Here is a 144,179-nt window from a genome sequence, read left to right as displayed (position 1 = left end):
GAAAGAAGGTAAATAGTTTGAATTGCTACAGGATAGCTACAGGATAGCAACGATGTCGTTGAAGATATCATATATGCGGTTATAGTTTGGTTGGCTACAGATGCATCCACATAACCCTCAGCCACAGCACTGGATTTCCATCCCCCTAGACGCTTCAGCTGTAAAATATCAGCTCCGCTATTTACCAGCAACGTAGCTGCTGTTCGTCTAAAAGCATGACCTGTGTAGGTTTTCGAATTGGAAAGTTTCAAAAAGCTAGCAATTTTGTACGGAAATTTAGATATAGAATTGTGTCCAAAGGGGGAGATAGGAACTATCGAAAACAGGAAATTGCCATCCTATCCGATAGTCAAGCAGCACTTAACGCGATCAACTCAGTAACCATCAATTCGAAGTTGGTCAAAGAATGCCTAGAGAAGCTCAACAAATTAGGCAAAGAAAATAAAGTCCTCCTACTCTGGGTGCCTGCTCACCAAGGGATAGAAGGCAATGAAAAAGCAAATGATCTAGCTAGAAAAGGAGCGAACACTCCACTAACTGGACCAGAACCGTTCTGTTTTCCAAACGGGAACCAACTGAGAGCGGAACTGAAGAATCTAGAAGACTCCATCAGTAACTTGGAATGGGTGTCCTCCAACGGTCTAAGACACTCGAAAAAGTTCCTCAGAACTTATGACCGAGAAAAATCAAAGGTTTTCCTTGATTTAAGTAAAAACAATCTTCGGATTGTCACGGGGTTTCTAACAGGACACTGTCTCCTCAACGAACACCTCAGTAGGCTAAAACTGAGAAACAACGGCGAATGCAGATTTTGTGGGGAAAATGGGGAAACACCAGAACACCTTATCACTGAGTGCGCCGAGACGACGACCATTCGTGCCATGAACCTTGGTACGTCTGATGTCGAGGATGGAGAGCTGGTCTCTGTGGAGCCGTCTCAGATAATGGCTTTTGTTAAAGCCCTGAGACTGTATGATGAGTTATAACTCGTTATAACTCAAGAAAGGGGAACACACGATAGATCTATAAGGTCGCAGTGATTAACTCCCCTCCTAAACATTCTACATTCTACATCCAAAGGGTTGATTTTGAGCTTTTCCTAATCGATATTGAACAAAAAATCTCTCATTTTCAATATCTTTTCGTAACTGTATAAATTCTTTCACAATTTATATCCAACTTGTGTTGTTATCATAAATGATCTGCTCTTATAAGTTTTTGTATCGGGAATTTCTATTCAAATTTTGTTTTCTAAAATATCAATATGCGTAGTTTTCATCTTCAGTAGCTCATAACTTCGACATACCCCAGACACACCTACTATAAGCGCAACCTAAAACAATAAAAAGAAATATTTAAAAACAGAAAAAGAAGACATTTAAAAAAAATAGTCTTACTTTAATTAGGAAGGAATTCTTGAGGTGCTTTCGTGAGAAGAACCTCCAAGTTTTGCCTTGTAAAAATGCTAGACTTCTTTGGCTTAAAACCTACATTCTGGCGTTTTAAAAAAGCGACAAGTTTGTGATATTTTTGTATGTCAGTGTTTTCCCTTAATTCTAGCATTGTCCGTATCATGCTGTACGTAACCCAAAGAGTAGATGGCTTTTTCTGCCTTGCCATGTCGTTAAAATATGCCATCAAGACTGTCTCCGAAGTATTATTCTTAGCATTTCTTTCGGCACACTATTTTTCATATACTTTCAATGCTATTTCATATCGCCCCCTGCTTTTCTCGGGAAGTAAACTGGCTTCTGCTCTTTTTGCAGCTTCTGTAAGTTCTGGTAGAGTACCAATATTAAAGTAGTCTTCATTATCAGAACTTTCCGACAACATTCTAGCTTTCTATATTATATAAATTCGAAAAAGCGAACGAGAAATTCAAAACTGTCAGTTAGTTGATCGTTTTGCTGTTGAAGGTTTGCGCCATAACAACCACTGGTACCGGTAACTATAGATAGGCAAATGCCAAAACAGAAAGCGACAAATTTTTGCATATTTATTTTCTTTTTTTCAAAATAAAATACTGTCCCTATTTTTTAATTAATGATGGGGTTGTAAATAAAATAGTATACAAACCTCGGAGAAAAGTTTTCATTATTGTCTCGAGATTTAGTTAATCTCTCGATAGTAATGAAACACTTCCCTCCTCGGTATATAATATACTATTGATCATTTATATGTCAAATTAAAGCTATAAAGATATTTTTTAGGTATACAGGGTGTCCCAGAAATAAGTGCAAGTATTTTAACTGGTAGTATATTTCGGTCTCAGAAACACGCCTATGAGGTTTTTTTTGCGAAAAAAAAATTATAAAGATTTGAAATTTTTTGAAAAATTTGTTGGATTTTTTTTTTAGTTTTAAGTTAAAACACATAATTTCTTGATAATAGTGCAACATAGGTAGTAGATTAAACTTACATGAAAGAAAATCCAGAAAAGATCAAATGATTCTTAAAATTTAAGCAAAGAGAGAATTTTTTGTTTAAATTTTCAAAGTAAAATAAGTCGGTTATTTTGGACTTATTTGAAAAATGCTAAAGAGAAAAAATGTTTCTTTTGACCAGATCTACAACCCCTTAAAATACTTGCACTTACTTCTGGGACATCCTTCATAATAAAATTATATAACAGTTTCTTGGCCCTTGATCTGCTATAAAGAAATTAATTCCACACTGTGTTCGTCATAATGGGAAACAACCTGCTCTCACTACTAGTTTCGGGTTTCGGAGCCCTACTTTTTTTTGAGTTGATTCCACAAATTTTCCATTATATATTCTTGGCTGCCAAAAAAAAGCCTTTATGATTACTATCGATAGGTGTGCCTCGGTGGTACGAAAGTACTACCGTTGCATGCAGACCGCTATATCGCGCCATGTGGGACTTATATCTCACCGCTACTTTACAACAAGTAGTATTTAGATACTCTGCGCTGTTTGTCATTTTGTGGAATCAACCCAATTCTGATGATGGAGTAAGGCTCAGAAACCGGTAGTGAAAGCAGGTTGTTCCCCATTATGACGAACACAGTGTGGAATTTCTATATAGCATTTCAAGGCAAGAAACGCATATATGTATAATTAAAACTATTTTTATTCTATGCATGATGTTATAAGGGTGACTACAAAAAAGTTGCTGCAAATAGGGGTTACCACGGTTCAAAGTCGTTCTTAATACTTTCTCTCGCTAATACTTTATACGGACCCGACAACAGTCCGTCGAGCATCTATAGCTCCTATAATAAAAAATTGCAATTTACTATTTAATAATTGAAAAAATTATCTCGATCCACTCACACTTTTTTGAGCCACCCTGTAGTAGTTAAAATATTTCCTAAAATACATGCCAACACATACTTTAGGTTGGCACTTATATGTATAAAGTTCCTATTTTTTTATTATAGGAGCTACAGATGCCCGACTCATGTTTCCCGGCCCGTATAAAGTATAAGGAACGATTTATTATGAACCGTGGCAACCCCTATTTGCGGCAAATTCTTGATAGGCACCCTTATAATATCATGCACAGAATAAAAATAGCTTCAATTTGACATATAAATGATAATTATTAATTATTAGTTTTATTTCTTATAAAAATTTATGAGCGTAATGTCGTCTCCAAAGTCATTATTATTGTCAATTAAACATATATATATTTGCGGCAACTTTTTGACAGGCACCCTGTTAAAAGAGTATTCCCCTATTCATAAATATACCGGGTACGTCTCAAAAGGGGCTCATTCCTATAACTTTTTTATTTTTTCAGATAATAAAACGATATTTGGTATGTTAGTATGTATATGACAAAAATTAGGATTGACTGACGTATTCAATTGTTTTTGGTCACTTCCTGTTTCACCGGAAATGACTAAAACTTTTGATTTTTAAATGACACCTTGGGTATTTTTTTTACTTTATTCGATAGAATATGACACTCTGAATAAAATGACATATTATATGTCAACTTTTGAAATTTTCGCATATAGTTTATTTGACATTGTAACATGCGGTTCATAACGAAAATTTGACTCCAAAATGGTGTGTGGTACCAAATTATTCGTAAAAAATAGGATTTGGGTATCTTTTAACCGGCCAGGACAAGACACGAAACACATTAGACGGTCAAATCTATTTTTCCAAGGCTCCTTGCTCCTTGATTGAAAATTAGTAGTGATGGGATAACTCGAACGAAAATTTGCTGGAGTACTCGATTATTCAAATAACCGACATCGCTCGATTATAAACGAGCGATACAAGTGACGAGTTACAAGCGACGAACGCAAGCGATCCTAGAATGAAATAAATTGAAATCCGATTTTAATATGACATACCCAAAAAAAGCCTAGCGAATTTTCTACATACATTACAGGTAGCAAATTTATACGACACCGTATATATATTTATCCGTTGCGTATCTGAGGAACAAAATTTTACGACCTACATCGACAATGCTTTGAAATAAACTAAATCAAGCGATTGAGCGAATCGCCCATCGTTTGCTACTTGCCATTCATCACCGAAAGAATATGTGCCCTGCGCACGCAACTTACTGCTTGGCGCTTGGCGTTAACGAGTACTTACAACAAGCGACGGGCAAAAAAACGTATTTTTAAATACGAGTGATATTTCGCTCGAGCGATCACTCGGTTATTGCAATCGCTTGAAACCCGAGTACTCGATAATTAAAATTAATCGGTTATTCCCACCACCAAAAACTGGTGTTTTTAACACAGACATGGCACTCTAGATTGAAATTTAAAGTACGATTTGTTTTTAAGCGAAAATGCCAAAAGTTGACATATGATATGTCATTCTATTCAGAGTGTCATTTTCTATCAAATAAAGTAAAAATACAGGGTGGCCCATCGAAAACGTTCCGCAAGGCATAACAGCTAGGGTATTCTTTTTTTCAAAAAATCCAAAAACACGTCAATTTTTTTTATGAGCGGGACAACTTTTGCCCCAAAAATTATTGCAAAATCTTCAACCCTCTAGCGGGGGTGTCATCCCCCAACTTTTTTCAAATGGGAAGGGGGGTCAAGTGGCGCCGCAATGAAAATAGCTTTCTATTCTCTATATTTCCCCGCCTCGTTTTTGAAAATCGGTCTAGTCATTGAGAAAATATGAAGGATTGAAATTTGAAAAGTTTATTTAAACATTTATCAGAGTAAATAATAAGGATAAATTCCTTCGACCAATTTGAGTTTTTTTCTTATTATTTCTAGAAGTTTACGCATTTTTTCACTTGCCACAATGCCACGCGTTTCCTTTGAAGGAAATTGATTTAAAAAAAAAATGTTAAATTGTTAAATTTTAAAATTATTAAATTGACAAGAAAAATTATGAAATTAAAAATTTATAGAGAACCGAAAAAAAATAAATAAAAAAAACGTCTTATTAAACTGTGGAGTGAGCGTGCAAATAGGCCCTAGCTCTGCCGAAGAGATGGGGTGGGTTTTAAGCGCCACTGGCTTTGCACAGATAAGCCAGAAAACCCCCAAGATATTCTTGGAATCTAACAAGACTGGTTATTAAAAAAAAAATATTAGAAAGATAAAAAATTAAGGGATGAATGAAACACTAAGATAAATTAATAGAGTATTGTATAATGATATTAAATTAAAAAAAAATGAACCAAATTTGATGACGTTGTATATACTAAATTTAATTAAAAATTGAAAACGAACCGTATGTATGTACCTTTGAACTCTGGAACCTTGAATCAATATAAGATAAAAAAAAGGTAAGTAAGGAAAGGAAAACAAATAATAGGGGAAGATAAAATTTCAGTAAACGTTTACTTGTTTCTGCTTCAAACCTGATCCAGCGACGTAGTTGCCAAGCTCAGTGCTTCAGAAGGATACCACTTCCAGAGAGACGTACTGGAAAAAGTCTGTCAGAAAAGGCAAGCCAGAAAAATGCTTCGTAGAAAAATCCTCGTATAAAAGAAAAATCCTGGTCCAAAAAAAGTTCTGGTCTCAAAGCCTGGTGGAAAAATCCTGGTCTTAAAAGCCTGGTCCAAAAAAAAAAAAAGCCCTAAAACCGAGAGCGGTATTAGGTTTACGAAATAAAAAGAAAGTTACCTAGAAGGGATAGATTGAAACAAAAGAAACACAGCTATAATTAATTAAATAATCAAAACACGTTTCAACTGTAGAAATATAAAAAATATCATAAAAAGTTACCTTGCTGGGCTTCACAAAAAATCTAGTTTTTTTTTTTTCTAATAGATGGATGTTCAAATTGCTGGATTCAGAAAGCAGAAATTACTGGAACAGGTGGTGGTTTTAAGTTCCTCTTCCCAAGAAAATCGACGATGACAAAGAAATAAATCAAAAGGCTTTCCCTGTTAAGAAATAATTTGAATAGTACAAATCACACTAGACAAAATGGCGATCAAAAAAAACTTACCAGCCACGAGCAGATTAAAATCCCGTATAAAACGGCTCAGAGATACTTTTAAAAGGTAAGGTACAACTCAAACAGCAAAGTATCCCTTATAGTTCTAGTCAGTGATTATCCCCAACAAACGGGTAAAACAGGAAAATTCCAACAAATTACACTGACTAAAACACCTGCTTTGAAGCTGAAGGGAAAAAATGGGAAACCTACATCGATCAGATAGAGTTCCGCTCCGAAGAAATTTGACTTATACTGCAAAGTTGCAATTTAATATTCTGGGAATTTAGAAACATTGCCAAAATAAACATTACTTAGAATTAAAAGTAAATTCCAATAACCATTCAAACACACCTATACCAAACCTTATGCCGGTGACGATGCATACACAATATTACGGAAAGGATGTCGATTATGCAATCAATAATTATCAGAAAATACAAACATCAGAACCTAAAGGAAGTACTGCCCAACCTGACAACAGCGTGTGTGCGCCGAATTCACGCATCTCAACTGATCTGAGCAATTCAAATATAAATGACATTATTAATAATAATTGTTAACCCTACAATTTGCAGAAAATAAACAAATGATAAATTTCAAAAAAATACGCAGGTAAATAACTTCATTTTGAGCTCTATAATGAAATATAGGATCAAATAATATTTTAGAGACAATCCACACTTGATAGGAAATCTTCTAAGATAATACAAGGGCAAGCAGTACCGCAGAACTACTAGAAATTACGGCAAATAGGCTAACATTCAGAAACATAAACAAGTCCAGAAATTAAAGGTAATATTTTGGTGAATTTGATTATATTAGCATTAGATAATAAATTTTAATTATATTTTAGATTACTGATTGATTACTGACTTGAGATATGGCATGGAAAGCAAAATAAATTAAGCAAAGGAGAGTAAGAAAGATAATGAAATATAGCTGTAATGAATATTTGTTTATAAAAATTAAATGCAATAAATTTATTTATCAGCATAAATAAAAGTTTGATCTAACTTGTAAGAAAAATTGGTATATATTTTTAAACCTAGTTAAAGCTAAATTTGGACTGTTACAACAAGGTTGAACGAGCAGGTGCGGTAGTTGCTAGATAGCTGTTCTGTGACTTGAAGTTCTTCTCAATATCGTTAAACTAACCTACAATAGAATTTCTAAAAATACCAGCCCACACGTTCAATTTCTGAGGGTTTTGTGTGTGCACTAACTACCTAACCGAGAATTGTGCCGATTAACTACATCGTTCAATAAGAAAGTACACTCATCCAAAAAACACACATAAATAAAAGTATATAATACATAATTAAATTGCAAGCGACGATCAAAATTGTCTTCGTTAAGTTATTGTACCAACTGAATTTTGTACGGGTAGAACTTGTGTTTTTTTAATATCCTTTGGACATTTGTACGATTCACGCCGGTGTCATTGGCCAATTTTCTTGTACTCAGTGTACTATCCATGGCAACTTGGCTCAATACGAATACCTCCATAGCTTCATTTTCTACAGGATTTTCCCTCTGCCTCTTTTTATTCATAACAATATTTTTAAAATAAAGTTCGATTATTTCCACTTTTTCTGCAAGTGAGTACACCATAATAATTGTTAAAAAGTTTATCGATATTGAGAAGAACTTCAACGCATAAGTCACAGAACAGCTATGCACTACCAACTACTGCACCTGATCGTTCAACCTTGTGGCAAGTGAAAAAATGCGTAAACATCTAGAAATAATAAGAAAATACAGCAAATTGGTCGAAGGATTTACCCTTATCATTTACTCTGATAAATGTTTAAATAAACTTTTCAAATTTAAATTTTTTATAATTTCTCAATGACTTGATCGATTTGCAAAAACGAAGCCGGAAAATATAGAGAATAGAAAGCCCTTTTCATTGCGGTACCACTTGACCCCCTTTTCCATTTGAAAAGAATGGGGGGATCACACCCCCGCTTAGAGGGTTGAAGATTTTGCAATCATTTTTGGGGCAAAAGTTGTCCCCCTCACAAACAAAATTGACGTGTTTTTGAATTTTCTGAAAAAAAAAATACCCTGGCCGTTATGCCTTGCGGAACGTTTTCGATGGGCCACCCTGTATACCGAAGATGCCATTTAAAAATCAAAAGTTGTAGTAATTTCCCGCGAACAAGAAGTGACCAATAACAATTTAATACGTCAAATCAATCCTAATTTATGTCATATATACTAATAAACCAAATCTCGTATTTTATCTGAAAAAATAAAAAAGTTATTGGGGGTGAGCCACTTCTGAGACGCACCCGGTATATAAAAATTAGGTTTTGATTAAAAAGATGATGAGCGTAATAATCCTGCAGCCGGATCTTGGACTATAACAAATTAAATATGAGAAATAAGAGAATATGAATTTCTAAATTACAAACTTATTTAATTTACAATATCCTTACGTAAGTTGTTTGAAAAAATAACAATGTAAAGAATAATTCACATAATACCTAAATTGTCATTCATAACATAAATATTTAAATTCCTAAACCAATTATTAATTTCATTCGAAAAACTGTTGATATTATTTGTTCACGTGTTTGCACAGATCGGAACCACGGGACTTATTTTAGTGAGCACGTGCTTATTACGAAATAAGAGAAACAAAAAGCGAAATGGAATATTTTTTGGAATTAATCTCGCGAGAGGCGTTATTTAACTGATCGAGGTAAAAATATAAATGCGACTGAAACGAAATTATATTATATTACTAACTTGGATCTAATTTTATATCTATCTTTGCAAAAAGTACATTAAATATAAAATAGAAACCAAATATGTATATTTAACCGTTGCATAAGAAACGTGTCTCGTATATTTATATATTATAACCAAATATCCCAAACAGCCAAGCATGGATATGTATATCCATAAAATGTACAGGGTGTCCCATTTTGGTTGAAATCATACGGTATCTCCGTTATTAGTAAAGCTATGAAGATGCGGTTTGCACAAACCTGTCCCACTTTTTTGTCAAACGGAAGGTGCTATCAACAAAATTTTCTACCTCTCTTCGTTTTTGAGCTACCTTTCTTCGTAGAATAACATACTACGCCACTCAAACGCCACTCTACAACAACCGCAAACAAGAACAGAAAGAATTTTCTGTTGTCAAAGTCAGAACCTTCAAAAATTATAAAATCTTTCAAAATTTAACAGAACAACCAAACCAAACCAAACACTAAAAAAAAAAAAGTGTTTAAAGCGTCCATTTTCAAAGTAATTGTGGCTATCTTGTAAGTTTAATTTAAATTTTATTTACTCAAACCCCTGATAATTGTGAAAAAGTAACATTAAAAAAACTGAAGATGTGTGAACTGTGAACTGCAAAATCCTCTTATATAAAATAAAGTTTCTTATATGCAACACACTGTGTTTTATTTACAAAATTAAAAGAAAATAATAATAAATTTGAATAAATAATATATTTGGTGACATAGTTCCCGAAAAACCCGAACGACTCCGAAATTAATAAAAGCTTTGTGTCGCGACCGTTGCAAGAACAGCAACCAAAATGGCGCCAAATACCGTATGATCGAAAAAAAGGGCGTCAGCGATGGCTATGAAATGAAGATCGCTGTAATTTTATATGTAAATTTATATGGGAAATGTCATCGATCGTCATTTCCCAGCCAGCTGGAGGCCGTTTTTTTGATCATACCGTATTTGGTAGACGCTTGGTACACGACAGTACAAATGTACGCCCCTAACCCATTATATGACATTAAAATACAAGGAAATTTTTAAAATATTAAAATACATATCCAACGACACTACTTTTTAAAACAATTTTTTTTTAAATTTACTAAGACGAATTTCTACATTGTTATTTCGAGCTCGATCAAACTGTGACTGGAAATTGTATTCCATCATGAAATGAAACCTTGTATTCCATCATATGATGCTAGTTTTAAGGCCTTTTTGTTCAGAGGATGTTGTTTTTGCTAATTGACTCAGTCAAACTGTCCTGATGATGGGAATAAAATTCTCGAAAGCTTGACAAATTTGAAAAAGTAGTTTCATTAGCCTGTGTGGTGATTATTGACTGCATCTTCACTTAAATTTTGAGTTTTTTTCCAAAATATTAATATATCAGAGTAACTTTAAAAATAAATATAATCTCTATTTATTTTTAAAGTAATCCCCCATTGCATTCGACCTAACTTTGTTGATATGTTCCTTCTTTGATTTTTTTTTTATTCAAAGGTCTATATTAATATTTAATATTCAGAAATTAGATTGAGCTAGATTGTGTTAATATTGTATTACCTACCTACTAAAGTTAAGTAATACGAGGGAATAATAAACAAAAAAACTGATAAAAATATATTTAGAATATTTCTGCATATGATGACGTCGATGATCGAATTATGAAATTATACAAATTACAAATATCTAATACTCAAACACTTGACTTAATTGTCCTATATGATTAATACACAGATAATTACTTTGTCTGTTGAACTTAATGTATCCAAAATCAAAAAGCTTTATATATTTCAATTTTAGTCATTCAAATTTTTAATAAATCAAAATATTTATTTCTTTAAATCATAACTATTCTCAATTCAAGAAATAAAATTCTCACAATCTCCATCAAATTAAATATAGGTATATATATTTTTTTTAATTTACAGAGGGTGACTACCGTAACGTTACAACCTCAGCCTCATGCCCTACGACAATACAAAATTTTTATTGTCTTAAGACCTAAGACCTTAAAATAGAATACTTAAGACCTAAAAAATAAGAAAAAAATTATTGTCTTGTGGCCTGAAGATGAGGCGCAACTGTCTCGAAACTAGTAGCCCCCACTGTATGTATGTCTTTTATTCCCTCAATTGAGGATAGTTATACTCGAAAAACACAGAAAAAACCTTGGTTTTTTGACACTGGAAGGAAATCTGCAAAATAAAAAAGGTATTGTAAATACCGCTGCGTTGAATCCAAACACAAACCAGCTTGTCAATAGCTTTTTACTAGTAAAACAAATTTGCCTAACCGACAAAAAAGCTTAATATTTCAAGAAGTATATCCCGTATATCAGTCGTCAAAATAAAATAAAACAAAGAAAATCTATTTAAAATATCTAATAATAATAATGTTCTTGAATAGTTGTTCTTATGTTAAGCTTTCTATCGATTATATAAATTTATTTTACTAGTAAAAAGCCACTGACAAGCTGGTTTCCGTTTACGCAGCGGTGTTTCCAACGCAGCGGCATTTCCAAAAAATAACATTTTTATTTTGCAGATTTTCTTCCAGTGGCAAAAACCCACTTTTTTAGGAAATATTTATTTGTTAAATAGGATTGTTAAACAAATTCTTATAACATCCATATCCAAAAAAATGCATATTTTAAGCAAGATATGATAAAGAATTAAGTTGTTATGCCCTTGAGCACAAATTATATCACTATTACATTTTAACTTTTATTAGATGTATTAGTATTAGTACTGAAAGTTGACGATTCCTCTAAAATAGTGCTAAATGGAGGCACGTACGCTTCCAAATCCAAGATTCCGTCCGAACATTTCGAAACGTAGTCGTTATTGTCCATTATGACGCAATCGTTCTTGCCTTTATCCTTGTCTGTCTCGGGCAATTTGATGGAAAAGGCGGATTCGATGCTTTTGCGAGATATTTCCCAGACTTTATGGTTCATTTTGGGGTGCGGATGGTTAACGTCTTTCGAACTTAGTTTATCAGATTTGGAATTTGCGTTCAGAACAAAGACGTTCACCTAAAATAAGTTATTTATGCAACATTTTTTATCTCATTGAATAAAACAAAAAAACAAGGAATAAAATAGTACAATAAAATAAAAAAAAGGCGTCAGCGATGGCTATGGAATGAAGTTTATCAACGACATTGCAAATAAAAATCTAAAAGTAAAATCTACCTCTTTGCGGACGATACTAGTTTCACTTGGACCGGCCCAGATGTTTCGGCACTATATAATAGTATATCCAGTGACTTACGCACCATTAAATCTTTAGTGCGATTCTAATCTCCTATGCCTCAATCTATCAAAAACTAAAGTTTTGTCATATAAAAGTACTATACAACCCTTTGTACTCAATAACACCACTTTTAACGTCGTGGACTTTGTGAAATTCTTACGACTTGTAGACAGCTCGTTAAAATGGGACTTGCACATCGAAGCTTTATCAAAGAAACTAAGTGCTGCCTGTTTTCCGGTAAGATCAGTTTCGAAGGAACTTAACTTATCAACCTCTAGAATAGTCTACTATGCCCTTTTTGAGTCGCATCTTCGTTATACCCTTCCATTCTGGGATACTTGCTGCGCGACAAAATTTGATCGTATTTTCAAACTTCAAAAGAGAGAGCAGTTCGATATTTATTGTGACTGAACAGTAGAACTCAATGACAGAATTTCTTTAAAAATTTCAAAATACTGACTCTTCCTTCTTTATTCATTTTTGAATCCGTTTGCTTAATCCGCAATCACATATCTGCTATTCCCGAAAGGCCATCTCACAACTATCCACTTAGGAATGCGGAGCACGATCTTTATCTGCCAACCCCGAGCTCAAAACTAGTTAAAGGCTCAATACTGTACAATGCCAAAAAAATGTACAATCATCCGCCTTTGAATATCAAGTCGCTTTCATTCTTTCCCGCATTTCGTAAAGCTCTGAAAACATACTTACTGGAGAGAGCCAGTTACCCTATATGCGGTAAACGACTTTTTTGTTGATGTTTAATCATGAACAATTTTGAATTTTAAAATTTTGATCATCTCACACACTGGTCACAAGTCGAGTATTTAATATTTTATAACTCTTAAAATTATATCCATTTACAATTTTCCTATTGTAAAATTTTATTGATACGCCTTTTTTGTGTTCTGCAATGTCCATGTATGTCCTATTTGTAATTTTAATGACTTAATTTTTTTTTAATTGTATGATTTGTATTGTATAGTTTTTATTATTTGTATATTTTTTGTGCTTTTGTTTGTTTTGTAAATGCTTGGTCGATGAAGCTATTTTGGCTTTTTGCACAATAAAGTTATTATTATTATTATTATTATTAAGATCGCTGTCGTTTCATATGTAAGATTATGTGGGGAATGTCATCGATGTTCATTTCCAAGCCAACTGGACGCCGTTTTTTTTTGATCATACGGTATTTTAATATACTGACTGTTTATGTGTATCGTGATACTGACATTGGAAACGAAGGAAAGCTAAGCTGATTTGACTGCAATAGTTAAATTTGAATTTTTACGAGTTGCATTTCTGTTTTTTGAATATTTTTGACAATGATTTACTATGAAAACTAAAAGGATATTGGACTTCCATTGCCTTCCACTGTCTTCGGAATGTTAACTTTCACAACGTTTCGGTCAGATGTATCAATAACCGTGATGAATCCCAAAACTACTGAGCTTATAACTAGAGCAAGGCATTTACCCGTGAAAAAGTTGGGTGCAGTTAAGTATGACTTTGTCCACTGAGAATTCCTACATTTGTGTGTTTTATAAGTGGTTGCCATATCGTAGATATTTTTATACTTATTAGATTTCTAAAAAAATTCTGTGTACACTATGTGCGCATATTTGAAGTGAAACTTCTTACTAACATCTGTTAAATTGGAGAATTTGAAGGACATGTCTGAAAAAGTGACATATAATAATAGGTGGTTATTTTCTTTTTAAAGGGGCCCGGTGGCGTAGAGGTACAGGCTCTCGTCTACGAATCTCAAGGTTTGGTTTGGTTTGGTTGCGAATCCCACACCCGGCATTTCATCAGCCGACTATTTTTATTAAAATAAAAATAGTTTGGGTACCTAGGTCGACTCAGCCTTAAAATGAGTACTTGGGATTCACAATCCTGAGGTAATAATAGGCGGTTGAAGCGTAATGCTAGCCACATTACATTACCTTCCTTGTATACCGAACGGCTCTAGTATAGCAAGCTGTACCTTGCTACTCCCAAGGCGTTAAACGCTATATACGGGAGCTATTATTATATTATTTTCTTTTATCTATCCATATAATGCTGTTTTAAATATAAATGTTTTTTTTTATTAATAAAATAATTTTCAATTTATTTCTGCAACCTGCACATTTTCTGTTTCCCCAAAATACATATTTTTAATCAAGTGCCTAATAATGTTAACGCTTAAATTTATTTAAAAGTAAAGTAAAGATTTCGGTTAACGTCATCTTTTTGCTGCCAGGGCTAATCTGGACGAGGTCTACTTTGTTTACGCGAAATCCGAACCGCGGTCCTCGACCATATCATGGTCAATGACCTACCGACTTGGCAAGTGTCTAAATCGACTCTAACTCACGAGATATCCGATCTCATCCGGCCTCGAACCGGCGCGGCGTGAATGAGCAGTGTGTGTCAATAGATTTTACACTTTTGCCTTTTTTGGACAACAGCAAGATACAGAGTTTCGAACCGGTCACCCGTCCATCCACTAGTATCGCCTTACGTCGCTTAACTTCGGTGTTGTAATGGGAACCGGTGTTTCGACGTAGCTGAGCCGTTGCCAAATTTATTTAAGAAGAGAAAAAATTTTGAACCTATCCAATAAGATATTTATAGTGGTTTACAGTAATTTTAACTAAACGTTTAACCTCGTCAGAGGTTTTACATTTACAGTAATTTTGTTAAATTATACTAAACGACCAAAAGCAACTTCAAAATTATAACCAATTACTACGTTGGATTACGGCGACGAGTGCGACGATATCGATTTTTGTTATGGAAGCGGGGAACTATGTAGATAGTTCCACCACTAGTAGAACTAGTTAAGTGTAGACCAAAGGTGTAGACCTAACCTAAAAAATTCTGTACTGTACTGTCACAGAACAATAGTTTAGGTATTTTTTCTGTGGTACTTGGTACTTACTGTGTAAAGCGAGAAGAAGATATATAGGAAAAAAGTATATAAATACTCTACAACTTTTTATAGAAAAAGAAAAAAGTATTTAGAAGAAAGTCAGCGAGCAAGTCAGTGTCCGAAAAATGAAGTGGAAATAACGAGTTTAGGTTCGTCATCCACATCCTCGCAATCATGTATCGAAGAAACGTCCACTTCAATTTTGAAAACTAATAGTTCTACTAGTGGTAGCTTATCATCAATGGATACTATAGAAATAAATAACAGTACACCTGAAGCCCATACAACAGAGGAATACTATGAGAATAATGATCCTCCAGAAGAGCAGTCAACTGAAGTTCAGTTTCAGCATAAATTGAAGAGAATATTAGATTTTAATTTTCATATGAGTGGTACAATCAACAAAACTTTCTGTACGGCTTTTTTAACAATAAATAAATAGAAATACTGATCTAATGTCAGCGATCTTATTAACGAGTACCTATGTGACCACCACCACCAAAGGATGACCCAGCTTTCTTCTTTATTTTATTGTTCAAAAAAGAGCACTGTAAAGATACTGGGAAGATAATTTTTTCAAGCTGCGAAGGGACTGCGCCCACTATAGCGCGCTTTTGAAACGCGGAAACGCTATTTAGTTAGTCGAAGTGTTTTTACTTATTGCAGTTTAGTTTTTAAAGCAATGAGTTCAAGTACGGATGAAAGCGTATTTTTTGTGCTCTTCTAACAGAGGAAGAGCAGGTGAAGAAGAAAATGAAAGTTTGGACTCATAAGATTAACAAAAAAAAAGAAAGAAGTTTGGAGAATTTTACCATCTTTTTCCTGATTTAATAAAAGACAAAAGCATTTTTTTCAGTATTATAAAATATAAAGGAAACATTTTACGAACTCCTCAATTGAGGGTTTTAGAAGCAAAACACCGGGTAACTCTTACTCATATTTTTTCAGAAGAGACAAATTACTAATAATGCAATAATGAATCGCTTATACCTGACGACTTTTGATAATTCTTATTTATTCTGATGTGTATATTAGTTATGTGATGAAAAAACCCTAATCTTTTTTATATATTTATGTAATTACAGTTTAAAAATTGGAGATTATCACTTTTGTCAAAGAGTGGAGACTTTGGTGGAGATCGCCGGTTTTGCTTCTACACCCCTCAATTATATTAAATCTTTGATAGAGACATTTCGTCCATCTGTCTCTAGTGAGGGAAGACTAAAAATATATATTCCTTTATGAAAATCTGTTTGTCTAATTTACCTTTAAAAATACAATTCTACCATTGACACATATCATCAGTTCCTAGTCAAAAAACCAACTGAAGAGACTCGAATGCAAAATTATTTCCGTTGTGACTACGCACACTGCAACACGCCGAAACGCGGGAGGCGGAAAAAAGTTGCTAGAGAAGTCTTCCGACTTCTTGACAGAAATTCCGCGGCGCGCTTCGGCGCTGCGCGCTCTAATGTGCGTTGGTCCATTTAAATACATGGCAAGCAGACAAAAAAAATTTCGTGGTTCGCGGTCTAGTGGGCGACAACCTTAAGCAGGAATTTTCTTATTTACCTCCTAGATGTCGGTAGGGTTCAGAGGTCCTATTTCTTCAAAGCAGGTGTCAATTTTTGAACCAAAGGTTGGCATAGGTGACCCAAAGGTCGGTTACCGCACCTTATGCACTATTTTGGTATTTTAAAGGTTGCCTTAGGCAACTCCGCCATTTTAATACGATTTATCTTTTCGTGCGTTGTGGAAGAATCGAATAAAATATCAGAAACCACAAAATACTGCGAATTTTCTTTAAAAAACTGTACCTATCTGTTAAGGTTGTAATCTAATTTTCCTGATAGATTTCGCATATTTGTCTCAAAATTTAAAAAAAAGTTAGGTTAACCAAGTAAGCTATATTTTAAAAATAAAACTAGGTAATAAAAGGGTGTTTTGCCATATTTCGAAGTATCATGGTCAGTTTCAACAGTAAACTAGTCTTCGTTGATGAATTTCGATTGCCGGCATCTCAAAAATTTGCAGATTTGTCGAAGTTAAATTCACCTAGTTATTTCTTAATGGAGCATAATATATTCTACTTCTAATTAAAGTTAATCGAAATCAATGTTTTGGTTTCCCCATGGTTGAATATAGCAATATTTGACGACGAATATTTTTAACTCTAACCTCAAAATATCGCGAATCGGCATGAAAAACAACTTTTAGCACACTACGTACTACGTCGCCTCAAACAAGGTCGCCAACGTTGTAGCGACCCTAAAAACATCCACCATTTTGGTGCAAATATGGGTCGCTTAAACGTCGCTTCGACGTTGTCCGGCAACGTTGGGTTGCTCCTGGCGACGTTGTGATTACGTTGAACAACGTAATTTTGCTACTTGGGACCCGAATGGAGGCCCCAAGCGGACAGACGGTTATTTTAATACAAATTTTGTGAAAGTGAATCAAATTATTTATTAATTTTTAATTTATTACTTTTTCAACATTTCAAACTACACTTTTTCAAATATACCCTCCAAATCCTGCAATTTAATTAACTGTTATAGTAAGAAGTTTCACCTCAAATATGCGCATATAGTGCACACACAATTTTTTTTCCAATGAGGTTCATTGTGGAGAACCCGAGCTTCCAACCACTTTATATTGCACCGCATCTACAGAGTGGCTCGAATTCGACGCTCATCATTAGGATTTCGGACACCGTAAGAGATACAGGATCGGTTAAATGGAGGTAAAGTTGCGCAATTTGATGCTCAATAAAATGCCGTATTGTATTTTGAAAAATTCCGAATACTTCCGAATATATTCGAAAAAAAACAGAATTTTCAATTTTGTTTTCTATTGTTTCCTGGCTTTATTTATTAAAATAAGTTAAAATGAAAAACACATTTTCATGGCCACTTTTTCCGCTCTATAACTCTGTGTGATTAAATATTGACTCTGACGTTTCGGCTTCTGGCGACCATCATCAACTTAATTTTTTTAAATACGGACCTGATTTTTTTTCAATTTAATTAAATCCTTTCATCGCTCTTAAAACACTATATATAGTCACTTTGATATTTGCCGACGTTTCGTACAGAAAATTCCATCACCAGAATATTTTACGCAAAAAAAATAAAAAATAAAAATACAATAAGGTATTTTATTGTGCATCAAATTGCGCAACTTTGTCTCGATTTAACCGATCCTGTATTTCTTACGGTTTCCGAAATCCCAATGATGAGCGTCGAATTCGAGCCACCCTGTACAAAATACCAAATACTAGTACACATAGTACACACCCAATTTTTTTTCAAATGAGGTTCATTGTGGGGAACCCGAGCTTCCGACCACTTTATATTGCACCGCATGTACAGCAATACTTGACTTCATTGTTTCACCTCTTTGTACATTTTTTTTGTGTTCGTTAAGTCGTAAATTTAGAGGACGTTTTGTCTTTCCAATATACGACCCACCGCATTCACAAAGTATAATCACCTATTTAAGTAATATACCTGGTAGATGTAGATGCACTCTTTCTCTTGTTTGGATGTTTCCGTTTTGATTTTTAAGACGCTTCTTAGAGTCGTTCCAGATATGAAGACATTATTAATTTTATATTATATGGCTATACGTCTGATTTTTTCTGATGTTTCGTTTACATATGGAATAATCAAGGAGAGAGCATCTTCCTCAGACTGATGCGTCAGTGTATTTCTTGTTTATTTTATAATAAATTACTTTATGTAAAATGTCTAAATATGCAAAGACATTTTGTCTGAGATTGTAGTGAGATTATTACAAATCTTAGACAGAGACTTCGCAAATTGTCATTACTTACTTGTCAAAAATAATTAGGATAGGTACGTCGATTTTATGAATTTTATTTAGATGTTTTAGTAGCGTCATTTTTGTGTTTTAAATAATTATATTAACTTTATATTGACGCTATCATAACTATTATTAAAGCTATATTGTATACTTCGGACTAAAAGAGGTTCTAAAAAGAACAATGTTCGTCTGCTAGTAAACATTTTTAAGCTTAAAGTATCACAACACAACTAATTTAAACCAAAAACTCGTAATACAAAACTAAAACGTCAAAACGAATGTCGAACGACAACATTAGGAAATAAATAAATAAATGTGGCAACTTGACATTTTTTATAGCAGAGCTACCACCTGAATCCCCAGCGGAAAATTTAAATTCCAGTTAGTCAGACCGGTGACGAATATGTTGCCATGGTTGGCAACAATAAATTTAAAAATCGCGTCCTCGATTACATAACTTTAAGTTTAATTGGTATCAAGAATATATATTTGACTTACTTGCAATCGCTTTGAAACAATCTTCTTTCTTCGACGCAAAACGTTTGTTAGAACCTTGCAAAAGGCCGGGCAAAATGTATAGTAGAAAATGAAATTGATATTAACATTGATTGCGCCAATGATGGCATATGCTTGTCGCAGATTTTCTATAAGCTCAGTGTTTGCTCTATCGTGATCACCACGAAAAAGTAGATTGATGGCCGCCGTTCTGGATACTAAATTTTCAGGAATGTTTGTCATCAGAAAAAACACAATTATCATCACTAGCGTTATAGTTAAATGAGTGTGGTCCTAAAAACAAGGTATTAAGAAGTGTGGATTTTAAGCAGGACCGTTATTATACAGGGTGCGTCTCAAAAGTGGCTCACCCCTACAACTTTTTTATTTTTTCAGATAAAAAATCGAGATTTGGTATATTAATATATGACATAAATTAGGATTGAGTGACGTATTCAATTGTTTTCTGTCACTTCCTGTTTCACCGGAAATGACTACAACTTTTGATTTTTAAATGGTACCCTCGGTATATTGTTGCTTTATTCAATAGAAAATGACACTCCAAATAGAATGACATATCATATGTCAACTTTTGACATTTTCGAATATGGTTTATTTGAAATTGCAACATGCGATTCATAACGACAATTTCACTCGAAATGCCAAGTGTGTGATACCAAATTATTCGTAAAAAAATACTTTTTCCAAATATGCTAATGAGCCACACTCGTTCCATTTAAAAAAATGGGATATGATTAAAGATACGATTTGGTCATCTTTTAACCGGCCTGGACAAGACACGAATAATATTAGACGATCAACTCTATTTTTCTAAGGCTCCTTGATTAAAAATTAGTGTTTTTAACACAGCCATGGCACTCTAGATTGAAATTTTAAATTCAATTTTGTTTTAAGCTAAAATGTCAAAAGTTGACATATATGATATGTCATTCTATTTAGAAAGTCATTTTCTATCGAATAAAGTAAAAAAATACCGAGGGTGTCATTTAAAAATCAAAAGTTGTGTTCATTTCCGGTGAAACAGTAAGTGACAGAAAACAATAATTGAATACATCAATCAATCCTAATTTATGTCATATACTAAAACATACCAAATCTCGTTTTTTTATCTGATAAAATAAAAAAGTTATAGGGGTAAGCCACTTTTGAGACGCAGCCGGTAGGTGCTGCGAAGGGCCGAAAGTGGAGCCTAGCTGTTAGTTTTTAATATATTTTTTTTAAATTTAGAAGTAAATTGAATTATAATATATATTTTATGATAATGTCTATACAGAGTGACTCTTAAATAAGTGCAAATATTTTTAGTGGTAGTACCCCAAAACACGATTATGAGTTTTTCTTTTCACGAAAAAAAAAATTGAAAATTTGGAATTTACAAGAAAGAAAATACAGAAAAGACCCAGTGATTCACAAAATTTAAGCAAAAAGTATTTTTTTTGGAAATTTTTAAAGTAAACTAACTCGTTTATTTGAAAAACGGTAAAGAGAAAATATGTTTCTTTTAGATCTACCAGCGCTGAAAATATTTGCACTCACCCTGTATTATAAAAAATTACGGCAGTTCGGCAGAATGTCGGTATTTAGGCGAACCATCAGAGAAATATCACGAACACAATTGACGAATTGCCAAACGAACTAACGAATCGTATCGACAAACCACATCATACTCACTATCATAGATAACAGAACTAATCTCACTATGCGTGTATTGACACATGAACGCATTAAATCGACGAATCAGCGCAGGGTGAGTAGGTATGGAGCCTAGCAGAGAGAACACTAATAACTAAAGTGAGAGAGACCGATCAACGTTAATTTTTGAAGACTGTGTTAGTGGCGCGGCCTTTGGCGTCTAACCCGAACTATGAGCGCATTATCGATATAGTAGGTTGCATTCATACCTATATACTGGCGCCAAAAATTTAAAATTTGTATATTTGAACCGAATCTTAATCTTTCAAGTTTATAAAAAGAAATCTTCGTAGTTTTTTTAGATTATTTTGTTGACAACGAAAGTTTATTATTAGACTTTAAAGTATTAAAACCTATAAATAAAATACTGTGTAGAAACATAATAATTTATTTAACTTCATACTCCTTGCCATACTTCTACTCAAGGCTGCAATCTTCAGTATCTTTTTTATCTAACTTGGTTGGGAGTGAACAGGGAAGCACGGTCGGGAGCTCGCACAGAGTATCAGTAGGTATCCCGTAGGTAGTCAATGTTTCTGATAGTCTTTATTCTATAACAAGAACCTAGCAGTTGAAGAAAATAATTTATATTACTGGAAATAATACCAGGAAGTTGTCTCTGACCAGGTACAATACCTAGTCGTTCCATAGGTATCAGAAAAGAATGTGATGTTTTAAATTAAAAAAATTAAATTAGCAATGTACGATTATTATGTGCACTCATTATTACTATTAGGTATGTTAAAATAATTACCGAGATAAAACCAGATAAAACTTACCTTTAAATGAAACGTTTTGTCTGGGTCTCAACCACAAAACAAAAATTACAAAAATGCCGAATAATCGTGGAATCTGAAATAAGCTTCTCTCTCTTCAACAAGCTAAAAGAACAGGCACATTCAGTCAAAAACAATTTATTACTCCGATTTGCTCCGATTATCAACAGATTTTAGTTATCTCCTTCTAAACCTAAGAAATAGAAAAAGCTACTGACAATCTAATTAATCCTGGCAAATGTTTAACTTGCAAAGTTGAAAACTTTCTTTTTTGACCGCCTAAACGCTATGCGCGTCTGGGATGCGCGGTGACAAAATAAACTTGTCTACGAAATGCCCTATTCCACAAGCCTTCTCACTTTAGTTATTAGTTTCTCTCTGGAGCCTAGAATGTAGAATGAGTGGGAAGGGGGTTAATCACCGCCACCTTAAAGGTCTATTTACTATCCTTCATTCGCGAATTTCAAGTTCCAGAGCTTTACGCCCTGGGCTACTCGAGAACGGTTCTGAAAGGAGCTGTGCGCGATAGCCTGGTGCCTCCATATGGCGCGGAACAGTTCTGAACTTTATGACTCAATTTAATGGAGGGAGAGTATCGCGTTCTTGAACAGTTCAGAGCTGCACAACTGCGTGAATGGAGGACAGTAATTGTGTCCCCCTTTCTTCAGTTATAACTTGGTTATAACTACATCAGACGGTCTAAAACTCATCATACATTGCGATTTTCTTGTTGTAGGGGGGACAGGGCATTACCCATCCTCCTCTGACAACAGATGGAGAGACCTCCGAGGAGTGGACATCTACCTCCTACGGGGGCACGAGGGTATACACAGGGGGGTGACAGTGAAATAGGAAAATTGGAAACAGTAATTAGTGTCATTCCTGTCTTCTCCCGACGACAAGTATGGCCGTTTAGACGAGGACAGTATATCTCTTCTGTCTAACTCACAGTTCAGAATTGACAGATTTGTTCTAGAACAAAGGAGTAGTTGGAGGTATCTCCGTATTCCTGCTCCGCTGAGATCTACTCTCTAACACTGTTGCAGAAAAATGTTTGACTTTCGCTCTCCAAATGTCATTTTGGACATAAAACTGAAATTACTTCAAAAACGTCCAAACTCAGGTCTCCGAGATCATGTAGCATAACACTGTGTGATTTTTCTTTAAAAGATGCGGTGTACAGGGTGAGTCAACGATATAAAGTAAAGTCCATTATCTCATTTGTTTCGAGGTTTACAAAAAAAATGTTAAATTTAAAAGTTATAGGGAAGGTTAAGATACACATTTTAAAATTATTATACAGTATACAAGGTGCTGCATAGTATACAGGGTGCTTCAAAAAAGCGTCGCGGATATAACATGTTTTTTTACGCCATACCCCATTTTTTATTTTATATTTAGGTTCTACGTAAGATTCCATAACATTTTTATTTATAATGTTATATACCTAAAATTAATAGTTTTTGTAATATTTAAATTTGTTAAAGCAAATATTAAATTGCAGTTTGGTAAAAAATTGTCAGTGGTGCCATTGTTTTAGAAGTTGGCATATATGACATATTTAATAAAAGTTGAAGAGTTTTGTAAAATATATTAGAAAAAATGATAATATATAGGGTGTACCAATTATTAAAAAATTTGAGAAGTATTTTAAGTAGTTTGAAATTCATAAATATATTTTGAACACCCTGTAGCATCTAACTAAAATATCTTTACATATGTCAATTCTATATCTCTATAAAATTCTCCTACCAAATTTTAGTTGTCCAACTTTAGAAACAATGGCTTCACTGACAAATTTTTACCACACTGCAAAAATTGTTTAAACAAATTTAAATATTACAAAAACTATTAATTTTAGGTATATAACATTATATATAAAAAAAATTATGTAATTTTACGCAGAATCTAAAAATAAAATAAAAAATAGGGTGTGCATTTAAAAAAACATGTATTTTATATCCGACACACCTTTTTGAAGCACCCTGTATACTCTATAATAATTTTAAAATGTGTATCTTAACCTTCCTTATAACTTTTACATTTAATATTTTTTTGTAAACCCCGGACAAATGAGATGATAGTCTTTACTCTATCGTTGTCTCCACCCTGTACAAACAAGAATCAAATACCTTGGACGAGTTAAAGGAATGCATCGAGATCAAGTTTCTTCCTTTTGTCTATACAAGATGGCTTGTGCCCAGCAATATGTAAATCAGTCATCAAACACTGTAATTTATGTATTGTACAAGGTAAAACAATTTGAACATTTCTTCAAATAAATTATAATATTTCTGAAATTGTACTCTTTTATTTTAATTGTATTATTTACAGTAAAGCATTTTTTTCGGCCACCCTGTATATAGCGTATTGAATAAGTAATTTTGGCAATAATTTACGTTTAAAAATACATATACGAAAATATTTTAGAAAGAAAGAACTTAACTTGAAATATACAAATTTATATCTAAATTCCATCTTAAAATACTTTTAGTCAACCCGTATAAAAATATATTTTATATCTTATATCACTCTCACTTTAAAAAAAAATTGTAAACCTAAAGAGAACATCTACTTCTTTATACTTACTCTTCTTTTGCATTTCTTGCTACACAATGACCTCTTTTTTATTTTCATCGCTTTCCTTAACGACATTATCAGAAATCCATTTCCTAATAATAATATAACTGCGGGTATAACCGCAAAAGTAAATAACGTAATCCAATTGAAAGCTAAATAAAACCTAAAATAAAATAAAGTAAAAACAGTAGAATAATTCGAAAAGATAACAAAATTTAACGAACCAAAAAAATTTCTGCTTATTAGATTCTTAAATTTTTATATTTTTACCTTTGTACTAATTTTTTTAATACTAGTCATAATATAGTTCAAGCGTACATTTGTTGTAAAATTTATTAGAAAAATAAAAAAGTTGCGCCCCCGGGTGGGCTCGAACCACCAACCTTTCGGTTAACAGCCGAACGCGCTAGCCGATTGCGCCACGGAGGCGATGGGTTTTAGATTTCAAACAGCCGTATACCAACGGAATCTTTAACTTTAATGATTTTTACGAGTTCAGGTATTTTTTTAATTAGCCAAATACAAATTATCTTTCTTCGATAGCACTCCAATCGCTTCTACGTGATAGGTCGGTCAATTTTATTATACTATACATATACAGGGTGGTCCAAACTGTGTTCTGGAAACTTCGGCAGCATATTCTGCAGATAAAAATAAGTAAAAAAGTTCGTATAAATATATGTCATAAAATGCTTAGTTACAGAGATACAGGGTGTAAAAGTTTCATTTTTATTTCGATTTTTTCCAAATAATTTCTGAAGTAACGTCAATATTTGGATGAAAATTGGTGTATGGGAGTTTTTTGACATGAGAAATTTTATTTTGATGTCAATATGACCCCTACTTCAAAGCCCCTACTAATAAAGGGCGCCGCCTACATGTGTTTTAACTGTTTTGAAGCGTAATACCTTTCTGTCTGTACCTGTATAAAACTACCGAGGAAAAAAATATACATCTCTGTGACTTTTCACGCAAAAAATATCTCTTTGTAAAAATCGCTACGAGCAACCGTTCTCAAGATATTTAGAATAGAAATAGTCAATACATGTTATTATTGACGAAAAAATAAAAACGTGATTAGAGATAAATAATAAATTTGGGAAATTTTTATTTTTTTTTTAATAATTAATGTTAAATTTTTCTGCAAAAAATGATAAAGCAGTTTCTATTGAACTTTTGGCACAAAAACATTTCAAATTTATAATTTCAGTCTCATAACTATTAACTATTTAGTCAACATGTTTAATTTATGTCAATGATGACAGGATCAAATTTCGATTCCAACTATCTTGAAAACTTTACTCGTAGCGATTTTTACCAAGAGATCTTTTTTACGTAAAAAACGTCGTAAATGTGTATTTTTTACTTAGTAGTTTTATACACGTACGGACGAAAAGTTATTAATCTTCAAACCAGTTAAAAAATGTGTAGGTGGTGCCCTCTACTAGTAAAAGTCATATTGACATCAAAATCAAATGTTTCATGTCAAAAAAATACCAGACCCCAATTTTCATCCAAATATTGACGTTACTTCAGAAATGATTTGGAAAAAATTGAAATAAAAATGAAATTTCTTCGAAACCAAGCATTTTAGGACATACGTTTATACGAACTTTTTTACTTATTTTTATCTGCAGAATATGCTACCGAAGTTTCCGGATTACAGTTAGGACCACCCTGTATATAGGTAGGTATCTTAACATAGTGGGACACGCAGAATTTTTCTTCGAGATACGTAGGTTTCATAATGAACTAAATGTGTGATCGAAAAAAAAACGGCGTCCAGTTTGCTTGGAGATGACGATTCATAGCCATAGCTGACGCCGGTTTTATTCGATCATACGGTATATTTTCAATGCCAATTTAAAAAAATTTTAAATCAAATTAAATATTAACAAAACCAAATATTTCTTACTTTTTATAAAACAAAGTTATTCAACATCGAAATTTAAATCGGCCAATTACGCGCGAAAACGCCATCGGCTATATTTTCTTATAAATATACAGGGTCACAAAAATAGTGTATCTAACATAGGTGGGTTACTCTACAGATAAAAATAAAACATAAAGTTCCTATGAATATGCCCTAAAATGTATCCCGAGGAAGTTACAGCTCTCGAAAGGGTAAATAAAAATAATATATATTTTTCGTTTTTCTTGAAATTTGGTACTTACATGTTTAATGCCAAAGCGAATGGCGATTGTGTAATACAGTCCTGAATAGGTACTTTCTACTAGGATAGATGGCACAACTGTTGGTGAGGTACGATGATACCGTATGGTCGAAAAAAACGCGCGGCGTCCAGTTGGCTAGGAAATTACGATCGATGACATTTCCCATATAAATTTACAAATAAAATGAGAGCGATCTTCATTTCATAGCCATCGCTGACGCCGTTTTTTTTCGATCATACGGCATTTGCTCGATTCTTCTCGAATCTTCGAATGAATCATTACGGTGTCTATTCTTTAATGCGATGTTAAGGTCATCCGAGGGCGGGCCATATAGTTAGGTTAGGTCGAGTCCACACCGGTCCGCAACAATATTTTTGCATTCGTGATTGTTTTAAAAATGAATATTAATATATGTAATATACACTATTATACAGTATACAGGGTGTTCCATAATGACATACTAATATTTAAGGTGGTGATACTTGGACCTATTCTAAAAAAAAACTTCTTATGAATGTATAGGTATGTCCTAAATAGGGTGATTTCGCCAGTAGTCGGCCTTTTTTGATCATTGTGTATTATGTATTTTAATAATTTGGGTCGCTCTGATTTTAAAATAATTATATACCTCTCTTTCTCAAGCATATACATGTACTAGGAGAGGGAGTAAGAAAGAAATAGCCTAGAATACATTGAAATATTTTATTTTTTATTTTTTTTCTGAAATAGCACTTTTTCTAGTAGTCGGCCCTTAATGACCTAGTAGTCGGCCGCGACCTTACCAGTTTTCGGCCGTCAGAAATTGCGTCTTTTTAATACAGACCCGTATTTACTTATATTTTTTATTTTTCATGATAGGTTTTGTAACAAACTAATAATATCAGCAAAACGGTCGGATATTTCGGGATGTCTACGGCGAAAAGAGGAGTACCATTTCTCTTCCGGTTTGCTGTTTTTAAATGGAGTTTGTATATTTTCTTTTAAAACAATATTTTGTACGGTCAAAATAAGTTCCTGTTTTTTTATCGGAAATCCACATTTGGCCAATTGAATTATCCAATTCACTATTTTTTCTCGTTAGCAATACTTAGGTAAGGATCAGGTCCCATTTGCCGGGGCTTACTTAATGTTCGTCCCGAGAGCCGGTCCTGTACAGTTGTACGTGGAACACTGTAATTCCTGCAAGCTTCGCGAATTGTGGCCCCGTTTCTTATAGAATTCAAAGCCTTGTCAATATTTTCTTCAGAATATTGATGAAACTTTCTCTTTCTAGGGCGCATCATTTTCTGGAATTAAAAAAAAAACATTTTTTAACTAAAAAAATGTGGCGAAACCACCTAAAAAAACGTATGGCCGACAACTGGTACATTCATCAATTTCTGCTGTTGCCAGTAATCGGCCATCAAATTTAACATCCTATAGAAATGTTATTATTCATTTTAAGTCCGGCCGACTACTGGTACCAGAGTTTTGGCTATCCTATACTATATGAAAAAAAATGAGAGAAATATTTACTTATTATATAATTTTTTATTAACCAGATAAAGATAAAATAAAATTCCTTGAATTTTTCTAGTAGTCGGCCATGGTGGCCGAGAACTAGCTTCGTTACGATAATTTAATGCCAGTAACCGGCCACTGTATTTTTAACCCAAAGTTTGAACAAATATATATTTGGGGCTATTTATTAATTATCTAAACATATATTCTACCTAAAAAACCTACACTGACAATGTTAATTAATCTAGGAATATTTTAACGTACCTTTAAAATTATTGTTCTTGATCTTTCACCATTTTTGAATACTTGTTCACAAAGACACGGACGAAACGGTTAATTTTGCGCGCCAATTTAGGGAGATAAGGTTTGACCCAGTAGAAAGAAATATTGATACCTATTTACCTGGAAAGTCAAAGTTATGTCAAAGTAGACAAAAAATCCATGAAGCGCAGCTGAACTCGCGGGAAATTTAAATTATAAGCAATAAAAATCATTTTTGGCCGACCACTGGAGGTGGCCAGCTTACTGGCGAAATCACCCTATTTTACCTTTTGAGATACAGGGTAGTAAAATTTTCTAATTTTTTTTTCCATTTTCTTTATTAAACTTGATACACGCCTTCTAAACATAAAAATTTCTCTATAGGATTTTTTTTTAGAATTTAGAATGAGTGGGAGGGGGGTTAATCACTTCGACCTTACAGATCCATTGTGTCCCCCTTTCTTGAATCATAACTAATCATACAGTCCCAGGGCTTTGACAAAAGCCAGTATCTGGGACGGTTTTATAGAGGGTAGTTCTCCATCTCCAATATCAGTCGTACCAAAATTCATGGCACGAATGGTTGTCGTCTCGGCGCACTCAGTGATGAGGTGTACTGGTGTTTCCCCATCTTCCCCACAGAATCTGCATTCGCCGTTTCTTCTTAGTTTCAATCTACTGAGGTGTTCATTGAGGAGACAGTGTCCTGTTAAAAACCCCGTGACAATCCGAAGATTGTTCTTACTCAGACCCAGGAAGATCTGTGATTTTTCTTGAAATTTCTTATGAATGTATAGGTATATCCTAAATATTTTACCTTTTGAGATACAGGGTAGTAAAATTTTCTAATTTTTTTTTTCCATTTTCTTTATTAAACTTGATACACGCCTTCTAATCATAAAAATTTCTCTATAGGATACAAACAATTTTATTTGTTTCAACCAGTGGCGTCCACACGGGTTTTACATTAAATATTTTTGAAGAAAAAAATGGTGCACCACCGTTGGCGTAACTACAGGAGGGCTGGGGGTGCCGGGCTCCCTTCATGTCGGTCTGGGCCTCTCCCAGAGAAATTTTGACTTTAGCTGTTGAAGTTAGAGGACTAACAATTACTATTGTATTATTATAAAATTTTATTTCTTATACCGCGTTTCCGTTGTTGTTTATAAATAATAATTATTATTTGTTTGTGATGTAGTAAAAACTACTTTTTCTAGTTTTGTTAAGTTAATATTATTTTGTTGAGTTCAAAAAATTTGTTGTGTCAAAAAAAAAAGTTGTGTGTTTTTTACATGTGTTTACAATGTGCTTTATGTTTTTTAAAAAATTTTAGGTATTTAAATAGTAAAACCCTTGATTAATATAAACAAGGATAAAACCAAAGGTAAAGACAAACCCAACCAAGTCTGTCAAACGTATTGATAGTGTAATTCATATTAACGGTTTATTAAAAAATGTGTTCTGTTTTTAATATTTTTTAAAGAACAAAAATCCTAGCCCCCCCCCCCTATTGAATTGCTAGTTACACTAATGTACAGCAGTGACCATAGTAACTTCTTTTAAAATAAACATTATTCTGAAAAGGTTCATTATTTTCTTAACAGTTTTTATCTCTTGGTGTTTTTCATCTGACGCGTAGTTTTTTTGGTTTAAAAAAATTAGTCATTACATACATTACTATTTCTATTTTAGATGTCTATCCCGATATATGGAAAAAAGCTATAATAACACCTCTCTGTAAAATTTCCAAACCTTTAAATAACAACGATCTAAGACCCGTGACTTGCCAGCAATTTCTAAAATTATAGAAAAAATCTACATAATCAAATTGTTTTATTTGTAGATTCAAATAAACTAATACCTGAATGCCAATCTGGTTTTCGTAAGAACTACAGCACTACCACTTGTTTACTGAAGCTGGTTAATGATATTAGAACAAATCAAGAAAATAAAAATATGACTTGTCTTAGCTTACTAGACTTTAGTAAAGCATTTGATACTCTAGACTCTAGACCATTCATTGCTCCTAGCAAAATTACAGTATTTTGGATTTTCAGAGGGCTCTTTAGAATTGTTAAAAAAAAACCTTTTAAAAGATAGATCAGATTGTGTTGTCATGAAACGGGGAAGTTTAAAACAAAAATCTAGTTATATTCCTATGATTTCTGGGGTTCCTCAGGGATCTATTCTGGGGCCACTTTTATTTTCGTTATATGTAGCTGACATGGATAAGGAAGTACAGTTTTCTAAATTGCAGCAATATGCAGATGATTCTCAAATTTATTGCAAAATAGATATTAATAATTTGGCACAATTTCAGTTAAATTTTAACGACGATCTGAATAAAATTAATAAATATGGTCTGGATCATAATTTGAAATGAAATGCCTGTAGATCTTGTGTTATAGTATTTGGTAGTGATATAAACAAAATTACAAATACGGCTGGTAACATGAATATCCATATAGATAATGTTGCGTTACCCATTATTACAGAGACTGAAAATCTTGGAGTCTATTTTGATGCGAAGCTTTCTTTTCAGGCACATATAACTACTAAATTAAAGGCTGCTTATATACGTTTGAAGAATTTTTCGTCTCTTAAGAAATATATACCATCAAAAACTAAGTGTCAATTATGTAACACACTTATTTTATCTTTATTTGATTACGGCGATGTCGTTTATGGTACATCCATAAACGGCTAAACTCTCCAGAAAAATCCAAATACTTCAAAACTCGTGTCTACGTTTTCTTTTAACATTCCTTTTAGAGATCATATAACGCCACATCTTAAAAATGTATCTATTTTATCCATGACTACAGACGACAATTTCATTTAATGACATTCATTTATCGAATTTTAACTACAGAGCAGCCTCCCTATTTGTTCTCATTGTTCCACTACGTTGACCATGATCATTCGACTGTGATTCGAAGTGCATTATTTTAAAATTCTTCAACACCGAACAGCTAACTTCCAAAAAGCTTTCAGTTTCATAGCGCCACATTTGTGGAATAATATTTCTGATAACTTTAAATTTCAATCCTTTAGAGATTATAAAAAACAAATTAAAAATCATTTACTAAATTCGTAAAAATTATAATTTCTTCGACTGATTTGTGAGGTTCTTGTTCTTCTGATATGCCCGTCATTGGTTGCTGTTCCGGTTTTTACACTGTTTCGTTATGCCTCTCTGCTTATCGCCGCTCATCCCTGATAAAATTATATTTTCACTTTTTTTCTAATTTTAATTTTTTTAATTCTGTTTATATTTCTAATTTAATTTATTTCTATTTTGTTTTTGGGGTCGCACTACTCTGGCACTTGTCTTGTGTCTTTGTATCGGTTTTATAATCGCGGTGCGATCCCTTTAAACGCACATTTATTAAGAATAATTATTAATCTGTAAAACTTAATGGGGTCTAATAAAGAAATTTGAATTTGAATTAATTCAGGGTTAAATCTATGGAGGGTTTAAAAAACCTTTTAGCCTTCATAGTTAAATCGTTAAAAATCTGATGCGCTGACTGTTGGAAATCGTTTCTTCATCGACTGGATGAAAATTAAGAGGTACAGCAAAATTGAATAGAAGACGTGTATCAAATTTTGTAAAGATATATACAGGGTGAGTCTTAAATAAGTGCAAATATTTTCAGGACTGATAGATCTCGATAAAAGAAACATATTTTAGGTTGAGTTGAGTTTTTTTTGCTTAAATTTTAAGGACCACTGGATCTTTTCTGGGTTTCCTGGTTCTGGTAAATTTAATCTACTACCTATATTGTGCCAAATTTCAATTTTTTTTTTCAAAATTCTCAAATTTTTTTTTCGCGACCTCATAATCGTTTTTCTCGGATCGAAATATACTACCCCTAAAAATATTTGCACTTATTTAATTAAGGCTCACCCTGTATAATAACAACAGAGTTATTATGATTTTTTTAGAATATATTACCATCCATAGGCGTGCCTACGGGGGGGCCGGGGGGCCATGGTCCCCCCTAATCAACATAAATAATAAATAAAAAAAGACTTCAAACGAAAATCCACAAAAAAAACCGTTGGAAAACCGGGAAAATCAATTTTCTGCGTGCAGAAAATTACTTTGCGCACGCTCGTATAAAAAAAATTTTCGTCTGCGGCGCAATTTTTTTCTCCAGTTCGTAATCTTTAACTTTGGCCCCTCCTTATTAAAAAGCGTAATTATCACGCCGATGTTACCATCCTGTCTGTATCTCAAAAGTTAGTATGTTTCAGAATTCATATTAAGTTTTTTTCTTAGAATAAGTCCCAAAATCGCCCAATTAAATATTATCATGTCACTAAGGAACACCCTGTATTCGTAGCCAGGCGATCTAGAAATTATTTGACGAAAGTAAATGATTTTTTTCGAATTGTTGTATATTAAATTTAGTAAATCTACCTACACCTACTTGGAATCAAAGAAAGCAGTTGTTGTTAAGGAATCATCACTATCCCAAGTGTATATGAAACAATATGGTAGGTTATAAACGATTGATATAAGTACACTTATAAACATTATACGTCTCGCCACCCATGGCTGACAAAACTTTGGTTTGGTACATTGAACTGGGTTCCACAAATAAGTAACTCTATCTAAAAATAATTTATTTTAAAATATAGTAATATATACCTAATCCATATCTTATCACAAACAAAATTTGATTCAAAGTCGAATTAGAAACACATATCAATCCAAAACTATTTCCTGATATATACAGAGTCCAGCGATGGGGCGTCGGGCAACTGTAGTTCCTACAATAAAAAACTTGAGAATTTTGTTTAAGTGCAAACCTAAAATATGTTCTAGGATTTATTTCAGGCAAATATTTTAACCTCTATAGGGTGGTTCAAGATAGTGTGGGTGGATCAGGATGATTTTTTTAATTGGAACACCCGGTATATTATTGCATTTTTGGCTTTCTTTCAGATCACTTTACATAATCCTAAGATATGAGTAAATATATTCCGATTAATTTCTAGATTTATTAATTTCTAGAGATATTAATAAATAAATAAAAAATATATATTTTTCAAGCATCCTTAAAAAAATTATTACCATTAAAGTACGTCTGCTGGATCTGTGTCTATGAAAGGAATGCGGACAAAAAACATTTAAATAAACAGCAATATATTTTATACGTCGACTTGACGAGTACGTCACCGCAAATTGCTCCGCCCACTCATTTTATTGGCTATTTGCAAATTTGTCGAATTTTTATTGATGGGACGCGTCGTCTAATTTTTTACGAAAAACATCGAGAGAATATCGTTTTCCCTCTCACGGATACCCCGTAGCCACAGAACAGACAGACGTACTGTAGATGGTCTATACTTACTTTACTATAAGTATCGTAATCTTAAATAATACAGGGTGTACAAAATTCTACGCCAAACTTTCTAAAATATAAAATAAATTTCCTTTGCTTTTTTTTTAACGGAACAATCTGTATATTATTTTTTTATTAGATGGGGAGTTAAAAAATAAACATTTTTTGTATTTCAAATTTTTTTAAGGTTTCGCAGATACACACAATATTCTTTCATATGACTCTTTCAACGGTAAAACTCGAGAGAAAAATCATTGCGTGTCTTTGATAAAAATTTAATGTGGAAAATTCCATATGAAATATAAAACCGCTAATATCTGCAAAACCGTTAAAAATTTTGAAATATTCTAAAAAAATGTTCATTTTCTAATTCTCCATCTATTTAAAAATAATATACAGGGTGTACAGGTATACATATTTAAAAAAAGACGAAAAATTATTTTATATTTTAGAAAGTTTGGCGTAAAATTTTGAACGTCCTGTATGATTTACGATTACCATATTTATAGCAAAGTGAGTACAGGCCATCTTAAGTAAATACCTAATATAGTTTTGATTTCAAGATAGTTCTTGTATTTATAATATTTTTTTTAAGAAAGGCTGAAATATATATTTTTTGTTTATTAATATCTTTGAAACTATCGAAATATATATAATCCTAAGATATGAGTCTTAGGATTATGAATTAAGTGATCCGAAAGGAAGCAGAAAGTGCAATAATATACAGGATGTTCCAAAAAAATCCCAATCCACTCATACTTTTTTGGGCCACCCTATAGAAGTTAAAATATTTTCCTAAAATACATCCCAGTACATACTTTAGGTCTGCGCTTAAACAAAATTTCCAAGTTTTTTTTATTCTAGGAGCTACAGATGCCCGACGTACTATCGCCGTCCCGTATAATAAAAATTTCACATGACCAATATAATATCAATATGGTCAGGGCAGACTCTACGGGGATCCCAGAAAGCCCAGAAATTACATGACCGAAAATACAGTTTAAGGTGGGTTTATATGCGTCCGTCATGCGTCGTCCGTCGTCGTTACACTAATATCATGTTGAGCTATGATCTATGATTTCGGAAATAAACCAATAGAATTGCACAAAACTGACAAAGGATGACGGATGAGGTTACCTATATAAACCCAAACGTGCATTAAAATGACAATGCATCTTGCAAAGAAACCATGATACAAGAACGGTTAGATAAGATATTACGCATGTAGTGGGCGTAGCTTAACAGAAAATTACTATCCGAGTGACGTCATGCGCGCGGAGAACCGATTTGCCATCGCCAAGGATCTTGTGAGAGAAGATATTGCGCATGAAGTTGGCGGAGCTTAAAAGAAAATTACTACCCGAGTGACGTCATGCGCGCGGAGAACAGATTTGCGACCGCCAAGGATCTTATCTTTCGTTATTGTATCATGCAAAGAAACTAACAAAACTGCAAAAATGCACGTGTTTCCAAAAGACGATAAGGCGTGTATCTTAGATAAAAGAAAAATATATGGTATGTATTCGTTGTTTGATTTTTTTTTCGTTCACTTTAAAATCTATAAATCTCGGTCTATTCATTAGACAGCCAGTCGACTTACGATCATTTACATGAAACTCTGTCAGATAAATAAAAAAATAAACTGTAAAATATATATATTCTTATGTTTTATTAAAGTTACTCTGATATATCAGGGTAACTTTAAAAATAAATCCTTTGAATTCAAATATAAACATAAAAAACATTTATAGTAGAAAAGGCCAAGGTGCTGGGTTAAACGTAGTCTCTACTAAAAACACGGAGGGGCGCTTTGACCCAAAATTTTACTATTAAGTTTCATATCTATCTTAATAGTAGATTATTTTCTTTTATCTATGACTGTAATGTATCCTCTCGTTCAAAAAATCCAGTAAAAATGTTTACTCTCCATAGACTACAGCAAGAAGAATTTTTACAATTTATTGCAATTAAGTAAAGAAAAAAAATACTATAGGTACCTAATAAAAATTGTTTGTTTTTGTTACATTCACTTTGTTATACCATTGTTTTTATATTAGATGCTATTTTAATTATATTTTTAAATATTGGCATTTGTAACACTCGAGCATCTTTTATTTTTGTCGATCCTTACGCTTTAATCATTAATTAAAAAACCTTATTCTTGGGAAAGAGGTTTTTTAACTTGGATCTCCTCCAAAAAAAATAGGCTATATTCCATTCTTTTTTATTTAGTTTAAGATATATTGGTCCCTAATAACTAAGTATTTAAATATATAACATTTAATTTACAGTGATTATATGCCTATAAAAATAACTGAAAATTTGTGATGTAGTAAAATAAAATCGAGTCTAATTGTAACTTAATATGAAATACCCACACAGTATAAATTAATTGTTAATTTATTATTTACCAATGGTTAGACCCACTACAGCAAAAACACTAAGGGTATTCATAGCTTCGCTTAGTGGCAAACCAATCAAAGAATCGTAAGTATTCCAACCATGGAACCACATAACTCCCTTACTTAATCCTCCAAATAGTAACGCAAACGACATACCTAAATCCATTGCAGCTAAAACTAAATTCATGAAATTATTTTTGGTCAACAAAAGCAGTACCGGGTGGCCAACTAAGAATGGACGACGGCTGTATCTCAGAAACTACTTATCCTTACTTATCGTATAACTTTGGGAAAAAAATTCTAATAAGTAAATCGACCAAGAGAAATCGCTGGAAATTATTTTCATGTTCTAAAAATGTCCGCTAGGGGGCGTTTCTCTGGTAGTCAATCAGAAAACAGGGTTTCTCTCAAAAATATGTAGGTGAACAGGTATTTTAAATATTACTGTTGTAATCATCGAGAAATTTGTAATTTTTTTGATATAGAGTGTTTTGCTCTAACTCAAAAAATAAAGTGGTGGGGGAAGGTTCAACTTGCTTTTATTAAAATAAGGATAACTCTGGTTTAGGTTAACCGATTTAAACAAACTAGGGACTCGTTTAAAAGAGCTTTTCTTCCTTAATGATCTTCAGTATAAATTTTGATTCTATAATTTTTTTCGTGGTAGCTAGAGGGTGCTGTTTGATATCATAACAGATATTGCGCTTTTGCATTAAAAATTTAAATCGGAGGCTATATTTCTCTTTGCACAGTTAAATAGAGCACAAAATTTCCAAAATATCATAGCAAACCGCAACTTTCTATCTTGTCTCTAACCGGAGATATTAAGAGAACAAATTATGTTAGGCTGCCGCTTAGGATTATATAGTCTAAAGATTACAGTAGTAGGCTAGGAAACAAAAAGAGGTAAATTGGTTACGTCAAAATATCAAAACGTTTAAGTTCAGTTTTCCCGCATCCAAATTTCGGACGTTTTCTTAAAAAAGATAACCATAAATTTTTAAACCTGTTTATGTAACATTATCGTCCATCCACATAATTTTTACGAATTTCTTGGTTAATTATACATAGATAGTTCTCAGATTATAATGTCCGAAAGTCGGACAATCAATAATTTTATTAAAATTTCTAGGAATTTTGTGCCACCATATTGCTTTTAACAGAAAACGGCCAAATTTCGTATGGCCGAAAACTAGGGGTTTATTTCATGTAACGTCATTTAGCTATTAATCCAAGTTCGTTCTTGATTTCACTTGTTTTCGTGTTTTACCTGTTGTTTGTGTTATTTATTATTATATTATAAAGTTTATGTCGTATGGGTCACTTTTCATATAGCCCCGAAGGTGCGAATGTTAACAATATGCACTACTGGTCCAAATCTACCCTGGATGCAAGGAGTTCAGCACCAAAACCGTTGGTCGATACATGTTTAGGCAGGAATTCTAGGATGGCGATTGATTATCTGAATGAAATGAACTATCCATAATTTCTAAGAGATGAATTGCCCATTTTGGTTATGGGATCCATCATGATGAAATTGCATTTGTCGCAATTTCATCAGCATGAATGCAGTTGGTGTAGATGATGCAGTAGTGCAGTTGTGTCGCTTATTTTGCTATGAATGTGTGGGGCTTCTTGGATACCACTTACTTTAGTAGAGAGAGACGCTGGAGCGGCATATTTCCATGGCCAGCTAGGTCATCGAATTCAATATGCCTGGGTTTTAATTTATGGGGTCGAATCAAGAGCGAACATGGATAAATAACAATTAAATAGTATTAAAATGAAATTAAAATATATATTATGAAATTTTGACGTAACCAATTTGCCTCTTTTTGTTTCCTAGCCTACTACTATAATTTTTAGACCATATAATCCTAAGCGGCAGCCTAACAAAATTTGTTCTCTTAATATCTCCGGTTAGAGACAAGATAGAAAGTTGCGGTTTGCTCTGATATTTTGGAAATTTTGTGCTCTATTTAACTGTGCAAAGAGAAATATAGCCTCCGATTTAAATTTTTAATGCAAAAGCGCAATATCTGTTATGATATCAAACAGCACCCTCTAACTACCACGAAAAAAATTATAGAATCAAAATTTATACTGAAGATCATTAAGGAAGAAAAGCTCTTTTAAACGAGTCCCTAGAAAAATGACAAATTTCTCGATGATTACAATAATAATATTTAAACTACCTGTTCACCTGCATATTTTTGAGAAAAACCCTGTTTTCTGATTGGCTATCAGAAAAACGCCCCCTAGAGGACATTTTTAGAACTTGAAAATAATTTCCAGCGATTTCTCTTGGTCGATTTACTAATTAGAATTTTTTTCCCAAAGTTATACGATAAGTAGTTTCTGAGATACAGCCGGCGTGCATTCTTAGTTGGCCACCCGGTACAAAATCGGTCTAATTTTACCACATACTATTTATATTTATTAAATATAAAAATGAAGAGATAAACCATAATAGTAATACTCTATCCTGTCCTAATAACTGATCCTATACAAGTACGTCTGTTCGTTCTGTAGCTACGGGGTATCCGTGAGAGGGGGGAAACGATATTCTCTCGATGTTTTTCGTAAAAAAATAGACGACGCGTCCCATCAATATAAATTCAACAAATTAGCAAGTAGCCAATAAAATGAGTGGGCGGAGCGATTTGCGGTGACGTACTCGTTAAGTCGACGTATAAAATAAATTGCTGTTTATTTAAATGTTTTTTGTCCGCATTCCTTTCATAGACACAGATCCAGCAGACGTACTGTACTTATAGTTTATAGTACAGGATTTTTTATCAAAACCTAATTTTTACGTATATTTTTGAATAGGAGAATATACTTTTAAGAGGGTACCAATCAAAAAGTTGCCTCAACTATGTTTAATTAATAATAATACCAGATTTTGGAGACATTACGTTCATAAAATGTTTTGATCATTTATATGTAAAATTAAAGCTATTTTTATTCTGTGCATGATGTTATTACGGTGCCTATGAAAAAGTTGCCGTAAATAGGGGTAACCACGGTTCAAAGTTTTTCCTACTACTTTATAGGAAACCCATATATACGGGGTGGCCCATCGAAAACGTTCCGCAAGACATAACAGCCAGGGTATTTTTTTTCAAAAAATCCAAAAAACACGTCAATTTTGTTTGCGAGGGGGACAACTTTTGCCCCAAAAATGATTGCAAAATCTTCAACCCTCTGAGCGGGGGTGTCATCCCCCAATTTTTTTCAAATGGGAAGGGGGGTCAAGTGATACCGCAATGAAAAGGGTTTTCTATTATCTATACTTTCCCGCTTCGTTTTTGAAAATCGGTCGAGTCATTGAGAAAATATGAAAGATTGAAATTTGAAAAGTTTATTTAAAAATTTATCAGAGTAAATGATAAAGATAAATTCCTTCGACCAATTTGCTGTTTTTTCTTATTATTTCTAGATGTTTTAGCATTTTTTCACTTGCCACAAGGTTGAACGATCAGGTGCGGTCGTTGCGAGATAGCTGTTCTGTGACTTGTGCATTGAAGTTCTTCTCAATATCGTTAAATTTTTAACAATTATGGTGTACTCACTTGCAGAAAAAGTGGAAATAATCGAACTTTATTTTAAAAATAAACTTTATTTTACTTTATTTTAAAACGTCTTCGTTGAGTTCTTGTACCAACTGAATTTTGTACGGGTGGAACTTTTTTTAATATCCTTTGGACGCTTATACGATTCACGCCGGTCTCATTGGCTAATTTTCTTGTACTCAGCGTACTTGGCAACTTGGCCTAATACGAATACCTCCATAGCTTCATTTCTTACAGGATTTTCCCTCTGCCTCTTTTTATTCATAACGGAACTAGTTTCGCGAAATTTTGCTACTAACTCGCCAACAATTTTGTCATAAAGGTGTTTGTTAGGATGGCGTTCATTGAATATCTGCCCAACCCGATTGCCACATTCATTATTTTTAAAATAAAGTTCGATTATTTCCACTTTTTCTGCAAGTGAGTACACCATAATTGTTAAAAAGTTTAACGGTATTGAGAAGAACTTCAACGCACAAGTCACAGAACAGCTATCCAGCAACTACTGCACCTAATCGTTCAACCTTGTGGCAAGTGAAAAAATGCGAAAACATCTAGAAATAATAACAAAAAACAGCAAATTGGTCGAAGGAATTTATCCTCATCATTTACTCTGATAAATGTTTAAATAAACTTTTCAAATTTCAATCCCTCATATTTTCTCAATGATTCGATAGTTGCAGTTCATTCGAATAATTCGATAGTTAGTAAGAAAACATTCGTTGAAAAACTATTCGAATAAAATTATCGAATAGATCCGTCATCTGCCTTGAAATATTGTATTCTAGTAATTCGGCAGCAAAACCATTCATTTATAAAATTCATTCATTTATAAAATTCATTCATTTATAAAATTCATTCATTTATAAAATTCATTCATTTATAAAATTCATTCATTTATGAAATTCATTTATTCGTCAGGATCGATTATAATAAAATATTAACTGAATTTTAGTTGTCGCCCGGCGACGCGACGTAGGTTTCTTTCCGAGAGACCCGACAGCGGTCGGTGGCAATGCTATGAAAGAAGCCGGCATCTTTGATTTTTTGCGGAGTCAGATATAGATAAGGACACATTATTTTTTTTATTAAGGTGCTAGTATTTACACAGAAAATACATTATGAAGGGCGCTGTTGCCATATTTTGGTATTAGTTGATATTATCAAAGAATATTATTGTTTGGCTTTAGTTAGTTAGGGATAGTAGGCATGTCTATATATTCTGCATTTTTTTTATTAATATTCTGTTGTTACACTGCAATAATACTTGTTATTTTGGATGTGGGAAATTATTTTTAATGTTTTTAAGCAAAGACTAGTTTAATAAATAATAATAACAGTAAAAATTTGTAATACCTATTAACAACAAAATTTAAAATCATTTAATATAATTTTTTTTTACGTAGTAGCAAAATATAAACAACAAATTAGATGTCAAAATTATTTATATTAGATCCTATTTAAAAATAATATAGTCTCTAATTTTTTTGGCAACGTTGGTTTATTAAATAATAATAATTACAGAACTAATTTGTTATAATAACAACAAATTTTAAAATCATGAAATATAAACATTTACTAATTTTCTAAGCAAGCGGTGTAATGGGAGGAAAATATAAATAAAAAATTAGAAATCAAAATTATTTATATTAGGTGCTTTATATTACTATTTAAAAATTATATTTACTTTTACTGGCATTTACTTTAAAATAAATGAAATATTTCTTCGCAAAAAACTACATGTAAGAGAATTAGCATAAACAAAATACAAACATCGTTAACTTTTTTTTTAAATTGGCACGTGTAAAATTTTCATTTTAGTTTTCTCACCCCATAGTTTGAGTTCGATAACCATTTATTTAACCACATTACTTAAATATAATTATTAAGTTCCAACTAATTCATAGGTATTATTAAAACATCTAAAATACAAATATGTATTTTTAAAATTAATTGTAAGTTCATCTCATCTCTCTTAAAAATTGCTACTTCTCAAAATTTCCCATTAAAAATAGACCATATACCATATAAAATGAAATAATTGAAAGATCGGACCAGTGTTGCCAGATATTAGTTTAGCTGGTCGCCACTAGGGGTGGCGAAAGTCGCCAAAAATAAAATAAAAGTCGCCAAATATTTTGACCACCTGCACATGCACACAATCGTCAATAAATAAAATTAAAAATAACTACTATTTTAGTATTTTAACTATTTTAATAAAACACAAAAATAGCACAGTATTTATACGGCGAAGTTATAAAAATTTGGAAGAACCAATAATGCACTGACGCATACAAAATCCAAACGAATACTAAATTTCATTTATCAAAAGCATTCGATAGTCGTGGCTCAACGATAACCATTTAGTCGCACGGCGAGGTTGTCACATATGCTTTAGTTTACAAATGAATGAATGATTTTATTCGAATAAAACCATTCGATAGTTGAAATCATTCATTCATTAACCATTCGATAGTCTAATTCATTTGATAGTTCCCATCGCTAGTTTAAATAAACTTTTCAAATTTCAATCCTTCATATTTTCTCAATGATTCGACCGATTTTCAAAAACGAAGCGGGAAAGTATAGAGAATAGAAAGCCCTTTTCATTGCGGTACCACTTCACCCCCCTTCCCATTTGAAAAAAATTGGGGGATGAAACCCCCGCTCAGGGGGTTGAAGATTTTGCAATCATTTTTGGGGCAAAAGTTGTCCCCCTCACAAACAAAATTGACGTGTTTTTGAATTTTCTGAAAAAAAATTACCCTGGCCGTTATGCCTTGCGGAACGTTTTCGATGGGCCACCCTGTATAACCCAGCAATAGTGCGTCAGGCATCTGTAGCTCCTACAATAAAAAACTTAGGAATTTTGTATAATTGCCAACCTAAAGTACCGTATGATCGAAAAAAACGGCGTCCAGTTGACTTGGGCTTGGGAATGACGATCGATAACATTCCCCATATAATTTTACATATAAAATGACAGCGATCTTCACTCCACAGCCATGGCTGACGCTGGTTTTTTTTGGAATGTTTTAGCATGTATTTCAAGAGAATATACTATTATACAGGGTGTCCCAGAGATAAGTGCAAGTATTTTAACTGGTAGTATAGTTCGACCCCAGAAACACGCCTATGAGATTTCGTTAAAAATTTGATTTTTTTTGGAAATTTTGTTAGTTTTTAGTTAAAAAACATAAAATATATGGCAACCCTGTATATTATTGCATCTTTGGCTTTCTTTATGCTCACTTTACATAATCCTCAGATATTATTAAATACGTTTCGATAGTTTCAAAAATATTAATAAATAAATAAAAAAAGTGTTTCAGTCTTAAAAAAATATTAACATTATAAGAAATGCCCTGAAATCAAAACTATACTATAGATTTACTATTGTTGGTCTGTACTTACTTTGCTATAAATAAAATAGCAATTGTAATCTCGTAATCTTAAACCATACAGGGTGTTCAAAATTCTATGCAAAATTTTCTAAAACATTTTTTCTTCGTTTTTTTTCAATAAAACACCCTGTTATTATTCCTTTGTTAGATGGAGAATTAAAAAATCAATATTTTTCGAATTTAAAGTATTTCGAAATTGTAACGGTTGTGCAAATATTCGCGTTTTTATTACATATGACTCTTTCAACAATAAAATATCAGACTGATATTGACACAAGGTACAAAATTTTGAAATATTTTGAATATAAAAAAAGTTCATTTTTTAATTCTCCATCTAATAAAGGAATAAAAAAATGTGCTATTTAAAAAAACGAAGGAAAATGATTTTATAATTTTGATAGCTTGGCATATAATTTTCCCTGTATAGTTTAATATCACGATATTTATAGCAAAGTAAGTACAGACCAACAATAGTAAATATTTAATATAGTTCTGATTTCAAAACATTTCTTGTTTTTATAATAATTTAGAAAAAAAAAAGGCTGAAAACACTTTTTTTTTATTTATTTATTAATATTTTTGAAACTACCGAAACATATTTAATAATATCTTAGAATTATGTGAAGTGATCAGAAAAGATTACTAGTGGTGTTCCATTTAAAAAAAATCATACCGATCCACTCACACTTTTTTGAGCCACCCTGTAGAAGTTAACAACGTTTCTGAATCCTGAAATACATGCTATCACATACTTTATAGTCTAAGAGCTAGCAACGTTTTCGAGAAAGTATTTTAAGACGTCTGGCTCTTTGATATATCTTTTACTATGCTCTCTGGAACAGCATGCGGCCCGTCTGGTTGCCGATAGATAGTCTACTCGTTGCGTTCACTATTGCGCATCGGAAGAAGATCCTATATTTTTTATTAATTTAGTTCTATAAATTCTAGTATTGAATATAAATCGAACATGTCTCCCTAGCGCAGTGCGTAGAGTTGCCGACCACGAACCGATGATTCAGAGTTCGAACCCGGCTCGGGGCAAAGACTTTTTTTTATTTTATTTGATAGAAAAGTATTAAATAATTCTGGTGATTAAAAAAAACAAATATTTACTTTACAAAACAAATATAAATACTTTACTATCAGAATATAAACGAAAATAAAATAAAAAAGTCTTTGCCCTGACCCGGATTCGAACTGTAAAGCATCGGTTCGTGGTCGGAAACTCTATGCACTGCGCTATGGAGACATGTTCGATTTACGTTCAATACTAGAATTTAAAGGACTAATAAAAATATAGGATCTTCTTTCAATGCGCACTAGGGAACACAACGTTTACCGGCAGCGGACTTACTTAACTTTATTAGGTTCGCACTTATACAAAATTCCTAAGTTTTTTTATTATAGGAAGGAGCTACGGATAGCACATTATGCACGGAATAAAATCTAAATGATCAAAGAATTTTATGAACGTAATGTCGTCTCAAAAATTATTATTAAAGAAAGTTGCGGCAACTTTTTGATTGGCACCCTGTTAAAAGTGTATTCTCCTATTCATAAATATACGTAAAAATTAGATTTTGATTAAAAATACGATGAGATTAATAATCCTGCAGCCGGATCTTAGATTATATTAGAAATATAATTTATTAATACTCTGAGTCTAAATGATGAACTATCAAAATTGCATAATAAAAAATTTGATTTAACACGAAATTCTCATGTTATTTACCTGCTAAATATGTATAAACAGATCCAACCAATTCTTTTCTTCTTAAAACAATCAGCGACAAAGCGTTGCCAAAAATGCCAAAACAACACAAAATAGGTGTAACTACGGAATAAAGAATGATTCCTATCCAAAAATAAGAAACACACGTTAAAGAATATGAATAAATAAACCTAGTTCCTTTGAAATTACCTCTTTGGGTAGGTTTATCCACCCAAACATCAGAATCGCCCCTAAATGCACTAGCACTTATAAAATAAAAACTCATATTACCATTTAGAAACTGTTTTAACAACTTAACTAATATAAATTAATAAATTAAACAAATTCGACTAACATGTGCAGTTATTTCACTCATATAACATGTTCACATAACGTATCAAAAAATCAATGAGATCTCTTGACAATATTGCATTTGTTTGAACAACTAAATCTACGCAAACTTTGATTAGCTTATAGTGTATTTCCCTTAATAACATTTTCTTGTATTGTTTGTACGTACAATATGTAATTAATCCCAATCGGTAATCTCTCAACATTATTAACAATATGTATAATTTGGTATTATTTATATTTAAATATGACGTTGACGTTACAGATATCATACAGGGTCCGGCAATAATAGTGCGTCGGGCATTTGTAGTGCCTGGAATGAAAAAAACTTGTGAATTTTGTTTAACTGCAAACCTATAGAGTATGTATTCGGATTTCGGATGTATTTCGGGAAAATAATTTAACCTCTACAGGGTGGCTCAAAAAATTGTGGGTGGATCGGAATGATTTTTTTAATGATTCCTTTCAGATCACTTTACATAATCTTAAGGTATGAGTAAATATATTTCGATAGTTTCAGAGATATTAATGAATAAATAAAAAATATATATTTTTCGGCGTGTTTAAAAAATTATTAATACAACAACTATAATGGCCCCTACATAAATTTGAAAAAGAATCCTTTGTCTAAGATGGTAGCAGACGTTAAAAAACTCTAAAAGAATGTAACACCCTTATTGATCTTTCTTTAAAGAGGAAATTGCAAGTATCCAATACCTCATTACCAAAATTGTATGCTTTGCTAAAAATTCATAAGCCGGACAAGTATATGCGCCCAATTGTTTCGGCTGTAGGTTCTCCGACTTATAATTTGACAAAATGGTTATCAAGGGAGTTCGAAACTTTACCTGATCATGAACCTTCTTTCTCAGTTAAAAATAATATTGAATTCATTAACAAAATTAAAGATATAACATTGCATGAAGGTGAAATTTTGGTCTCCTTTGATGTATCTTCGTTGTTCCCAAATGTTCCAATTCCACATACTTTAGGCTACTTGAAGGAATTACTGAACGCAAATGGTCTCGACAACAAAACTGTGATTGAATATATTGAGCTTACATCGTTATGTATGAAACAAAATTGTTTTCAATTTAATAACAAGGAAAGGTACAGCAATGGGTAATCCATTGTCTCCATTTTTGGCTAATTTATTCATGAGCAGGTTTGAAGTGGAGGCTGAGAATCAGAGTTTAGGTATGTGGATGATATTTTTGCTGTTTTTGACACACATTCAGACACCATAGATAATTTTATTTCTAAGTTAAATAATCGTTTTCCATTAAATTTACGCATGAAATTGAGAACAACGACAGATTACCATTTCTATATGTATTTGTTATTAGAAATACTAATAATTGCCTGGAATTTGATATCTATAGGAAAAATACCACCACACGCAGATATATTCCTAATGAATCACATCATAGTGTTGAACATAAAATGGCTAGTTTAAATTTCTTAGTTCATAGATTACTTAGTTTCCCACTTTCCAACGAAAGATATGAAATAGAAAGAGATTACATTAGGAATGTAGCTGAGTGTGATGAATATTCTTCTTCACTAGTTGATAAATTAATTAGAAAACGTAGGTATAGGTTAATGATTTCTGAAAATTCGACTTTTCAAGTGGAGAAAGATACGTCTAAATATTTTTCAATACCGTTTGATAGAGAGTTATCCCGTGGTCTAAAAGGAATTTTTAAGAATGTCAATTATAAACTTGTGTATAGTGCTAATAATAAATTACAACAATTATTAGGTAATCCAAAGGATAAAACACCTCCACTGGAAAGCTCGGGTATTTATGAAATTTCTTGTAAAGATTGTAATCAGAAATATGTTGGGCAAACTAGAAGATCAATATTAACTAGATTTAAAGAACATTTAGCTCACATAAGATATGGTAGACCGGGTAAATCTTGCGTTGCCGAACATATTGTTGATAAAGAACATTGTATAGAGCTTAATAATTTAAAATTAATTAAACAAGTCTCAAATTACAGGCAATTACATGCATATGAAAGCATCAGAATTAATAAATGTAAAGATAGTATGAACAGAGTCAACGGTCCAATTCCTTCAAGTTCTTTGTTCCTACCACAGAATATACTAACGAAAAAGAAGCCCAAGTTCCCTGTAATAAATCGGTTCCATTTTCGTAACGCCATCTCTCGACATAGTTAACACTTAGCGAGTTATATGCGGGGCTGGGGACTTGTAAAATGTACTTTTTCATTTTAATTATTATTCGCTATTTGCTAACATGGTTAGCGAAAAACATATTATGTGTAAAAATAACATAATATGTATTAAAAATGATTTATGTAATTTTATTTTCCGATACAACTGTCCTGCCATCAAAACTATATTAAGGACTAACTTTAAATGGTTTGTACTTATTTTTGTTATAAATATCGTAATCTTTAATCATACAGGGCGAAAAATCTACAAAGTTTATTGATAAAAAAGTTAGGCTATGCAAATTGAATATTAAGTATAACCTCTTTGGTATAACATTGTTAAACAAACATTAACAAATCATAACATATCAGATCATAGAACTAAAAAAAGTACTATTACATAAAAACAGGTGATACAATACTTCAAAATTAATTTTAACATAATATCAAAACCGAAAAATCAAACAGCAAACACAACCACACTTATCACAACAGAAATTAACACACACTTCCGCGGCAAATGTCCAAGAAAGACTGATCATTCTGATTGGTCCTGGTCCGGTCGTAGCTCACGTCGTATTGTCGGTAAGCAAAATCCCTGTCCAAAAATTTTAACGATCAGCGCCATCATCCGTCATAATTGGGAAACTTTTGCTGGAACCATTTTTATATTTCAAAACCGAAAAATCAAACTGCAAACACAACCACACTTATCACAACAGAAATTAACACACACTTCCGCGGCAAATGTCCAAGAAAGACTGATCATTCTGATTGGTCCTGGTCCGGTCGTAGCTCACGTTGTATTGTCGGTAAGCAAAATCCCTGTCCAAAAATTTTGACGATCAGCGCCATCATATAATCATCTGCTGATAATAATAAATGGTTTGTACTTACTTTGCTATAAATATCGTAATCTTTAATCATACAGGGTGTTCAAACTTTTACGCCAAACTTTCTAAAATATAAAACAAATTTTCTTTGTTTTTTTAATGGAACACCCCGTATATTTTTTTAATAGATTGAGAATTAAAGAATGAACATTTTTTGCATTCAGAGTATTATACAATTTTCAACGGTTCCGCAGACAGATATTCGCGGTTTTATATTTTTTATGACGTTTTCCACAGTAAACTTTTATCAAAACCACCCAGTGATTTTTCTGTATTTTACAGTTGAAAGAGCCATAATATGAAATAATACCACGAGTATCTGCGAAGCCGTTAAAAATTTTGAAATACTCTACATGCAAAAAATGTTCATTTTTAGTGTTCCATTTAAAAAACGAAGAAAATTTATTTTATCTTTTGAATGTTTGGCGAATTTTGAACATCTTGTATGATTTGAGATTACGATATTTAATAATTTGTTTAAAAAAATTGAATCCATTATCTTTGAAACTATCCAAACATATTTAAAAATATCTGAGAATTAGGTTATCTTAGAATTAAGTCATCAGAAAGGAAGCCAAAAATGCAATCATATACAGGGTGTTTTAAATAAAATCATCCCCGCCCACTTACACTTTTTTGAGCCACCCAGTAGAAGTTAAATTATTTTCCTGATATACATCCTAATACATATTTTAGGTTTGCACTTAAACAAAATTCCTAAGCGTTTTATGTTAGAGGCTACAGATGCCCGACGCACTATTTGCGGACCCTGTATAGCGAAAAGAAATAAAAAGCAATGTAATATTTTTCCAGAAATAGTTACAACTAAGTTTATACGTTATTATTTTAATACTCGCGACATTCATTATTATTTTAATGTCATTATAATTTTATAATATAGCTACGAGGTTCTCATTTGTACATACCATAGCCTATATGTTTATATAGGCTATGTATAATATTATATACAGGGTAGTCCGAACTGTATTGCGGAAACTTCGGCAGTATATTCTACAGATAAAATTAAGCAAAAAAGTTCATATAAATGTATGTCCTAAAATGCTTAGTTTCGGAGATACAGGGTGTAGAAGTTTCATTTTTATTTCGATTTTTTCCAAATAATTTCTGAAGTGACGTCAATATTTGGAAGAAAATTGGTGTCTGGGAGTTCTTTGGCATGACAAATTTGATTTTGATGTCAATATGACCCCTACTAGTAGACGGCGCCACCTACTTTTTTTTAACTGGTTTGAAGAGTAATAACTTTTCGTCCGTACATGTATAAAACTACTGAGTAAAAAAATATACATTTACGACGTTTTTTACGTGAAAAAGATCTCTTGGTAAAAATCGCTACGAGTAATGGTTTTCGAGATATTTGGAATCGAAATTATCAATACCTGTCATCATTGACATAATTAAACATGTTAACTAAATAGTTACTAAACTGAAATCATAAATTTGAAATGTTTTTGTGCCAAAAGTTCAAGAGAAACTGTTTTATCATCATTTTTGCAGAAAAAATTATGATTAATTTAAAAAATATACATTTCCCAAATTTATTATTTCATTGAAATAACTATCTATTCAACGTGTTTATTTTTCGTTAATAATGACATGTATTGTCTATTTCCATTCTAAATATCTTAAGAACGGTTGCTCGTAGCGATTTTTACAAAGAGATTTTTCTTACGTAAAAAGTCACAGAGATGTATATTTTTTCGCTCGGTAGTTTTATACAGGTACAGACAAAAAGTTATTACGCTTCAAAAAAGTTAAAACACATGTAGGTGGCACCCTCTACTAATAGGAGTCATATTGACACCAAAACCAAAATTCTCATGTCAAAAAATACCCAGACACCACTTTTCATCCAAATATTGTCGTTACTTCAGAAATTATTTAGAAAAAATCGGTATAAAAATGAAAGTTCTACACCCTGTATCTCTGAAAGTAAGCATTTTAGGACATACATTTATACGAACTTTTTTACTTATTTTTATCTGCAGAATATGCTGCCGAAGTTTCCGGAATACAGGTCGGACCACCCTGTATATTCATTTAGTAAGGTTTATAGGTTTTAGTGTCAATTTCAATATGATTGATGACGTGCATCGGAAAATGTTTTGCAAAAAGCGTATTAAGATATCAAGTACAAAGATATAAAAATCAAACAACTTACATGGAGAGTAAAAGTACACTTTATTACATTTCATAATTTATACACGCCATACAGATTATTATAAAACAGCTATCCTTAAAAATTGTGCTTATTTTATTTATGAATGATGAGTACCTACATCAATATAAAAAATTACATTGTAATTGAGCTTCACGTTGCGACACAAGCATGTTTGTGTACAAACTTCTATTTTGTAGTAACTTATTACAAAACATCTGATAGCACCCATTAAAGTAAAAAAGCGTAGAATACAAAAACATTTTGTTTAAAGAAAAATTTGTTTCTTCTGCGCCAAAAAAGTAATAACATTGAACCTAAAAATCGCAGTAGAGAACAAAAAATATATAGGAGTTATAAGGAATTTTTTCGATTACAAGTAGTAGAGTACAACATAGAGTAGCCGCATCTAAAGAAGCCAGGTCCATCATTAATTTTATGCTAATGAACACCTACTCGGCGTTAGACAGTGCTGCGCTTAATAATGCCGTGATATAGGTATATAGCGTTAGACTAAAACAATCTAATCTAGCGCTCATGGTTTACCGAAATAACAAACAAAACGCGGTCGCCATGTAGTAGCAATGATGACGTCGTGGCTTCTTTTTTCAAAGCGACTACTATACAGGATAGTAATGGTAAGTTTATTAGATATTGGTACTTATGCTTGGCATATTTATTTTTATGTATTAGCAATAAAACTAACAAACATACCAAATTATAAAAACCAAAGTCGACGACGCAATAAATTGTCATAACAAAATATCCACATTTTCATAAAAAAAAACAATTTAACTGAAAATAAATAGACGATTTTCACCAGTTGGTTGAAACCAAGACATCTAAATAAAAAGGAGAGCCAAAAGACTCCATTCACAAAATACCATTAAAAGTAAGTATGATTGTAAACTTTACAATCATACATACTTAACACTTTTATATTTTATATTTTAAAAAGAGATGGGTACATAAGTATGACAACGCTGTTGGGTTTCGTGTGCATTTCTGTCTTTTTGGTCTATAAGTTACGTGTTGTTTTTTTATCAACAATCGTAAAAAATAATTTTAATTTATATTATATAGTGTGCAATGGTTATGTTGTTTCTCTATTATAGAATGGTACATGAGAATTCAAGATATGAAGTCCATAAAAATCGTATAGGTATTTTTTAATCGTATAGGTATTATAATTATTTTCAATAATGCTTTTTTGTAATAACCTACTTAAAACTTGAATTAGGTACAGAACCTAAGATAAAAAATACGTAACGTCACTTATCGTCGAAATATCAATTTGGAACTAGAATTGTCCAACTTTTGTAAGCTAAGCACTGACGAACCATCTTAGATATTTAAAAATTCTTTAAACAGTTCTTTTGCAAAGAAAAACAGTTAATATGACTTGGGAAAGAAAGTTCACAAACACCCCCCAGCAACACTGTTAAACATAACTTGAATGAATCTATCAAACTTATGTATTAGGTACTCATAGTAAACACGTAAAACCATAGAAACCAAACGGTTTTCATGAAGCAGCGTTGTCACAGTTACTTCCCTAATAAATTTTAATTTAATTTAATTAGAAAACTAAAAATAATTTCAAAGGTATAATCTATGTATTTTAACTAAAGTGAGATACCTACACCCCACACATATTATTTAGTACGGCGCCGGCGCCGGCGTTTCTATTTCTATAGGTATCCAAAAAAAGCATTAATAACAATAAAGGCGGGTGTACACATGCATGGATTTATTGGTTTTAGGTTAGGTAGTAACCTAGGTTTTAGGTTAGGTAGTAACAATACCAGTTCAACTGTACACCAATGAAGGTTTACACTATATTGCCCACAGACAAAACTTTTGTTGAGCCAGTTTATTTCTATGTAGTTTTAAGACAGTAAAATGAGCGCAATCTCCGAAAGAAATCAAAAATAGTACAATATGTCGATTGAAGAACTATATTAGGACGGTTGTAGAATTGCATGTAGATTGTTAGTAAAAAAATAATTAACAAAATGCAACAGAAGAAAAAAATGAAACTGGTGAGCAACTGGCGAGCAAAGATATAAATTCATATAATACGTTTAGACATGCTACGTGCAATTTTATTTTGTTTACTGCATGAATCACTAAAAAAATTCTATATGGGTATTTCGCCACTGCACTGCAAGAAAATCTAGAAAATAAAATAGTTATTTTTTGTAAACACTTCTGCGTTAAACCCAAACGGAAACTACTTGTCAGAAGTTATGTTTACAGTTAAACAAATTTGCCTAACAAAGAAAAAAATGCTTAAGCAATGCGGAAGCAAAAAAAAATACAAAGAATAAAGAAATAAACTATTTAAAATATTTAAATTCAACTATTTGAGAACACTTTAGTTTGTTTAAAACAGATACGTCTACAAGAAACCATTGTTTCATAATGTCATTTTAACAGAACCCAACGGTTTCTTGTAGACGTACCTATCTGTTTTAAAAAAACTAAAGTGTTCTCGAATAGTTTAATTTAAATATTTTAAATAGTTTTCTTCTTTATTCTGTGTATTTTTTTGCTTCCGACGACGGAAAGAGATAAACTTTCCGAAACGTTAAGCATTTTTTTCTTTGTTAGGCAAATTTGTATAACTGTAAACATAAGACAAGTAGTTTCCGTATGGGTTTAACGCAGAAGTGTTTACAAAAAATAACTATTTTATTTTGTAGATTTTCTTGCAGTGCAGTGGCGAAATACCCATATAGGATTTTGTTGGATAGATGAATCCGCCATATAGGTATAGACATTTTTATGAATCACTACTGACGCAAGTAAATTTCAGAAGACCTTTTGTCGCCACTAAAACGTACGTGTAAACACGCCTTAACAACATATTTTACCTAACGCAATCCGCAGTAGTTTGTATCAACGATTTTTGTTGAAAAAGATGTTTGATCGCCATAAAATGTAAATAGTTTTGTCTCCCTTTATTTAGACGTCTTTGGTTGAAACCAGAAAAAAAGAACTTAGCCTCTAAAGTGCAGGGAGCTACCGCTTGCTGCGTTGCCACGTTACAACCCACAGTTCCGCATGCGTAGCTGTCTTCGACTGAACGGTAGAACTAAATAATGCCTAGCTATGGCCTGGTTACAAAAGCAGCTGCGACTCCATTAGTAAGGAGGTCGCTTCGGGATCGAGGTTTCCAGGTTTCGAATTCAAAGAATATAGATGTTTTTATTTTTTTTTACAGCTGTCGGTAATAGCTATCAAAACCTAGGGCTATTAACTCCTAGGGCTATTACGTTGGTTAATCTCTGAGATAAGATTTTTTTAGATTGCGCGCAAAATACACGGCCCTAATTTTTAAACATTGTGAATGATCGTAATAAATATTCTCTTTCATTCTCTTCATAAACTTCAATTTGGGCAACAATAACCTGATAAGTACCATCTGACAACAGCACTAAAATTTCCAATGGTTTATACGTCATCGAAACCGCTGTGACCCCCTGCACTTTATACGCTTGTAAAAAAGAAGACGTAAAAATCAAACTAATTTTTATATAAAGAAAATGAATCAACAAAAAATCGCTTTAGGTTTCAATGTATCCCACTATACAATATTACTAAAACAATGATTCTTTTAAATTAAAATTGTACTTGTACATAGTGTCATTGTGAAGATTAATAATACTATTGTGACTATTGTATTAAACAATATTAGCGAAAAAAATAATTTATCTGTAGTTCGAAAAAATGACTTCTACACCCATTTATATCTGTAAATTACTATACACAATATACAGAGAAAAGACATGTTTATACAAAACATAAACAACAGAATTAAGACACTACAGGATGTTTTACCTTGTCCATTAACTAATTAAATATTAAAAAAATATGTATGTTTTACACTTAACAAAAAAATATTTTGTGCTGTAAAGACGTCTTGAGCGTTTGATAAAAGGTATTGTGTATGTATAGCTTAGTTTAATTCCATTCATTATAATTATATATGTATATCTGTCCAATCTTCAAAATTTAAATGAGAGGGTTAAACAACCTGTATATATTTCCCATAAAACTAAATAACGAAAGCAGACTTAGCCCCTTTTCGGTTACTAGTTTATTTTAAGAAACTTTTTACCGATCACTATCTCCTAAAAAATATCGGGATATAAAATGTATCCCTCAAAAAATATGGAAAATGTGAGCATAAAATGCACCATTTATTTATTAACTTACTATCCTAACGACTATTTTATACATTTCATTTCAAAACATCTATATACACAAATTTTGCTATAATACGGGGGATGTGTTGAACACAATACCCATATATTTTTAATAAATATTAAAATAACTAATATATTAAATTACATATTCGGCAATTCAAGTTTCGCATTGTTAGAAACATTAATATAATAAATATAAATTAAATATGGTGTCTGTAAATAAATAATACAACAATGATGTAATTTAATATAATATTATTTTACTATCTTTTTTCAAAAATAGTTTACTTTAGCTGCAATAAAACTGAAAATTAAAAATTTTAGTTGAAGATATTAAAACAATTTTGATATTTGAAATCATTCTATGTATATACCTAAAATACCACACAACTTATAATAAATGACTATGTAAAAATTCCTTTTTCTTTCAAAAAGGAAGAAAAATAAAGGCTTGATTTTGAAATTATTTTTAATTTTGTTAAAAATCCATATACATATAATTTTTTCCAAAATAGTCTACGTCCATGATACAAAGAAAACAAAGTATGATATTGTGCAAATTGGTCACTACGTCACATGTGATATCGGCACCTATGGTCGCCCAAACCAAACCAAACTGGTAATACATAATAAATGCGAAAATGACTTCAAATGTCAAGCTCAATGATTTGCCATAACTTTTGAGATTATGTCCTAATTCTTCCCTATTTTAAGTCTTTTTTATTAGTGGCAATTGAACAATATGGATTTTTTGTCACAGGTGATATGCGCAAACTGAACGAATTTGGAGCCGCTATAAATCATACCTTCTTTTCCTTGTAACATGTACCATGGTCTGCATCCAAAAAGTGTAATAAACAAACTGAAATATGTCATCGTCCACATTTAAAGGACTTGTAATTACACTATATATTGGGCAAATTCCCCATGTTCAGATAATTAAAATACCACACAAAAAGTAATGCCATTAACCAAAAAAAGCCTGATTTACTTGCGTTACATTTTTTGAGATGTTAAAAAATAAAAATATTCTTTGAAAAGTATTTTCGAAAAATTATTGTTTCAACAAAATCAACATAAATCCCAGTAATCATGAAAATACGCCTATTACCGACACACTAGCATCATAAATCACAAATTTTCTACATTATATTGCAACACAATAAAGGTTTTTCACGACATACAAATGTTACTGGGTATGTGCTCGCCACTACTTGATAGCTTATGTAACCATGAGAATGCGTAATGTATTTTTTTTTCGTAATTTTCTGCAGATGGTTCGTCGTTTTTAGATCGACTTCCAACAAATAGTCTCTTCACCATTCATATAGTTTATTATAAAATGTGTGCTAAATCCGAATTATCCATCATTTCTTTTAACATACATACTCTAGTGCCGAGATAGTTAATGTCCGGGTATGTCATTTGACATCTAATTGACAAAAATGTTGCTATATTTTTTGCACAAACAGAAATTTACGACATACACTACATATCCAACTAAGAAAAGTATGTCGCGAAAAGTCGCTTAATGTTGTCATAGTATAACGCCGTTAATGGAAACACAAAATAACTTTTCATTATGAAAATTTAAATACATCCACGTCATATTATAACTTAAGAACTAAGTTTTTTGCTTTGCTATCAGCAATTTAAACTAATACACAATTTGCCGTTAATCACATCACGTTTTCCAGTTGTGTCGCTGACCAGCTGTGGGAGGAATCATATCTAAAACAAAAAAATATATGTACAGGATGTCGTCGGCTGTAGCCCAGCAACTGTTAATGATACGAGGGTGGTCTGAAAAGCAGAGGTTATGAACATATCAAAAGAACGTGTTTGTCGCATATCAAAAGCGTGTTCGAATGAACATTTGCAGTTTAGGCGCAATAAATCCGAGTTTTGGCGTCGATTAATTACTGTAGATGAAACTTGGATACACCATTATACGCCAGAAACAAAAATATAGTGCAAACAGTGGACTGCAAAGGGAGAACCGGCTCCAAAAAAAAACAAAAACTGTTTCGACTGGGAAAGTGATGGCTTGAGTGAAGGCTTGAGTGAAGGAAAGACTGTTTTTTGGATAGTCATGGAGTTATTTTAATCAATTATCTTCAAAAAGAAAAAACCATCACAGGAGCACACTAAGCTTCATTACTTGACAAGCTAAAATCAGAACTTGCTAAAAAAATGCGACAATTACAGAAAAAGAAAATCCTGTTTCACAAAGATAACGCACCATCTCACACCTCAGCGGGTGCCATGGCGATCCACGAATTATGGTTTGAGCTGCTTGACCATCCCAGCAGCCTTACTCACCACATCTAACCCCAAGCGACTTCTTTTTGTTTCCTCATTTAAAAATTGCACTCGGAGGACAGAAATTTTCGTCAAGTGAAGAGGCAATCACCTTCGTAAACCACTATTTTGCAGAGAAAAACGCCGAGTGCTATTTACACTGGTTACAGAGATGGGAGCATCGCTGGAAAAAGTATGTAGAGTTACAAGGAAACTATGTTGGAAAATAAATTAAAAAAATATTGAGAAAAAATGGCTTGTATCTTTGTTAGGTCGGAACCTTTTAAGACCACCCCCGTAGAACTTCAGGAAAAAATATTTGTAGGTAAATCGACCAAGGGAAATAGCAGTAAATTATTCTCAAGTCCGAAAGGTGGCCGCTAGTGGGCATTACAATACAAAATCTGAAGTCCCTAGATAATAGATTTTTCTAGTTGAAATGTGTTGGATGCTGTGTGAAAATATAAGTGCCGTGTGTTCTTTAACCAATTGCGCACCTTCTTCCTTCAGGCAACTTTTGTCATTAAGTGGTGGGGAAGGTTACACATTTTTAAGTTCAAATGTTAATATATCTGTTTTAGACGAACAGATGTTATTCAACTTGATATTAAAAAACGGCATTTTTTGCTCTACTATAAACTGTACTATGATTACTTTGTGACCATTAGATGGCGTTGTTTTGAAATTATCCTGGTAATGCTCATTTTCTCAAATAAAAATCAAATGGTATGCTTCATCAATCATATCATAATTTATTTTGTAGTTATGAAGGGCACTTAATCACGAAATAAAAAAAATCCAGGTTAGTTTTTAAATTAAGGAACTTGAAGTGGGGATTGAAAAATGAACGTTGCCGTTTTGTAAAAATTATTGCTTATTCAAGTAATCCTAAAACTTTATAAAAACTAGAAAACAGAGTTTTGCAATTACTTTTCTGAATTAAACAAATTCTAATGCAATCTTTATATTTCATGAATTAAACTGCACTAAATCTAACAATTTAATATTACAAATATTTAGTAAATATTACCTAGTAAGTACTGCCTTTGTAGATCAGCAGCCCTCTGCATCTGTTCAGCAATGTTAGGCGTAACCCCGCTATTCTTTCCGCTATTGGCTGCGGCTTGTGCCTGCGCCATGACTAATTGGTATGGATAGAAAAGTGGAGAAAACTGCATCAGATGCGCTGCCGGCGGTCCTCCTTGAGTTATACCTGCAAAGACAAAGTAGAGTAAGACTATTATTACACTATCAAATTTCTTTGTCAAAGATTTTATTTAAAAGATATTTTATGAAACTTGTATATTAACACTGTCTGAATATACATTTCATTACTTACTTCTCAAGAGTTGCTGATGAAGCGCTTGCATAGCGGCAGCGTTCTGTGCGCTGTACTTATCTTGTGCAGACTGCGATGATTGATGCGAACTTCTGGGTGGTGGTGGTGGGGGAGTTGGCTGAGCCGGGGGTGGTGGTGCGGGCGGAGTGGGAGTTGCTGCATGACGAGATGGCGTAGGAGTGACTGATTTTGGTACTGACTCTGATGATGGCGAAGGTGCCGGACTGCTTGAAGAAAACGAACCATTCTGAAAAAAGAGTATGTTATACTTTGCTTAAATCTATGAGATAATGCCGAGGTAATGAAAGAATATGTTCTAAACTATACAGTCTTAATATACTATAAAGGGTGGTCCGAATTGTATTCAAGAATAAAAATAAGTAAATAAGTTCATATTAATGTATGTCCTATAATGTTTCGTTTCAGAGATACAGGGTGAAGAACTGTTTTCCAAATAATTTTTCCAACTAATGTCGATATTTGGATAAAAATTGATGTTTGGGAGTGTTTTCAATATGACCCTTACTTGTAGGGGGCTCTACCTCCATATTTTTTAAATGGTTTAAGAATAATAACTTTTCGTCCATACTTGTGTAAAACTACTGAATAAAAAAATATACTGTTCAGCCAACGTTCACCGCTACGTCATCATTATTTGTCAAATATAAGCTTTAGGGTGTCTGAGATCAGTTCATATTGTTTAGAAAAGTACGTTTTTATATTACTAATTGAGCGAGTTCCATTTTTTTGGAATTTATTCATTTTTTCTTGAACTCTTCATCAGTTACAATCCTTTTAATTCCAAGCCTTTGGACTGTTGAAATTTCTATTTCTAAAGCATCAGCAACTCGCTATATTATTTAAAAACGCCATTAATTTGTATTTTATATATTATAGGAATATAACACATGTGCATTACTTATCTTATATACGGCGCGGCGTCCACGGGCAAGAGTGTTCTACCAGCAATCTCCAGCAAGCTTAGCAATGAACTCTTGCTCGTTTTGGTTAAATTTTTGAAGCATTTTTGCAATAAAAAATTTGAATTTTGTTTTACAGCAACAATCAAATTTTAATTTTGACACTGATTGATGTCCGTTAATAAAATTATAACCCCAAATCAAATGACAATGACAATTGCTAAAAAGAATATGCAGTAATTAACGAAATGCCGTAATGACGTCACCAATCTCTTTAATCTGGTTGTCAAATGAAAGAGAGAGTTCGACAATATATGACGTGACGGTGAACGACGGCTGAACATTCTATACATTTCCGCCGTTTTTACGTAAAAAAGTCTCTTGGTAAAATCGCTAAGAATAATGATGGAATAATGGTTCTCGAAATATTGACACCATCATCATTCATCATTGACAAAAAAACATTTTATAGACTGAAATCATAAATTTGAAATTATTTTGTTCCAAATAGAAATTTTTTCTAGAAAAATATGATTAATTTAAACAAATAAAGTTCCCATATTTATAATTTCAGGCAAATAACTATCTACTCAAAATGTTTATTTTTTAACTGATGTATTGATTACTTCGATTAAATATCTGGAGAACCATTAGTCATAGCGATTTTTGCCAAAAGGCCCTTTTTACATAAAAAACGGCGAAAATGTATATTTTATTACTCAGTAGCTTTATACAGGTAGGGATGAAAAGTTATTAAACTTCAAACCAGTCAAAAAATATGTCGGTGGCGCGTCATATTAACATAGAAATCAAATTGCTCATGTCATCAAAATATCGGCGTTAGCTCAGAAATTATTTGGTAGAAATCGAAGTAAAAATGAAACTTCTACATCCTGTATCTCTGAAACAAACCATTTTACACATTTATACAAACTTTTTACATATTTTTATCTGCAAAATATGCTGCCGAAGTTTCCCGAATACAATTTGGACCACCCTTTATATGTATAATATAAAAGTCATAATACTGAATGCTTGTATTTTAAGCTCTATTTAAGCTACCTTTCAACAATCATCTGGTGAGTATCTCAGTCATAGTTGTGAAGATTTATTTTTCTATTTAATTATTTTTAATCTATATCCAGATGGCACCACAATAAAAACTACAGAGAAAGAAAACATTTATCATATTAATTTGTTATCTTAATACCTAACAACATTCCTTGACATTTCTTACCTTTTACACAGATTATATTACATTACATAAAAACACCCTTACTCATATGAAGATAAATTTTAAATTTATGAATTTATTATCAAAACTAAACAAACACAATTGATATGTCCAGCTTATGGTTGCATAAATAGGAAGCCCACAAATGCATATTTATTTAATACTAATGTTTAAAAAATGTGTGTTGGTTTAAATTTAAATATTAAGCATTCAGTATAATTACCAAAATAGAAAATCAACAAAAAAATTTGTTTAAAAGAAAAGCAACTGCGAGAGGTCTTTAGTTACGAGATTGTTATCTAATAGACAAAAAGTTGTTTATAGATATTCAATATTTCTTCTTTCACAGAGAGCAAAATTATATATTATAACAATAAAATTGAGAGTGTAAACTGGTATAAGTGTTATAAACTGTGGCGCAACTTGAGGGGGTCCCAGCAACCACAAAGTTAGCCCCTGATGATTGGTGAGGGTGAGGGTCATTTAAAATTGATATTAACCTCAAATCAATATTATCTTTTAAGTGAGCTGAGCCCCCCTAAAAGTCGGTGTTTAATTGCGCCACTGGTTATAAAAGAGTTTTGATTAGAGAAAATCTCGTATAAAAGAGAAGCTAAAAAAATTAATAGTAAAATATACATTTACAAGTGTAAATCAGTATTGATGGACCCATTGTTCAAATAAGATATACTCTGCCACCACTCAACACCGATTTAAATCTTACTGTTATTTTTAATTTGTTTTTCAGAAATTTCTTCCAGTGTTTTTCTCCAGGATCCCTATAATGTAAATCAGTAAAAGATGAAATTTTTGAGCCATAATTCTTTTAAAATTCTATTGTAAATCTATAAAAACAATTACTGAGCCATTGCCATTAAAGTAAAAAATCAAAAGCAGCTCAGAGAAAACAATGAGTAAAAATGACATATATAAAAAAAGTGTTGTATATTTGGGAATTAATAAAATGTAGTTATACATAAACTGAAATCCATTATTTATTTCTATACAATTTTGATGCTTTTAGAGACAAAAAATTTATATTTTTTACGATACCATGTTTACCTTATTCTTATTATTATTAATAGTGCCTGTTAAAATAAGTTAATACTAAAAAAATAATACTCACTTGTGCCAGCCTTTGTTCTATCTCCTGTTCCTGTTGCAACGCTTTAACAAAAGCAGTTTTCAGTCTATTTGTATGTTCTGCCTTTAGTGCCTTTTTAATATTATTTGTAACACACTGCTCACAGATTACCCTGTGACCTAAAGAAAAAAATTACTAATAAAATAACAAAATCAAGATTTTTCATTTTACCTTTATTTTTGCTTTTGGTTTCCCATTTCCACACGGGAGTAAAATCCATATTGCATTGGCTACACGAGAATGGTTGAGGAGGTAAAGGTACTTTAGTTTCCTTTGTAAGAAAATCTACTACGTGTTCCAAACCGACCAAATAAATAAATTCTGTATTGCTGGGGTTAGGAATAAAATGCATCTCTGGGGGAGGCGGTTTGGGCGGTGGGATCTACAATTAAATAAATACATAGATACATATGTATATGTATTATAAATAGTAGCATACAATCGACAAGGCATCAGAGTAGCCTCTAAAATAACAATTGCTGATAATTTCCATCTAACTGACGTATTTTTAATATTGGGACATACCTGTAAAAGAGTCTTTTCAAGTTGTTTTCTTAAAGCTAATTTTGCGGCTGCCTGTCTTTGTGCAGGTGTTTGATTATCTTCTCTGGACCGTTCCTGGAAAACCAATAAAACACAAATATTTACAAAGTCTTAACAAAAGACGATAAAAATATCATTCTTTCATATACTGACTAGGTTCCTTTTGGAAATTACACAACTACAAGCTACTATAAATTGATACCTATATTCAGTATACTCTGATTCACGAAAGATAAGGATTGCATCGGAATATTTTTATTCGGAAAAGTCAAACTCCCCGGCACAAAATTGCGCCACCCTAAAATTTTGACTAAGTTTGATGTTTCATAACTTTTGAATTTGTAATCCAATTTTTATGATTGTGATATTTTTACTATCTTAATTTTGTATATTTTTACAATCTTGAATTTGATGAAAATGGAGCTCTCAATGCCCATCATTATATTGAGGATGTCCTCCGAAGTTGTCATTCCATTTAATCCTTTCATTGGAAATCAGTTTATACTGATGCACGATAATGCCAGGCCCCATGTTGCGCGCGGTAACGAGTTAGGGGTACGAGTAGTTAACGAGTACCTGGACTACACGAAGATTGGAACGGCCTCCTTGTAGTCCCGACCTCAATCCAATCGAACGTTTGTGCAATGAACTTAAAAGAACTGTTCGTCGTCGTCCTATTCCACCACAAACTTTACAAGAGCTATGACTAGCATTAACGAATATTCCTCTGTTAATTCTAGTTTAGCTCCTGTAAAGGGTTTCTATAGCTTGATGTTTATCAAACCATAAATCATGAAAAAATAACTACCCTTATTCATTCGATATGACGATGATCTCGAGCTGTTACTGCTGCGAGAGGTGGACATACACGCTATTAAAATTATTATAAAATTATTGTTTTTGTCAATAAAAGAATCTCTGAAATCAATATTTTACTTAAAAATGTGTAGCTCATAAAAAATGAAACGTTAGGAATACATCTAAGATTACAGAGTGTTTTTTATCCAAAATTGAACAGACAGAGAAATTGAATTTGACAGAGAAAGCCAGTTAATCGATTGTCGATATTTTTTCAGCAAGAACGAAACGAATTTACTTATCCAAGTAAGTATATATGATCTAAGATCCAAACGGAGAGAATTACCGAATGAATTTATCAGCGTCACACGTTCATAGAAATGTTCAGTTTGATTCAATCATCTTAACTGAATCCGACGATATACCTTTTTACAAACTACATATTTTATAACGAATTGGTACCGGCCGGTCCACGTAACTAAGAGCTATCGACGCTTTTAGCAGCGATTATCGTAGATATATAGAGATAGGAGTTTGGCCCCAACAGTCTGAATTTTTTTAGTGGACGCCGTCTATATCTACGATGGTCACATTCGCCTTTGCTGACCGGAACGGTCTGATTCAGTACGCGGGGCTACATTTATTTCTATGTAACGTGAAAATCGTCGATAGCTCTTAGTTAAGTCGACCGGCCGGCAACAATTCAATGGGCGTTCGCCTTAAGTCACCGTTTTCAAATGCTCTACAAAGCCTATGTAATGTAGCACAATTATTGTCACAGAATACCTTAACTATTACAGAAGCCACAGTAATGTCAACTCCTTTAGAGCTCAAACGTTGCGGCCAGCCAACGACCACCAATCAAATGTTACAATGCGCACTAACGTCCACGCCAAGTCGCAGCTTGGTCGCTGCCGCACGTAATACCATTAAATCAAATGATACAACACGCACTGATGATCTGGCCGTTGGCTGGCCTAAGGACTAGTGTAGTTCATTTATATATGGTCTAGCTGCAACTGGGACATATACTATGAATATAAGATTAAAAAAAACACAATAGGCATATAATTTTTTTGTACAAGTGAAACTATCATATAAGGCAAAATCGTATTTAAAGCAAATAAAGAATCACAAAAAAGGTTGAAATCAATCAAAACTAATTTGTGCAAATATAAGCAAAATATCATGACAGGCACTGATTATGAATGAAAGAAGTCGAGAGCAACAGAACAACTGGATGCAAGAATGACGTTTGATTGTCTTGGTTTCAACCTTTTTTTCATGATTCTTTGATTAAGATTTTAATACAAATTTGCCTTGACGTAGGATGGAACATGGAAAAGGGTGGAACGATTAGTGACGCTTTCTGAATATCTCCTTGTTTAAACATATGGTTTAAATTGCCAATGAGACAGCATAATGAGTGGGAAGAGGCAGCTCACAATAGAACGGAATGGAAAAGAATTGTAAAGTCAGTTAAGAGAGACAACCAAAAAGTAAAGAGCAACAAAGCAATGAGATTTTTGAATGTCTGGAGAGCGGTAGACAGATAACATCACGTATCAGGCTTTTCAGTCACAGAAAAGCTCATGAAAGAAAACGCCTTGCGTGACCATCTTCTGATGCGTGTCAAATACTCGTCAGCGAGTAATGGCGGTATGTATGTATGTATGTCCATAAATATGTTTACGGTTTAGACCGTATAAGAAATACAATGTCATCTATAACAGTCTATGCCAATTTAGGCCATATAGTATATACAAGTTGTTAATTTGTTTGTTACTCGCGGCCAGAGCTTTATGGTTGAAATATGGCAACCTCGACCCGCTCTTCGATAGACGACGCAACGGGACGAGTAGGCAGAAAACCCTATAAGTGCATGCGTTCTCAATAGACAGTGTTGCCATTCTGTTCCCATAAGTAACTGTCCAGTTTACAACCTGTATATTATATACGGTTTGTTTCCACATATGGCCCTCTAACATATACAAATTCAAAGAAAAATACAATTTAAAATAAAATTATTAGGGCGATTATAATAAAAGGTAAATTTAAATGTCTGGTCTTTGACGATAATTTTTAGATTTTGATGTAAAAAACAATTTATAAAAATGCAAAAAATAAAATGAGGACAGAAATGGCATTCTCTTCTCAACCTAGACTTTCAATTATTTCAGCATAAATTTTTATTTCTACACAAATGAAATAAAATATCATTAAAAAAGACTCAATATAGAAAAATTAACTAAATTTTTAAGGAACCTTTACTAATCTGAAAAGTATTTTCTTTTTGAATTTCATAAAAAAATTCAGGTAAACCCAATTTTTTACATTACTATTTTTAGACGTTCGTCCCTGATATTCACAATTAACTAATCAAAATTTGACAACCGCGCCGTTTAAGTTTTAGCATGATTTTAGCCAAAAATATGACAAATACTTAAAACTTGGTCCAAGAATATAGGCGGATTTTCATACGTCCGATATCTAGTGTTACGATACGATACAATGTTAATTTTATTGGTTAAATTTAAAAACATCGAGTGATTAGAAAATTCAGTAATTTTTATATTTATTGCATTTCATGCCTCCGTTAATAGGATAAAATGAATCGCTTGTTCAACCGGCAAGACTGAAATGTGCTGCCAGCTGGTGGACAAATCGTAAACCTTTCGGGGCGGAGTCAAAAATATCGATTATTTTCGTTATTTTCCTCAGAGTAATGTAATAATATAGCCCCGCGTTTCTGCGAACTTTAATAGTGATCAGCTGATTAAGAAATTTAAACGAAACTTTTATTTTATTGTAGATTGTGGATTATTTTTGCCTGTTATTTTAAGAATTCTAAACCGTATTAACAAAGAAATTATTATTTCGATATGTTGGTACATTTTTTATAATTTATAATAATGCTAATTACTCTTAATTAATATCCTTGTTTATATATTCTGAAGGGTTTTACTTATCGCTATTTTTTATAGCTATTTAAAATGTAAAAATATATTTTAACTGGAAAAAGAATTTGTCATTTCCCGATACGTTGAATGCTCCAAATTTGTCATCAAAACAGTAAGGTTAGATTAAATTTGTCAAAAAAGTGTCTAAATATCCATTATCGTGCGAAAAATGGCGCGAAAACGCTATGACCAATCAGTGATTGGGATGAGTATTATCGAATGACGAATACATAAAAACCCACCTTTAATCGCCCGTGTCGCTTCTGTTATAGTTACATAATTCCGTGATTATATATGAAAATACAATTACACGATACTTAAAATTTCATTTTAATTCTTATTAAACAAAATCTTATAACTTATTCTATTCATTAAAAACTGTCTGTATCAGATATGTATATAAATGTAAGAATAATTTGTATCAAATCTTGTTTAATAATTTAAAAACTTGTATTATTAGTTCTGTCATGCATGTTTCATATCCATTTGCACTAGCATATTCCTAGTCTACACCTACTGGTTATGTAATTTGTATGTGAAATTTCTATTGCACACTAACAATCAATAATCCAAAAACCACTGTAAACCTAATAAAAATAAACTAATAAAATTAACTATTTTACCTCCTGAGTTATACTCTGTTGAATGTTCTGTATTCCAACAGGCTTACTATCTAACCCCGGTAAGTTCTTTGGCAGCAAATAAAAAAAATGGATTTGATGTTAGTTTAGTTCAATGCTTACAATATATTACAATAAAAATGTTTATTTAAAAAAAAATAATGAAAAGTTAGTTTTTTTTTTGAAAAACGGATTGCTATTTTATAACATTCCTAAACTATTCACAATATTTATATTTAATATTTTAATTTTGAAACACATTTAATAAACACGCGTAAATACTGACAAGCAATTATTAACAAGAATAATAATTTAACACATTTTTCTTTAAATTTTTTTTAAAAAAGCCTTTTTTTCAAGCCAATTTATATTGTTTTGTAAAATATATTTTAGACTAAAAGGCGGCATCAAATAAATGACAAATCATACAATTTACCCATGATAAAATGAAAACAAGATATGATATTGCGCAGGTTGGTCACTACGTCACAGGTGATAACGGGACTATTGGTCGGCAAGCTCCGCGCGCCAATTTCAAATCGTCAAACTGATGACACAATAAATGTGAAAATGACTTTTCAAATGTCAAGCTCAATGACTTGACATAGCTTTTGAGGTTATGTCCTAATTCTTCCCTATTTTAGGTCTATTTTTATTAGTGGCCAACCATGATACAAAGAATACAAGGTATGATATTGCGCAGGTTGGTCACTACGTCACAGGTGATAAACGGCACCATTGGTCGGCAAGCTCTGCGCGCCAATTTCAAATTGTCAAACAGATTTTGTCATCTGTGAAATTTGATTGTGTCAAAAAGTTAAAATAAATTTTTCAAATGTCAAGCTCGATGATTTGGCATAACTTTTGGAGTTATGCCCTAATTCTTCCCTATTTTAGGTCTTTTTTTTATTAGTGGCAATTGAACAATATGGATATTTTTTGTATGGCGTATGACGTCACAGGTAGTATGCGCAAACTTAACGAAATCGGGGCCGCTATCGATCATAACTTGTTCTCTTTGTACCATGGTGGCCAACAATATGAATATTTTTTGTATGGCGTATGATGTCACAGGTGGTATGCGCAAACTGAACGAAATTGGAGCCGCTACCGATCATACCTTGTTTTCTTTGTATCATGCAATTTACCTGTAAACTAAAATAACAGACGACTGTCACTCTCAAGTATTCGCTCACTAGACAAACTTTGCATACATTTTGGAAAATAAAATACTTCAAGAGAATATACAAAGTGTTAAAATTATAGAAAAATTTAAGGATATGTTTAAAAATAAATTTAACTTACTTTTACTGATTGAGGTGGAGCAGGTGTAATAGTGACAGAAGGTGACAAATCCTTAACACCTGGTGGAAACGTGTTAGAAGTTCGTCCCATACTGGACCTTTGCGGTGGTTGTGGAACTGACAAATTGGTGGCTCTGCCACTAGACAATGGAGTTGCAGTAATTTGGGGCGCATGAATGCTGCTCCGAACAGCAGGTGGTTGCTAAAGAGAATATTGTTTTTTTTTAATTAAAATATACCGGGTGCGTCTCAGAAGTGGCTCAACCCTATAACTTTATTATTTTTTCAGTTAAAAAACGAAATTTGGTATGTTAGTATATGACATAAATTAGGATTGATTGACGTATTCAATTGTTTTCGGTCACTTCCTGTTTCATCGGAAATGACTACAACTTTTGATTTTTAAATTGCACCCTCGGTATTTTTTTACTTTATTCCATAGAAAATAACACTCTGTATAGAATGACATATCATATGTCAATTTTTGACATTTTCGCGTATGGTTTATTTGAAATTTTAACTTGCGGTTCGTAACAAAAATTTGACTCGAAATACCAAGTGTGTGGTGCCAAATTATTCGTAAAAAAGTTCTTTTTCCAAATATGCTAATGAGCCACCCTCGTTCCGTTTGAAAAAATTAAGATATAATTAAAATTACGATTTGAGAATTTTCTATAACTGGCTAGAACAAGACACTAAAAACATTAGACAATCAAATCTATTTCTCTAAGGCTCCTTGATTAAGAATTAGTGTTTTTAACATTGCCATGGCACTCTAGATTGAATTTTAAAATACGATTTTTTATTATGCGAGAATGTCAAAAGTTGACATATGATATATCATTCTATTCAGAATGTAATTTTCTATTGAATAAAGTATAAAAATCCCGAGGGTGTCATTTAAAAATCAGAAGTTGTAGTTATTTCCGATGAACCAGGAAGTGACCAAAAACAACTGAATATGTCAATCAATCCTAGTTTATGTCATATATTAATATACCAAGTCTCGGGTTTTTATCTGAAAAAATAAAAAAGTTATAGGGGTGAGCCACTTTTGAGACGCACCCGGTATATACAAGGGGTGGGTCAAAAAAATCGACTATTTTTTTTCACTTTATGCTCTGAAAAGAATGGTATGGTAGACAACTCAAAAAAATTCTCTCCAAGTATCAGCTCTTAATTTTAATAGGAAGGACATCCGCCTTTCAGTTTTCTATTTTTTCCTTATTATTAGAAAGAAAAATTCATATCTCGGTATCCACTATTTGGAAAAAATATCTCATGTATTTGTAGGAAATTGAATCTTCTACAAAAAAGATCTCTTACAATTTTTTTTTGTAAACCTCACCGTTCGAAAGTTATTAAAGATTGAAGTTTGATTATTTTAAGGCAGATTTTTTTTTCTTATGAATCCTCTTAACTTTTTTTCTTATAATTCGTTAACAAAAATCATTATGATACTCATGGTTTTGTAGAAAATTCACTGCTCTACAAAAATGGTTTCTTATGATTAGTCGATTAAATTAACCATTTCAAAGATATTCATCGTCAAACTTCAATGCACAATAATTTTATAAGTTTTTTTATTAATAATTCAAACAAAGTTTCGGGAAAATTTGTATAAATTTGAGTTTCTATGAACAAAGAAATGTTTTAAACCTTTTTTTCTAGTTTTTTTAGGCCTAAGCATGTTTGAGTACATTGAAACAAAAAACGATTGCATTTTTTTCTAACTTAGAGTCAATGATTTATTAAATGTCGAGTAAATACCGTTTTTATGACAAATTTAATATAAAAAGTATTGATTTAGAATGGAACGATCGGAAGACGTGGAAGTTAGGCATCGGAGAAGTTTTTTTTTATTTATCAACTGAGATATGAATTGGAATCCCGTTTATACTTTTCCAAATTTCTATACCGTTTCAGAGAAAATTAATAAAAACATGAAAATCATAATAACAGCGAAAAATATGACGTTGATCAAAATTAAGGTTGATTCTCACTATACCTTCCATATCAGCTCCCTTCCGTTTCCCTTCTGATAACATAAAATATTATATCATGTAAATGAATAGGACAATGCACACTATCCGTTCCGTTTCCCTTCCGTTCCATATCCTTTCCTTCCATAAATTTTTTGGCGGACGGACTGAAGCGTATCGGAAACAGCGTTGTCAAGTTCTTACATTTGTACCAGCTCTGTTAAAATTTTGCTGATATTTATTTATTCTTTCGCCTCTTAATTAAATCTATTACCATTTTCAAAAGATAGAAAATTTTGAATTAAAACTTTCGTAATGATATAAATTGTACAATAAAAAGTATGGAACTGATACGGAACGGAAGCTTACCTATAGCGTCAATACAATAAAAATACGAAACAGATATGGAATGGATATTGAATGGAAACGGAAGGTATAGTGAGAATCAACCTTTAATAATAACCATCTATCAAAGAATAAAATCGAATTGATATTACCATAGAAATGCCTTTTGATTTTTAGAACTTAGAAGAAAGTCAACCATATTTTCATATTTTTCTTAATTTTCTCTGAAACGGTATGGAAATTTGGAAAAGTATAAACAGGGCATTAACCATTTTAGAACAAGCAAAAAATTTTATGCAGAATGCATTTTTCTCAAAATGTCAATAACAAAAATGTGTTTCCTCTTGTAAAGACAAGCCGGGGACATACTGTATAAATGCATGTCTGATATAACTAATTTATATTATTTTTAATTTGCTAATTAATACGTAATCAGTGACATAAACTAATGAACAAAATATAGCAATGATAAACGAAAAGATAAAGATCTAATCTTGTGAAAATAAAAAATATTTTCAAACACACTTATCAATCTTGTTTCTTGTAGATACATAAATTTAATTATCTTTCAAGTAGAAAATTTTACATATGCTAAAATATTTAATAGTAATAGTAATTAGACATTAAAATGTGATACCACAACCAATATCACTCACATGGTATGTAATCTTAAAATGTTTAAATGCTGGATTACAAATATAATTGAAGAGTGGAAATACCAAAGGAGGTAAGAGCCAAAATTATTTTTTCGAGATAAATGAGAAAAACACAGTAGAACTGAAACTAATAAATTTTTAAAATATCTTTTAAAATACATATATAATACCGGGTGCGTCTCAAAAGTGGCTCACCCCGATAACTTTTATTTTATCAGATAATAAAACGAGATTTAGTACGTTAGTATATGACATAAATTAGACTTGATTGACGTATTCAATTGTTTTCTGTCACTTCCTGTTTCACCGGAAATGAATACAACTTTTGATTTTTAAATGGTACTTTCGGTGTTTTATTGCTTCATTCGATAGAAAATGACACTCTGAATAGAATGACATATCATATGTCAACTTCTGATATTTTCAAATATGGTTTATTTGAAATTCTAACATGCAGTTCATAACGACAATTTGACTTGAAATACCAAGTGTGTAGTATCAAATTATTTGTAAAACAATGCTTTTTTCAAATATGCTAATGAGCCACCCTCGTTCCGTTAAAAAAAATTGAGATATGATTAAAAATACGAATTGGGCATCTTTTAACTGGCCAGGATAAGACACAAATAACATTAGACGATCAAATCTATTTTTCTAAAGCTCCTTGATTAACAATTAGTGTTTTTAACACACCCATGGCACTCTAGATTGAAATTTAAAATTTAATTTTGTTTTAAGCAAAAATGTCAAAAGTTGACATATGATACGTCATTCTATTCAGAATGTCATTTTCTATTGAATAAAGTAAAAAAATACTGAGGGTGCCATTTAAAAATCAGAAGTTTTAGTAATTTCCGGTGAAACAGGAAGTGGCCGAAAAGAATTGAATACTCCAATCAATCCTAATTTATGTCATATACTAACGTACCAAATCGCGTTTTTGATCTCATAAAATAAAAAAGTTATAGGGGTGAGCCACTTTTGAGACGCACCCGGTATACATAAACAATAGACGCTTTCGCATGGCACTTGTAACTTTTGTTAGAACATGCAGCATAGTATTTATTAAGTTTCTAATTTAATAACTTAATATTGAAAAATTTGGCACTTACCTCCTTTGGTATTTCCACTCTTCAATTTAAATTAATAATTAGCAAAAACCATTATTAACAAATTAAAAAAATATTAGCAAATGCTTACCCCTCTTAACAGAGATGGAACATTCTGAGGAACAGTTTTTGAATGTGAATTTGAGGTATTTGGATGTCTCATGTGAGCAGTGTGGGGTGATTGAGTCTTGCTATTATTTGGCGGTATCTATAAAATCAAGTAAAAGTTAAACTGAAATTATTCTATTTACTTAAAACTTTATTCTCACCTTTACTATCGTAGGTGTTATACTTAAACCGCTTGGCAAACCTGCAGGGGGCAGAACAGAAGGAGGAACTCCTGGAGGTAATTGAACTGCAACATTTTCCTTTAACTGTTGGGATTGCTTTAATTTTTTTAATAGAACTAATTTCATTTCTTCAGCCCGAAGTTCTTCTCTTAACCTACGAAGTCCCCTGTCCCTAGTAAATAAACATAATTTTCAATTCACTTATTGCAGTTTTTCTTAAAACATGACAATTGCTATATTGATTTAAAGGTATTAGTCTTGGAATGTTCACCTCTTCTATTACCTTTGTTTGAGCTCAGCTGGTGATAACTCTTTAATTGGTGGTGGCAATGGAGGCATTTCTCCATCACTAGAATCGCTATCGCCATAGTCCATTCCAATCCCGTTAAGTCTTCTATCTAATGATCCATTTATAAGGGCATCTGGGGACTCTACATAGCTTCTTGGTTCAGTACGAGGTCTTAAAACTCGTCTAGAATTAACCATTGTTGCTGTTGGTGGTGCAGGAACCCTTGGTTCAATTTGAACACTATCACGGCAAGTAGGAGGTACAGAAGATGATTGTCGATTTGAATTCCTATCACAAATAAAATTGCTTATGAACATATCTAACTGCAATACTAGATTTATATAACGTATATAAAATAAAATAAAATCTAAAATATACAGATAAGCAAATATATGAGATATGTATTTGTTACTTAATTACGTTAGATATGTAAATTTGAAGAATGTTTATGATAAAAAAAACATATTAGATTAGATAGTTTTCAAAGATAAACAATTAAAAAATTAATGTCAAATCAATTAAATGATTAATTTATACATTTGAATAGAAAAAAAAATAACATACCCTACACTTAAATCCACAACAACTTCATCAACTTCCATATTTCCAAAAGAACGATTTTTCCTAACTTCCTATTATTATGAATTTGATTACCCAACAAGTTCCAATTGACTGATCATAAACATTATTACAGGCTGATCAGTTCAAATACAAATAGAACAATATTGAAATGTAAAATACTTCAGTTCATAAAAATCACAATTAATGTTGATCACACACGATTAACCCGTATTCCATTTGCAAATTACAGTCTTTTTTATAAATGATTCCCGATACCGGAAAAGGCTAATACATATACATAGGTATAGCGACCGACACCTCATAAGCCAGCTGCGATGCGATGTGAATGGCCGAGGCCCGAGGATGCTACGCTTTATTTATTACACTTATTTTAGATATTTACATGAATCCCCGCGAAAATCACATCTAATAACCTCAAACACTGAAACCTCCACGAAAAATCGAATTTAACGACACCCAACACGGTATATTTCCGTAAAATAATTGAACGTACCTTGGGTCAATTAGTGCACCGAAATTGTAATCTAAACCTCGCGTTGACAAATCGATTATCTCTGTACACACACGTACACTTTTCAGAATTAAAATCAACTATTAACTATTAACTCGATTTTTTTAACTTGGGTAAAAATAACAAAATAAGAATTTAACCATATCTAATCCACTTCTAATTTTATACTCATCACAATTTTTTTCAATTGAAAATCAACAAATATACCGCCACTTACTACTTTTCTTCACGTAAAAATTAACAGACGAATGATTTTATTCAATATGGCGCGATCCTATGTTGTCTTGTGTCTTGTACGTATTTAATCTACATATTTAAACAATAATCACAGACTTGCTTTTTCTCGTTCTCTCTGACATTCTACACAATACATTCTTTAAACGTACGTCTTTACTCGTATCGTAAATATCTCTTTACTCCTAACTACTGAAGCAAGTCATCGCTCTATAATATTATCCATCTCTCTCATACTCATTACCAACGCTTGCTTCAAAAGCCTCAAATCAACAACATACAATGTGCATACTTATAATCAATGACATACAATTAACTCTACAATTAATTTAATTAGTTATACGGCAGAAGAGCCTAGACACCATAGAATAACTAAAAACAGTCAAGAATTAGACAATACAAGTGAAAATATGATTTGCATCATATTTGCATTCACGGCATCGGGCATCGGGCATCACCTTCAGGGTTCGGAAGTAGTTAATTAAGACGTAATTTACCTGATTAACTACGTGTAGTTTTTCTTCAAAAACTACGTCTTTTTCCGTTCATTAACTACATGAAAACTACGTTAATAAACTATGTATTGATATTATGAACAATTTTCCTTTGTATAAGATGAAATAGAGATAATATGATGTAAATATTATATTTAAAGTCATATTACTTCTGTTTTCTTAAATACAGTATGTGTTTTTAAAGCTTCAACTTATTATAACCTCACCTCAAACCTATGATATTTGAAAGTTACATACATAGGTTACATAAACTACAGCCTCTACATAAACTACATTAACTACATGTAATGTAGTTTATGTAGTTTTTAAAAGTAACATGTAGTTTTCCGAACCCTGATCACCTTACATAAGTTTTTATAACGTAAACATGGTTTTGTGGTGTAGGTCATGGTCATTAATTTATTTTTCAAAATACATACTTTATATTTTATAATCTATACAATTTCGGAAAAACTTTTCAAAAACACCCTCAAGACTCCAAGTTTATTATTTTATGCTCTCCTATAGATCATATAATTTCTATCTCAGTTTAGGCCTCTGGTTTAGGCCACGTTTAGGCCCATAGAAAATAAATGCAGATGATTTACAAATAAAATAATAAAATAGAATGTTATCAATATACCTATAGGTAGTTGTAACCTAGTTAATTATTTTATGGTTGTAACTTTTGGTTGTAACTCTGGTTGTAGTTATATCACAGGTTATAGGTATAGACCACATAAAGTAATCCGCAGTCCGCAGGTATACTTAAGTATATTCAGGCACAGGTTACAGTTACGTACACGTATACTTACATACCACGGCTTATACTTTATGATTGTTTATGATAGACCATCGTCTCTGGACCAGTGCAACTATCTATATGCCAAGAGCCGAGCAGCCCTTTTATGGACTTTTAATAGGCATTTATTATCTATCTTATTATCCTATATTATATCTACTTTATTATTTATATTATATAAGGATTATAATATGTAAAAACAAAAAATGTAAAATATATTGTTAATGCTCAATTCAAACTCTTTTAAATTAAAGGAGATATACAATTAAAATTAAAAATAGCATAGAGTAGTTCTCACGAATAAAATAATTATTATTGGAAAATGTATAAACATTTTATAAAAAATGTATTAATTTAAAAAAAAAACCTTGTAAGAAAAAGAAATTTTTTAAACTTGGCAACGTTGATTTAATATTTAGATTTATTATTTTTATCCAATCAAAATTTTACTTCACTATTTGGACCAATCCCAATCTTTGTAGGATGCCCTCTATGCAACTGAATATTTAGGAGTTCAGGCGAATTTTCTCATCTTTTTAAAAACACATAAACATTTAATTTCATTAAACGGAATAAATTTTAATTTAATAACTATTATGTGTATATTTGCAAAATCATATAATCAACATTTAATAATATTGAAATTTGAATTTCGTTGACAAAAAATTTCAAATTCAAATTTAAAAATAGGGGAATTTAAAAATTCGTACTATATTCAGTTTTATGTTGGCAGAAGTGCAAAATGGCGACCGAGAAACCCGGGATCATTGAACAAGGTAAAATATAATTACATTTTTCATTAATTTTTAATTGTTATTCAGAGGGCTGATAACATAATTAAAATTAATATCGACTGTAGCATTACTTTTAATAAAACTCAATGTCCTATTATCTTTTGAGAGTTAAATACTGCTCTTTCGCAGGATGACTAAATACCAAGCTGTCAAATACTTCGATTTTTACTTTTCAGACGCAGAACAACAGAATTTGGTAGAATTTGGAAATAGCTTATTAACAATGGAAAATTTAGATAGATCATCGCCTGAGATGTGGCCAGAAAAAAGTAGTGCTTAGGAAATTATCGGTAAATAGGTATATTTATGTTTCGTTTATTTTTTAGTTCCTGGTGTAACCGACTTTATGAACAGTTACAACAATCAGGTTGTTTCAAAAATGCCTTATTCAAAGGAACTCACACAAGAGGATCATAATTATATCCAACGTAAGTTCAATTTGCTGTACATCTTCATCTGTTTGTCTATTTGTATTGCTTTTAACATAAACTCCCCACAAATTGATTCTTATATCTATTTTAGAATTGGCTGCCCTTCCCACACCATGCTTAGTAGCCAAAGTAAAAGAACTTCATGATATTGCTTATCAATTGGGTGTTGATGAAGCCAAAGAAGTTACTAGAGGCAAATATCTTAATATTTTTAATAAATCTCATAAGAATGGGACATAAAACATTTTTGGATTTTTAGGATAAGATTAAAAGATCTGTGATTTACATAAACTATTTCATAATGAGATTTAATGAGTTATTAATTTGCTGTATGATTGTAATTATAGAAATTCTGTGGATAGTATAGGATTGTGGAAATTAATAAAATAATACATATTTTACCATAGCTTTATTTTAATGAACTGAAAACACTGATCTAATCACTTGTAAGTTAATTTATACATGGTAATATTTAAATTCAAATAGTTTTCATTTCTGAGGAACAAATATACCAATTCGAAAACAGTGATATATATCTTGTGTTATTGGAAATCTTTAGAATGTCAAAAAATCAAAATTTTTCTTAAAACATGAAATATGTAGAGAATGTTCAGCCACCATTCACCGTTACGTAATCATTATTTGTCAAATATGAGTTTTAGGGTACCTACATAGTGGGGCATCTCGATGCGATGCTCGCCGCGATGCATCCTACGCGCACTTACGGCGAGCATCGCATCGAGATGCTCCGCTATGTTTGTACTCTTTAGGGTATCTGAGATCAGTTATCAGTTCATATTTATGTTTATATTTTTTAATTTTGACATTGATATTTGGTCGATGTCCGTCGGTCCGTCAATAAAATTATAAACCCAAATCAAATGAAAATTACTGAAAGAAACATGTATACCAATATCTTTCATCTGGTTATTAAGTGAATCAAGTGAATAGTACTGAAGCTGTGGTTGGTTCCTTGTGAAACATCGTTTAAATATTAGTATTTTAATACACGCTTTTAGATGTATCAATTTTTTTTTATTTTTAATAAGAGTAACTTTAACTCTACATATACCTGTTTTTGGATTAGTTTTTAAAAAACTCTTGAAAAAGGCCTAACAAGCCGAAACATATACGTAGAGTTAAAGTTACTCTTATTAAAAATAAAAATGTTGATACATCTAACAGCGTGTTTTATTAAAATACTAATGAATCAAGTGATTGAAAGAGGTCGAGAATATATGACGTGACGGTGAACGATGGCTGAACATTCTATACATTATTTTCTATATCATTTTTTTTAAACAATACAACTAATTAGATCAGTAAACACTAAATTTTAAACAAATAGCTAGATACATCTTAAAAGATACATATCGTCGTTATTTTTAAACAATCTGATCTACTGCTAGTAACTATGCTTTTATATTAATAGCAATGTCTTTTAAATGAATACAATATTTATATCAACACAAAAATTGGTATTGTAGACTTAGTTCAGTACAAGTATACTATTGATAAAATGTATATATTTAATAAAGGCTACACTTACAGATGCATGCCGGTATGTTAAAACAAAAAATTTAAAAATATATTCATACTGGTAGTAAGAAAACTATAAAATAATTAATAGATATATGCTAAATATTAACTAATTTTTAAATCCATTTTTTTTTTATTTTTAAATAAACCTAAACACAATTTCAAAATTTACAAAATAGAAACAAATTTTGTTTTTCAAAATAATAACGTGTACCTACAAAATAATTATGTGAATTCACAAATAACAATATTAATCTATAAAATATAAAAAGTGTTAGAAATAAAATAAACAGTTCTTGTTATTAAGGCAGAATTACTAAAGAATCATACAATTTTTAGTTGAGTAATAGAATTTTAAGTCAATATGTAATACCTATTTTGAGTAATCATTTTTTTAATGATAGCCGTATTGTGCAACAATCTCAATGTCTAATATCTACTTCTAAAATTAACAAAAAGATTTTAAGTTACTTTTTAAGAATCTAAATATTTGCCAATGGAATCTAAATATTTGCCAAACGCACGACAGTACAAATGTACGCCCCTAACCCACTAATAAAAAAACCATTAACAAATATTTTTCTAGAGAACAAAATTAAGAGAAGAGTAACGTATAAAAACAGCGTCAGGTTGGCTTGAAAGTAACAATCGTTGACATTTATCATATAATTGTATATTTTTTGTCTGTTTCAAACTGACAGCAATATTCATTTCCACGCCAACTCTACCGCCGTTTTTTCGATAGCATTTAATAAGTGACAAATACGTTAGTATTATATTTATTTATGTATGTATCTAAAAAATGCAAACTTAACATTTTTGAATAAAAAAAAATAAACATTTAAATCATAAAATAAAACATTATGACCAAAAAAACGACCTCAGCGATGGCTGCGAAATGAAGACAGTTGTCATTTTATATATAAAATATATGGGGAATGGCATTGGTCGTCATTTTTAAGCCAACTGGACGCCGTTTTTTCCGTTTAAACGATATAAAGGCGGATTCTGACGATTCGTGTACTTGGCAAGTATTTTTTATTGGCCTACAGGGTCTGGCGAGAGTACGGCGTAGCTCCTATAATAAATAACTTAGAAATTCTGTATAGATGCCCGACGCACCGTGTATACCCTGTATACCAATTACAAATGTTTGGCCAGTACACGAAGCGTGAGAATGCGCCTTAAGATATATAAATAAGAGTTGTTCTTGTAGAATTGCTGAATAGATTAAACAACTCTTATATTATAAAAACAAGTTGCCTATAAAAAAAAAATGTGAGATAGTTTATACCAATTTTTGTAAAATAAATATTCTACCCTATAGGCAACATCAACTCAAAATAACTTAAAAATAAAAAAAAACTATCGCACTTGTATCATGCCGTTCTGCCATTCAACAAACTACCATTATTGTCATCAAACCTTTCTTTCATTTTACCCCTAAAATTACGTTTTAAAACAATATTTTATTGGGTACTACCCCGGTGTTATCAAACTATAGAAATGTCGAAAATATAGTAAATATCTAAGTAAATAATGCAGCACCTACGTTTAACATAGGTAGATTTACAATTGCTAGCAAACAAGGAAGACCGTAAAACTGTGACTATAAATAAGACTAGATGAAATTACTAATACAGTGTACAGATGCACACAATAGTCATATTTTAAAGCTAAAACTAAATGTATCTCGTGAATAGTTTGCTTGTATAAAAATTTTAATTGTCTACGATCCAACTGTTTTAAGTTTTAATTTAATTTGCTTACCCAATATAAAGTAACTCCAAAAAAATCCTATGGGTATTTCGCCACTGTAAGAGAATCTACCAAACAAAATAGTTATTTTTTGTAAACACTGCTGCCAAAGCTGCTGCGTTAATCCAGCGGAGACTATTATAATTGTCAACAATAAACAAATTTGCCAAATGGACAAAAAATTGCTTAACGTTTCGAAAAGTATACCGGGTGCGTCTCAAAAATGTCTCACCCCTATAACTTTTTTATTTTTTTTCAGATAAAACAACGACATTTGGTATGTTAGTATATGACATAAATTAGGATTGATTGACATATTCAATTGTTTTCGGTCACTTCCGGTTTCACCGGAAATGACTACAACTCTTGCTTTTTAAAAGGCACCCTCAGTATTTTTTTACTTTATTCGATAGAAAATGACACTCTGAATAGAATGACATATCATATGTCAACTTTTAACATTTTCGTATATGGTTTATTTCAAATTGTTACAGGCGGTTCATAACGAAAATTTGGCTTGAAATACCCTAGAGCGAACTTGGTATGTGTGTATACCAAGGGTATCAAATTATTCTTAAAAAAAATGCTTTTTCCAAATATGCTAATGAGCCACCCTCGTTCCATTTGAAAAAATTGAGATATGATTAAAAATACGATTTGGGCATTTTTTAACCGGCCAGGACAAGACACGAAAAACACTAGACGGTTAAATCCATGGCTCCTTGATTAAAAATTAGTGTTTTTAACACAGCCATGGTGCTCGAGATTGAAATTTAAAATACGGTATGTTTTTAAGCGAAAATGTCAAAAGTTGACATATGATATGATATTCTATTCAGAGTATCATTTTCTATCGAATAAAGTAGAAATATACCAAAGATGCCATTTAAAAATCAAAAGTTGTAGTCATTTCCAGTGAAACAGAAAGTGGCCAAAAACAAATGAATACGTCGATCAATCCTAATTTATGCCCTATACTAACATACCAAATCTCGTTTCTTATATGAGGAAATAAAAAAGTTATAGGGGTGAGCCACTTTTGAGAGGCACCTGGCATCTCTTTCCGTCGTCGGAAATTTGCTGGCAATTAGTCTCCCTTGGATTAACGCAGCAGTCAGCAGTGTTTACAAAAAATAACTATTTTATTTTGTAGATTTTCTTACAGTGGCGAAATACCCATAGGACTTTTTTGGAGAGATGAATCCGCCTCAGAGGTAGACATATTTTACAATATAAAGTAATAATATACATATACCGAATAAAATATTTTTTATTATTTTACTACATCAGTTTTCAACTCTGACTCTCTGCATTAAGCCGAGGATATACCTGACGAATGTTACCATTCGTTCGCATTCTCGAGGAAATCTTTCTCAGGTGTATTCATACATTCGTGGCATGCCGCGAATGGTTGAAACGCGAACGAATGATAACATTGGCCAGGTGCATCCTAGGCTTGTTACTAGACATTTCCCCTATTGATTTGCTACAGAATTACTCCAATTTTAACTCAGATTCATTGGTAGATACATATTCGCCGTAATTTTAATACACCCGCTTTTAATAGCTACACATCTCATCAAAGACCAGCATTGCAACAATTGAGCGTTCTTTAACATATGTACGCTGTTTACAATGTGTCCGTTAAACATCACAGATAATTGAGATTAATATGATCTTGGTTTAAAAGCACGATTTCGTTAAATTATTTTTTTCGCAATGGAATAACTAAACAATTTTAACGTGTTGGTCCCACTAGTCCCGTGTTTGGTATTGCTTTATCGTGAACATTAATAATAAATATTGGTTTGTACGGTTTATTTGTAGGTACAAAGCCATTTTTTTCACGCAAAAAGAGTATTGCTGTAATAGACATTAAACACAGTTCTGATCCAAACAGCCAAGCATGGATAGGTATATACATAAAATTCAATGTCAAACATAGCTAATATACTTAAACAGGCTATATTTACATATCCTATGTGAAGTCTGTCAATCGAGTCTGCGAAAATATTGACCACTGAATTAAAATGACAGGTGTCACTTAAGGTAAATTCGAGGGGTGTCTCACTTGAGTAAAAAATGTACAAGTACTACCAAAATATAATTTTACTGGCAAGCGACTGCCAATGACTGCGAAGAAGACTGTATGTGTATGCCATATAATTATAGTCGACTGATCACGACTGTCAGCGAATGCCAAGAAAATGTACTTGTAATTTTCACAGTGAGACAATCTTTGGGTAAATTGTATTTTTTGCAATTTGGATGTCATATGTCAAAATCTGCCCAAGCTTGTTGGACAGAGATATGGTTGTTTGGAAAGGAGATATTTAAAAAATAATTTAATGAAATGCGCTTTTAGCATCAGCTCAATCACATTTTATATTGTTTCTTTTTACAATGTTGCTTGTAATCTGATATCCTTTAGTTGCTATATAGAGTATGTTATTAGTTATCACTTTGCTTTCAGGTACTACTAGATTTTAACACATTCTTATTAAGCATTAGCCGCGTGAGAGCAAATATGTTAAAATGCAGTCGCCTGTTTTTATTTTCATCCATACATTGCACATTATATTTCATATCAGGACACTGTTACTTTATCACAGTTGCATGCTTTAAAGCTAGTATAATGTATGTTTAGTGTCCTGTTAAAACAAAAACAAAATATTACAGGTTGAATTAACAATATGAAACAAAAAGTTCTTAATACTTGAGATTCGATTTACTATTATATAACAAATAGAAATTTTGAAAAATTAAAAATAATTAAAATAACGTGACAAATACTGATCATTAAATAATGTTTGCACTTAAAATTATTAAACAATTATTAGAACAGTTCCAACAAAATACCCTGTATTATAAAAGATAATATTTGCTCTCATTTTCCCTATATTACATTGGAATGGTTAATTTGTGAGAACGCCACATTTTTATTTACGCAGCTTTAAAATGTTAGGAACGATGTTTCTATATTACAACGCAATATATGCTTTTATCTTTTATTACAGACATAGAATTGTGTCTTTTCTGATAATATATTCGACACAAATGTACTGGTGCGCAAATGTCAACCTTAGTATTTTATATTGTAGTTGTTGACAACCAGCAAACTAGCTGTTGACAGATGCTAAATAGTTAAATAGTTTATTATTAAGTGGCTGGTTATCTCAAATGTATTTTGATAAAAACGCAAATACAGTCATATAAACGATAATTAAACAGGATTATCAAAGAGTAGTGTGCATTATTAGCAACTTTCTTGTTAATAAAGAAAAAAGTTAGTGTTTTCCTGTAATTTTTTATGTTTTTTTAAAATAATAAGCGTTGTGATATCAGAAGATGCTATTGTAATTGTCTAGCATGCAGCAAAGCCACGCTGCCACCGGTTGCAGTGAGGAGCCCTAAAGTGCCATATTGACATAACGTTTTATCTTATTATGTCTTAAGGTGCGTATTCACTATCTGAACCAATGAATGAACAAATGACTGAATGAAATTCAGTATATTTGAACTGGGAACCGAACACATATGGTCGTTCGTTTGTTCCTTAGCTCGACCATCCGTTTGGATTCGGTACATCAAAGGCGTTAGCAAATGAATTGGTTAGGTCGGTTCTAAATTCCTGTCCCGTCCATACTAGAACCGAACTAAAATACTACTACCGTATAGAGAATACGCACCTTTAGCTATTCAGTCAAACGGGCGTTTTACTTAACTGAATAAGTCCGACCGTCTAGAAAACTGACGACAATCCAGCTGTCGCTTTAACTAACATGCAAAATTTTAAATTTGGATAGGGTTTAAAGCATCAAATTCAACCAACTTTGTAATTTTAGCAAGCAAGTTACTTAATAGTTCACAAATTTAAGTTGATAATCCTGTATATAACACTACAAAACCAGCAACTTAATTGCATTAATAAAATGAACACAAAAAAGACAAAAAAACATACACATTCAACCCCTTATTGGAGTGTAGTTAAGCTTATGAAGTTAGTATTCCTCTGGGGATATTTCATTATTAATAACTTTCATAACAGAATAAGATTTCTTAAAAATAATTATGATTTGAATAAAATACTGAAAATGAATTCTTCCATAAAATACATATAATATATATAACAAAATAGATGTTTCGCAACAGAGAAAAATTTATAAAATAAATTTCTAGTAGTTTACAACACAACTTGTAATCATTTAATCATACAACAAAGAGCTGAAATATTCAATCTTCAACGGATTTACAAAAAATCTCAGGTTATTTTCTAGCATATTTACACACATGCACTAAGTGATTTATCAACTGTGGATGACTAGACTTAGATCAACATTCAACTCCTCTTTGTTCAATAATATACTAATTAAAAAAGTATAAAAATAAAAATAAAAGAAATAAAAATTATAAATGCATATCTTTTATACATAATTTAGCTGTAATGTTTTGGGGGACCTTATTTTTTAATAATAGTTTAAATCACATTTGGTAAACCCACTCAGTGCATTAGAACTATTGGATTGATATTTATCATTTTATGTGAACTTTCATACCTAATAAGATGCAGCTTATCACGAACAGATTTTGCTGCTGAGTTGGATTGAATTAAACTTCAGAAGTCACTGCTTAATTCTTACAGGTACTGGTAAGTATCAAATTGGCAACAAACAATTATAATTTTAATTAACAATCGTTGCTTTTGATCGCATGTTTCAAAGCTTTGATCACAGATGGTTCAGTTCTTACTACTACATATTTAAAATTGTCATTTATTTTTAAATACTCGGATAATTCTGGAAATCTAGTTTCTTTTTCATTTTCCTTTTGTATACTTCATTAACTAAATTTCCATTCAATTATATCTATGTAAAACTTTAAGAAAAAAACAAACTCATAAACTTCATGTTATAAAAATGGCACAACCCATAAAATCATGCTGATAAATTAAAACCACAATTATTTCTTAAAATTTTACACAGGTATTGTTTATTTGTGAAAATATAAGGAACATAATGATATTTAAAAGTAATCTCAATGTATAGATTCAACGATGTAAATATAAAATAGGACTTTTGGTATATTGGTAGTGGAACCTACTTTGTTTTAAATTTGTTCTGCTTAATATAAGTCTTTCAATACCAATGGCAGTAAAAACTCATCCGAATCTCCGGCAACAGGATTATGAATGACAGGATGAAGTTCATTATTATACAGGGGATTCCAAGATCTTTGCAGATTTTTTGAAATATCCTATACAAAAAAAATATTAGGATAGGTGATAATGATATAAAATATTTCAATCGAATTTGAATTACTTTAACTTTACTTTCAATATACCGGGTGTGTCTCGAAAGTGGCTCAACCCCTATAACTGTTTTATTTTTTCAGATAAAAAAAACGAGATTTTTGGTATGTCAGTATATGACATAAATTAAGATTGATTGAAGTATTCAATTGTTTTTAGTCACTTCCTGTTTCGCCGGAAATGACTACAACTTATGATTTTTAAATATCACCCTTGGTATATTTCTGAATAGAATGACATATTGTATGTCAACTTTTGACTCTTTCGCATTTGGTTTATTTATGGAGCATTATTCAGCCATGGCACTCTAGATTGAAATTTAAAATACGATTTTTTTTAAGCGAAAATGCAAAAGTTGACATACGATATGTCATTTTACTCAGAGTGTCATTTTCTATTGAATAAAGTAGAAATAATAATACCGAGGATGCCATTTAAAAATCAAAAGTTATAGTCATTTCCAGCGAAACAGGAAGTGACCAAAATAATTGAATACGTCATTCGATCCTCATTTAGGTCATATACTAACATACCCAATCTCGTTTTTATCTGAAAAAATAAAAAAAATTATAGGGGGAGCCACTTTCGAGACGCACCCGGTATATTATATAGAATTTTGTGTATGATTTTTTTTTAAATAGCATGTATTAGCATTAAAGTAAAGATATTAAGCATTTATATAACTAAACTACTTACCTTGGTCAATTGTACAATTGTGTTATCTCTTGCTCGGCTAAATAAAATATCAGAGGCTGGAATTTCCAGCCGTTTCATTTTGGGTCCACGAAGTCTTCCAATAGCGATTAAGTTTTCCTCAGAATACTTATATCCATATAAAACCAATTCTTCAAAATTACTACACAGCCATGACATTAAAACAAATGGGTCTGGACTCTCGGCTTCATTAGAAAACTTCCAACTGTACTGACTTTTACTCAAGGAATCAATCCACACCACACTTTGCAAAGTATTTGCATAAAACGTCGAAAGGCTATGGAGAACTTCCATATTAACCTAAAAACAAATAATTAACAAATTACCTAAGTTTTTTAAATTATTCTAACATTCTCGCAAAAAAATGCCTTAATATGACTTAACGGCATTTCCTCCCTTAAAACTTCCAAATGTAAATTTTCAACAGCATCGTATGCATGAATAAGAGATAAACGTAATAGACACTGAGGGTGAACTTTTTTGAAATTTATCCACGCCCTATTTGTTGTACCTTCATGATCTTGACGAATTTTGTGCAAATGAACTACTAGCCTTTGTAATTTATCAGCACCCTCAAGCATAGACAACAAAGCATCAGAGAGGTAATCATAATCTATACTTAAGATCTAAAAAATATTTTTAAATTATTTCAGTTATCAATTGTAACCAAAAAACTTAAATATTTAAGACTAAAAAATACTTGCTTGAAGCGCCTTAAAAGGTAATATCAATTGGGGATCAAAATAACTTTCCTCATATTTCAATGGGTCATCTTTAATAGACGCTAGACCTAATATATTAACTTTTACAGGATTTAGACTCCTTAGTATATAATCGGTGTAATAAGCAAGATCCTCCACACATCCTAAACTAAACTTGTTTAACTTGGGCAATATAGGAATTATTAAATCTAATATTTCATGAATAATACGTTGGTTCCTAAAAATTCAAACATTCTCAAAAGTTCTCTAAAATACATAATTTGTGCAACACTTACTCCTGGTTATTTATTTTTTGAGGATCTATACGGCAATGTGTAGGTTCTAATATAAGGCTTTTGAGATGGTTACTTTTATTAAATAACTTCAATAATAAAATGAATTCTTGTATACAGGTGTCCGAGAGAGAATTCCAGGATACAGTGGCTTCTGATACAATTTGTCCAAATGTAAATGTATAAAATTTTGCCTTTTTAATATTATCATGCTCTATTTTAAATTTCATTGATGGCCACCATCTTTAATATAAAAGGGATTATTAAAATTACGAATAACACTAGAAAAAATTAAGAAACCCACTCACTTGGGATGAAAAAGTGTGTTTCTCCAATGCTGACAAACGCTAGATGCATTTTTTCTATCCTCTTGATTTAGTAAATCAAAAATTTGATGCAATATTACAGATGGTAAATGTTCCCATTCCGTTTTATAAATAATATGTTCTGCACAAGACTTAGATTTTTTTGGCTTAGAACATTCTCCATGATTATCCATATCTGTAGAAACAGGAAAATATAAAAAGGTCATCTTAAAGTCACATAAATATGTCAGTTGAAACTTTATGTAAATACTGTTATTATTAAAAAGCAGTAAAAATATATTAAAGCAGAAATTATATTAAATAAACCAAACAAGCTTTATTGCTCTTCATATTTTAAAATTTATTAAACATTTATTTACATTATACATACAAAACTTATCCTTTTACAGTAATTAATATGTTTAAACAATAAAACTTTACCTTTTTTACGCGTTACACATTCCCTTGGTATTACGGAATTTTACTTTATGTTGTTATATTTCTACAAATGGCAATGAAATACGAAAGTTTTGAGAACTACGCAACATTCAAAGAAATCTCAGTTGACAACACAGGTTGACAAATTCAAACAGCTGGTTTTGACAAAAATCAAAACACGAAAGAGAATAGATTTCCAGTAATTCTATTGGCTGAAACATTCATCTGTCAGAAATTTTATCTGTCAAATTCATCTGTCAAAAATTTCAGCCAATAGAATTACTGGAAATCGATTCAAGGTCATTACGCCGTTACGCCGATACGCCGTTTTTAGGATAGTGTGGCTGCACCCTGAGTAAAATAGACAGAGAACGTTGACGCCAGCACGTACGTCGTGACTTGAGTCTATGAACATTTTACAGAGACACCAACACCAACCTAGGGGTATTAATTTTTACGCTACAGAGTAATAAAAACTTGACCTAAAACTGCTTAAAACTTAAAACCATCTTAAAACGAAATAACGAAATATCCCTAGTGATCTGAAAGATTCAGGCATGAGTCAGGCAGTGACGCTGCAACATAAACAAAACGTAACCTCAAATATAAAAATTACCAAGCAAATTTGTGATTTGTGACTGGTTTGTGGCCGTTTTGTGCCTGCATTCTTTGTTAGTCGATATTATTTTTTATTTGGCATAAGTTTCTTGAGAGAAAGCTATTTTAAAAGTATGGAGTGCTTACTGGGAATAAAGTTTAACGATTTTGTTATAATAGCTGCTGATAGAACTGCGGCTCATAGTATAATGGTAATGAAGTCAGGTAAGAAGTATAATTTTATATTTAACAATTATATGGGTAAATAAAACTCTTCACTGTATTTAGATGAAAACAAACTATATAAATTGTCAAACAAATTGGTTTTGGCTGTTGCTGGTGAGTCTGGCGACACAACACAATTTGCTGAATATATATCTAAAAACATTCAACTTTATAAGATGAGAAATACTTATGAGCTTAGTCCTAGTGAAGCTGCCTGGTTTACTCGTCGAAATTTAGCTGATACATTGCGTTCCAGGGTAAATACAATCTAAGTGTGGTATTCTTAAAGGGTTAAGTGCCAAATTCTCCCAAATTGTTTTTTTCTATAGAATAATTCAGAAAAGTTTCTATGATGTGGAAATATATTTGTTTATTAATAAATGACTATCATTTTTTAAAATCTTTTTATGAAGCAGGCTCTAAGTGCCAAGAACAGTTGTAACTGCGTGCATGTTTTTCACTTTGTTTCTAGCACTATCTTAGTTTAGTCTTGAATGTATTATAAAAATTATTGATTTCACTTCTGTTCTGTAAAATTAGCTTAGATATGAATCTATTGTGATAAAGCTGCAACACAATAGATTCATATCTAAGTTACTTATTTATTACTCATCAATTTTCAGTTTTTTTGCCTTTATTTGACATTGTTAAGTTTACATATTTACCTTTCTTCATTCACAAATTTAATTTTGGCACTGGGATCTTTTAGGAATATTACTCTTCAATTGTTTTCTTATAATAATTATTAAATTAACTAACACCACTTTTAGTCTCCCTATAATGTTAATTTACTTTTGGCGGGATTTGATGATAAGGACGGTCCTCAGCTTTACTACATGGATTACCTTGCTTCAATAGCAAAAGTAGACTATGCAGCTCATGGTTATGGTGGCTATTTTTCACTCTCCATCTTGGATAGAAACTATCAGAAAACCATGACTCCTGATCAAGGGTATGACTTAATAAAAAAATGTGTACAAGAGATTCAGAGAAGATTAATAGTAAACCTACCCAATTTCAAAATACAAGTAATAGATAAGAATGGTGTCAGAGACTTGCCTGATATTACTCCAAAATCATTTGAAAATTAATATATTGTTTTAATATAATTTTTGTAATATTTAAATAAACATTAATAATCATGTAAAATGAGTTTTAGTTAAGCATGGGCAAATAAAACTATTATAAATATTTTATTTAAAGAAAATTTTAATAAAAATAAAAAACAAATTGCATATAAATAATTATATAAATGGAAAATTTCTCTTAACAATAAAAAAAGTTCAACACATAATTTCTTATTTTTCACAATTTGGAAGAATTAAGTAAATAATTTCAGTACTTTAGAATGTAACTATCATGGAATTCTAACGTTTTTTTATTCCATAGTTAGCATTTTAAATATATAGAGTTTCTTTTTAAAATACAGCTATATATAATTATTTTTGAATATAAACTAATAAATTTGACCTTCTCAAAGTAACTTTTACAACATATAAACATTCATATAAATAATAATCAAATCATATTTATAAGTGACCAATATTATAATTTGATATTATCAGTGTCATGATCAAAAAGTTTTATGATCTTAACTTCAAACTAATAATTACAAATTCTTATGCAATTTCCCATAAGAGTTGTTATATATCATTATATAAAGCTTGATCTGACCATAAAATATTTTGAACAGTTCAATAATTTGATATTTGTCACAGCCGACTAAGAGAAGAAATTTTATTTGACTAAGAAAACAGGTTATCATTATAATGGAAGTTAATTTAATTAAATTAAGTTATTTAACCATAGAATTCCAGTACATAGAAATAAAGCTGTATTTTACAACTATTTAACTTTTTCTTTCTTCCCTGCGCCTTGCTGTTTGGTTTCCTTGTTTTCTTTTTGTTTTTCATCTTTTTCTTCATGAGAATCTTCATATCTTCAAAGGTGTATATAATTAAAATTAAATAAATACTTTAAAGGACCATACACTTACTTAAACATAGTTTTGAGATCTCCTTTGACTAAAGCTAATAAAAGAGGGGTCCCCAGACAAGCTGGAACTAAATAAAGAAGTGCTGGTTGAGCATGCTTAAAGACATGCATTACACAGATGGTTGCCATTAGTCCCAGAAAATATGCTACCACAGTAGCATGGAAATATGTCTTTGTCTTCCTTTTTAAACTGTGATCAAATCTTAATAAAAGAGCAATGAATATTCCAGGAATTACAATGTCTCCCAATCCTAACATAGCAAAATTGTTTGCTGCTAAACCATTAGTTAAAAGGTCTTGGGGAAATACAACTGCAATTAAATTATTCTGTTATGACTTATTTTGGAGTAAGATTTTAATAAACAAAAACAAATTTTCGATTCGGTAAATACTTACGCTTAATAGGTGCCTCAAAGCTCTTTGCCACAGTAACCATAACATCAGTTCCAAACACCCAGAATATGTCATAAAAAAATAATCCACATAGTAAAATGCATCCAGTTACTACATTATTCAAGTGTAATAATTCAACAGCATTTACTGCAAATGCTAGTCCAAACAAATTGTTAGCTACCCAATGTTTTTGCAACAAATACCAAGCTCCTACTAAAGAACAGGCAGCAAGGGAAACAACATCATAAGTGGTGAATCTATAGTCAATAAGAAATTGGGCTGCATCACCTTCCCCTTGTTTAAACATTACATGGAATGGAATATTTGGAATAGCTGCAGGGACAAGTTTTCCTATAACAGGACTGAAACATAATTAGATCAATAAATAACAATTACAGGCATGCTTTCTAAAATTCTGATAAAAATAATTAGACATTCAAAAAACTATAGTTTTATGAAGTATAAGGAAGTAGATTATATACCAATATAATTTTCATTGTAATTAAAAAAAAAACAAGGATAAATGTGAACATATCTTACCTTAATAAATGAGTAAGTGCTAATACTCCAAGGAAGAAGAAATACCCTGTTAATAATAAATTAATATATTCCTTTGAAAATAGCTTGAAAACAATATATAATGCAAAAAGCGCGCAGGATGCCATTATAGGAAAAATAGCAGCATCCTTTTTTGTCATTTTTTCGGGTTTCTGTAACAAAAAATGTAAGGTATATAAAATATGTATAGTATTGGCATAGGGTTAAAAAAAATGAAGGGACTATATAAAAAATACGTCGGTAATACCAATAATACGTCTAACTTAGTAAATCTAAAGTTTCATTGAATAGAAAACTATTTGATTAGTAATTAAAATGTGTTATGCTTTTTACCTTTTCCTTATGGTAAATAACAGAACGGTAAGAACCAAAAAATATGGGTAATAAAGCCATAATAACTAAACTTCCATAAGCCACAGCCATTCCTTCTGGAGTACTTGGTGTTTTAGTCGTTTTATTACTTGCATTTTCTGTTACGTTCTCGTTTACTTGAAGAAAAATAGAATTTATAACATTTGCCATGTTTTAAAAAATAACTGCCTGACGTGTGATTATTAAAAAGTAAAGAACGTCAGTGACACAGATCTAATGTCAAATCAAGTTATAGACGTCATCAAATTTCAAATCAAAGCAGCTTGATCAAGCAGTACATATTTTTAGATAAAATCTTATTTTTTGAAAAAGAAAATGGAACAAGATTTTTCCTTTGTGTTATTTTGTCAGACACTATTGTTTGTCTTTTGTTTATCTTTATTAAGTTAACTAAAAATCAATATAACATAAATGTAAAAATTTCCAATTTCGCCAACATAAGTGTGGAAAATAGAGACTCTTCTCTATGGAAAAATTGGATAAAATCTATGGTAAAATGAACTAATTTTCTGCGTTGGCACAATTGTATACATATATCATTTATATATGATATAAAATATGGGATTAAATATTATCTATGGTAAAATGAATTTTTTAATTTTCTCCATTGGTAGTATTGTTTACATATATCATTTATATATGATATAAAATTTTAATGTCCACAGAATCTAGTTAATATTTTCATATACCTAAAATTATTCTATGGTATCTCATGTCATGTGTCATTAATTTGACACAAATTTTGACCAACAATAATAAAATAAATTAAAAATTTGTTTAAAAAAGTAATAAGTATACAATTTCGGAATTGAAAATATTATTTTAGAACAGATGAAAATAATAAAATTTAACCAAAATTCATAGCTTTTAGTTTAGTATTGAAACAATACTCTTAAGCCGCATATACTTTTCATCTTTAACCTATAAATGTTAGTTAAACTTCGCATAAAGTTTAAAAAATCGACTTTTTTACCTATAGGATTAATTTAAATGGCAGATAATGGAATAGGAACTTCTAAGCTAGATAATTCAACATTTATAACCCAAAGTAATTTGGAATGTAAGAATTTATATGATTATTTAAAAACTAGGCCCCCAAATACCTTAGAAAGGCTATATAATCATCCGGCGATATGTCTAGCTGTTTACAGGTATTCGAGTAATTTCTGTACTATAATTTTTTTATTTTAAAATTATTTATTTTAGGGAATTACCAGAATTGGCCAGACAGTATGTGATACGGATACTTTTTGTAGAACAGCCAGTTCCGCAAGCTGTAGTAGCATCGTGGGGATCCCAGTCATTTGCTAGGTAAATATTTTTATAATGGGTGTAAAAAACCTCATTTAAATGACTACACTGATGTTTAAATCTCATTTTACCAATTATTCTGGGTATAGTTGTGATTAGTTAATAACATAAAACAAAGAACTGTTATTGATGAACAACGTGATTTCTAGGGAACATAACTATGTTACTAAAGTATTAACGGAATTAAATGTATGGATGGAAGGTTCACTTCCAGGAGGTTTGATAGGATGGATTTTATCACCTACGTTTAAGAGGAATCTTAAAATTGCCCTTTTAGGCGGGTAAGCAACATCAAGTTTCTCTAGATTTAAAATTATTACTTGTCTTTCAATATATAAGTTATTGAGCTTGGTGCTCAGTATTTCCAAAGTCAATTGGAAGTACTGGGACTTAATTCCTTTGTCCAGGCTATGCCGACAAATACAGTGCCAAAATTAAGAGTCTCAATCTACTCCAATTGACTTTAGAAAAACTCAAGGAAAAACTATACCAAAACCTCATAATTCTTAATATAGGCATTAGGTATTTGAATTATATAAAAAAAATGTTCCTTTGTTCCAGGGTTGTTGTTTTAAATTCTTTTTTACAAAACAAGTGTTTTATATTAAAAACACTATTACATACTTGTTTTATATATGTTTTAAACATTTATTTAGAACACTTAAAATATATTTAAAACTCTGTTACATGTTTGGTATGTAAATAGATTTTTCTGTATGAAAAAAATATGAAAAACTTATGGAAATTACCAAAATGAGGCAGTGTATGGAGGTTTCTAACCGCGCGGTTTTAACGGCACAGTTAAAACCTAGTAAAATATCTGAAGTATATAGGGATCTTTAGAAACTAGAAACACATTGTTTAAAAATAAAAAAAATCATGTTTTTTCAACCCTTCTTTGTTCTACGGAGATAAGACTAGACTGATGAATGTTATCATCTGAGCCGCAAGCTCATAAAAAATCTACCGTTCATTTGATTTTAAGTCATATTTCGAAAGCCTGACTTAAAGCTTTATTCCGAATTTTAAAAAGACTTAAATCTTTTATAAGATTTGATTAATTTAGAAAAGATTTAAGTCTTTTAAGAAATAATTTTTCATATATTTTTATGATAAAATTTTAGCAGCAAGTACCACAAAATGCAAAGTATCACAAAATTTAATATATAAGTTGTGTTTTTCTCTTGATGCCTATATTTTGTTTATGGGTTAAACGTTTTATTTTACTTGATTTTATTCTTATTTGTACCTACAATAAATTAATAAGAAAATCGGCAATAGAAGAAAATTACTATTAACATTTAAAAAATAGGTACTTAAATTGAATTCTGGTTGTCTTGACTTGAGGGTAATTATTGGATTTAAGTCATTTTACTGACAACTTGCAGATAATCATGATTTAAGTCTTTACAAAAATTACTTGACTTGAAATAAAATGATTTAATCAAAGACTTAAAACTTAAATCATTTGAAATTTATGTTGAGATTGACTTAAAATTTAAATCATTCTGATTTTAGAAATGACTTAAGATGTAAGATTTTTTTTTTTAAACTGACTTGTTGCAGCTGTGATTATTATTTATCATATATGATTTTAGTGGTAAACAGTGGAGTATGTCATCTGCTTTAGAACCTGATAAAAACGCCAGAGATGTAAGTTTCTTAGATACATATTCCTCTGAAAGGTGGGAATGTGTACTTCACTATATGGTTGGTTCACAGCAACAGGAAGGTATTTCGGCAGATGCAGTAAGAATATTACTTCATGCTAAACTTATGAAAAGGTAATTATATCAGTAAAATAATATGTCTAAATAATACTGTATAGTAAACAAATTATATTTCTAGAGATGAAGAAGATGGAAGTCCAGTTATTACAAGACAAGGTTTTCAATTTTTGTTGTTAGATAGACAAGCTCAAGTGTGGCACTTTCTTCTTCAGTATTTGGATACTGTTGAACAAAGAGGTTTGGATTTAGTTGAATGTTTAACATTTTTATTTCAACTAAGTTTTAGCACCTTAGGAAAGGTAAGTCGATAATTATATTAAGATTGTTATAAAAGATTAGATTCTCTTATTTCATTAGGATTATAGCACAGAAGGTATGAGCGCTGGTCTTTTAATATTTTTGCAGCATTTAAGAGAATTTGGTTTAGTCTACCAAAGAAAGGTAACCGAGTAATGAATTATTGTATGTTTTTACTAATTTTACTTAATTTTAGAGGAAAGCTGGTCGTTTTTATCCTACTAGATTAGCCTTAAATATAACTAATAGCCAAAATAAGAATGCACCGCTTTTAGAGGAAGATAGTCCTAAAGGGTATATTATAGTTGAAACAAATTACAGGGTTTATGCTTACACCGATTCTAATCTTCAAGTGGCCCTTATTGCATTATTTACAGAACTTATGTATAGGTATTATTGTATTCACTATTCCTAACAAAATCTTCCTATACGTTTAATAAGTTATTTATAAATTAAAAAAAAAAATCACAAGATGGAAACAAAAAAATTATTATTTCAGGTTTCCTAACTTAGTTGTTGGTATTATAACTCGCGACTCCATAAGGCAGGCTCTTCGTGGAGGAATAACCGCAGACCAAATAATTGGCTATCTCAAACAGCACGCCCATCCCCAGATGCTGGCTGCTGATCAAAAGCAAACATTACCGCCTACCGTGGTTGATCAAATAAAATTGTGGGAACTCGAAAGAAATAGGCTAACTTACCATGAAGGAGTGCTTTATAGCCAGTTCCTATCTCAGGTAAAAAGTTGTACAAAAAACTTAGAGAGACTTAAATATACAGGGTGTTTCAAAAAACAAATGTGCCATCTCTCGTGGGGAGATTCCTCACGTAAAAATAAGATTTATTTTTCATACCAACATAGGTCCGATTCTACTTTGTTTCGCAGCTACAGTGTGTTAAAAGCTTAATATTTTTTCGATTTATTATAATTTTCTTCCAAGTACTTTTAGGGTTTTGAATGAAATTTTGAGGGTAAAAGTTACTATAAATGCGACATATTTTCCAGGGACGTGCGTATGAGTTATCACTGGAATATTTTTCAAAAAAAAACATGTGCGCCACTGACTTTTTTCATTTGATATCAAAATTGTGTAGGCCGTTAGGCCGTTTAATGCCAATTAAAAGTTATCATTTTTTGTCGAATTCGGCCTGCTTGATGGGATAAACTCTAAAATTAGAATTAATTAAATTAAAATAAAAATAAAATTTATAAATTATATATTTTACCTAATTTATTATTATATTACTATAAGCCTTTATATTATGTTATTATTTCTATCAGCAATTTCAAATAAAAAAATGATGCTATTTAAGATAATTACAAAAAACGTAATTTTAAAAAGTTCTAACATCCTGTAAGTATGCATTTCTATACCAATGTTTATAGGAACTTTTTTTCATATTTTTTGATGAGGAATCAATGAGTACTTTTCAGTGATTACCCATATGCACGTCCCTGGTGAATAAGTCGACACTTTTTAGCTTTAAAATATGTCGCGTTTATAGTAACTTTTACCCTCAAAATTTCAATTGAAACGCTAAAAGTACTTGGAAGAAAATTATAATAAATCGAAAAGATATTAAGACTTTAACACCCTGTAGCTACGAAACAAAGCAGAATCGGACCTATGTTGATATGAAAAATAAATCTTAATTTAACGTGAGGAATCTCCCCGCGAGAGATGGCACATGTTTTTTGAAACACCCTGTATATGCTTTTACAATATGAATAATTCATTTCAACTCAGTTTTTTGATTTTTTTTCTTATTCAGTATTCTTTTTTTCTGTTATTTTATTTACCTTTATTTACTTACACTTCATAAACACCTATAAGGTAACTACATGTAAAGGCCAAAAAATAATAAATATAATCACAACTACTTAAAATTAACATGTATATAGAATATATAATAAATATGTATATGTATAAAAATACATATTTAAAAGTATCAAAAAAATCAAAGGACAACAAGAAACACAAATAAAAAACTAGAGGCCTAACGCCTAAACAATTTTACTCGTCAATATCACAGTGTTCTGGTACAATCAATGAATATTTTCAATTCAATTCCCTTGGCTTAATATTTAAAAAAAGTTGATATTGTATTTTATCTAAATGACGCTAAAAGACTACACAGTCGATGCGCCTTTAATGCATCTCTCTCTTTCTCATTTTATTTAGGAAGTAGAAGTACCTATATAAGGTGCCCGGTGGCGTAGAGGTACAGGCTCTCGTCTACCAATCTCAAGGTAGTGGGTTCGAATCCCACACCCAGCATTTCATCAGCCGACTATTTTTATTAAAATTAAAAATAGTTTGGGTACCTAGGTCGACTCAGCCTTAAATTTGTACTGGGATTCACAATCCTGAGGTAATAATAGGCGGTTGAAGCGTAGTGCTAGCCACATTACCTTCCTTGTATACCGAACGACTCTAGTATGGCAAGTTGTACCTTGCTACTCCCAAGGTGTCAAACGCTATATACGGGAGCTATTATTATTATATTATAAGTACCTATATAATTGTCCTGTATATTTTCCCTCAGGATCATATTGTATTTATGGTCTAAGATTATCCCTAAATCATATAAACATTATCTAAATCCACCATTTAAATCATTATTCCTAAATTATATCGCCTATTTTGACTTCGGTAAATTTTGATGTGATTGTAATAATAGTAATAATGTCGCAACTGTCTTCTGTCCTCCCTCTAGGATGCGAGACCTTGTCTTTGGTGGGGAAGCTCCTGGTGAGGTGCTGGGGGGAATGCCCTCTAGGGGCTTTGTCTGGGTCTAAGAAGCATCTTATTTTCGCCATTTTTTTTCGATCATACGGTATTAAATTTATGCTTACAGGCTGATTTCAACGTACTGAAAGAATACGCCCAATCCAACGGCGTCTTGATTTGGTGTAACAAAGAAAAACGAACTTTAGTGGTAAATAAAAATGCCCATGATGAAGTTAAGAAGTTTTGGAAGAAGTACTCCAAAGGAAGTTAGGGTATATTTTAGTATTATGTTATAAATGTAAGAATTTGTAAAGAAGCCATTTAATAAAAAAATAAAAACAAGGACGACTTGTTTATTTTAATAAATCAGTATAATAAATCTGGATATCCGTACTTTTCATTATCCGTTCCCCGTCCAATCTCGTGAAACACATAATATGTATGTTATAAATGTCCCGTAAGGACATAATAATGTATGTATACCTACATCACAGCCTATTTATTCCAAGCCAGTTGATTTAGCTAACTTTTGGGTACCCGGGAATTACCTGCCGTGCCTTCTTGCACACATGCAGGCACCTCGAGCACCAGTACAAGCTTGGTGCATTCTCCACTGGTGCTGCCACAATCGGAGAATATTGTAAACAACCGGCTATACAAATACACGGGTTTAAATAACGAGTATACGAAAAATGTATTATATAATTATTCTAAAAGTGTTAGGAAGTACCTATATGTGAAAATTCTAAAAATAAAAAGTAAATATTTTGATATTTTCGGAAGGTCTAACTTGTATTATAATTTATTATTCAAGCTAAAAAAACTTTTTAGATGAGTGCAACTAAGGTAGTGAGCATAGTTTTACGCACCTGTTTTGCTAGTGGGGTCAAAACTGGGGTTATTAAGGCTATAAATATTTTTTTTAAATGTACATAATTATAATTTTAGAAAATATTCATAAAACATTTAATCGCTAGATGATTAAGAAAAGTATACCACCACAAAATACTTAAATATTATGACATATCCACGATTTTAATATTATTTCAATGCGATCGGCATAAACGGTAATGATACTACGTGAAATACTTTATACACGGATGAATTTCTGCCGTTCGAGCGCTGCGGTCGGAATTTTTAAAATGAACTGAAATGCACACAGCCTATGATAGTTTATATAAACAGACTGTTAATGGAGATAAAAATCCCACCTGTTAGCTAAAATATGCGAATATTTAGGCGGGTATGCAGGGCATTAAGAGTAGTGATGGGAAAAACCGATTAATTTCAATAACCGAGTACTCGAGTATCAAGCGATTGCAATAACCGAGTGATCACTTGAGCGAAATATCGCTCGTATTTAAAAATACGGTTTTTTGTCCGTCGCATGTTGTAAGTGCTCGAAGGCCAAGCGCCAAGCAGTAAGTTGCGTGCGCAGGGCACCTTTCGGTAATTTGTAAGCGGCAAGTAGTAAGCGGCAATTTTTGAATGGCAAGTAGTAAGCGGCGAGCGATTCGCTTGATCGCCCGATTTAGTTTATTTCGAAGCATTGTCAATGTAGGTCGTAAAATTTTGTCCCTCAGATACGCAATGGATAAATATACCGGGTGCGTCTCAAAAGTGGCTCACCCCTATCTTTTTTATTTTTTCAGATATAACAACGAGATTTGGTATGTTATAGTATATGACATAAATTAGGATTGATTGACATATTATTCAATTGTTTTGCAATTTCTGCAACTTTTGATTTTTAAATCGCACCCTCGGTATTTTTTTACTTTATTCGGTAGAAAATGACACTCTGAATAGAATGACATATCACATGTCAACTTTTGACATTTTCGCATATGGTTTGTTTGAAATTGTAACATGCGGTTCATGACAATTTGACTCGAAGTACCAAGTGCGTGGTATCAAATTATTCGTAAAAAAAATATTTTTCGGAATATGCTAATGAGCCACCCTCGTTCCATTTGAAAAAAAATTGAGATATGATCAAAAATACGATTTGGGCATCTTTTACCATACCAGGGGCGCTATTCTGTAAAATCGTCGGTATCGGTAAGTTACGACAGCTCTCGATACGTATTTGTATATAGTAAAAATGTGTTAATTGTTGTTGCCATAGTTACCGATCGGTCCTATGGCAGATATCGCAAATTTGTACCGACGAAAATCGGTATCTCTACCGTGCCCTTGTCAACCTCACGGTAGAGATACCGAGAGTCGTCGGTACAAATTTGAGATATCTGTCATAGGCACAGAATATACACCATACAGAAGCGACAAAGAGCTTTGAATAGCATTGGTCAAATGGGAACTAATTGCGTGACGTCACGTTTGACATCCGTGCGCCTTGAACAGCATTTCACACTGAAAGAAAATTGTTAGATTTTAATAGAAAATGATGAAAGGCAGGTTTATTTAATTTTTAAAAACTAGAGGGATTTAATCAGTATTTTTATTTAGAATTAAAAATAAATAAATAATTATGAAATATATTTTTCAGTCTTTTATGCATAATATCTAGAAATAATTATACCTGCGGTCGTGAATTTTTTTTTGGTGTATAATTCTTTGACGTCACGTTTGACAGTTAACCAGCATTACCCCCTCCTAAAAATTTTGAAGCAAATCTCTTTGTCGCTTCTGTATGGTGTATATTTTGTGTCATAGGGCCGATCGGTAACTATGACAACAACAATCAACACGACGCTCATTGGCCGTACGTACCGATAGCTGTCGGTAACTTGCCGATACCGACGATTGTACAGAATAGCGCTCCAGGGCATCTTTTAACTGGCCACGGCAAGACACTAAAAACATTAGACGATCAAATCTATTTTTCCAAGACTCCTTGATTAAAAATTAGTGATTTTAACACAGCCATGGCACTCTAGATTGAAATTTAAAATACAATTTGTTTTTAAGCGAATATGTCAAAAGTTGACATATGATACGTCATTCTATTTAGAATGTTATTTTCTATCGAATAAACTAAAAAAAATACCGAGGGTACCATTTAAAAATCAAAAATTGTAGTCGTTTCCGGTGAAACAGGAAGTGACAGAAAACAATTGAATACGTCAATCAATTCTAATTTATGTCATATACTAACACACCAAATCTCATTTTTTTATCTAAAAAAATAAAAAAGTAATAGGGGTGAGCCACTTTTGAGACGCACCCGGTATATACGGCGTCGTATAAATTTGCTACCTGCAATGTATGTAGAAAATTCGCTCGGCTGTTTATCGAGTATGTCACATTAAAATCGGATTTCAATTTATTTCATTCTAGGATCGCTTGCGTTCGTCGCTTGGTACTCGTCACTTGCATCGCTCGTTCATAATCGAGCGATGTCGGTTATTTCAATAATCGAGTACTCGAGCGAAAATTCGCTCGAGTACTCCCATCACTAATTAAGAGAGATTTTTTTACAAATGAGGTTTTCAAACATAAAATGATACTTTTCTTGACCTGACAACAACAAACTAGCAAACTAAAGTCAATTATAGATTATGTAATTATGAAATAATCAACACACTTCCAATTACATTAAGAGTTCTAAGAGTAAAGGTGCATTCAGGCTGAGAGCGTCACATCCGGTCGTTCAGGCTGGGAGCGTCAGCGCAGCGTCATATGAGCTTGTTCTTTTGGTTTTCAGTTAGCAAATGGCTTCAAGGAGAGCAATTTGTCTAATGTTACTATTAGAAACAACATATTTTACATTCAAAAGAATGGACAAAAAAGTAGGAATTCACTCTTAATCTAAGGAATTCACCCTATAAACAGAAGACGATATCTGCATGGAGAATTTCATCTTTTATATCTTGAATTTCGAAAGCTCTCATATATTTACTCATACTGTGAAAAAATACTTACTAGAAATACCTAGAATTGTAGCTATTTCTTCAAGTATATTTGTATATTGAGGCAATTTTGCATTCCACATTGCCGATCTTGCCTGTATTTCGGCTATTAGCACCTCTGCGTGCTGGTCCTTAAACGCCATGACAACAACACAACGCTATAAATCTCGCCGAAAAACAGTTCAGATTGAAATCGACGCTCAGCGGACGCTAGCGCAACGCCGAACGCGACACTTTCTGCCTGAACGGTCTAATTTAAGTTATTGATTCCATTTCGTGGCGACGCAAACGCGACGCGACGCTCGGCGCTCTTCAGTCTGAATGTACCTTAAGTGATAAGAGGAACCTACCATTATTGTTACGAGCTAAAATGAAGACGGATCACCTCTGCTAAAAGTAACTGCAATTTGAAATTAGAGACAATTCTAAAACTATAAAAATCAAAAACAAGAAATATTTTTGCATAGGAAGGGAAAATGTAACCTACAACTGGTAAACTCCGAAGAAATAGAAGCGTGTGAAGAATATAAATATTTAGGATTACATTTGACAAAACGGGTTCACACGACAAAGAAATAAGACACAAATATATAGGTGATACAGGCACGAAAAGCTATTATTAGCTATTAACTGTTTAAATGGAATCTTTTGAAATAAAAATATTACAAAACGTAGGAAATATAATACCGGGTGCGTCTCACCACTATAACTTTTTTTTTAGTTGAAAAAACGAGATTTGGTATGTTAGTATATGACATACATTAGGATTGGTTGATGTATTCAATTGTTTTCGATCACTTCCGGTTTCACCGGATATGACTACAACTTTTAATTTTTAAATGGCACCCCGGTATTTTTTTACTTTATTCGATAGAAAATGTCACTCTGAATAGAATGACAATATCATATGTCAACTTTTGACATTTTCGCATATGGTTATTTATTTGAAATTAAAACTTTCGTAACGAAAATTTGACTTGAAATACCAAGTTTGTGGTATCAAATTATTAGCCATGACAAGACACTAAACACATTAGACGATGAAATCTATTTTTATTTCCAAGGCCTCCTTGATTAAGAATTCGTGTTTTTAACATAGCTGTGGAGGCCCGTGGCACTCTAGACTTAATTTTAAAATTCGATTTATTATTTAACGAGAGCTAATAAATCGAGAATTTAGCTGTATTTATTTATATATTTACATTTGAATGAAAAATTCATTGAACTGGCCAGGACAAGAGACTAAAAACATTAGACGATCGAATCTATTTTTCCAAGGCTCCTTGTTGAAGAATTCATGTTTTTAACATAGCCATGGCACCCTAGATTGAATTTCAAAATACAATTTTTTATTAAGCGAGAATGTCAAAAGTTAACATATGATATGTCATTCTATTCAGAATGTCATTTTCTATCGAATAAAGTAAAAAAAAATACCGAAGGTGCCATTTGAAAATCAAAAGTTGTAGTCATTTCCGGAGAAACCGGATTGTCTTTACAAGAGAAAAACTTTTTATTATTGACATTTTGAGAAAATTGCATTCTTCATTAAAAGTTTTACTTGTCCTAGAATGGTTAATTACGTTTATACTTTTCCAAAATTCCATTTTATTACAGCCCATTAAAACCGTGTAAAATGTTTCACTAATAAAACATATAAAATCGGATATGTCAAATCGGGCCATTCATGTTTATCCTAAAAAGTATCAAGGCATACTAGTACTGCCTAGGAAATTTGCAAATATCCTAATAACGACACGAACTTTTAGTATGTCCTAAGCCCAACGAAAACAGCCTGAAATCGGATATATTTCCGGTAATATTTACAACTCTCTAATTAAAAGAAAAATTTATTATACGGTTCAGAAACTTAGAAATGGAAATATCTGAGGACTAATAGAGTAATTCAGGACACAATTTATAAATGACATCGGAAGGAAGCATCTCTGGTACGACCATTAATGAATGCCAACAAATTTCACTGTAGATGTCCTTAACAATAATGCCCGGTGAGAATACCCCGAACAGTGGTTGTTAAACGTGTGTAGTTCGTGAACGAACTAGTTATAGTGAACTATTCCGACCCTGGAACGAGAGGAACTAGTTCCCGATTTCTCAAAGAACTAGTTCCTCAGAACCTATTCCGATCCGAGGACCGAGACTGTACCAAGATATAATAATATAAATATAATAATATATAATAATATATAATATAAGAAAAATATGCCAATGAAAACAAAATTATAAGAGTCAATTTTTTTGTTTTTACGTACAAAGCCGTAAACCTTGCTTGACTATTTTCGATGGGCCACCTTGTATACATGTTATTGTTTAATCTTATTAATGGAAGATAATTTTATACAGATATGACGTAAGTCAAACATATAATACATTTTAATACCATTAAAGAAAATTGATTTTTTTAATTCACTTAGCGATCATCTAATTTATGTCTAGGTATATGAAGTAGCTATATAACAAGTAGTGTTTTAAATTGTCGTATAAATTTGCTACCTGCCAAACCAAACAAAAACGCGGCAATACTGTTTAACTTTCTTTTATGAATATAATGGAATCAAATGTATTTACTTGGTCACCTTTACCACAAAAAAGAAAATTGGATTTTACTCAAAAGAAAAAAGTAAGTAAGGCAAGAGATATGTTTCGAAATATATTAATAAAAATAATAAAATAGAAGTATTTTCTGTACATAGTACAAGTTTTGTGAAATATTTTATTTCAATTGCTAAGCTCATACAAAGAGTTATATAGTTTTATAATGAAAGCAATCATTTTTTATATTACATTGGCTTTTAGAATGTTAACAAAGCCAAAGATTTCAATGGCAACCCATCTGAATCGTATTTTTCAAATTGCGAGTTTGAAGTTTGGCTCAGATCTTGCGAAAAAGAGATCAATGAGCCTCTAACTGGAGATGTTAAAGGTAAGTTACTCAGTTATTCTAACTTAAAAATGTATCTTCAATCTTTGATTATATATCCACTAAATAGGAATAGTACCAAACTGGTTGAACGGTTGCTTAATAAGAAATGGTCCAGGATCCATAAAAGCTGGAGCAGAGGAATTTCAGCACTTGTTTGATAGTTCAGCTTTATTACATAGGTAGGTTATAAAAAAATAATTTTAGGAAACCACAAAAACAATTTATTACATAATCAAAAAAAAACGGCATCGGGTTGGTGTAGAAATCACGATCGATGGCATTCTCCATATGAGTGAGGGTTTACATGCATGCGTCATACCTACTTCGTCCATTACTCCAATCATATCGTCGGCTTGGATGTAAATAGGTCTAACACACAAATTTTCAAAAAAATGGTTTACTCCAGTGATGGGATAACTCGAGCGAAAATTCGCTCGTATCGAAATAAACTAAAAACTAAATAAAGCGTTCAAGCGAATCGCTAGTCGCTTGCTACTTGCCTTTTCATCACCGAAAGAATATGTGCTCTGCGCACGCATATCTTACTGCTTGGCGTTACGAGCATAACAAGTGACGGGTGAAAAACTGTATTTTTAAATACGAGCGATATTTCGCTCGATTATTGATATCGCTTGTTACTCGAGTACTGGATTATTGAAATTAATCGGTTTTTCCCATCACTAGTTTACTCCAAAGAATATACCTAAGTTTACTCCATTAATAATTCTTTAAAACATTATATTTTATTATGGTGAATAGATCAAACTAAACATACAAACCGTTAACAAGTAATTTGACATTTGCTAACAGTATCAGGGTTAAGTGACTTACTTCTATTCACCACTACATATATTAAATATTGTTTTGCTTTAACTTTCAGAAGTGAAAAGTAAAACATTACCAAAACTCAATACTCTTAATATGTTTCGAAAAAAAAAGAAACTATCGAAATATTCAAGATTTTACATAACGACAAATATTAAAATCGCAATTTCTCAGAATTACGTAAATGTGGGTTAGGCCTATTCACCTCCAAGCCAACAATATTTAAGGAAGAGTTGAAGTAAGAGCTTTAATCAACGATGGACAACGCATTGTATATGCATGTAAACCCGCACAATTTTACATTCAAAATGCCCGAGATCTTTATTTCCAAGTTATCTTTGCATTCTTTGCCACAGTTTTTTTTTTCAATTGTATAGTACTTACCCTTCGATTAAGAATAAAAAAATTTACCTCCTAATTTGTCCATAGATTTGGCATAAAACAAGGAAAAATTACATACCAATGCAAGTTTCTGCGTTCTGAAACATACAAGAAAACTTGGGCAGCTAACAGATTAGTTATTACTGAATTTGGAACAAGCGCAGTTCCAGATCCATGTCACACCATCTTCCAAAAGTACACATTTTTTTGTTAGATACTAATTTCTAACACTTCAAATTATAAAAGTGTATTATTATAGCCATATTACGTATTATTACACATATTCCAGAAAATGATTACATATAGGGTCCGGCAATTAATAGTGCGTCGGGCATCTATGTAGCTACTAGAATAAAAAAACTTGGGAATTTTGTATAAGTGCAAACCTAAAGTATGTACGAGGATGTATTTCAGGAACATATTTTAATTTCTATAGGGTGGCTCAAATAAATGTGAGTGTATCGGGATGATTTTTTTAAAAATATACACCCTGTATATTATTGCATTTTTGGCTTTCTTTGAGATCACTTAATATAATCCTAACATTTGAGTAAATATATTTCGATACTTTCAGAGATATTAATAAATAAATAAAAAATATATTATACCGGGTGCGTCTCAAAAGTGGCTCACCCCTGTAACTTTTTTATTTTTTCAGATAAAAAAAAGAGATTTGGTGTGTTAGTATATGACATAAATTAGGATTGACTGACATATTGAATTGTTTTCGGTCACTTTCCTGTTTCGCCGGAAATGACTACAACAATGGGAAGTGACCGAAAACAATTGAATACGTCAATCAATCCTAATTTATGTCATATACTAACATATCAAATCTGTTTTTTTTAACTAAAAAAAGTAAAAAAGTTATAGGGGTAAGCAACTTTTAAGGCGCACCCGGTATATTTTTCAGCCTTTTAAAAAAAATTATTAAAAATACAATAACTGTCCTAAAATCAAAACTATATTAGTTATATAATTATATATATATATATATATATATATATATATATATATATATATATATATATATATATATATATATATATATATATATATATATATATATATATATATATATATATACAGGGTGTTTCAAAACAAATGCGAAAAAACTTCAGAAGGATGATTCTTGTTCAAAATAAAGGGTAGTTTGCTTTATAAACGTTGGGTCAAAAGTCAACCATTAGGGAGATATCGCGGTACAAAGATGGCGGAAAAATAATGTTTTTATTTTTTATCTTGAAAACGAAAAGAGATAGACTAATGAAATTTTATGGAAGCATTATTGTTATGAAAACACACTTTAGGGTATTTTTTTTACTTTTTTAAAATGAGTGGAAGGGGTTGAAATAAACTACCCTTATCATTCTTGTTAACGAAATTTAAAGAAAAATCTTATCAAACACATGCAAATGCTTTAATTTGGATAGTTTAGTTTGTTTAGAAACTTTTTTACCTCTTGTGTTTTTTTGATAAAACTCACAGACTGGAAATTAAAAAATAAAATGTAAAGCATTACATGTCAGGACAAAAAACATTTTTAGATTAAGAATCTAGTGATAATAACGATAATAATAATCATCTAGATAATAACGTATTGCAGTAGAGTAATGTCAAATAAAATAATATTAGGAACATCCTAAAAGTAACAGCGGCCGACTAGATTTTTTCCTAAAAAAATTACAGCAGCCCACTAGATTCTTTATCAGAAAATTTTTTTTGTCCTGACATGTAATGCTTTACATTTTATTTTTTAATTTCAAATCGGTGAGTTTTATCAAAAAAATACCAGAGATAAAAAAGTTTCTAAACAAACTAAACTATCCAAATTAATTTTTTTGCATGTGATTGATAAGATGTTTCTTTAAATTTTGTTAACAAGAATGATAGGGGTAGTTTATTTCAACCCCTTCCGCTCATTTTAAAAAAGTAAAAAAATTACCAGAAAGTGTGTTTTCATAACAGTAATGCTTCCATAAAATTTTATTAGTCTATCTCTTTTCGTTTTCAAGATAAAAAATAAAAACATTATTTTTCCGCCATCTTTGTACCGCAATATCTCCCTAATGGTTGACTTTTAACCCAACGTTTATGAAGCAAACTACCCTTTATTTTGAACAAGGAATCACCCCCTGAAGTTTTTCGCATTTGTTTTAAACACTCCTGTATATATATATATATATATATATATATATATATATATATATATATATATATATATATATATATATATATATATAAATTATTATATTATACTATATATTATTCTTAGATGATCTATACTTACTTTGATATAAATATCGTATATAATTTTAAATCATACAGGGTGTTCAAAATTCTACGCCAAACTTTCTAAAACATAAAATAATTTTTCTTTGTTTTTTTTTAAAGAGCACCCTGTATATTATTGCATTTTTAGCTCCCTTTCAGATGACTTTACATAATCCTAACATTTGAGTAAATATATTTCGCTAGTTGCAGAGATATTAATCCAACAAATCCTAATCAAACATATAAAATTATTATGATTATTGTTAGTTCCCAGTAGTAAATATGCAGATAAAAACCTACTCACTACTCACTACTTACCCACGATTTTTTTTATCTGCATATAAAATTATTTTTCTCCACTCACGCTTTTTTGAAATACCCCATAGATGTTAAAATATTTTCCTGAAATACATCCTAGTTACATACTTTAGGTTTGTACTTAAACAAAATTCACAAGTTTTTTTTTATTCTAGGAGCTACAAATGCCCGACGCACTATTGCCGAACCCTGTGTAAATAATATAGCACATAACTAATTAATTCTTGGATCCCTATAACAAGCTATGTTTTAGAGTTGCATCTATGTTTAATTTAAAATCAGACATGTCTGATAACGCTATGATATCAGTTTACCCATTTCAAGACGAAATTTATGCATTTAATGAAATTCCTTTTATCCATAAAATAAATCCAAACACATTAGAAACTTTAAACAGAATTGATATAAGCGCCAATATTAATATTGTCAATCATACTTCTCATCCCCATGTAATGGAAGATGGTACGGTAATATTTTGAGGACTTCCACTGTATTACAAGCATTACGATATTTTTTTAGGTAGCGTATATAATATTGGTTTATCTGTCAACCCAACTGGACCGTATCATAATGTTGTACTGTTCCCAGCAGTTTCTTCTGGTAAGCTTTTAATTACTGGAAAAATGAATACGTTAATAAGATAAGCTTATTTCTAGGATGCAAAAAATCAATGTTTGACAATGCAAGAATAGTTGCATCAATACCGGCTAGATGGCCTTTCCATCCGTCATATATGCACACTTTTGGTATGAGATGACTTGCATACAGACAACAATATTTGTTCCTAATGATCTACTTTTATTTTTTTCTTTCTGTTTCTATTAACAATTTAAATAATATAGTTGGGGTTCCGAACCTTTGCTGTTACAACAACAAAATGTAACACTAATTCACCACAATCAGTGATGGGCGTTGGGTAAATACCCAATGGGCATAATAAAGAAATTTGGGTATATACCTGATATATACACACAATGTTTAACCCATTGAGAGTATATTTCGTTTACTGTGCTATTATGCAGTCTTTGGGGGTAACATAACAACAAACTGTTAATAAAATTTGTTATAGTACGTTAAATTGACAAAACAAACATACTTTGTTAAATACCGGGTATATATTATTTACCCAAATTTAAATATACTGAGTGTGTGCCCATCTCTGACTACAATACACCAAAACATTTTAGTTTTAACACTAGACGTGCGTTTCGCTAACCTCTTAGCTTCATCAGCAGATCATCAAACTAATTTTAGATTAAACGACGTGCCCGGTGTTCAAAGTAAAGTGTTTTGGTGTACTGTGGCCAATTCGTCTAATACATATTTGGCAACATTTCAAATACCAGATATTCTATAATTTACCAAGTATTAATTTTAGGCATTACAAAAAACTACTTCATCATAATAGAACAACCGCTAAGTGTATCTTTACCAGGCCTGCTGGCAACTAAAATTCAAAACAAACCTTTAGCTGGGGCTTTCAGATGGTACAATAATGAATATGTAAGACATCTTAAAACGTAATTAAAATTTGTTTGTCCAAAGTCCATTTAAAAAAGCGTATAATTTTATTTATTTGTTGCATTATTATTATGTTGGTAAAGTCTGTCCAATGAAAGAACAGAAAATTTCGACATACAGTATTCACAAAATGACTAAAAATGAAAATATCAACATAATTTTGAATTAAAATGACAGACAACTGTCACTGTCATTATTCAATCGTCAGGCAGACTATACCTAAAAAAGCTCGGATAAGCCACTCCAGCAAAACATAAAATTTTAGTAATTTTATGAATTTCAGACTCAGATTAATTTGATCTCTAGACATAATGGAGAGTTACAATTTAAATTTTATGCCGAAACTTTCTTTTACCTGCACATAATAAATCAATATGAAGACAAAGATTATGTAATACTAGACATATGTGCATACAGAGACCCTTCAATGATTGACTGTATGTATTATGAAACAATGAAGGTAAAAACACAAAATATAGCTCAAAATTTTAAACAAATAGCGTACTTTTAGGACATGCATAACAATCCAGATTATGCTAAGATGTTTAGAGGGCGGCCTATAAGGTTTGTATTGCCTTTAAATCCAAAGCCTGGAACTGGGGTTGGAGAAAATTTAATAAACTATAATAATTCGTTGGCTAGTGCATACTATACAAAAAATGAAGATATTCTAGTTAAGGCTGAAAAATTATGCGATCTAGGATGTGAAACGCCTAGAATAAATTACGAGAAATATTTAGGTATAATTAAAAAATGATAACTACTAAAAGTTTTAAAATTGTATTTCCACTAGGTAAAAGATACCGATATTTTTATGCTATAAGTTCTGATGTCGATGCCGTGAATCCTGGAACGGTGAGTATACTAAGGGCTGGCAAAGGTTAGTCTTGGGTCGAGATTTCCGTATGTAAGAAGAGTACAATGCGTTTTATAATGTACCGAACAAAGAGAGAATAGTGAACACGTTGACAAACGCATGAAATAAAAGCTTTTTTCGTTTTCCTGTTATTACCGATTCTGAACCGTCCTAGAATTGTGATGCATATGCGCAGAAGGAAATATGAAGACATTATTTCATTTGCGCATGCGCTGCAGAGTTCTAGGACGATTCAGAATCGGTAATAACAGGAAAACGAAAAAAGCTATACCGAGAAACTGTGCACATTGCTAAGAGACGTGGAAGGGGATATAGCAGATATGTCGCAGTCGAGCGGCCGACCCAACCAGTACCTCTGTCAGTACTTAAAGTTCTAGGGAAAGGTGTACCTCATGCGTTCAGCTTCACGATTTAATTACGTCTCGTGATACTTTATTTATTACAGTTGAGGGTTGGAACCTTTGGTGTTACACAGCAAAATAAAAACACTAAATCACCACAATACACCAAAACACTTTTATTTTACACTGGACGCGCGTTTCGCTAACCATGTTAGCATCATCACCAGATGATTATAAACTCTATTTTGTTGATACTTTATTTGTTTATTTATTAACAAGTCGTTATAATTTGCCCTATATCTTGAAAATTTTTAAGTGCAAGTTAGAAACACTTGCATTTTTTTGTAATAATAAGTGGAATTGAGTTGGTGTTCGACAGTGGTCGCGTTATTAGAACTCGGAATTCAAAAATCGATATCTCGAAATCTATTAGAAATAAATTGATTGTAGTATTTTCAAAAACTTTCTTAATATTTCTGCTATATTTTCTTCGCAGACAATATGTGAAAATCTTTATAAATAAAAAAGTTACACGATTACTGAAAATTGCTATGCACTAAAAGTAAATGGATGGGTTGCTTAAAATTTTTGAATGGAAAAAAACAAACTTATCGAATTTTTCTTATTTAAACATATTGTAAAAGATCCGATCTTCAAAATAAAAAAAATAAATATCTAAAGTGGTTCTTAAGTTATGGCGTGTTACGTGTTAAAAAGTTAAGTTTTTAAATTATCGCGATTACTGACGTTTTCTCGTTATAAAAAAATAGACACCCTAACGATATCCTTATAATTTGATTTCAGATGCTCAGAAACATATCTAATGATTTTATATAGTTATCTTTTAGAAAAAAAGTATAAAAATAAGTGGTGTGCGATCGTGATTTTACTTGATAGGGAAAGGGTACCGGCAACGTCGCAACAGCACACCGTCGCATTTCTCCCACTCCGACTTAATAAGATCCTTATGCGATTTACTTCCACACATGGTAAATACCGACCCAAAAGTAACAGGTGCCAGCACGGTATATTAACAAATTTTCATTGGATTAATATCACTATTATGTTTTTTTAGTTAATAAAAGTGGACGTTGAAGAAAAAAGTTGTAAAACCTGGCAAGAGCCCAACTGTTACCCTAGCGAACCAGTATTTGTAGCTTGTCCTAATAGCAAGGTAAAAAGTCAATTCAATTTCCAAATTAATGCATGTACCTAGAATAGGGTGAGCCAAAAAACTAACCTATGGAATTTGTGGGTTAAAATAAACATAATAACCGAGAAAAAAATATCCCTGGAAGGCAGGAGTTTTAGCTCACTTTTAAAAGGTGTCGGTGAACATTCAAAGTTTTCCATTTAAAAAACACTTAATTTTTTTTCCATTAAAAGTACCATAACTTTGAAACGGTTTACGATAAAAAGAATTTACATCGCGTTTTCTTGTATAGCATAAAATTTACTAAAAAATGTATCTAGGTTTATACATCGATAACAATCGAATAACAATATGAAGAGCACACGGGAAAAACAGTGTCCAAAAACGATAAATGTTCAGGGAAGCATTTTTAATTCAAGTTCACTCTGCGACCATTATTGATATTCCCGTTTATTTAGGTACCAAATTGTATAGCTTTTTAAGACGGAAAATATTATAACACCAAATTATATAAAACATATTAAAACCAAATTAGTAAAAAATGGACTTCTTCATATGTAGTAGGAGTAGGTGACTTTGAAATTATCGATATATCGTCACCTATACCCTGCTGGTCATCCAAACTATGCGGTCTGAATTCCAATGCGTGTGACAGAGAATAATATAAATGACCTGTTTACAGACAGAGAGACAAAATCAAAAGTGGCATACAGTGTTGCCGGTTTTTTACGTTTGTAGGAAAATGTGTGTAGAAAAAAAACTATTTTAAAAACTTTCATGTATACTTCTGAAATGAAGATAAAATGCCTATGCTAAATATATTCTATTACAGCTGTAGTAAAATGAGTAAATAAGAGTGAAAAATAAAGTTTCAGCCCTAGATGTAACATTTTTCCTAAACGCCTAATTGTACAATTTGGAATTTTGATGCAAAATCCGGCAATACCGCATTTAAGAAATGTAACGACCCAATTTTCTCTCTTTATAATACATTTGATTTTCCATTAAGCTATCTACATCACTGTCTTACACGTTAAAATCCAGACCGCACAGTTTCGATGACCAAATCGGTATATTGATAAGCCAATTTCGAGCGAACAACCGTTGGTTATGGTTGACAGATAAACAATGCTTTAAACCTTTGAATAAGAAGACTAAGGAAGGAGCATAATGCTATCCATGTATTCAAGCATGGTGGGCGGAAAAAGCACTCTAGGTTGGGGATCCTTGACAGTTCTGTTTGACGATTCATTTGACACATTTGAATTTGATTTGAAATTTTGTGGATTTGTCAGTCTTTACGGAGCTTATTTTATATTATTTATTATTTATTCTACTACTGATAGTTGTATAAAGGTAGTAAATCTAGATGGAAATTGTGGCAGAACTTAAATTAACAGTGACACTATCGCGATTTATCGAAAAAGACTCTAGAATAGTTGGTTGTGTAGCGTGCGGTAGATCTCGGCAAAAATTGAGTGAAATAATGGAACAACTTTTCGCTAGTAAGTGACTATATAATATACATACGTGTAGTAAACCGATCATTTATGAAATTCACTTAAATTAACTAAATTATATATTTTTCTTGCATTTTAGCTTTTATTTATTACTTGTCAAAGATTAGATGTCAAAGAATTTAGATACGTTAGTTTGACTTACCTGCTTCAGTAGCGTATCGGATGTTTGTGTTAATAAATACTTATTATAACTTATCTATTTTTATTAGAATTATATATTTTTATAACAATTTTAATAACTACCAACATTTATTCACAACGTAAAATAAAACAACAAATTATTAAGTCTACCCCACCTCTACCCTACATCATAGTTTTACATTTTTTAAATAAAATTAGAACGACACTGATAAACCGGAATTTAAGTCGACCATATTTGAGGCCTATCGCGGTGTACCTAAGATTTTTGATATGCTCCTACCTTAGTCTTCTTATTCAAAGCTTTAAACGTTAGTGTCTACCAATTGGTTGACAACTGACGTTTAAAGCTTTTAAGCCAATTTCGAGCGAACAACCGTTGGTTATGGTTGACAGATAATAACCTAACCAACCAATTGATAGACAACTAACGTTTAAAGCATTGTTTAACTCTCAACCATAACCAACGGTTGTTCGCTCGAAATTGGCTATAGTATTTCCATTAGCATCAGTTATTCATAACTATCAATATATAGACGAGATGCCAATGGAAATATTGATATGTCTAAATTTATTTTTGTATAAGTATTTACCTTTTCCAAAATCTCAATATTAGTTGTTATTTCAACTTTTTATATTAAAAACTTACGGTTAAGGGCCGGCTACACGGACAAGCTTTACCAAGAGCTTACCTGCACAAACCTGTTTGTATCAGGAACTCGCTGTGTGTAGACGGTAAAACGGCAGCACGCACAAACCAACAAGCGCGGCCTGCGTAAACGTCGCGCTGCTAAAGATTTTAGTTTGCGCAAACCAGTTTGTGTGGTGATATCATACGTGTAGACGGTATCAGCGAGTTCAATGTACAGTTTTGTGACTTTTGTGGGTTTTGTGTAATTACTCGTAGTTATCAACTTTTCGAAAATGTCTGATATGCGTACTTATTCCAATAAGGAGTTTATGACGAGTTTCATTGAAATATATTGATCGTTGCCATGCCTTTGGAATATAAAATCGAAAGAATATTCCGATAGAAACAGAAAAAATGATGCGTTCAAGAAAGTGGTTTTCTATTTAAAGTTGTGGTATTGGAACAGAAAACGTAAACTTGCTTTATATTTATTGTTAAAACGTCGAAGACAAAAAAAATACCCGGCGGTTTCATGTAAAAATAATCAATAATAGGTCTTGAGCTTCCTTCTGCGCAAACGCTTACTTACAATTCGTCCGAATCCTTCGCAAAAATTGAAACCATTCCAATTTTCCCGTGCCGCAAATTTTAAATATTACGAATCGCATAAAAATTAAACTTTCTGACAGCGCCGCCATGTTCATTAAAATTGGACCAATGAAAACGAGTTCCGCAATGCGTGATTCGCAAGTGTATGAAAGGGGCTTAACAATAGATGGCTTTAAAATTGTCAATATCTATCAATAAACCGATAGCTGTCGCTAATTCGATAGTTATCGATATATCGGCTTAATAATTATATCGATAATTAAAATATATCGAGAGCTGAATAATTGTAATAACTTATCGACAGGTAAAATCCGTTATCACCCATCCCTTCTACTAATCCTTATTTTTTTGTGCAGCATGAGGATGATGGAATTATATTGTCAGCAATGGTTTGGGGAGGTGAAGACACAAATCATGTAGGATTGTTGATTATAAATGCAAAGACTTTTAAAGAAATAGGAAGAGCTGAATTTAAGACACCCAGTCCGGTACCAAAATGTCTTCATGGATGGTTTCTACCACAGTAATATAATGAAAATATAAAAAAGTCTTCAGTATATGAAAAAATAACTCGCTAAGTTAATTTATTAATATATATTTTCGTATTTTACATGCTTTTTCTAATAAATTAATAAAATGTATAATCAACAACAGATGGAAGTGTAGTTATTAAAATATATTAACATCTAATATTATAAATACTACAGATAATAATAAAATAAAATGCTTAAACTTTCATTGACTATCTGTTACCTTGCAAATTTAAACTATTTATGTTAAACTAGTATTCATAAGTGAAATAAAAAGCAATATCATATTATTAACATAAATCAAAATTAAACATAAATATATTTGATAATAAATCATATATTATTTTGGTTTTTCTTTTATCAGATTTATCACGGATATTAATTGATTCTTATCATATATTATTTAAAAATTAGAATTAATCAAAAAATATCTGACATATTTTGTCATATGAAAATTTGAGTCACAAATATCACATTAAAAATTATGATAACTTAGTGTAACTGGGAGGAGAGAACTTTTTCCTCAAGAATTTAAGGATGTAAAGTGGCAAGCATGAAATTAGTGTTATTGCCGTTACCTTCCACAAAAAGTCCAACGTTTTAATAAATTCCGCATCTAAAAAGAATAAACAAAATTAATACTTTTTCACATACCATGTATGACTATAGACTGTTCAACAAAAGAATATGCGATTTCATCAGACACCAAGAACAAAAAAAATGAACACAACTTCAGTTTTTCATTTTTTGTGTTATTCTCAAAGATATTTAAACTCAAGAGATACATTTTCCCCTTCATCGGACATTATTCTATCTTTATTTTCCAATCTCACTAACACTGAAAACATTTGCCAGATTTACTTCTATCTTGGTATTAGTATTCGATTAAACACCACAACCAATAACTGTGAAGTAATAAATAATTTCTTTATATTTCTATAACATATCAAGTACATTAATTTGCTTGTACGTCAACTTTTTCATTTAATGCTTAATTGCTTAACTATTTTTAATTTCATAATAGAATAAATGTGGACTTCTGTGGACACCAAATTTAAAAATATGGTGCATTCATGTACTGTTTAGAAGAGTGTATCATTTAAATCCAAATTTAACTTTTTACTGGTAAATAAAAATAGGGTTAGGTATATTATATTATATCATTTTGTCTGTAGATACAGAGGCGTACCTCGATATAAAAGATAGCAGATTTCTAAATTATATATATTTTTAAGTTTTTTTTATGGAGGGGAAAATCTTCAAAAGACACCCGATGTTGGATGGTCCTGGGCCGTGTCGGGTTTTTACCGACTAAAAACCCCCCTTTGCCAATCCATGCGCCACGCTGGAACTGCTCTCGCATTACTTCAACGTGGTAGTTGGCTTACTATTCTACTTGTCCCAAAGTTCTCATTTCCTTTTCCTTGGTCCTAATGATCGTCCGTACAACATTATAGGCCATCTTCCATCCATTTTCTTCTCCCATGGTGTCCAAGGCACAGTTCTCCAGAGTAAACCGCCTCCCCAGTTCCTTCTCATATATCTGTCATGAGTCGTGCCATTTAGGACAGGCAAAAATCGTGTGTTCAGCATCATCTATTGCTTCACAGTATATACAAATGTCCGTATTTTCTCTTTTCCTTTTAAATAGGAATGCATTGAAGCAGCCGTGCCCTGAGAGGGTCTGAGTGAGATAGTAGTCGACCTCCCCGTAGCGCCTATTCTGCCAGTTGCTAATGTTTGTGATGATTCTGTGTGTCCATCGGCTTTTTGTACTAGTCCTCCAGCGCTCCTGCCAATTGATAAGGAGGTATATGGGTGGTACTGCAGCTATCACTCCGACTGCCGCAGTTGAGATTGTCCTGTAGGCCCTAGTTACTCTCATGGACATTAGCCTCTGAACTCTGGTGAGTTTCCTGGTAAGTACCGTATTATTCGTTGCGTTATTCCACACTGGTGCAGCATAGAGTATCTGGGATTGCATTACACATGCCAGTGTTTTCCTGTTCGATTCGCTTGGACCAGCTATATTTGGCATAAGTCTGGAAAGGTCGGACATTGTTTTTTCCGCTTTTTCTATGGTACGGTGTACGTGTATGGAGAAAGTGAGCTTGCTGTCCAGCCACACCCCGAGATATTTTAATGATCTACCAGGTACAATTCGTGTTCCAAGCAGATTAAAATGCACTGGTTTCAACTTAGTCCTTTTAGTCAGGAGGACCGCTTCCGTTTTTTCCGGTGCTAGACTGAGACAGTTTTTGTCCATCCAGTTTAAGACTCTCATTAGACCCAGATTAGCTTTTTCCATGAGCCAGTACTCAGTCCTATCAACTGCTACCATTGCTATGTCGTCTGCAAATCCAATTAGCGTTACGTCCTTTGGCATCTCCGTTCTCAATAGATCATCATATAAGACATTCCACAGAAATGGCCCAAGAACTGAGCCTTGAGGGACGCCACTACTCAGTTTCAAATTCTTGGTTGCGTCTTCGTACTGCACAATCAACTCACGCTCACTCAGATATGATTTTACCAATGCCAGAAGGCTTCCATTTATTCCTCTTCTCCTCAACTTGTCCAGAATTAACTGCCATGAAGCACTGTTGAATGCGTTCTTCACGTCCAGTGTGATGACCGCACATATTTTTTCATTTTGGGAGGAGTAATTCCATGCTCGCTTTGCAATTTTGATTACTTCAAGGACTGCATCTACCGTTTGTCTACCTTCCCTGAATCCATATTGGTTTCCAGCCAAGCTATCCGAGTATTCAATCTCTTTTTTTAATCTTGCTAATAACAAGTGCTCGTATAGATCGCAACGACGTCAAAGCACACCTTATCGTGGACTGGGAAAAGGTACGCAACCACTTTGTCCATCATGTATGCAGGTAGTATAGGCTGTGGGGGACATCCACAAGTCCTTTTCATTATTATTTGATAGTCTTTACCCCAGGTGTCGGTGTTAACTTCTTCGCAAATATCTTTCCACGACACTTGCTTTGCCTTTCTAATGGCATTTCTGAGCCTTTTCTTGGATGCTATGTACTCCATTTTTGTTGCTGGCTTATTGCCTGGCTTAAGTTGCTGGCTTAAGTTGCTGGCTTATTGCCGTTTGATTCCTCCGGTTATTTCTCGTGAAGGCCCTCCTTTTTCTGGTACACTCCATTCTAAGCTCAGCTATTTCTTGGGACCACCAATAAACGGGATTCTTACCAGGGCGATCCCTCTTTTGTTTTTATAAATTACTTGTAGGAAAAAAGGACATGGTACCTACTAATTACCAATAAAATAATAATAATTTCTAGTTTACTCTTGAGAAACGGTGTTGAATATTAAAAATTATATGTAAGTTCTATAAACCGCCTGTAATTTATAAAATTATGAACATCTATTTTCGAAAAACTGTACTTTCTTCATCACACATTTTTCTTTTTGTGAAAGTTTTATTGGGGTGTACAAAAAATGGAATTTTGCTGCCTTACTTTTTTCTTTGCTGTTACAATTTTATACAGTTTTTGTTTTAAATTTTGGTTGCTATAATATAAATGGACATCTTTCGACGTACATAGTGCATAGTTACATTTTTTTATAAAAAATTAATGCATTAATGTCATTACATGAATTTTATGACTAATAAAGCAAAAAAAAACATTAGCGATTTTTTTAATCCTTACTCTTACGTGAAAATCCATCTTATAATAAAAAGTTATGCCGGTTTGATTTATTTCACTATCCTCCTTCAACCTTATTTTTTAAAATGCGACAAATATGAAGTTTTATTACTTTTTTTAATTTTTTAAAATGTTGTCGGTCGATCTGCACGCGACTGGAAATTTATGACCTCAAACGTCTAATCTTTGTACACACCTACATTGTTACCATAGCACTCGTTGATTCAAGCAAACAAATGTCTGCTGAAGTATTAGAGCATTTTATGAATGAATCATTGTATCTCCCGGTTTTTAATATCTTTGGTTATTCTAGTCATTTCCAATTTTGTATATTTTAAAAAGTTTCACTTACCAAAGTAGTCATGGAGTACAATAAGAGATAATCCATATAGAGCCAGTGAGAATAATTCAGCTAATATCATAAGCCAGTGCCATGTTCTTATGTTTAAAGCCACCATTATTAGCTCAGTCAAAATAAGTGATGTAAAACTAATTGCTACAATGTGAATAAATTCATCTTCAAATAGTAGCAGAGCTCCATACATTATTACACCACCTGTTAGAAAATTATAAGTATGAATATCGGATAATACAGAATTAAATTTTTACTTAAAATACCTTGATAAATAGACACAAGAACCCATATAAAGAAAGTTTTATAAGAAAGACTTCTTCCTTTAGCTAGTTCCTTATACAGTTCAGGATAAGTTAGTGCAATTTCAGGGCTAACATCTTGATCCAACACCAAACTAAATACCTAAAATATCATAAATGTACCGGGTGCGTCTCGAAAGTGGCTCATCCATATAACTTTTTTATTTTTTCAGATAAAAAAACGAGATTTGGTATGTTAGTATATGACATAAATTAGGATTGATTGACGTATTCAATTGTTTTTGGTCACTTCCTGTTTCACCGGAATGACTAGAACTTTTGGTTTTTAAATGGCACCCTCGGTATATTTCTATTTTATTTAAATAGAAAATGATACTCTGAAAAGAATGACATATCATTGTCAACTTTTGACACTTTCGTTTAAAAAAAATCCTATCTTAAATTTCAATCTAGAGCGCCATGGCTGTGTTAAAAACACTAATTTTTAACCAAGGAGCTTTGTAAAAATAGTTTTGATCGTCTAATGTTTTTCGTGTCTTGTCCTAGCTGGCTGGTTAAAAGATGCCCAAATCGTATTTTTAATCATATCTCCATTTTTTCAAATAGAACAAGGGTGGTTCATTAGCATATTTGGAAAAAGCATTTTTTTACGAATAATTTTGTTTTAAAACGTTACAATTTGTTCTATCGAATAAAGTAAAAAAACACCGAGGGTGTCATTTAAAAATCAAAAATTGTGGTTAATTTAGGTGAAGCGGGAAGTGACCGAAAACAATTGAATACGTCAGTCAATCCTAATTTATGTCATATACTAACAAACCAAATCTTGTTTTTTTGTAAGTTATAGAGGTGCGCCACTTTTGAGACGCACCCGGTATATTATTTCAGAAAATAAATTAATTGGTTGACACTAGGGTTTCCGCAACCGGAGCTGTTTTTTGGAACCGGGAATTTCGGTATCGCGCCTCTTAGGAATCGGGATTTCCCGTTTTTTTTCGGTACTTTCGGTACTGACTAATTTTTGCTCAATGGTGGTGCAGTTCATTAATCAGAAAGCAAGGGATGATTTTTCAAAGTAAAATGGATAAAAAAATTGAGATTTTTAATGAAAATATGTAATATCAAATTATTAAGTAATTAGTCATAAAAAAATTAACATGAACGTAAGTAAAGAAAAAAGTATATGTAACTTAAATTTCACATCAAACAACATAAACCAACTTAACTGAATTTGAGACTAAAGCCCTAAAATATTGAATAAACATGCAAATATCTATTAAAACATAACTTAAATATTATAAGAACTTCAAAAGAGAAAAGAAGCAAGAACAAAAAGAAATAGCATCATTACTTATTTAGAAGAGTTTGATTTCGACCGCTAGAAAGTATCAAAGGACTTTCTCATGTAACAAAAAAAATATTTGTTTATTATTCTTACCGAGGCCCGGTTCTGTGATGGCCAAAAAGATCTGAACCCTAATTGGCAGTTATTTATTATTAATTAGAGCAGTGATTCCCAAAGTGGTCCAGGTGGACCCCCAGGGGTCCACAGGAGACTTGCTGGGGGTCTACGTAGGCGTGAACAAAAAATGGGGGTCCATAAGATGTTAATGGGGGTCCACGAAAATTTATCTGCTTTTGATAGTAAAGAGCAAAAATGTAAGCATAGTTTTTATAAGGGCCTACCTACATTGTTTTAAGTACCTATCTAAGCAGATAATATTTTAATAAGGCAAGCGACTGTTACTTGTCCAAACTTGCGTATTCGATATTACGTACAATTTCGTGTACAGACTTGCAAAGGCGCTATCCGCCTCGACAATGCTTAATGCTTGTTCAGACATGAACTTGATCACCACTATAAATACTTGATGCCAAGGCAAACGCATTCATTTGTTTCCGGAATTTCGAAAAAAAAGGCGGAATTTGGAAAAAAGTTGTGAGAAAATTTATATCTGTGTTTGCTAGTGCCGGAGAAAAGTAAGTAACCTACCTTTTTTTTGTTATAGTACTTAAGTATTTTGTTTACGTGTACTAGTCGGTTGATCACAACGGCCTGTATAGATAGGTAACTTAGTAACTTACAGATATTTTAATTGTCCTCTCTTCGATTTGAAGACAAACACAGCATCGTTTTATTCAATTGTTTTTCACGAGAGAAACACTGCCTCTCTAAAAGGCCGAATAAGCAATATTGCAGAGCAATTAATTTTGTAATTTTCTTGCAAATAACTACTAATTTTATAAAACAGTAATTTCATAATCATTTTAAATTGGTTTTGAAGTAACTATTTTATCAAAACTATTCCTTTTCGGAAAGAGCGGCAGTTGCGCGGGCGACGGGAAAAGGGCTAGGGCTTGGACGGGGCTTGAAATTTAGAAAAGGCTACCCAACATTTTGGCTGTAAGCAGAAATACCCGAAAAATATCCTGGACTGTGGGAATCGCAAGGAAATTTTAATAGCTTTTCCTCTCGTCATACCTTGTCGAAAGGAGTTTTAGTGCCGTTACAAACCTCTTACAAAAAAGGAGCAATTAAACATCACAGAGCGGGGGATTTGCGGTTATTGCTCACAAAAAATAAAGCCAAACATTGATCGTTTGCTGACACTCCATCAGATACATCCTTCCCATTAATTAAAATTATGACCTGAACCTATATTACCTTAATATTTTTCTCTTGTAATTCTATTCTTTTAATAAATAAGTGATATAAAATGTACCATTTTTCGTTTTTATTTTACATATCGGAATATAGGGACAGAACTCAGAAGTGACACAATTTTTATTTTTTGGCGACTTTAAGAATGTGGTAGAAATGTAGCAGCAGGGGGTCCACCGAAACCAGTAAAATTTTGAAAGTGGCCCACGAGAAAAATAAGTTTGGGAACTACTGAATTAGAGTTTCCGGAACCGTACTAAAATATGTTCGTTCAATGATTGTGGAGTTTGTCAATTAGCCAGCAAGGAATGGTTGGTTCTCAAAAGTAAATCCGATAAAAAATTGAGTTTCAAATGGAAATTATATCAAATTATTAAGTCATGTGAAAGTAAACATGAATACAAATAAGGAACACAAGTGAAAAAAAACGAAAATACATAGGTAGCTCAAAAATTACATCAAACATCAACCAACTTAACTAAATTTGAAAAAACGTTCAATTAGAGATGCAAATGACTATAAAAACATAACACAACAAAATATAACTAATACATTCAGCATTATTATACGAAATAATAAAATAACACATTTAAACTTCAATAATTGCTAATAAACATTTTAGAAACTTCAAAATAACTTCAGAAGTAAGAACAGTAAGACAGATCATCACTACTTATTTAGAAGAGTTTGATTTCGACCGCTAGAAATTATGAAAGGTCTTTCGCATGTAACAATAAATATGTTTTGAATTATTATTACCGAGTCCCGAAAGTACCGAAAGAACCGGGAAATAATAATTTCGAGTCCCGGTTCTTTGATGTCTCAAAAGAATCTGAACCCTAGTTGATACCTCAGGTTGACACACTGAAAATTCCCAAATACAGGGTGAGTCTTAAATAAGTGCAAATATTTTTAGGGGTAGTATATTTCGATCCCAGAAACACGATTATGTTTTTTTGGGATTTTTTTTTCAAAATTTGTAGTTTTATAATTTTTTTAGCTTTTAGTTAAAAAACATAATTTCTGTCTTCTAAACAATAATACAACACCGTGCTGGCCACGATTCAATTGATCGAACCGTATTCTAAGCGGTGAATCGAATCTCACGATTCATTTTTAATATTTGTTCAAATAGACAACTTGTTCAATCTTTGCCCCCCCCCCTCTAGCACACAGTGTATATGATACATGTACTCACCGGAAACATCGTATAAACAGTGGCGTAGCCGACCATGAGAAATCCTTGATACAAGGGCACGGAGCTGAGATAAAACACGCTGCTAAACACCGCCTGCATCGTGGATATGATTAGGCCTCTGTGGATAACGAATTGGGAAAGTGAGGCCGAGCGTTTGTAGGAGCGGCGACCGTGGACCAACAGTAGCCTGGCCAAGTGGGAAAACTGAGGAATACTAAAATCGCCAGCCAAACTGGCCTGTTTTCCCTCTCGACCCTCGATACCGATACCGGCATCTGCTTGCTGAATCATGCTAACGTCGTTGCCTCCGTCGCCAACTGCAGCCGTGCGTTTGCCAGTATGTTGCTGTATCAACTGGACCTAAATAAAAAAAAATCTTATTTAAATGAGTTAAATTTGAAAATTATTACTTATATATTTGACATCAATTAAACTTTTAGTTACGTAATCGAGAGCGCGATTTTTAAATTCATTTTTGCCAACCGTGGATATATTCGGCGCCGGGCTGACTAACTGGAATTTAAATTTCGCGCTGAGGATTCGGGTGGTAGCTCTGCTGTAAAAAATCAAGTTGCCACATTTATTTATTTATTTCCTGACATTGTCGTTCGTTTTGACACTTTAGTTTTGTATAAAGAGTTTTTGGTTTAAATAAGCAGTGTTGTGATACTTTAAGCTTAAACATGCTTACTAGCAGACGTTGCAGTAGAACATTGTTCTTTTTAGAATATCTTTTAGCGCGATGTGTACAAGATAGCTTAATAGCTATAAAAAAAACTCCCTATATATTGCCCTTTATGTCCCTTAGTGCTTTTAAGAAGTGAGTTTAGTTGATGTAAATAGTAACTGTTTATATATTTATAATTAATTTATTTTTGTTTCCTAAAATATTTTGACTAAAAGAAAATATTATAAAAATGGTCAACACTGTGCGGGTGAAGCTTAATCACGTGACTAAAAGTTTATTTGGTAGAACTGTAGTTTCGAAAACGAATATTCTCCCGCTAGACAGTCTATAATAGGTATAGAACATAGGGTTAGAAAAAGCCACGGTAGTTTTTCTCATTTCGACATTTGATATTATGCTTTAATAAAAAGATGAAGGAAGGAATATATATATCGACAAAAATAGCGAGACCGGCAAGAATGTCTCATATGGTTAACTTAAATTCCGGTTTATCAGTGGAGTTCTATTTTTTTTAAATGTTAAAATATGAAGTCGTATATACTCAATAATTTTCTGGTTTTGTTGCGTCAATAATAGTTAGTTAAAACTGCAGAGAGAGAGAAGTTAGTTATTACTTCAGAAAATTCAAAACAAAACTGACAAAAAAGGATTCAGTGACGTCGTTTCTGTATACTTATATCATTATAAAAAAGGATATCAGTCCTTTCTTATTTTTATGAAATAGACATTCTTGAGTGAACTTTTTGATAGTGCCTTAAATATTGCATCAAAAAATTGCAAAACATAAAATTAGAAATTTACACATTTGATATCATTAAAACACAATTAGAGTAGAAAATTAAGAGTTCAATGACACATGACATGACACGATAGGCGCAAATTTCTTAATTTTAGGGTGTATTCCGTTGCTTACCTTGGTTATGGTTTTATGTTCCGTTTTTATCGGTTTCCTGAAAGTTTTCTTATTACGGAACACAGTTCCTGAAAAATTCGGTTATAAATGTCACCAAACTAACCAGCGCGAGAAGGCTGGTTTTTCTGGTTTTGTTTGTCAATCAATGTCATTAATGTGAAAGAAATCAAGCAAATATTGGAAGTTCGAGTGACATTCTCATTTAATTTCTAAAATTTGTAATAATATTTTGTATTTACATCCAAAAGCAATGGAGGTAGGCAGTAAAGCTAAATAAAATGACTTTTTAGGACCATTTAAACTTATCATGCAGCCATTGTCTCTTAAAGTTAGGAACATTTAAAGAAGACATTAAAAACAAGACAACAAGTAATCGTGAATGTTTGAAGTTATAAAAATATAAATATCGAATAGATTTGTTTATTTATTATTGATCTATTTTAATATTGGACCTGCAAATCTTCACTTGAGCTGTCTAACGAGTTTAACAGTTTTTTATTAATAAAGTACTTTTCAATATTAAAATCCATTGAAAATGCATAAAAGATAAATTTTATAATAGAGGTATTTCAAATTTAGAAAACGTCAACATTTGACGTTTCCAATATTTTACCAAACCGTTCCGTATTAAACCATTGATTTTCAGGAACCGCTCTTTACCGCAGTTTACCGGTCTGGTTCGCCTGGTTTTACAACGGAATACAGCCTTAGAGTTTTACAATGTTATAGTAGGTCTAACTTGTTCCTACAAAATGTATAAACTCTGCAGGAAAATAAGCTGTTATGATAACTAGTAAAAATATTCATACAAGGAAAGAACCTAATAACCATCAGCTGTCCAGGGCTCCCCTGTAAAATTAGCAAAATGGCGCTCATTATGGTTTTCTCCTGGAGCCTTCAAATGTTATTTATAATTGTCAATCGATATCATTTTGGATATAATATCATAAATTTAGAGAGTACACATAAAAAAAATGCATACCACTTGGGCTTTCTGTGTAGGAGAGCATCTGCAACATACTACAGCTGGAGCAGCAGTAGCCAGTTCCATAAATTCTTGCTGATAATATGACAAGCAAACTTCTAAGCTTTCACCACTTATTACCAAAGCACAATCCTGTTTCTTTCTGTAGGCATTCAGTTCTAAATGAGCGTCTGTACGTGTTACAACCTTTTTAAAGACATGTAAACCTGCAAAAATTATATGTGTAAATGTTCTTCTATTACATGAAAACTAATATAACAAAGACTACTAAATATTTAGATACTTTTATTTAATAATTACCTTGTGTTCGAGAAACCAATCTTGAACTTTTTGCTATACAAGTTGCAGTTTCCAATTTATCACCAGTGAGCATCCATATTTTGATACCAGCATTCCTCAGTACTTCCAAGGTTGTCCTAGATTTTATTTATTTTATATTAATGTTATACGCCCCTTAAAATTCGGTTTTACCTGACATTATCCTGTAATTTATCTTCTACTCCTGTAATACATAAAAGTTCCATTTCTCTTTCAAGAGATTCCACTACCTGAGCTACCCTCGAAACTCTATCAACAGTCGATAATTTGGCTGCATTATATCTAGCCTAAAAGTAAGAGTCAAAATTAATCATATAAATACACTGATCTTTTCTCAAAAATGCAATACTTACTTCAAAATCCACATACTGCTCCTCTGTCAGAGATTTCTTGGCAACAACTAATGTACGTAAACCATCCCTAGCCATGTTTCCTACTTCTTCCTCTAACCAATCTGTATATTGGACGATTCCAGACATTACAACGTCTGCTCCTTTTAAGTAAAATGTTATTTCACCTGAACTTAAATCCTGCAAATTTGCACATAAAATATGTTGATGTGATATTTTGTGACTGTACACTTACTTTCACTATAATACCCATTCTTTTAGTTTCACTAGTAAAAGGGAATATTTGTAAAATAGCATAATTTAGTAACCTTCCGTCAGGAGCTTTTAACTGCATTGAATTCAAATCTCGGTGAAATAATGTTAGACCTACTTCTTGGGTCCAGTGGACTAGGGCAACTTCATCAGGACTTGAAGCTTGATAAGTTACTTCCACTGCTGAAGCTTGAAGATGCTGGTCAGCCTCAGTTTCTGATGCAATTGAACCTATTTTATATTGAAGTATTATCACAGAATTACCTAATCATACAGAAGCGACATTGGTTATTTTTTGTGGACCAAATTTTTAGTATGAAATATGTTAAAATCCCACACGCCTAAAAATTTGGACGTGTGGTTAGGTTATAATTTTAGTTACATCGATTTTCAAATTTTGATGATTAGTTCATTTGGATAAAGTAAAGTGAGGAATAGAAGATGAAGAGTTTTTATGAATCTAAATTAAAAGCTTTTTGGAGTTTTGTTGGAGGAATCGACATGAATGGTACATGATGTGAAGTAATTAACATTTTTAGATAGTAATCCTATCTATTAGTTAATAAAATTTTATAAAAAGAAAAAAAAAACACTTTCTGGAATTAGTAAAGCTCCTTTAAAAACAGTTTTATGTTAATAACTATTGTAAAAATATATTTCTTTATATTATATTGATATTATTGTTTTTTTATATAGAACTCAAAATTTATGCTGAAATCATTGAAGTTGGAAAGAAAGAGAAACGCCATTTTCTCCTCATTTAATTTTTCTCACATTTATCTCATGTCACAATAAACTAACGGTTATACCAGGTGCGTCTCGAAAATGGCTCACTCTTATAACTTAAATATATGACATAAATTAGGGTTGATTGACGTATTCAATTGTTTTTGGTCACTTACTGTCACACCGGAAATGACTACAACTTTTGATTTTTAAATGGCACCGTCGGTATATTTTTACTTTATTTGATAGAAAATGACACTCTGAGTAGAATGACATATCATATATCAATTTTTGACATTTTCATTCAAAAAAAATCGTATTTTTAATTTTAATCTAGAGTGCTACAGTATGTTAAAAACACTAATTTTTAATCAAGGAGCCTTTGAAAAATAGTTTTGATCGTCTAATATTTTTCCTGTCTTATCCTAGCCAGTTAAAAGATACCCAAATCGTCTTTTTAATCATATCTCAAATTTTTCAAATGAAACGAGGGTGGCTCATTAGTATATTTGCAAAAAGCAATTTTTACAAATAATCTGAATTTTCTGAATAATCACTTGTTATGCCGAGTCAAACTGTCGTTATGAACCGCATGTTACAATTTGAAATAAATCATATGCGAAAATGTCAAAAGTTGACATATGATACGTCTTTCTATTCAGAGTGTCATTTTCTATCGAATAAAGTAGAAATATACCGTGCCATTTAAAAATCAAAAGTTGTATCATCATTTCCGGTAAAACCGGAAGTGACCGAAAACAATTGAATATGTCAATTAATCCTAATTTATGTCATATACTAATAGACCAAATATCATTTTTTTTTAATCTAAAAAAAATAAAAAAGTTATAGGGATGAGTCATTTTTGAGATGCACCCGGTATAGGGTGACTCACATAGATGGTAGGTTAGACGTTTATAGAGAACCAATTAAATCTTTTTTTTTTTAAATTTAGGTTTTTCTATAAAGGCACTTGCTCCATCTATCTAAATTATTTTCAACGTTACAATGTTGCCGCATCATTTGGAAAAACGTGCCGGTCGCCGGAGGAACGGCTCCTATGATGGCGACTATCTATTTTGAATAACCATCACGTTAAAAAGAAATTATAAAATTATTTTCAAATCAAAACCTTGAAAGCAGTCAGATTCGTATTGAAATATAAAAAAAAATTAACCCCCCAAAGAAGTTGACACCAATGCAATCAAAACTCTATCCTGCAATCAAAAAACTCTGGTTATAAATGTCAGATCTTATAGGCAAAATATAGCAGCTATGGGTGGGAGCCGTTCATCCGGCGACCGCCTTGGTTTGAAAAGTGTTATTTACCTTTGTTATTTTAATGGTATAACACCCGGTATATTATTACATTTTTAGAAACTACTTTCATATCTCATATTTTTTGTATTATACTAACCTATACCTATCTCTAATAGTTTCCGAGATAAAAAATAAAACAGGCGTAAAATTGACAAAAATATAATCTTGAATAAGCATTGGTAAAATCATAAACTGACCATTTTTAAAGCTGAAATTGGGTTATAAGGGAACGAAATTGGATATATTCGATGTACCTAAATCAACTGATTGGCTATTTTACGGGAAGAGGAAAAAAAAATATTTCCGCTTGTTATAAAATTGACCAAATCTTTCTTATTTTAAATTCAACCCTATGTATATTTTTTAAAAAATCAACAGACTAATAGTTATATGACAGACTAATATGTTTTTCAATGATATATCGTGTACATATACCTAAACCTTCCGGTTTGTTAACTAGAGGTATTTAAGAATTAATAATTCTGTTATTATACTGTATGATCGAGAAAAAACGGAGACAGTTGATTTAGAAATGACGATTCCCCATATAATTTTATATATAAAATAACACCGATCTTCATTTCATAGCCATCGCTGACGCCGTTTTAGGATACTGTAGTTTCATTTCAAGAACCTTTCTTTACCATGACAATTTTCCAATACACGTAAAGTCAAATCGATACATAGAAAGTTTGGATATTTGTCATGGTAACGATTTTCTTTAAAAGAAGCAACTATAAGAGAAGATAGTAGAGATATTTTAAAATTAATAAAGCCGCGTTTACGCTACATGTGAAATGATTATTTGACCACTGAATTCACGTGAAATAAAAGCTTTTTGAACATCTAAATCTTCAACTTATATAATGTGATTAATTTCAAATATCTCGAGAATCTGGTTCAACTTTTTTGTTCAAGAGGATACATTCAAGTTGGTAGCCTTCAGATGAATTGTCGAATGTAGAAGGAGTGAGAGGGGGGGGGGTTAATCACTGCGACCTTAAAGATCTATTGTGCCCCCCTTCCTTGAGTCATCACAGTCTATAACCCATCATACCTCTGTTGTAGAGAGGACAAGGTATTTCCCATCCTCCTCTGACAACATATGTTCTTCCTCCAAGGGTAGACACCCTTCCACGGTTGGAGTTTAGCGCTCCGTGCCCTTCACAGTCCAGGAGCTTGCCTCCGGCTGATGTACCCGTGAGGTGTAGGCTGGAGGATCTGTCTCCATTTTTAGTTGGATTGAAAAAAGGTATTTAAAATTAGTTTTGTGCTATCAAAAATGCCTGTGTTTGTACTATAAATGTAGATTACAAAAATATATATTTGCGGGCAAAAGCTATTAGTAATTGACAATTCTTTTTTAACATTTCTCTTCAATTCATAAGCAAAACTGCTTCTAAAATACCGCGATGATTTTTTTTATCTAAGTGCTATAATTTTACTGTAATTACAGCATATTTCATAGGTAAAATGAAACATGGAAGCATTAGAAATTCGTCCACTGTGTTTGTGATTTTTTTATGGTTCACCCAAAAACCGACATTCCTTCGAACCGCCGCGCCGCCGCCGCGCAATCCATCTCATCGACGCATTGGCGCATCACATCAACGCATTGACGAACTGCACCACGCAGCAGCGCATTGTGAGTATGAGGCTTACAACAGATGAAGCAGGTGCCTTTATGTAAAATAGAAATTTTCAAACAAAATCCTATTACCGGTTCTCCTGTAATAGAATAATATCAAGCTCTGTAAAATTTTATCTTTTTGGTTCGTTATTCTAAGATGGGACCATTTCAGTTTACGAAGTTATCAGTCGACATAGGCAAACGAATTTTAAAAGGCCTAAGCAAATAATCTAATGATATTCAAGACACATAAACTCTCTAAAAGTACGCATATATCCTGAGAAACTAACTAAACAAATAATACAATCTTCTAAATAATTTAAAGTCACATAAACGAGAGTAAAGTAGAACAAACATTCATCCCTTATTATCAAAGCTCTATTTGACAGAGTGGTACCAGTTGTGTGTGTACCCTAGGGATATCTCAAAATAAACAACGCAGAAAAAGCACGTAGGCATGCTTAAGGAAATAAGTAAAATTAAATCATCCCCTCGCTAGAGGTTTTACATTGAAAATTAAAAGTATTAAATATATGTTTTAAAATCAGAATCCAAATGTTCACGAGATGAATGTCTGAAATGATAGAAATAGGATTATCTTTTTTTCCGTTCCTAGAGTTAAATAGTAATAGACAAAAATGTGAAGAAATAAAGAGTTAATTTCTAGGCGGTTTTTTTTCTAAGGTAATCCTATGGCACGATATCATTTGTATTAGTTAAGGCTTGGATTATGAATATTATCCAGCAAATTGGTAAAAGAGTAAGATTTACACGGAAGGGTTTAAAAATTACATTTAATTAATAAATAGGACATGCTGATGCCCTCTCGGGATAAGGATCAGAAACAGGGGTGAAAGAAGTCTAGGGATCTTTCGGGGAAGGAACCCTTCGGCCAATTAAAAAGGTGCAAAATATGCATTTGGATGGGTATTCGAAGGTTCCTCAAACAGGGGCGTGCCGAAGATGTAGTAACGCCTTTCCGAGATAATACCAGCATCAGTATTTTCATCTTCAAAATTAGTTCGGTACTGACTTTTAAATTAGACGGTCGAATTTACTCCGTGTAGATCTTATTATATCTTAGATATATATTATCCAGTGGTCTTTTTAATTGTTTTAGTAAGTTCTCTATCTAAAGATTTTCTCAAATAAATTCTCAAGTTCGGAAATTCTAAACTATTCATGCTTAAAGTATTTTAATTGTTGTTTTTGGATTTTCTCTAATATTTTTCTTTATTAATGATTTAAGACTTTCTGTTTGTTCTAAGGGCTGTAGTAAAATTTAGATGTCATTGCATAAGTGATTATTTTGCAATTGTTCTTTTTATTAAATTCTAATTTAAATTTAATTGTTCAGTGAATATTTTTTTAACATATTAATTTTCTGCCAACGATAATTCTAAGAGAGATTTGAAAGTGTATGCGAATTGTAGATAATTTAAATTGGACTAATAAGAAGAATATTTTGTATTTTTTTTAACTTTATCATCTCTGACTTTTAATTTCAATTCTCTAATTGTCATTAATTATTTTTGATTCAATTTCTTTCTTTTTCATTAATTATAAATGTTTTGTTGTTAAATCTTTTTCTTTATTTTTTTATTTATTTATTTCTTCATATTAAATATAGTTAGGTGTTGTGAAAAATCGGCATTTTATTTCTTTATTTCACCTAATCACTAAAATATTAAGTTATTTAAAAGAACACTGTGATAACCGGTCAATGGTTTAGTTTTAAGAATAGATCCAAGACCGAAGCGGTATATCTACAAGGGGATCAATAAAGTCTTCGACAGGTTCTTGTTGTTGATGTATTGCTGACGGATGTTGACGTAATAAGGTAAGTGGAAGTAGAGTTTTATGTTAACTGAATTTAGAAAGAACCCTTACCATAAAAGTGCGATGCCTTAATTTCTATTTTTAGCTGGTTGTATTTTGTTTTTATATGTAAACGATAAACTATATTTTCGCTCTGAAAAGACGGTGCTCTCATTAATCCAAGTTCTGCCTACCGCTCAATAAATTATTTTAATTATAATTATAATATAAAGGCCACACTACCATGACAACGGACAAAATCTTGAAAGTTTTGTCACACTCCATAAATGTCCAACCTACCATGGTCGTGAATCACCCTGTATTAAGAAATAAATTTCTCAGTGTATTTGAAAATTTCTTCAATTAAAATAGTTAAATTTATTTTTATTTAATTTTAAATTAAAATTCAAAACTTTTTTGTCTTTAATTATGTGGTTAGAAGTCAAAAAATTTGGGATACACACTTCAAAGGAGCCGCCGCTCACTACCGCTTCTGTATAGCTAAGATATTCTTTGTGTTATTATTTAAAATTATTTATGATTTTTACATATTATATATTTATATCTACCTCTATCATTTGCTTCGTAAACTGGTGTAACATTATGACACAGCGCAAGTGCCTGTGTAGCATCTTTAACTCTAGTTGTTTCTGACCTTCTAAACTTGGTTGGAGCGCGTTTGTCTTCTGTAGTAATATCTCCATTGTTAGAATATGCTGCTTTTAAAATATAAGATACCTGAAATATTTACATCTTAGAAAAATCACTAAACAGACAAAAAAAAGAATTATACTTCTTCAAAACTGTCACCAGCATAACATCCAGAACCCAAATGTAATCTCTTAAGAACCATAGAATTTTGTGTTAATGTCCCGGTTTTGTCAGAAAGAAGGTATGAGATCCTTCCTAATTCTTCAGGAATAGTAGTACATCGAACAGCAGTACCTGACATAGCCGGATCTTTTCCAATAGACCATGAATAAAATGATTTACCAATATCCAAGTTAACTCGCAAACTATAATTTTAACTGAATGTGAGTTACCAAACAAAATAAATCATTATAATTACCTTATAGGAATGATGTAGGAAAATAACAAAATGAATCTAAATAGATATCGGTACCAGGGACCACTGAATCCTTTTAAAGCTATCATAATAAGGGCCAGACCAAATACAGCAAAAAATAGTAATTTTGTGATAGTATTTACTTCAAGATCCAAAAGACCTACTTTAGACCTTGGCTGAGAGTTATTCATAACTGATCTGGTTTCTGGTCCTAAATGAAAACGGTTAATAATACAATAAATAATTTTTTAATATTCAAATACCTGTATAAATCACTACACCTGTAGCCTGACCCGATGCAATCACACAATTTGTCCATAACGTATTTTCTAAGTCTAAACTTTCATCACTGTTTACTGAATCCAACTAAATACCATTACTATTAAAAATAATTTCCTTAAGAAAAATTATAAACTTACTCTAGTAAACGTTCCAATAAATGAGTGAATATCTTTTTGCGGCTTTTCAGCATAAATATTAGCATTAATTTCAAAAAGCTGGCTATCATTATCTAATTTCTGAGTAGCAGGAACAGCAAGTCTCAATTTCCAATCTGTCTCGCCATCTAACTGATCAGTTCTTACAAACACAGTTCCACTATTTTCAGATGTTCTCAACAGAACTAAATCAGCTGGCACTCTCTCATCTTTATCCACTATGATTAAATCGCCAACCTAAAAAAAAAGTAATAATAGAAAACAATTTTATGTTTTTTATTAGTAAATCAGTGCTGCCAAATTTTCTTACAAGTGTAATTTGCCACTTGCACTGTTCAGTAATAAATTTTTAATAAACATTAAAGACCTCTAAATAACTTTGTAAAATTACAATATTTTGTGAAACAAATATATTAGATTTTTAAAAGTTAAATGATGCTGTAATATATCAATATTATTTTTTGTAATTTAATTATATTTTATTCAGTGTCGGCAACACAACAGATTTGTTGTAATACTGAATGATTCTGTCAATTCTCCAGACAGTCTTCCATTCTAGTTCAGTTCAAGTAAAAGGTTTTACTTGACACGTTAACAGGTAAGATTGATAGAAAGAACTTTATATGTAGACAAGGCTTAATACTTCATACAGCCCTGTTCTCAGAACTTCCTAGTGCCGCCAGTGACACATCAAAGAACCAATAAAATTTGTACAAAATTCAAACAGCTGTCAATTTTAAATTTAGTAGAATTCCCATTGATTCGTTGTGCCAACCAGTGTAGCCAGCTAGACAACATAGTTCTGAGAACGGGGCTTAACTCACCCTTAGCTTATGAGCTGCTACTATTTCAATACATTAAAAAAAATATATTTGTAAAATTACAATATTTTGTGAAACAAATATATTAGATTTTTAATAGTTAAAAGATGCTGTAATATATCAATATTACTTTTTGTAAATTTAATTATATTTTATTCAGTGTAGGCAAAACAACAGATTTGTTGTAATACTGAATGATTCTGTCAATTCTCCAGACAGTCTTCCATTCTAGTTCAATTCAAGTAAAAGGTTTTACTTGACACGTTAACAGGTAAGATTGATAGAAAGAACTTTATATGTAGACAAGGCTTAATACTTCATACAGCCCTGTTCTCAGAACTTCCTAGTGCCGCCAGTGACACATCAAAGAACCAATAAAATTTGTACAAAATTCAAACAGCTGTCAATTTTAAATTTAGTAGAATTCTCATTGATTCGTTGTGCCAACCAGCGTAGCCAACTAGACAACATAGTTCTGAGAACGGGGCTTAACTCACCCTTAGCTTATGAGCTGCTACTATTTCAAATGGTTTATTCTTATCCTTAAGCAACCTCTTACATTTTTGGTTATTTACTTCCTGATCCCTTTTATGCCTTCTAAGATCATCAATAGCTTCACGACATATTGTAACCAATAGAACAAAACACTAAAAATAAAATATCTCATAATAATCTTAAATAAAAATATATAAGAAGAATCAATATCCCATATTGTGCTATTAACATACCAATGGTCCCCAATATGTATAGAGATAACCAATTTTAATATCTGGTACAAACTGACTTGTAGCCATGATTAGAAAGTATAAATTTAAGAAAAACTTAAATTGTTGAAACAGCACCATAGGCAAAAATGTTATGATATTGTATTTTTGATTTCGTATGGCGTTCGCTGGATATTGCCCTGAACTTAATTTTCCTAAATTTATATTTCTCGATCTTAATTCTTTCGGCTTGCAACATCTTCTGAATATAGAACACCAACAGCTGCAATAAAAAATATATTAATGCAATTATTAAATTATTAGAGCACCAATCTTAAATGTATATAACGATATAAAAACCAACAAAAAAATTAAATTTGTTTATCAATCCACTCTTACCCAAATGACGAATCTTTTTGCGCCTTTGAAATAAGAGGTATGTCCTCTTTCGACGTTTTTGTAATTGTACTTTGAGATTCCACATCCATAATTACGCCGTTAATAAGCTTGTCAAAAATAAATGTTTTACATTTTCTAATGAAAATTAAGAAGATTCCAAATAAAAGCAACAGAACTATCAGAGAACTATCTCGATGATTAATTTGATTTGTACTTAGAATTTGTAATTGTATGTAAACGTCAATCGTCAATATAACATGACATATGACATCCATATGACAAGGAGGCCAAGGAGGACAAAAATCATGTGTTTACTTATTTTTAATTATTAGATAGTTGGTATCCCTTCATTCAAACTACAAAGTATATCCAATCCACGACATACGTCTTAACCATGCTAATTTTCTTATCCAGTTGCCATGTTGCCAAATATTGTATTATTATTCACATATGGAAGTTCTATTAATATCGAAATTTGAATACCGACATTTATAAATATTTACACCAGATTTACACAGTAATTGAAATTAGTACTCCATTTGCAACTTTATAACGCTTGTTAATACATACATGAGAGTTCTATTAATATTGAAATTTGAATATTGACATTTATAAATATTTACACAGTAATTAAAATTACTCCATTTGAAATTTTATAACGTTTGTTAATAACGTGGTTAATACATACTATTTTATCACACTTAAAAATACTTTAAATTGCAACAATTTAATACTATACCTATTATATTTTTCTACAGAGAATAACATTTAAAAGAAAGCATATGTATATATCACAGGTCTGAGATATCACCTATTTAATTTGATATGCAGTATTCTATAGCAGTATTCTGATTGATTTAAGCAAAGAGGATTTAAGTCTGATTTAAGTCTTTAAGTGACATACTGTGTAAATATAACATGAATACCTAGGTATTTACCTGCATATTGTCCTTCCTAAACTTCTCTTTCTTACAGGATTTCTATTATTTTTTGCAGTATGAACATCCATATCCAAATTCCCATGACTTGGGTGACCTAACAAGAAATCAGTTTCTTCATCTACATCGAAATTTTGCATAGGATATTCCATTCCAATCCATAATCTTTACATCCCCATTGTTACTTTTAAAGATTATAAAATCGCTTGAATATGTTAATTATCCGGAAATCACCTAATATTTCTTGCAAACATTAGTCATATTAATAAGAGCAACGTACTTTAAGTTTTTTGTTTATAAATGGATATTTAAAAATCCTAGTAATTCTAAGTAAATAATAAATGTCACCTACACAGGCTTATAAAAATCTTGTAAATCCTACAACACACTTTAATTTTACACAAAATGTTTCTTTGTAAATAGATAATTTTCACATTGCCTTCCTCAAGTTACTTTTATTTTTCTTTGATATTTCTAAAATTCAGTCTTTTCTTGTTTTCAACTATTTCTCAACTTAAGCAAAGACTTGAGTTTCCTTTTCCATTTTCTAGCAAAAAATTAACAATTAGAGTATGTCTATTCTTGTTTGTTATTTTTGTACTCAATGACACCAATGCCAAGCCGCCAAAGTACCTAACAAAATTTGCAGCTGTCATTAAACAAGATGGAAACATGATGGAAATGGAATTGTTCCAAATAAAAATTCCCTAGATTTAAGATTTCTTTTTAAGTTTGTTGATTTGTCTAGAGAGGTTTGTATTTAATAATTAAATGAAATCTGCAAAATTCTATTTCATCTTAAAAGGAATGAATTTCATTTATTTTTTAATGAGTAGCTTGGAATCTCATATTTTAATTTAGTATATTAGTGTTCTAGTTTTGTAATTTTAGTATTAAATATAACTGGATTTTGTGCTCTTTCTAGGAAGAATAGCTAATAGAAACCATGGCCAAGTCCAAGAATCACACAAATCATAATCAAAGTAAGTAGATTGTTAATTAAATTCGATACTATATTATAATTTTTTATATTTTAGACCGTAAAGCCCACCGTAATGGCATTAAGAAGCCAAAGAGATTTCGTCATGAGTCCACTTTAGGGGTAAGTACTGAGTACTTATAAAACATTTTATTTTAATTCAAAAAAGATTTTTAAATATTTGTGATTTTAAATATTCACGTTTTTATGACATGCATTAATGGTGTTTATGAAGCTTGCCCTAGAATATTTTTAGACAATTAATTTATCATTTTTTTATGTATTATATCTTATTATTACATTATTATATATTGTGGTATCATGTCTTTTCTCGGAATTTGTTAAAGTTACAGTTTACAAACCAATTTTTTACGGGTTAAAAAAGAAATTGCTGTTCTGTACCTGGGGATTTATATATGATTTATATTTATTATGTTTTGAAATCCTGGTGTTGGTGACACTGAATGTCATTGTTGTGAGCGTTCATAAAACAAGATCATTTTTATTATTTTTACATATTAAATAATAATAAATTTTGAAAATAACATTGTGAAGAAGTAAAATGCAGGTGTGTATTGTTAATAAACTTCTTTACCATGTTTGTATAAGGAAAATATCGTTTTATAAATGTATAATATGCTATTTCTGTAGCAACAAACTTTCACATTTTTGTTGTTTCCTTTTGCGAACATCTTAATTTAACTTTCGAAATATCCAGAGTAGAATGAATCTATATTGTTGCAGCCTAAACAGTCTGCTGATAATGAACAAGCTAAATACACTTACCCTATCCAAATGACAAATCCTTTTGAGAGGGAAAGCTGGTTAGTGGCTACTGATCATTGTTATGCAAGACCATGGAACTGGAAATCCGAATCGCCTTTTCTAAAACCAACAAAAAACTTGTTTATGGACAAAAATTACAATTCAAAATTTTTATTTTCTAACGCTACATCTTGTAAAGATGATAGTGATATTGACATTGAACTTTTAAGCGAACCTACTGCTCCAACTTATGATATGACTAAAGCTATTAACTTAATGGAAGAATCTGAGAAACATACTAGTTTAGTAAAAAGCAATAGTGATGACAATTGGGAAGAGCAAGTTTCAAAAATTAATTGGACATCTTCACAACATAGATTATTTAATGGTTTTGTGAATAATTTAAATGGTTTATATTTATCCAAATTAGCACAATTAGGAGTTAGTAATGAACCAATTCTACGTAGAACAGTAATTGATAAAGCTGTTCAAAAAACTAGGAGACTATTTGCTGCAGTTTCTTATGATTCAAAGTTATTGCAGTGGTTGCATCAGTTATTATTAGACAGTTTAGATCAGCAACATATTGCTTTATATTTAGATATTTTGCAGACATTGAAAGCAAAAATTCCTAAATTTGTTGAAATTATGTTAACTAATCAAAATATTAGTGCAAGAGCTGGATGTTTAAGTAATGACAGCTTAGTTTCTCTATTGAAAAAGCCTTGGGACCCTGTTGCAAGTAGTCTTGTACAAGATAAACCAAAAAAGCTTCCTGGCAATCCAGTTTTAGTGTTGGTACCATGTTCACCACATGTTACTAAAAGGCAAAAAAGATGGGTATCATTACTTTCACATCTGGGCCAAGTTGTCACTGTGCCTACCAATTTTAACTCTGGAAGTCACAGAATGACAATGACAAGTTGTATAGATCAGATGTTTGCATTGTCTAGAGGAAGAATTCAAGAAGTAAGAGAAAGTTGCCCTAACAGAAACATCATTTTAGTTGGTGTAGGAGCAGGAGCAGCATTAGCACTGCAGTTGGCTCATGTAGAGAATATATTTTGTGTGGTTAGTTTGGGGTTCTCACTTTTAACTGTAGAGGGAAGGAGGGGTGAACCAGATGATAGCATACTAGAGTTACAGTGTCCTGTATTATTTGTCATTGGACAAAGTTCTAGTACTTCATTGCAAGAAGACATGGAAGATTTAAGAGAAAGAATGAGAATTGAAACAGGTTTTATTGTAGTGGGATCAGCTGATAACAACTTAATTGTAAGTCAGAAGAAAAAAAGAGAAGAAGGGATAACTCAGAGTATTGTTGATAAATGTATCACAGATGAAATTGGTGAATTTATTAGTGGCCTAATTTTATCACCATTTCCCCCACAAATACGTCAATCTCCCACTAATATATCCACAGAAATTGTAGCGAAAAAGAGCAAAGGAGAACGAAAACGTTATAATTCAACAGCCAGCTCAGTAGAAAGTGAGCCACCATCGCCAATGCCCAAAATAACCCGACCCGTTGGGCGACCAGCTGGAAAGGCAAAATCTCGGCTTGATAGTAAATGGGTAATGCAAGATGCTTCTAATTTGAAACAACCCACTAATATATCTCCAATTACAACATCAACATTGAACTCCAAAGGAGATATTAATACTTTTATGCCTATTTCATCAGACACTGTCTCTGTTGGTGAAAATATTGCATTTTCTAACACATCTCCACAAAAGCCTGATCAGCAGCCACCAGTTAAAAAAATTAAGACTTTAAAACCATTACTCTCCAGTGATATAGTTGACAAATCTGGATTGAAAGTGGGTTTAAAACAAGATGCCAGTGGAATTCCATTTAATATAAACCGAACGACAGTAGTTTCATCTAGTCAGTTGTCAACGCTCCTTCAAAGTGGCGTCAGTACATACTCTTCATCTGTACCACAAACTCGTATAAATCCTTCATCTACAATTAAAGTATTAGAAAATGTTCAGTTATCAAATCAAGCGACAGCAAAATTAATTTCTAGTCCTGGAGGTTGTCCGATTGACTTATCTAAGCTCAGTTTGACCACACAAAAAAATAGTGGAGGTAACTTGGTACTTCTTCCAGATGGGAAGATAAAAAGTGTAAATTCAGTCAGACCGATGAACATGAAAACTCAAAGTGGGATGATGTTATCAGTGCCACAAGTAAAAGGTTCACAAAAAATGAATAAGTATGTAATTTCCAAAAGATTACAGGGCACCATGTCTTCAAGAACCGTCAAAAGAGACACTTTTGTATCTTTGCCACAAACAGTTAAGACCACTTTGCCTCCCCCTACAAATCTATCGACGCAGGACATCATGGACTTGCCAATTATATTTGCAGATGATAATCAGATATTGGATCCTAATGTACCCAACGACTTGTCGACGAATGAAGCGGCTAACCAGTCGGTATCAAAATTTATGAATCCTATTTCGAATAAGTACGTCATTGTGACAAAACCGACCACTTCAGGCGTTAAGCGATCCAATCCTATGTCGGCAGCGTCAAGGCCACCACTGAAATACACAAAAATAATTTTGTCAAAGAAACCTGGAACCTTGTCTGTGGATAGATTGCCTAGTGACGTCTCCAATATGAACGCTACATTAGATTCTAGCGACATCGAAAGCGAAGAATTACATGCTCAAACTAAGTCGTCGTTAGATACTATTTCTGCCATTAATGCAGATAAAAGCGAAGTTCAATTAGATGATGATCCAGATTATGTACCACCAAAGAGTTTGAAATATTAACTTTAAACTGTATTTATATGTTCTATGTTCTTTTGAAGACATTTTTTGTACCAGTTTTACCAATTATTCTAAATAATATGGCCATTTAATGTTAAATGTATAATATATAAAATTCGAATATTAAGACTATTTTTTTTTATTAAACCAAAAGTACCTTTAGTTGTAAAGTTTGAGAAAAAAAATACCTACATATATACAGTGACGCAGGGCAAGTAATTGAAGATTTTTTTGAGCTTTGAAAGTATACAGGGTTATTCACCTCATACGACACGGAATACTGTTGCCATTAAGTTAGATTTTTAGAAATTGTGAGTGATGGGATCGTTGGAGGACTACTAAAGCTACAATTTAAAATTATTTTCCCAAAGTGTCCCAAATAAAAAATATCAAAGTTGTATTTTATTAAATTGAATACCCTGTATATTATTACATTTTTGGTTTGTACGATTAAAATAAAGGTAATTTTGATTAAGGTTTACTGCACTTTAATCTTACCATTTTTTAAATATTTACGATTTTGTAAAAATTCAGTAACAATTTTAATGCTTCATTTCTCTAGGCGTATTTAAGTTTTTAAAACCAATTATGGAAAAAAAATATTGTATAATACAAATATTGCACTAACAATAATTATACTATTTTATACGGAGTGTCTAAAAATTTATATTTATATTTAATATAATTACTAGCTTTAAACGGAAATAACTTATATTTATACTATTATTATATGTATTAATACAAATATTTATACTACGTATTAATATAATACAAGTATTTAACCACTTTTTTATTAACGAAATAAGCGAACTATATCGACAATATTAGTATCTGGTACTCTTTGAAAATTTGTTACATCTTCAAAAATAATCTAAAATGTTAATATTCCATAGGTATATTGATAAAATGAGGTCTAAATTACAGGAAAATGCATTTTCTACGAAAACATGAGAACATTTTCTACGAAAACAAAGAGGTAGTTAAAAGTGGTATAATACAATTTGATAGACAATTAAATTGTGCATCTGATTCTCGTAAAATATACAGGGTGTTCCATTGAAATTAAACAAGTTATTGTCGTTTAAAGCTGGCAATAAAGCTGGTAATCATTTAAAATAAAATTTCAGACACTCTCTATAAGGTAGTTAATTTTTATTATTGCAACACAAAACTTAGTAAATAGAGAAATTTCAGTACACTAATTGGTTTTAAAAACATAAATACGCCTAGAGAAGAAGCATTGATGTTTGTTACTGTATTTTCACAATAACGTAAATATTTCAAAAACGGTCAGATTAAAGTGCGGCAAACTTTAATCAAAATCACCTTTATTTTAATTGTAGAAACTAAAAATGTAATAATTATACAAGGTATTCAAACCAAACCAAACCAAACACTGCATAACGCTTCAAACTGAATCCAACTTTGTTAAAAAAAATGCCAGTTGCAAAACAAAACATTAAGTTTTTGTCATTACTTTTTTGGGACTCCTTGCAATGTATATGTTACGGTCAAGGTCCGATGTCCGGTTAATGTCGACATTACCGGGTTAATCTCGAGAATAACACAACAAAACAATCAAAAACATAACCAAACCCAAACATTAACCTGTTAATGTCGACATTAACCGGACATCGGACTTTAACTGTAACATACAACAAAATATTCTCAGGATATAGATGTTACGGTTAAGGTCCGATGTTCGGTTAATATCGACATTAGCCGGTTAATCTCGAGAATAAAACACAACAAAACAACCAAAAACCCAGTGGTTTCCAACCTGTGGGGCGCGCCCCCCTAGGAGGGCTTGAGACTGTTGCAAGGGGGGCATGCAGCTGTTTCCAAAATATCATTTTCAAATACAAACCAAAAATTTACCAGTATTTTTGTAAGATTTGTTTTTATTACATTTAAATTATTATTTCTTATAATAAATAATTATTTTTTATGTATATTTTTACATAATATTGTATATTATTTTGTAGTCCATTAAATAAATTATAATATCAGTTAAGTATTTATGAAATTAGATTGTTAGGAAAATTAAGGGGGCGCGGCGCAACATTTTTTTTAAATGGGGCGCAGGTACAAAAAGGTTGGAAACCACTGCATTAACCTGTTAATGTCGACATTTTAAGGTAAGCGCACATTCATCGGAAGCGGGCGGACTTTAAAAATGCGGTGCGTCTATGCTTTAAAAATGCGCTGCGTGCCGTCCGTCCGCTTCCGATGAATGTGCGCTTACCTTTAACCGAACACCGGACTTTATCTGTAACATAGATACATTGCTTTGAAAACCTCGTAAGTACCCAAAACCTGTTTTCACAGAGGAAACAAAAAACTTTTTTA

The 144,179-nt window shown here is 31.8% G+C and overlaps 9 protein-coding genes and 1 non-coding gene across 15 annotated transcripts; 4 read left to right on the top strand and 6 right to left on the bottom strand.

Moving 5' to 3' along the window:
- Positions 1–10,785: 10,785 nt before the first annotated feature.
- Positions 10,786–45,498, bottom strand: LOC115889147. The gene is made up of 7 exons (XM_030909094.1): positions 45,300–45,498; positions 45,111–45,233; positions 36,409–36,576; positions 33,080–33,263; positions 24,717–24,870; positions 19,642–19,932; positions 10,786–12,181 (listed from the first exon to the last, which is right to left on the bottom strand). The coding sequence occupies exons 1-7, from the start codon at positions 45,373–45,375 to the stop codon at positions 11,864–11,866; spliced, it is 1,314 nt and encodes a 437-aa protein (XP_030764954.1). The 5' UTR covers positions 45,376–45,498; the 3' UTR covers positions 10,786–11,863.
- Trnan-guu lies at positions 25,063–25,136 on the bottom strand. The gene has a single exon. It is a non-coding gene; the product is annotated as a tRNA-Asn (tRNA).
- A 10,903-nt stretch (positions 45,499–56,401) lies between the features above and the next one.
- On the bottom strand, positions 56,402–74,217 carry LOC115889146 (transcriptional repressor p66-beta). The gene is made up of 11 exons (XM_030909093.1): positions 73,305–74,217; positions 72,735–73,028; positions 72,431–72,623; positions 72,253–72,369; positions 68,071–68,271; positions 62,370–62,462; positions 62,016–62,226; positions 61,827–61,963; positions 58,547–58,793; positions 58,238–58,420; positions 56,402–56,637 (listed from the first exon to the last, which is right to left on the bottom strand). Exons 1-11 carry the CDS (start codon positions 73,340–73,342, stop codon positions 56,591–56,593), a joined length of 1,761 nt encoding a protein of 586 aa, XP_030764953.1. The 5' UTR covers positions 73,343–74,217; the 3' UTR covers positions 56,402–56,590.
- Positions 74,218–83,984: 9,767 nt separating this feature from the next.
- Positions 83,985–87,776, bottom strand: LOC115889145 (F-box only protein 33). 2 transcript variants are annotated; one of them, XM_030909091.1, is made up of 7 exons: positions 87,648–87,776; positions 87,210–87,402; positions 86,905–87,144; positions 86,612–86,846; positions 86,258–86,533; positions 85,890–86,207; positions 83,985–85,138 (listed from the first exon to the last, which is right to left on the bottom strand). In XM_030909091.1, the coding sequence occupies exons 2-7, from the start codon at positions 87,398–87,400 to the stop codon at positions 85,007–85,009; spliced, it is 1,392 nt and encodes a 463-aa protein (XP_030764951.1). In that variant the 5' UTR covers positions 87,401–87,402; positions 87,648–87,776; the 3' UTR covers positions 83,985–85,006. The 2 variants fall into 2 exon arrangements, with proteins under 2 accessions (XP_030764951.1, XP_030764952.1); XM_030909092.1 differs by lacking the exon at positions 87,648–87,776 and having other exon boundaries at positions 87,206–87,392.
- A 370-nt stretch (positions 87,777–88,146) lies between these two features.
- Positions 88,147–89,615, top strand: LOC115889143 (proteasome subunit beta type-2-like). The gene is made up of 3 exons (XM_030909090.1): positions 88,147–88,466; positions 88,530–88,723; positions 89,237–89,615. Exons 1-3 carry the CDS (start codon positions 88,376–88,378, stop codon positions 89,555–89,557), a joined length of 606 nt encoding a protein of 201 aa, XP_030764950.1. The 5' UTR covers positions 88,147–88,375; the 3' UTR covers positions 89,558–89,615.
- Positions 89,616–89,657: 42 nt separating this feature from the next.
- On the bottom strand, positions 89,658–92,012 carry LOC115889142 (minor histocompatibility antigen H13). Its single transcript, XM_030909089.1, has 5 exons — positions 91,746–92,012; positions 91,395–91,564; positions 90,858–91,216; positions 90,463–90,772; positions 89,658–90,405 (listed from the first exon to the last, which is right to left on the bottom strand). Exons 1-5 carry the CDS (start codon positions 91,932–91,934, stop codon positions 90,312–90,314), a joined length of 1,122 nt encoding a protein of 373 aa, XP_030764949.1. The 5' UTR covers positions 91,935–92,012; the 3' UTR covers positions 89,658–90,311.
- Positions 92,013–92,488: 476 nt separating this feature from the next.
- On the top strand, positions 92,489–98,242 carry LOC115889141 (general transcription factor IIH subunit 4). The gene is made up of 9 exons (XM_030909088.1): positions 92,489–92,935; positions 92,991–93,095; positions 93,245–93,376; positions 94,694–94,879; positions 94,944–95,124; positions 95,183–95,266; positions 95,319–95,512; positions 95,622–95,862; positions 97,985–98,242. Exons 1-9 carry the CDS (start codon positions 92,775–92,777, stop codon positions 98,126–98,128), a joined length of 1,428 nt encoding a protein of 475 aa, XP_030764948.1. The 5' UTR covers positions 92,489–92,774; the 3' UTR covers positions 98,129–98,242.
- A 5,765-nt stretch (positions 98,243–104,007) lies between these two features.
- LOC115889020 (carotenoid isomerooxygenase) lies at positions 104,008–115,995 on the top strand. Of its 2 annotated transcripts, XM_030908925.1 has the most exons (14): positions 104,011–104,100; positions 104,187–104,370; positions 104,547–104,673; positions 104,741–104,852; positions 105,928–106,074; positions 108,725–108,933; positions 108,991–109,071; positions 109,128–109,217; positions 109,850–109,974; positions 110,276–110,452; positions 110,504–110,732; positions 110,786–110,847; positions 112,286–112,384; positions 115,618–115,995. In XM_030908925.1, the coding sequence occupies exons 2-14, from the start codon at positions 104,290–104,292 to the stop codon at positions 115,786–115,788; spliced, it is 1,710 nt and encodes a 569-aa protein (XP_030764785.1). In that variant the 5' UTR covers positions 104,011–104,100; positions 104,187–104,289; the 3' UTR covers positions 115,789–115,995. The 2 variants fall into 2 exon arrangements, with proteins under 2 accessions (XP_030764784.1, XP_030764785.1); XM_030908924.1 differs by having other exon boundaries at positions 104,008–104,370.
- Positions 115,841–137,914, bottom strand: LOC115889018 (probable phospholipid-transporting ATPase IIB). 4 transcript variants are annotated; one of them, XM_030908919.1, is made up of 18 exons: positions 137,655–137,914; positions 137,303–137,536; positions 135,990–136,248; positions 135,759–135,908; positions 134,423–134,677; positions 134,267–134,369; positions 134,007–134,214; positions 133,731–133,953; positions 133,507–133,675; positions 127,427–127,674; positions 127,195–127,371; positions 126,995–127,128; positions 126,824–126,939; positions 126,521–126,729; positions 123,938–124,297; positions 120,081–120,219; positions 119,815–120,018; positions 115,841–116,407 (listed from the first exon to the last, which is right to left on the bottom strand). In XM_030908919.1, exons 2-18 carry the CDS (start codon positions 137,452–137,454, stop codon positions 116,274–116,276), a joined length of 3,240 nt encoding a protein of 1,079 aa, XP_030764779.1. In that variant the 5' UTR covers positions 137,455–137,536; positions 137,655–137,914; the 3' UTR covers positions 115,841–116,273. The 4 variants fall into 4 exon arrangements, with proteins under 4 accessions (XP_030764779.1, XP_030764782.1, XP_030764780.1 ...); XM_030908922.1 differs by having other exon boundaries at positions 137,303–137,399; positions 137,655–137,877; XM_030908920.1 differs by lacking the exon at positions 137,655–137,914 and having other exon boundaries at positions 127,427–127,659; positions 137,303–137,645.
- Positions 137,915–138,715: 801 nt separating this feature from the next.
- Positions 138,716–141,956, top strand: LOC115889019 (KAT8 regulatory NSL complex subunit 3). Its single transcript, XM_030908923.1, has 2 exons — positions 138,716–138,849; positions 139,026–141,956. The coding sequence occupies exons 1-2, from the start codon at positions 138,844–138,846 to the stop codon at positions 141,831–141,833; spliced, it is 2,814 nt and encodes a 937-aa protein (XP_030764783.1). The 5' UTR covers positions 138,716–138,843; the 3' UTR covers positions 141,834–141,956.
- Positions 141,957–144,179: the final 2,223 nt, after the last annotated feature.

Source organism: Sitophilus oryzae, unplaced genomic scaffold (genome assembly GCF_002938485.1).
Source record: "Sitophilus oryzae breed Bouriz unplaced genomic scaffold, Soryzae_2.0 scaffold_810_pilon_pilon, whole genome shotgun sequence".
In the NCBI taxonomy this organism is placed as follows: Eukaryota; Metazoa; Arthropoda; class Insecta; order Coleoptera; family Curculionidae; genus Sitophilus; species Sitophilus oryzae.
Note: the sequence above shows the minus strand (reverse complement) of the source record. Positions and strands in the feature narration are given on the sequence as shown.

Excerpts from the sequence above, each read along its gene's own strand:
- LOC115889147 (XM_030909094.1), bottom strand. The coding sequence starts at position 45,375 with ATGAGTTTTTATTTTATAAGTGCTAGTGCATTTAGGGGCGATTCTGAT. Across the intron at positions 45,234-45,299 it reads GGATAAACCTACCCAAAGAG|GAATCATTCTTTATTCCGTA; the intron begins GTAATTTCAAAG and ends ATTTTTGGATAG. Across the intron at positions 12,182-19,641 it reads TTGTTTCAAAGCGATTGCAA|GTGAACGTCTTTGTTCTGAA; the intron begins GTAAGTCAAATA and ends AACTTATTTTAG.
- LOC115889146 (XM_030909093.1), bottom strand. The coding sequence starts at position 73,342 with ATGGAAGTTGATGAAGTTGTTGTGGATTTAAGTGTAGG. Across the intron at positions 68,272-72,252 it reads TTCCATCTCTGTTAAGAGGG|CAACCACCTGCTGTTCGGAG; the intron begins GTAAGCATTTGC and ends TATTCTCTTTAG. Across the intron at positions 58,794-61,826 it reads TAGAACAAAGGCTGGCACAA|AATGGTTCGTTTTCTTCAAG; the intron begins GTGAGTATTATT and ends CTCTTTTTTCAG.
- LOC115889145 (XM_030909091.1), bottom strand. The coding sequence starts at position 87,400 with ATGGATAATCATGGAGAATGTTCTAAGCCAAAAAAATCTAAGTCTTGT. Across the intron at positions 86,847-86,904 it reads CAAAAAATAAATAACCAGGA|GAACCAACGTATTATTCATG; the intron begins GTAAGTGTTGCA and ends TTGAATTTTTAG. Across the intron at positions 86,534-86,611 it reads TACCTTTTAAGGCGCTTCAA|ATCTTAAGTATAGATTATGA; the intron begins GCAAGTATTTTT and ends AATATTTTTTAG.
- LOC115889143 (XM_030909090.1), top strand. The coding sequence starts at position 88,376 with ATGGAGTGCTTACTGGGAATAAAGTTTAACGATTTTGTTATAATAGCT. Across the intron at positions 88,467-88,529 it reads TATAATGGTAATGAAGTCAG|ATGAAAACAAACTATATAAA; the intron begins GTAAGAAGTATA and ends CACTGTATTTAG. Across the intron at positions 88,724-89,236 it reads CTGATACATTGCGTTCCAGG|TCTCCCTATAATGTTAATTT; the intron begins GTAAATACAATC and ends CACCACTTTTAG.
- LOC115889142 (XM_030909089.1), bottom strand. The coding sequence starts at position 91,934 with ATGGCAAATGTTATAAATTCTATTTTTCTTCAAGTAAACGAGAACGTA. Across the intron at positions 91,565-91,745 it reads TTATTTACCATAAGGAAAAG|AAACCCGAAAAAATGACAAA; the intron begins GTAAAAAGCATA and ends TTTTTGTTACAG. Across the intron at positions 90,773-90,857 it reads CTTTGAGGCACCTATTAAGC|TTGTATTTCCCCAAGACCTT; the intron begins GTAAGTATTTAC and ends ATTTAATTGCAG.
- LOC115889141 (XM_030909088.1), top strand. The coding sequence starts at position 92,775 with ATGGCAGATAATGGAATAGGAACTTCTAAGCTAGATAATTCAACATTT. Across the intron at positions 94,880-94,943 it reads CATGCTAAACTTATGAAAAG|AGATGAAGAAGATGGAAGTC; the intron begins GTAATTATATCA and ends TTATATTTCTAG. Across the intron at positions 95,267-95,318 it reads GTTTAGTCTACCAAAGAAAG|AGGAAAGCTGGTCGTTTTTA; the intron begins GTAACCGAGTAA and ends ACTTAATTTTAG.
- LOC115889020 (XM_030908924.1), top strand. The coding sequence starts at position 104,290 with ATGAATATAATGGAATCAAATGTATTTACTTGGTCACCTTTACCACAA. Across the intron at positions 104,371-104,546 it reads ATTTTACTCAAAAGAAAAAA|AATGTTAACAAAGCCAAAGA; the intron begins GTAAGTAAGGCA and ends ATTGGCTTTTAG. Across the intron at positions 110,848-112,285 it reads ATGCCGTGAATCCTGGAACG|TTAATAAAAGTGGACGTTGA; the intron begins GTGAGTATACTA and ends ATGTTTTTTTAG.
- LOC115889018 (XM_030908919.1), bottom strand. The coding sequence starts at position 137,454 with ATGGAATATCCTATGCAAAATTTCGATGTAGATGAAGAAACTGATTTC. Across the intron at positions 134,215-134,266 it reads AGGTGTAGTGATTTATACAG|GACCAGAAACCAGATCAGTT; the intron begins GTATTTGAATAT and ends GTTTTCATTTAG. Across the intron at positions 127,372-127,426 it reads GAATGGGTATTATAGTGAAA|GATTTAAGTTCAGGTGAAAT; the intron begins GTAAGTGTACAG and ends GCAAATTTGCAG.